General features: G+C 44.7%; 2 long non-coding RNA genes across 2 annotated transcripts; both read left to right on the top strand.

Moving 5' to 3' along the window:
• The first annotated feature begins 13,036 nt into the window (after positions 1-13,036).
• LOC117796274 lies at positions 13,037-47,851 on the top strand. Its single transcript, XR_004620649.1, has 4 exons — positions 13,037-13,138; positions 45,219-45,287; positions 47,138-47,344; positions 47,810-47,851. It is a non-coding gene; the product is annotated as an uncharacterized LOC117796274 (long non-coding RNA).
• Positions 47,852-64,522: 16,671 nt separating this feature from the next.
• Positions 64,523-122,735, top strand: LOC117796497. The gene is made up of 3 exons (XR_004621054.1): positions 64,523-64,621; positions 84,234-84,361; positions 122,516-122,735. It is a non-coding gene; the product is annotated as an uncharacterized LOC117796497 (long non-coding RNA).
• The last annotated feature ends 21,444 nt before the right edge of the window (positions 122,736-144,179 follow it).

Here is a 144,179-nt window from a genome sequence, read left to right as displayed (position 1 = left end):
GATGTACTGTATGGTGACTAACATAATATAATAAAAAAACATTAAAAAAAAGTTATAAACCACTAAAAAAAAAAAAAAGAACAAAATGTCTATGTGACTACTGAGGCAGCACAAGAGAAGCAGAAATAGGAAATGCAGTTTCCACCCATAATTCCATGGCCCCTACTTGACCGCAAGGGAAGCCAGAAAAAATAACTTTTCTGTGTGCCCAGGAATTAAAAAATGAAATGGGGGGGGTGCCTGAGTGGTTCAGTTGGTTGAGTGTCCAACTGTTGGTTTTGGCTCAGGTCATGGTCTCAGGGTCGTAGGATCAAGCCCCATGATAAGCCCCATGATGGGCTCCACGCTTGGTGAGGAGTCTGCTTGAGATTCTCTTCCTCCCCCTCTGCCCTTCTCCCGCTGTTGCCCGAATGCATGTGCATGCTTGCTCTCTCTCTCTTTCAAATAAATAGTCTTTTTAAAAAAGTTTTTAAAAATGAAATGGGGTACACTGAAATATAGAATATTATCTCTGCTATAGAAATGAATCTGGATTTTTGGCTTGAGCAGTCAAGTGGTTGGTGGTGTTATTTACTATGGTGGGGAAGATAGAGTTTTGGTGTGGTAGTGGCAAGGTGGTGGTGGGGTGGGGGGGTGTTGGGGTGGTGGAGTGGGGTGGTGATCATAAACAGATAGCAGAACTTTCTGGAATAAATAGAAAAAACAGAAGGATGGAAGGATTTTTGAGGACAGTAGGAAAACAGGTCTTCATGGATGACATGGCTTATGTTCCCTTTCCCTTTCTTGCCACTGTTTTCCTTCAGCCTTGGGTGGTGTTTGTGGTCTGTATGTTCTATAGAAAAGAGGAGTGTGGAAATTCGGAGCATGACCCAGGAATTTGCAGCGTCATTATTTCTAAAAAATGGAAGCCAGTTTAAAAAAAAATTATAAATCTAGCACATGCCCCTTTAAGAACTTCAACAGTACAGAAGGATACGAGAGATGAAAAATAAACAAATTTTCCCTCACACGCTCCCACTACCTAAAGGTAACCATGGCTAACAATTTCCTATCTATCCCTTGTTTGAAGATTTTGTAATTGAATAGCTGTGAATGTACAATGTTTAAACTGCAGATTGTGAACAGCTGTTTGTGTAAAACTGCTTAATAAAAACTAGACTTGTTTTTCAAAAAAAAAAACCAAAAACCAAACCCCAATTTCCTATATATCCTTCCAGAGTTTTCCATGCATGCACAAACACTGAAAATACATATTTTAACATTTGCATACACTATTATGAAACACGCTTTTTAAGTGATTATTTTTTATATACTCAAAAATATATCTTAGCATATTTTATTTCAATACATGCAAGCTTGCTTTATTCTTTTTAATAGCTACATAGTATTGTTTTTATAGATATATTTTCTATGTCAGTCACCTATTGATGGACATTTAAGTTATATCCAGATTTTTTTAATTTTTTTAATTTTATTTTTTTTTAAGATTTTATTTATTTATTCAACAGAGATAGAGACAGCCAGCGAGAGCGGGAACACAAGCAGGGGGAGTGGGAGAGGAAGAAGCAGGCTCATAGCGGACGAGCCTGATGTGGGGCTCGATTCCACAACGCCGGGATCACGCCCTGAGCCGAAGGCAGACGCTTAACCACTGTGCCACCCAGGCGCCCCTCCAGATTTTTTTTTAATTACAATGTTGCAGTGAACTTTTTTATTTGTATTTTTTTTGCACACTTGTGCAACCATATCTGTAGGATAAATTCCTAGAAGTGGAGTTGCCAAGTCAAGGGGCATGTGCATAAAAATTGTTTTACAAATATTACCATGCCCTCCATAGAGGTCTTTATATTTGACTAACAACGTCTGAAAGGAATTATTTCCCTACATCCTCACCTATCCTGGAGTCTTTGCCAATCTGATATGTTAAAAAAGCAAAGTGTCTTTTTGTTTCAATTAGCATTTCTTCCATAAGTGTCTCCATTTCAATCTTTCAGCAAAAAGAATGCAAAGGATGTCATGCAGAGATCATTGCAACTGCAAAAGGAGTGATTTATTTGTTTTCAGCAGTATTTTATGTCCCTTGACCTAATTGTTTCCAGTGTTCAGAGATTTTCACGGAATAGGTAGCTTTTGAGAAGATCCACAAAGGCAGGGTAAGAGAAGGGTTATTTATAAACGAGTGTGTTGGTGGAGAAACACTGTGTCCAGACACACCTCTGACACTGCTGCCTTCTCAGCCAGTCCCCACTGGTGCTGACTGCATGGATGCCTTCGACAGCTGGAACACTCTGCTTCCGGTACTGACCTGGCCTTGGCACCTGAGCAAAGCCAGTTTCATCGGATGCACACACTCTTAAAGCAGCCCTTAGTTTTCGCTTTTTTGGGGGGGCTGGAAAGGGTACCAACTCTTTGGAGTTTCATAAATAAGGACTGGATTCACATTGAGCTCATTTTCTGTATCTTACTGCACCTGCCCCCCGAGAGAGCCTATTGGGTACCATAGCAGGTATGGAATAAGCAGATCTAGGAGAAGGGGTAAGTGGGGAGGAACATGAACCTGTCAATCTGCACACAGATTTCCAACTGCTCAACGCATCCCTTGGTCATCTTTGGAGGCCACATTTCCTTCCAAAGGGCTTGCTCACCCACATGCCTCCAGCTATATCAGGACAGTTTAAAGGTGGTCCATCAGGTCAGCGCACCAAACAACAGGCATGTTTGAGATCCTTTGTAGGTCTTGGATATATAGTGGTTCAGCAGCCTCTTTCTTCCCAGATGCTTTTCTTGGGCCACATAGAAAAATCACGGCATAGTGGATAATGGTCAGGCTCATGAATCTCAGTTCATCCAATTAATTGCTGTGTGGCTTGGAGAAACTACTTAACCTCTCTGTGCCTCAATTTTATAGATGATAATAATACCTAACTCAGAGGCTACAAGGCTTCAGATGGGATCGTCATATACAAGATGAGTGCTTAGCCTAAAGCATCCGTTCAATAAACTTGGACTGCTGTTATTACACCTGGCTGGTGAGACTCCAATTCTCCTGATACAGGAAATCTATATTCCATTTTCAGATCTGAGTGACACAGAATTAGTAACTCCAAGATTCATCAGAAATCATTTCTCTCCCCCCACCTTTGTCTTTCTTGACCTACTTTATCTGGTTTATTGCCTCACCACTTTTCATGTAGAATATTCAATTTTTTAGCAACAGGACTGATGAGGAAAGGTATGAGGTCCAGTTGAGTAGTATCATGGATTCTAACACAGCACACAACTGCAGTTTCTCCTATACTGCCCACCAAGTGTGGTTGTGGACTCAGGACAGCCACACCCCTGAAGCAGCTCAGAGGAAATGGTGTCCAGATATGGGAACAGGGTGCGGGGGTAAGCCCTCCTCCCTGGGTAGGATCAGGTTGAGATTAAGAGTTAGACTGTCCTCTAAGATCTAGTATTCCCCTTTGCTTCGAAGCTCCAGCTGTTATTGTGTTCATGTAATGAGGGAGAGGAGGCAGCAATCAAGGATGCTTTTCAGTGATTTGTGACATGTTCCACAGTCCCAAGATCACTTTTTTCTAATAGGGTACCTTCCATCTCATGCAGAGTTAATCCCCTCCCAGAGGCAGCGAAAGACGGAGATAACTACCATGTGTGTGCTGTTTAAATAGCAAATCATAAATTCATAGGAGTTATGTAACATGGGAATGTGACTGAGGGAAACTTCCCAGAAGCACAGGTTCAATACCATGGAAGGTGACCTTATGCCTCAGACCCAACTTACAGTGTATAGAAAATACAGAGGACAAGGAAGGTAAAGAACACCAAGATGCACGCAGTGGGATGTTTCCTGAAGATGAAACATTCTGCAGGAAAACTGGCCTGGATTCTACAAAAAGTCAACATTCTAGGAAGAAATGGGAGACTGTCCTAGATGAAAAGGGACTAAAGAGACATAAACCGAAAAGCAAGGTGACAACCTCAATTAGATCCTCATTCAAAAAAGTAAAGGAGAACAACCATGAAAGACATTTGGGGACAATTGGAGACTTTGAGGCAGGGGCTGATTGTTAGGTGATACTATGGAATTCCTGTTAATTTTTCTGGGCACGATAAAGCCATTGCGGTTACCAGAAGAATGTTCTTGTTCTCAGGGAATACCTGCAAAGTAATTAGGAGTAAAGCATTATGATGCATGCAGGCAATTTGCCAATGAAGAGAGAGAATATGAGTGAGACAGAGAGAGTAACGTGGCAAATGTGTCAAGTATAGAACCTAGGTGAAACGTTGTTCTAGGTTAAATCTATGGGGGTGCTACCTGGTTGTTGATTGTGTTACTTTTTTTACAACCTTTCTATAAGTTGGAAAATTTACAAAATAAAAAGCTGGGGAGGGAAGGGGAGCTTAGGGATGGAGGCACTTGCACACAACTTTGGTGGCTTTTGTGTACCATAAGCATGGCCAAGTGTCTCTCCTTGTGAAGGGAGGAGGCCTCTCATGCCCATTCTTGAATTGAGAACGGTCTTGCTGTGGGCAGCCCACCCCTGAGGCTAGACCAAGAGGACACCTTCTTGAGTCAACAACATCTCTAGGGCCTGAGACTCTGAAGGTCCCCATCCAGGCCTTTCTCTTCCTTCTGTCCTCACTTGGCACAGGGTACAAGACTAGCCTCTCTCTCCTCCTTTCAACATCACCATGCAGAAAATAGGATTGTGTGAGAGTTAACTGTCAAATTTTATTTACTTTCAGCATGGAACTTCTTTGCAATGCTCTAACCTTTATGTTCATGGCTCAGCATGCAAGGTCATCTCAAAATTTTAAGAAGTAGGTTGAATGTTGTCTTGTTCCTGTATCTTCTACTTGGACTCCATGAGCCAGAATGATTTCATCCAAGGAAAGAACTCCAACAGCAGGTCTTTCAGGCACAGACACAGGCTCTAGAGAGAGCTTTGGGGGAAGGAGGCCTTGTAGCATTCAATCAATTCAAATCATTGGATCTTGAAGGCGGATACATTCCTTGATGAGAGATAACAAGATATTCTGAGCAGCAGAAATTCACACAGGGCCTCTTACGCAAAAGATGACTCTTGAACCAGCTGTGGGAAGCTTGCTTATCACAAAGCCAACAACCCTTCAGTGGTATGGGCAGCCAGACAGATTGACAGCAGTGGAAACCAGTACCTGAGGCACCGTTTGAAGAAGAAAGCCAGAACTGTGATCCCCGGACATTCACGCCCAATAAAATATTCATTAAAAAAAGGGAAGACAGCACAGGATTGGCAACATTGAATTTTTTCATTAAAGAAATCAATAAAACCTATCATCTGCTCTTTACCATTGTTTCAAGAAATGAGGTCTACTCTAATTCCAAACAAGTAGTAAGGGCACAAATGGAGAATAAAGGAAAAGGGCAAAAGGACAGAGGAGGGGATCAAGGTGTTAACACCCTCAATTAGAGAATGCTGTCAAAAAAGCAGAGTAGAAATCATCCAGAGGCTCAAAGCAGGAGCTGATCTTTTTCAAACAGGTTTCTGACCCCTTCTTACGTTGCTGAGACGTAATAATGAAATGTTGAAGATTTTCTCTGCATTTGCAAACAGGGCTGCCACATATTTCACGACGCCAGTAACAACCCCGTGTGTGTATGAAACTTAGTTTATATATTTTTAAATACTGTTTAATTCATTTGAGCCTCACAGCAGCAAGATGGGGCTCTCACAGTAAATTTGATGATCCCATTTCTCACTTTACACGAGAACCTGAAGCTCCCACACAGATTCCTGTTGAATCAGCAACCATCCAAAATTGGTCAGTAGTCAGCTCGTCAGTGGGTCTGAATCTGAACTTCCTAGACAACATGTGGCCAAAGGAATCCGGACTTCTAAAAATCAGAATCATTGTAAACCTTCTAGGAGTGTCTGAAGTACCTTCCAGCCACGCTTCAACCCCAATAAACCTAGGATCCAAAAGAAATAGTGCAGAAGCAAGTGGTGGGCATGATACAGTTAATTCTGGGCACAAAACACATCTAAAACAGACATGAAAAACACCCATGAAAAGGGGCTGGATCATCACTGCAGCCTTTAGATCTTCTAGAAAGCAGAGACTGACGCAGGATTATTAAGGTATTGACACTCAGGTGAAAGGTGCAAACCCAAAGCTTTGGGAGGTGAGATAGAAGGGAAGTAACACAATGAAGGATGCAGAGCAGTCATGTGGGGCATTGCACAGCGGGTAGAGGAGAGCCCGCTCACCAGCATTCTGGACTTTTCTGGAAGGTTCTGCAAAGAAACCACAGCCAAGCGTGGGCCACGGAAAAGAGGCAGGGAAGAAGACTGTCTGCCCAGCTCCCTCCTATCCCCCATGGGCACCATCTCATCCACCAGCAGCTTATACCCTACACTGTCACATGTGTTCATGGCTACTCTAGAAGCCAGATCCCAGCCCTGTGACATGGTGTTTTGTGCAGGTCTGAAGGAATAGGGCCTTGGTTCTAACAGAGAGAGGGGAGGGATGAGGGAGAGGGGAAGGGAAGAGCAGGGAGGAGGCAGAGAGAGAGAGGGAAAGAGGTAAGCCAATCTCAAGAGATCTGTGTCCTGTGCAATCATTATTTCCCGCTAACTATGAAGCCATCTAATTATGCACAGATCTTTTTGTTCGATCGGTTGGTGCGGTACCAGTGAAAACAGCAAGTAGCATGAGGAGAGTTTTCAGTGCTCAGAGATACTTAAGCACTCCGTCAGGAAGAAAACATGGAAATGTCTAAGCAGACACAGTTAAATTTTCATAAGAGCTGTGAGTGACCATTTAAGTTGAGAATTCTGCCAAAATGGAGGGTACCGAGAATCACTTAGGTCTACAGGTTTATAAGAACTAGAAGTTTTTAGACTTCAGCTTGAATATTAATTACCAGAGATATTGTGTTGTCTCAGTTTGGTTTCCTCCAGAAGCTGACCTGAAACACAGGGATTTGAGGACAGGTAGTTTATTTAGGAGGTGAAGGAGAGACCAGTGGACTAGAGGAAAGTGAGAGAAGAGGGAAAGCATGTGTTATCAGGCAGGGCATGACTCTTAGTAGTTGGACATAATGCTACTGGGGACTCTGGGAGCCAGTGCAAGACACACTCCTCAGAGTAATAGCATCCCAGGGGCAAGGGAGCTGGAGTATTTATATACCAACTCCTATCTGTGGGTGGTTGAGGGCTGTCCCCACAGGTGTTAAGTCTCCAGACATTACAGCCTGTTTCCTGGAAGGACAGCAGAAATCCCTCAGGCAAAGAATGCAGAGGCTGACAGCTGGAGGTCAGGCCTTTGCAATAGGAGGAGGTATGGGCAGGGTACCCACAAGGAGCTATGGGTGATCTGTGCTACCTGTCACCCCTCAGGATGAGATGACTCAGCACATGCCTTCAGATGTTAGTGTAGTTTTAAAGTTTTTAAAATGCTTAATATTGTTAACGAAGCGTCTCTTTCTTTGTGAAGGGGACGCTTTATTTTTAAACTACTTTTAGATGCATTGTCATGCATCCTATCACGTAGAATGCTTTCTTCTTTGCCAAACTGAGCTTGAAAAAATAGATTATTATGTAGGTAGCTAAAATCAGAAAGCTTTGGTTTTGGAAAATTTGTGACATTTTTTCTGTACCAGGAATATTCCTACAAAAAAAAATACTTTAAGAAGTTAACTAATCTTGCCAGTTATCTGAATTGTGGAGGTGGGAGATTATTCAATCAGGCTAACTAAATTTATCTAGGGAGGGAAGCAGACTTAGCAGACACATCGAAAATAGACACACTAGCAGAGGACTCTTAGCCTCAGTGCCGGCAGACATCACCCCCAAGTTCAAGGCATCCTGGTCAAGGGCAGGTGGAAAACTCCCAACCACGCTCCATTAGCATAGGATGGTCCACCAGGTATTAACAAAGTATTAATGCACCTAATTGATGTTCATTTATTTTGTCACAAGCACAAGAAACACATTTTTCTCAGATAAAACACTGAAAGAATCTGAGGACCACAGTGGTGTCTTTGATGTGAAAGCCAGTCCCAAGGAGACTTCTGAGAACGATCATCGCTGTTTCGTTGCTTGATGCATAAACAGCTCTCGGATGTTCTCAAACCAGGGGTGGGCAAATTCTTGCCAACAGGATGGCCTATAATGAGCGTCTGCGACTTGTTCATCTTTGTTCTTCATGTTTCCCAGTGTGATCTCACATTGAGTCCCCAGTCCCTAAGCAAGGGCTTTTCCTGGCTGGTGATTGTTAATTGGCTGCTCTCCTTGAAACTTGCCTGCCATCGTTTCAGATCATGTTGCTCTCCTGGCCTCATTTCTGATTTTTCTTCTCATTCTTCTGTGTTCTTTGCTGGTTTGGGTCGCTATCTTATCATCCTCTATGATTTCGTAGGCATTTCCTTTACCGTTCCTTGGATCCTTGAGCATTGTTTAACCAAGTTTACGTCGGAAAAAAAAAAAAAACACAAACTTCTAAACCTTTAAGCAAACACATACTCAAAAAATGTGTAAAAGTTGCCAATCACACAAACAAGCGCTCAGAAACAAGTGCAACTATTATAAACACTTTCCTGAGCTGCATTAAGTTGAAAATCGGTGTTGCAGAAATTCTATAATTAAAGAATGTGAAGTAAACAAATGCTTCGAAATATAAGTACTTCCTCTAATGAACCACTACGCCCATGTCATCGGTTTGTAAATTATCAACCACGGTGATTCCCCGCCCCCCTGCCCCCGGGCTCGTGCCTTCAATGGTGGGAATGATCACACTAGCTCTTATCTGAGTCTCAGTATTTTTTCCAACCTATTAAATGGGAATATTAATAATACCTACTTCATAAATTTGTTGTGAAGATTAAAGAAGGTAAGGCATATAAAACACAGTGCTGTGCTCAATTATTATGTTTGGTTACCTATTATTACCTAAGACATTTTTTTTAACTCGTGGTTGGAGTAAAAATGGAAGAGATAAAATTTTTTAAAAATCGGCTTGTGATCACCGCAAACCCCATTCTCTGCCTGCTTCTGAAAAGTGCTGCTGTTCTAACAGACATCCCAGCAATGCTCAAGGAAGCAGAAAAATTCAGAGCCTTTCCAGAGCCGCGTGCTGAGGTCCCACAAGCCACTCTTAACTATTGAGCTGTTTCTACCCTCCCTTTTCCCTCCGTGGGCAAAAATGTGGTTGAGAAAAGAGAAAACAGCTCCTGCCTGATGAGGGAGTGTTTGAATTGACACCAGGATCCCCTTGGGTCATGTTTATGCTTAAGTTCATCTTTAATTCAATATTAGAGATGAACCTGCTTTTGTGCAGGTAAGAAGAAGCCACGCCTCGCTCACTGCTTAGACAGTACAGTGGGTTGAACAGTGTGTCCAGAATGTATGTCCACCTGCAGCCTCCGACGGGGCCCTTATCTGGAGTAGCGTCTTTGCAGATGTAATTAGTTAAGGATCCCAAGATGAAATTGATTCCTAAGTCCAATGACTGGTGTCCTTATAAGAAGAGGAGAGGTCACAGAGGGATGAAGTGGGGAAAAGGCCACATGAAGATGATGGCAGAGACTGGAGTCGTGTCACCTGCAGTGAGTCAGGGGATGTCTGGGGCCACCAAGCACCAAGTACCCCCGTAGAGCCTTCGGAGGGAGTATGGCTCTCCTAGCACCTCGATTTTGGACTTCTAGCCTCCAGAACTGTGAGAGAATAAATTTTTGCTGCTGTAAGCCACCAAAGTTTGTGGCACTTTGTCATGGTGGCCCTGGGAAAGTAGTACAAACAGAAAAATACAGCATGCCCCCGCTTTGTGGAAAGGGGAGAAATAATGAAACTGCTCTCCTCTGCGTCCCCTGTTACACAGCACTCATCACAGTCCAACACACTACTTGTTCTTCTTTTTGCTTGTTTCTTGTCTCTCCTCCAACTAGAATCTAAGCTCCGTGAGGGCAGGCACCTTCTGTCCGGGTACCTGCCGCTCCCTGGAGCTATGCCTGGCATAGCAGGTGCTTAGTATGTGTTTGTTGACTTTGTGAATAAATGAAAGAATGAAATAGGCAGGAGTCCTGGGATTATCTAATGTAACTTTTTCTTCTTACAAAGGGACAAAACTGAGAAGAATAGGGCATTCCAGGAAGAAGGAGCGAGAAACGCGTGTAATGGCTGAGGGTCAGAAGGAGCAGAGCAGCTCGAGAGCTGAAGATGAGGACGGTGTTGACCGACGTCCCAGGCGGGAGGTGGGATGTGAGCCTGGAGAGGTGCCTGCATGTGAAAGGCCTTGCATAGCCGTAAAGAATTTGGATTCATACTGAAGCAGTGGAAAAGCTAATGGGTTTACTTAGTGCATGAGAGTAATACAGAAGTTTTAAGGAATTGTTTTGGAAGCAGTGGCAGCCGTTACTTCAAGGAGTGAGAGATGAGTGGCAGAAAGCAGAAGGAAGAGACATCTTTGCCCAAGGGCAAGTCACTCCATTCTGAAGCGTCTGGGCAGCCTTGGTGAGGGACTGGATGAGGGGAGGGGGACAAGCAGCAGAGTTGCAGTTCAACAAGGCTCCCACATGACTTGCATGGGCACTGAATACCTGTTACTGGAAAATAGAAGAAATGGAGCAAGTTTGAGGTGGCAAACATAAGTTTGGGGAGCCCCTGGAACATTCGGATGGAGATGTCCAATGTCAGTTGGACAGATAGGCCTGGAGCTCAGGCACTACCTCTGGAAGCTGAGGACCTGTCAGTGGGAGACATTGATAAAGATGAAGTCAGGAGAGTAGAGGAGACCACTCTGGTTGGGCGTAGACAGGGAAGCCCAAGGACAGGCTTCTCAGGAACAGGAAGGAAAGACATCTTCTGTGTGAGCATACCTTATCCCAGGGCAGGATAATAAGCAGGGACCGTATTTTGGTATTAAGTGTTAATATTTTTAATGACTCTGTTTGGCTTGTCGTTTATAAAACTTATGAATAATGAACTAGCATTGCTCCTGTGGCCAAATTACGAGACTGCGCAGTAAAAGATAATTGTAACAAGGAGAAACATGAGACTCAGTCACCAAAAATAAACACAGGAAATAGGAGTAATGGGCCCTAAATTGGATGCAGAAAACAAACAGTTTCCTGTTAGTGGAAGAGAGTAACAAAAAGAACCAAACATGTTTGAAAATAACCTTTGTCCTGGAGGGAGGGTATGGTTCAGTAACCCAGCCAGGAACGGTCTGAGGGCCATCCAGTTCCTTCCTGATCGGTGTGAAAAAAATTCATTCTTTCTGTAAACCTACCTGGGCCTCTTCGTGGTTTTATAATCATTTGTCACTTGTTAATAAGCTCTCATTAAATGAGCACCAGGTATTATATGCAACTCATGAATCACTAAATTCTACCCCCTGAAAATGATAATAACAGTATATGTTAATTGAACTGAATTTAAATAAAGAATTTTAATCAGAGGGGGAATGAAGCGTGAGAGACTATGGACTCTGAGAAACAAACTGAGGGCTTCAGAGGGGAGGGGGGTGGGGGAATGGGATAGACTGGTGATGGGTAGCAAGGAGGGCACGTATTGCATGGTGCACTGGGTGTTATACGCAAGTAATGAATCATCGAACTTTACATCGATAAGCAGGGATGTACTGTATGGTGACTAACATAATATAATAAAAATATTATTATAAAAAAAGAACAGAAGGAATAGCATATAAAAAAATAAAAATAAAAAAAGAATTTTAAAAATTAAAACACCAAATAAATAAAAGTATTATCTAGATGGAGCCAGTGGGTTAGTCATTTTGCAGCTGAAGCGGGTTTGTGATTTGATTTAGAATTCTCCCAAGAGGAGGGCTATAGAACGGGAGGAGGAAGAAGAGCCTCTGTCCATAGGTTTGTTGTGATTCCTTCTTCCTGCCCCCTCCTCAGCCTTCAACACAGAGCTCAGGACTCACCCTTCCTGAGAACACAGCTCCTCACCTTGCCCACCATTGAAATGCCCAGACATAAGGTTAGCACATCTTCTCTGAGACCCTATCAATCCTCCATACGTATGTCTGAAATCGAATTCATTTCATAACCCTGTGCTTATCTGCCTTATTCCACCACTAGACGTGAGCGGGCTATCCGGCCTTGACCCCCACCCTTGGGCTGACTCAGTTCTCCATATCTGAGTATCTTCCTTGTCCACCTGCATTGCCTCTTCTTGAATCTGAGGACGAAAGCAAGGAGAGTCCAGAAGAAGAGGAAATGGGAAAAACATCCCCCGAGCAGAGGAGGCAAAGATCTAAGAGGAAATGAAGGGCAGCAAGGAACTTGTAACAGGAAACACACCAAAGAGGGAAAAGAGTGAGAGGCAGCGAACACCAACTTGTAGCGGACACACCCCTCCACCTTCCAGCCCACAAGACGCTCCTGATCTTCGTTTACGTGGACAGCAGTGACAGGGGCGGTGAGGACGAATCCTCCATGGGTTTGCTGTCCTGACATGTTACAGCTCTTCCAGCCAGACTCCATCGGTGAGAGAGGTGCACCCTCACACAGTTATTCACACCGTGAGAGCAGCAGGTAGAGACCACTTCTTCTAGTAAGACACTGTTTCCAAAGGATGCTTCTTCCATTACCTGGTTGCTCTTATTGGAATGTAAGCTGGGTATTACTCTTTTAATTTTTACTTATGGACAATTTCAAACACAAAAGTAGACAGCCGACCGTAACAGTCCCCAAGCCCCACACTCTCCTTCAACAATTATCCACATTCTGCCAGTCTTGTTGCATCTGTCCTCTACCTCCCTTCCTTCTCTTTTTCACAGGAGTAATCTAGAGCAAATCCAAGATAATGATACTATTTTCATGTTGCCATGATCACACCCAACAAAATTATAGATGATTCCTTTATATCAAGTAATAAATAGCCGATTGTAGAATGAGTATCCTTACCCATTGTCCTTTTTTTATCCACAAGAAAACTGAGGCTCAAAGCCAAAAGTGATTAGTTCAAGATCACATGGCTCTAAAGAAGGGCACTGCACCAGAACTGGGTTCCTCTGACCACAATCCCAGTGTGTTTTCCACCCCGGCTCCCGTGCCAGAGAAACAGAAGTGGGGAGCAGAAACAGAGCCTCACAGGCAAGATCCAGCTGCTATGTTTCTCAGAAGGTAAGATATTACAGCTGCAACCCTTTGTTCTTTGTGAGACTTGTTTAGATCTTTTCCCAGAATCAACCCAAATCGTGTATTGTAGACAGAACACATAACCCCTGCTGCTTAGCCTTCCGGTACGCTGGGGTGCTTGGAGGCTCACACCGCTTGTTAAGGAGGGAATGGCTCCGTGTGGTGTTCTTGGGATCTCAGGGACTCTCATCTCTTCCATAATAGTATGAGGTCCACTTCCTGTACCCCATCACTTCCTGAAGCTTGGTGAGTGCTGCCAGGAGAAAGGAAAAGAGTCTAGAAGAGAAGCGAAGGGAAAATCCATGTGCTATCAAACCTCTCCCTGGAGAAGAGGGGGAGTGTGGTGGCCAAGCTAGAGCCCTCCCAAGTAATCTTCAATTAATTATGAGATCCTGTCTCCTGGTCAGGGTCCCCCTGTTTTGTATAATCCCTTCCCCGTGTGCCTGCTCTGGTTCTTTTTGAACAAACAGCTGTTGGCATGCTTCTCCTCGATAACTGATGTTCATTAATACAGATAGCAAATGGACTGATAGCTACACCATGCTACACTGGAGAATAAGAAAGGATCCAGGAGAAGGACAAAAACGAAGAAGGCACAGGACGGAGTGGAGAGTGGGTCAGAGTAGCCTGTGACTGGAGAGTCCTCAGCTACGAAGTGTGTTTATTTTAGTCATCCTGAGTCATCAGCTTCACAGGCTTCCCAGCTGCAAGGCTGTGTCACTCTCCATGTTGACATGTGGCTGGGAGGCAGGAAACTTCAGAACAGAGGAAAGGTGGTTTTTAAATAACAACAACAGCAACAACAGAGCTATGCTAACTAGGTCATGAGGCCAAGAGTCTATCCTCAGCAGGTTCTGAGAATCAAAAGACATTTCAGAGCACAAAAATGTCTAACAGATTGTCAGCCAAAGGGAGTTAGTTTGGGAATGAGTAGCATGGTTTTCATTTTTTGCTAGGAAAAAGTCCAATTCGCTATTACAGATTTAACATTTAAAAGATTTAGTGTTCATGCTATTATGCTTTCTAACACACACACATACTTACACACATCTTTTGTAAGTATCATATATTGTATTAAAATATTATAAGCTGCTGGAAAGTTAGAGAAGCCATATGTTTCCTATTCCTCCCATTAAGTACAACTAAGAAGTCTGGACATAGCATAAAAAACACATTAAAGAAGAACCTGAAAGGTGGAAAGAAGGCAGACAGGCTGGAGACCTTGAGACCCAAAGAATAGTACAGCAGTAAGTTTTTAGGTTGTCTGCTGTTTCATATTTCCAAGACTTGGAGCTGAAGAATCTGGCAATGTGGAAATGACAACAGGCACAAACAAAAGTAAGCCACAACAGAGCTTGCTCTCTCCAGCCAAAGGACCGAGAAACGGGCAACCCCGTAAGACAGAAAACTCTTAGACAATAATTACTCCAATATAGCCAAACCCACAGAAAAGACTGTGATCCCACTTATACCTATGCCAGCAAAGTCTGACTGAGGAGCCTGGATTGTTCCTCCTCACCCCCCCACCCAATAATAATGTGGTGCCATGCCCACCCCCCCACCCCCCCACTGAGGAGATGTCAGAGGAGACTTAACAGAGTGTTAGCCCTGCGACTACTACTCAGGGGGAACGAAGCCATGACATCAATGGAGGCCACGTGGGGAGAAGAAATGAAAGATTCCTACACCTCCCAGTCAAGGAGGTATCAGTGGAGGCCTGGGGGGGAACCAGAACCCCTACACGCACCCAGTAGTAGTGAGAAGTACCTGCCGTCCACTGTCAACAGAGACCAAGTGGGGAACCTGGACTTCGGCTCCCAACTGGCCATAACAAGGCAGCATTCACCCCTTCTCTTGCCAGGGGCATGTCAGAAAAAGTCAGCAAACACAAAAGGGTTATATAAGGTTCATAACAAAATAGGCCCCAAATCCAGGTTTCGATAGAACATTACTTCTCATATCAAGAACTAGGAAGATTGCAAACTGAATGAGAAAAGACAATCAACAGATATCAGCACCAAGATAAATAAGAGATGTTCAAATTATCTAACAAAGATTTTTAAAGAAGTCATCATAAAAGTGTTTCGGTAAGTAATTGCAAACACACTTGAAGCAAATGAAAAAAAAATAGAAAGTCTAGCAAAGAAATAGAACATCTCAGCAAAGAAATCGAAGATAGAAAGAAAAGCCAAGAGGTGCCTCGGTTGCTCAAGTCGTTAAGCATCTGCCTTCAGCTCAGGGCATGACCCCAGAGTCCTGTGATGGAGCCCCGCATCGGGCTCCCTGCTCTGGTGGCAGCCAGCTTCTTCCTCTCCCATACCCCCTGCTTGTGTTCCCTCTCTCAAAGGCTGTCTCTCTCCCTGTCAAATGAATAAATAAAATCTTTTTTTAAAAAAAAAACCAAATGGAAAATTTAGTAGAAAATACAAGAACCAAAATTTTAAAAGTCAATGGATGGGCTTAAGAGCAGAATGGAAGGGAAAGAGAAGCATTTCAGTGAAAAGAGAGAATAGAAACTATGCAATCTGGGGTGCTTGGGTGGTACAGTCGGGTAAGCATTTGATTCTTGGTTTCAGCTCAGGTCATGATCTCAGGGTGATGAGATTGAGCCCTGCATCAGGCTCTATGCTCATCATGGAGCCTGCTTGAGATTCTTTCCTTCTCCCACTGCCCTTTCTGCTTATTCTCTCTCTCTCTAAAATAAACAAATCTTAAAAAAAAAAAAAAAAGAAAGAAAGAAACTATGCAATCTGAACAATAGAGAGAAAATAAGAAAAAATGAAGAAATAGTGACTGAAGTGTCCTGAATCTGGCATGGGTTATAGACTTAACGACTTAAGATGAGCAAATCCAAACAGGAGAAACCCAAGGAAATCTACAAGACACATCATATTTAAACTTATGAGAACTAAGGACAATGAGAAACTCTTGAAAACTGTGAGAAAGAAACAACACCTTACCTGCAGGGGAAAACTATTTTAATGACTGTGGATTTCTTACAAGAAACCATTGAGGCCAGAAGTAAATGGCACATTTTTCAAATGCTGGAAGAAAAAAATTGTCAACCTAGAATCTCAAATCTAGCAGAAGTATCCTTCAAGAATTAAGGATAAATCAATACATTTTCAGACAAAGGAAAATTAAGAGAATTAATTCATCATCAGTAGACCTATTCCTAAAAGAATAGCTACAGGAAGTCGTCTAACAGAAAGAAAATGATAAAAGCAAGACTCTTGGTACATGAGGAAAGAACAAAGAACATGGTAAGCAAAAATATGGGTAAATACAATTGACTTCTCCTCTTGAGTTTTCTAAATTCTGTGTTATGGCTGGCTGAAGCAAAAATTATAACATTGGCTGATGTGATTCTGACTGTACATACAGTGAATATTTAAAATAATTATAAACAGAGAGGATAATAGGCCTAAAGGGAAATAGGGCTTTTACATTTCACTAAACCTGGAAAAATGATGACATCAGTAGGCTGTAATAATTTATATCATATATATTTCATATAAATTTAGTATTTTAATATTTCATATATATTTATATATCATATATATGAATAATAAATGTTATTATATCATGTTATACATATATCAAAACCAATATGGAATTCTAAAAAACTTTCAAGTAACCAGTAGGAAGAAAGGAAAAAGAAAATAGAAAAACAGAGGAAACAAACAAAAAACAAAAGCTTAAATGGCAGATTTACTTTTTATGTATCAATAATTATATTAAATATCAATGGACTGAATATAACAATTAAAAGTACATTTAAAAAATTATCCAACTATATTTTATCTATAAGAAGCTCACTTAATAATATATAGTATAATATAAATATGGTGATATAGGCAAGTTTAAAGTAAAAGAATAAAAAAAGATATATCATGTAAACATCAATAAAGAGAAGGTAGGAGTGACCATATTAATATTAGATAAAGCAGACTTCAGAACAAAGAAAATTATACAATGATAAAAGGATCAATCCACAAGGAAGACATAGCAATCCTAAATGTGTATGCTAAAAGAAACAGGGCTACAAAATACGTGAGCAAAACTGATGGAACTGAAATAAGAATAGACAAATTTACAATTATAGTTGGAATCTTCAACACCCCTCTGTCAACAATGGATTGAACAACCAGACAGAAAAATCAGCAAGAGTAGAGAACTCAGCAGTGTCAACTGACAGGGTCTAATCAACAACTATAGAGTATTCCACTCAGCAACAGTATAATACACATTCTCTCAAGTGCCCAAGGAACATATACAAGGATAGACTATATCCTGGGTCACAAAACAAATTTAAGAGATTTGAAGTCATGTGGAGTGTCTTCCAAACACAATGAAACCGAGCAAGAAAGCAATAACAGAAAGATAACAGAAAAATCTCCAAACACTTAGGATCTAAACAATACATTTTAAAATATCGCATGGGTTAAAGAGAGGGTCTCGAGGGAAATAAAAAAAATACATCAAACTGAATAGAGATGAAAATAAAATATATCAAAATATGTATATGGTTAAAACAGTGCACCAAATGTTTACCTTAAAAATAGGAAATATCTCAAATTATAAATCTAAGCTTCAATGTTAAGAACCTTGAAAAAAAGAGGAGAGAAGACACAAATTAATAATATCAGGACTAAAACAGAGGTTATCACTCCAGACCCCTCAGAAATCAAAAGAATAAAAATAAGAGAAAACTATGAATAAGTCTACATACATAAAATTGACAATTTAGATTAAATGGGTCAATTTCCTAAAAAACACAAGCTATCACAATTTACCCAATATAAAATTGATGATTTGAAAAGCCCTATAGTGTTAAGGAAATTGAATTTTAAATAAAAACTTCTTAAAAAAAATACTGCCAGGCTTTGATAATTTCCCTTAAGAATTAGACCAAATGTTTAAAGAAGAATTAACACCAATTCTATGAAATCACTTTCAGAAAATAGAAAATAACATTCCTAATGCATTTTATGAAGCTAATATAATCCTGATACAAAACAAAAGACATTACAAGAAACCCACAGATAAATATTCCTCATGAATATAAATGCAAAAATCCTTAACACATATTAGCAAATAGAATTCTGCAATATATACAAAGAATTATTCAACATGACCAAGTGGGGTTTATTCCAGTGATGTAAAGCTGGTTCAATATTCAAAAATCAATCAGTGAGGGACGCCTGGGTAGCTCAGTCGTTAACCATCTGCCTTCGGCTCAGGTCATGATCCCAGGGTCCTGGGATCGAGCCCCACATCGGGCTCCCTGCTCAGCGGGAAGCCTGCTTCTTCCTCTCCCACTCCCCCCTGCTTGTGTTCCCTCTCTCGCTGTGTCTCTCTCTGCCAAATAAATAAAATCTTTTAAAAAAAAATCAATCAATGTAATGTACCATATGAACAGCGTGAAGAATAAAAATCACATGATTATATTAATTGATACAGGAAACATATTTGGCAAAATTCAACACCCATTCATGATAAAATGCTCAGAAAAATATAAATAGAGAACTTCCTGAACTTGATAGAACATCTGTAAAAAAAACCTACAGATGCCATTATATTAATGAGGAAAGACTGAATGTTTTCTCTCTAAGTTTGAGAACCAGGCAAGGATGTCCACTCTTATCACTTTTATTCAGTATATTTCTGGACATTCTAGTCAGTGCAATAAAACAAGAAAAGAAAGCATAAGTTATATAGTTCAAAAACAAAAACAAAACCCTGCCTCTATGTCAGATGACATGATTGTCTACACAGAAAAGACCAAAAATCTACACGAAAATGCCTAGAACTAATAAATTAGTTCAGCAAGATCGAAGGATACAAGATAAACATTAAAAAAAAATTGTTTCAATATACTAGCAATGAATTCATAAACACTCATATTAAAAACACAATATCATTTACAATTGCTCAAAAAAGCAAAATACTTAGGTATATATTTAAAGTTCATTTAAAATACATATGGGATATGCATGCTGAAAACTATAACTTGCTGATAAAGTAAATCAAAGATCTAATTAAATGGAGATACATCCTATATCGAGTTTGGCGACTCAACACAGTAAAAATGTTAATTCTGTTAGTTTTCTAACATGATTTTTTTTTGTAGCTATAGAAAAGATTATTCTAAAATTTATATGGAGAGGCAAAGAAAACAGATGAACTAAAATAATTTTGAAAAAAGAGAAGGTAGCAGAAGGAATCAATCTACTTGGTTTCAAGACTTACCATGTAGAAACAGAAAGACGAGGACTGTGTGATATTGGCAGAGAGAAAAACACGTGGATCAATGTTAGAGTACCCAGAAGTAGGCTCATACAAATACAATTTTTTTTTACAAAAGTGCAAAAGCAATTTAGTGGGGGGGGGAAACTGGCCTTCTCAATAAATGGTGTTGAGCAGTTGGGCATCCAAAAGCAACAGGTTGAACTTCCACCTAAGTCTTACATCTTACACAAAAGTCAACTCCAAAAGGATAATGGGCCTAAGGGTAAAACATACAACTACAATTTTTTCAAACCATGGGAACTTAAAATAAGTTTCTAAACCTTTTTCAAAACATGGGAGAAATCTTTGGGACTTAGGGCTAGGCAAAGTTTTCTTAGACTTAACCACCCAAAGCTTGATCCACAGAAGGAAAAATCGATATATTGGACTTCCTCAAAATTAAAACCTTCTGCTCTTTGAGACAGCCTGTCATGAGGATGAAAATACAAGCTATGGACTTAGAGAAAATATTTGCAAACCAAATATCCAACAAAGGTCTAGTAAAATTAACAGCATAAAACAAACAATCCATCTAGAAAATAAGCAAAATATATGAAAAGACATTTCACTGGAGTGTAAATACAGACGGAAAATCAGCACATAAAAAGATGTCCCACGGCATTAGCCATCAGAGAAATGCGATGAGACTACAGTGAGATCTCACTATACATCTACCAAAAAGGTAAAAATAAAAAATAGTGACACCACCAAATGTTGGTGAGGATGTGAAAAACTGGATCACAAATATATTCCTGATGGGAATGTAAAATGGTATAGCTACTCTGGAAAACAGTTTCATAGTTTTTGTTTTAGTTTTAAACTAAACATGTAACTACCATTTATCTAGCTATTATACTCCTGGACATTTATTCTGGAGAAATCAAACTTAAGTCTACGCACAAAAACCTGTACACAAATGGTTATCGCAGCTTTACTACTAATAGCCAAAACCCAGAAACTGTCCAGCAGTCCTTCAACAGATGAAGGTTAAACAAACTGGTACAGCCACACTGTGGAATCCTGCTCAGCACTGAAAAGAAAGGAATTGTTGATACATGCTATAACCTCGATGAATTTCCAGAGAGTTACATTGTGTGGGGAAAAAAGCCAATCAGAATGGGTTACATGCTTGGGGCGCCTGGGGGGCTCAGTCAATTGAGCATCCAACTCTTGATTTGGGCTCTGGTCATGATCTCGGGGTTGTGAGATTGAGCCCCGGAGTCTGGATCCACTCTGGGCGTGGAGCCTGCTTAGGATTCTCCCTGTCTTCCTCTGCCCCTCCCCCCACCACCACTTGTGCATGCATGCTCTCTCTAAAAAAAGGGGGGGTGCTACATGCTTTATGATTCCATGTATGTAGCATTCCTGAATGAGCAAAATGTACAGATGAAGAACAGATTAGTGAGTGCTTGAGATTAATGAAGGGGTGGGAATGTGAGAGCAGTGGGTGTGGCTATAAGAGGAAAGACATGAAGTTTTCAGGCAGTGATGGAAATGTTTTGTATCTTGATTGTATCAGTGTCTATATCCCAATTATGATATTGTACCATAGTTTTGCAAGATGTTATCATTGGAGGAAACTGGTAAAAAGTATAGGGGATATCTCTATTATTTCTTACAATTGTGTGTGACTCTAAAATTATCTCAAAATAACAAGTTTAATTAAAAAATATATATATGATGAAGGAGGGGGAAAATTCTATGGGATGCTTTATTCAAGCGGTTTTTTTAAAAGCCCAAAATAAGATGTATGGACACCATATGTGTCATCGATTAAGCATTCTGGTAGAATTAAAAATAATGCCTAATAATCAAGTGGTTTTCAATCTTGGCTGCAATATTAGAATCACTTGGGGTGGGGATGGTGGGTAAAAAATACTGACTCCAAGGGCTTTCTCTTCCTTCCTCAACCAGAGTACTAATTTATTTAGTCTGCCTGGGATCAGTATCAGTATCAGGATCTGTTAAATAATTTTAAAGTCAAATTTCAAAAACACACAGAGGTAGAGAGAAACTATAATGAACTTTTTTGTACCTATCATTCAGGTTCAATAATTATTAATATTTCCCCCAATCCTGTTATACCTATTGTCCTCTCCATCTTCTTTGGTTGCTGTTAGAGTATTTTAAAGCAAATTCCAGGCATAATTTTGACTCTAATTCTTCAGTATGTATCTCTAATGGTAAGGGCAATGCTTGTGTGTATGCGTGTGTTTGTGTTTGTGTATACACACATAATTCTGTTATCATACCTAATAAAATTAACAATAATTCCTTCTTAATATTATCTAATAACTAACCTCATGTTCAAATGTCCCTGACTGGCTCAAACTTGTCTTTCTATAATTGGATTGATTGATTGATTGATCAATTGGAATCACGATCCAAACAAAATTCACATATTATATTTGGATGAGAGCTCTCTTAGGACTCTAACTTTATAACAATCCCTCCTATTATTTTTCCCATTCATTTGTGGAAGAAATCAGGTCATCTGTAGAATTTTCCATCTTCTGCCCTATTGTTTTTCATTGCTTATTACTTCCATGTGGGTATTTAACTCGTTCCTCAGCAGCAACATTTTATTAGCTCCTCAAGTGTCTGACATTGATCACCTTTAATAATAACTGCACCCAAGCTTATAAAACTCAGGCTCACCCTTTGGCTGCAAGTCGTTGAGCATGACCTGTTTCTTCCACTTGCCTTAGTTGTGTGACTCTGGCGATTCAGTACCTGTCAGAGGGAAGGCACGTATGCAGGGTAATTATGCACAGCTTTGGAGAGGCTCCTGGTTTGTGTTTCCCTTGAAGTTGTTGTTCAGTTGGTCTTATTGCTTAGTCAAAAATAACTTAATTTTTCTCTTCTTACCCAAAGCTCAGAATATTTTATTTTTGAAGGGAAACCTTTAAGATGAATGTGTGTGTGTTTGTGTGTGTGTGTGTGTGTGTGTGTAAGAGGACAAAATTTAGGGGAGAATAAATAAAAGTCAGCAGGAAAAGCAGCCAGGAGTCCAGCTAGATTCTGCCCAGAGAAGGCCCCTGCTCATTCTCTTTGCAACTCCAGCTTCGCCAACTCTGATTTTCTGGCACCTACTTCTGTTTCTGTAGACCCCTCCCTGCCCACCCCCTCTTCCTCACCATCCCTAGTCCGATCTGTTTCAACTTGTCAGCCCATGTGTCTTCCTTTCTTCATGACTACTCATCCCGACCCCCACTGGTCTTTACTTGTTCCAGTTCTCTTCTAATTATCTCTACAGTTCCAAAGAAAATGGGGGTGTCATATGTTTTTCATCCTTCTGATGTTATGCTTAAAATTACATTTTCTGGGGGAAAAACTTGAACTGATTGGACAAGGGAACATGATGTTTGAAATTTGGTTCCCCCTTACCCCCTCAATTTTGGTTGTTTGGCGATGATACCTCCTTCTAGCAAATGTTGTTGGTGCGTTTCTAGATTCCTCAGAATATTATTGGGGCACCTGGGTGGCTCAGTCATTAAGCGTCTGCCTTTGGCTCAGGGCGTGATCCCAGCGTTCTGGGATCGAGCACCACATCAGGCTCCTTCGCTGGAAGCCTGCTTCTTCCTCTCCCACTCCCACTGCTTGTGTTCCCTCTCTCACTGGCTGTCTCTATCTCTGTCAAATAAATAAATTAAATTTAAAAAAAAAGAATATTATAAATATATATTCATATACATATCAGCATATGTGTGTGTGTGTATATATATATACACACACATTATAGAGTAGAACTCATAGAGTGGTCTGGAGATGGAAGAAATAATTTCAAGTAAGAAAATATGCAAAGCTCTTCCAATTTATTTATTTATTCCAATTTGTTCCAGATCTTTAGGAAATTATCTGAACCAAGTCAAAACCCCTAAAATTAGATATTGAGTATTCCTAAAGACTAATGAGGCTGGTAAAACAAGGAAAGTTTCAATATTTTACCTTTTATTATAAGATAGCAGGTAAAGAAACCCCTGAAAATTTTAGAAATTATAGGCCTATCAAAATATCTTTGTATGGAAAAATAGCTAACAAAAGAAGATAAATTCTGGGGAATATGGCTCTGGGTTTTAAAGGCATTTTATTAAATAAGATGGCTTATATTTAATACATTTTATCAGTCATATGCTGTATATTTTTCTGAGGGTCAGTCTTATTCACAGAGATGACTAAGCTTGGGTCTTGGCCCCATTATATATGGCACACCAGGTAACAAGGTGGGCAATTATGGTCTCAGGGGACTATAGCAACTATGGACATGGGAACAAGTTCAGAGAGAACAAGGAAATCTTCCCTCAAGAGGAAGTGGTGGTGGTATGAGAGCAGCTCTCCTAGCTCTCTGACTTCCATAGTCATGACCTTTCCCAAGAGCTGGCCTCTGGTTTTGGCTCTAGGTCTGAAGGGCTAGTCACTCAACATCTATGGACCTTATTTCTGAAATGAAAATAACATTAGCATCACCTTTATCTAGGATACTCTGTAGGATAGGACATTAAAGATGATACCACTGGCTCCCATGTCTAGAATACGCTGCAGTATCCAGTATCTAGTTGCTTCCTAGTAGAGCGATATCCCACATAGAGCTCATTATGGCATTCTTAGCCAGGCAACTCACCAATTTCTTGGCCTTCTGATTTCAGACATACTCCTAAAACTCTTCAAGTCCAGTTTCTAACTCCTGGAAGGCTGTTGTTGTAAGTTAAGAACAGGATGCGTTTAAACTAGTTGCACTCCAGTATCAAAGCGAGTCTCTCATCTTCTAACACAAGTCCGGGTAGAAACTAAAATGACAAAGTGATGAAAAGGTTTTCCAATGATTCCACCTCCTACAAAAATCTCTGCATTATTTACTTCAAAGGATTTTATCTGTCACCACTTTTAGGAGTTTCTTGGTAAAACTATTCTAATATCCTTTCCAATGGGACTCTGATTTTGGGAGAGTTACTTCTCCTCTTTTTCTACCAGATCTGAAACTTATGTCTCCAAAGTCTTGGCTGAGTTAAAATGCCAATTCTTTGTTAAACATAGAAACAATATGTCTTTAATTTTAAAGTCACTCCCCTTAAAATACTTACTGACTACAAAGAGGATGAAGACTGGCAGACATTGCCTTGCGTGATCAAAGTGCACATCCCCAGTAATGGGACAAATTGAAATTGTGGACCACTGATGGGATGCCGTGATGGGAACACAGTATCGCTTCTGTGATATTCTTGCCAAATATACATAACCTGAATTTAATTATGAGAGAAATCAGACAAACCCAGACTGAGGAATCTTTTATAAAATACCTGGTCTGTCATCTTCAAAGGTGTCAAGGCCATGAAAGTCAAAAACAGACTGAAGAACGTTCCAGACTAAAGAAGACTAAAGAGATATGATGACAAAAAGCAGTGTGTGCTTCTGAACATACTCCCTTTGCTATCAAAAATGTTAGAAAAATTGGTGAAATTTTCATGGGGTCTGAGGATTAGGTGGCAGTAATGTATCACTTGATTTCCTGCTTTGGATGGTTATATAGTGGTTATGGAGGGGAATGTTCTTGTCCTTTTTCAGAGGGGATAGGGCATCAGATTAAGAACTCACTCTCGGAGTGCCTGGATGGCACGGCGGTTAAGCATCTGCCTTTGGCTCAGGGCGTGATCCTGGCGTTCTGGGATAGAGCCCCACATCAGGCTCCTCCGTTGGGAGCCTGCTTCTTCCTCTCCCACTCCCCCTGCTTGTGTTCCCTCTCTTGCTGGCTGTCTCTATCTCTGTTGAATAAATAAATAAAATCTTAAAAAAAAAAAAAGAACTCACTCTCAAATAATCTAGGGGGAAGAAGTTATTCGTACTGTACTTGCAACTTTTCTGTAAGTTTGCGATTGTTTCAAAATCTAAAAAATGTTTTTAAAAGTATGTCTTACATATGAGGGAACTAGAAAAGAACGTTTGTAGGGTTTTTTGTTTTTTTGTTTTTTTGGGGTTTTGGGGGACCAACTAGCCCAGAAAAGGGTCTTCTTTGCTAACATATCTTTCTCAGGGGTGACATAATACTGCTCTAAGCTTAAAGCACTGTCTTCAAAGATGGGCTCAGCATTGAAATTAAGCAGACAACTGTGAAAAAGAATTCACAACTGTGGGAAATACTGGCCCCGGCTTAAAAAAATAATAATAATAATAAATAACCTCACATGGCTTTTATTTGTTATTTCAAACCTAAGCCTGGTTCAGGAACCACAAAATATGTGGTGTCTCTGCTGTCATGCTGGACTGTTAGGAACTGCTCACTAATTAATGTCCTCTTCACTTTACCATAGTTCTCTCTGCTGAAGGGTTTGGAGAGAGAGAGAGAGAGAGAACTGTGTTCCTTTGACTTCACCCTTCACAACAAAGCACTACGTCTTCCTAATAAGGCTGTCCACACTCTCAGACAGAATTAGCCACGTAATGCAATTCAAGTTCTCTGTGCATGGAATGTCAGACAGCAAGACAAACATCTATTTATATGTTTAGTGATAATGATGCTTATCTATTATTTAATAATTTCTCTTACATTTTACAAAAAAGGCTATGTTCTTGGTAATGATCTTGGCTTGCATTCCCAACCAAGCAAGGGGAATGTGAAAGTTGTCAAGACGCTGCCTGAAGTTACAGCTTGGTTTCCAATTTTGCCCATTTTTACCATTTTAAAGCTGAATATAACAAACAGTTAACAAGTCAGGCATAATCTAAAGGTGGTGGTAGCAAAGAATGAGTTTAATTTGGCCAGAGGCCTAGAACTAAGTCTCTTTTCTCCTGAGAGTCACATTTTATTATGTTTGAGGTGCATTCCCTTTCTGGTTTGTCCCAAACTAAATTGAGAATGGAATGCGCTCCAGTACAAACAGAATCCAGCTTGACAATAAAACCAGGGCTAGGCTTGCCGGTAATATATTGAAGTGTTATCATCAACAATCTTTCTGGAGGAGAAGGAAAAAGTCAGTGTCATTGTTGATGTGTGTGAAAACTAGGGGTTGTTCAAAGCCACCGATCTGTCCCTTCTCCTCCCAGCATCCTTCCCTCCTGCCATACATGGGGAACATGTGTGTGAGAAAACACCCCATACCTACCCGTCCTAGTGGAGGGCTTTGCTTTGGACATGGGTACACTCTTGAAGGGCAACCCTTGGGGGTGAGGGGTGAATACAGGGAGCAGTGGAGGTAAGAAGTGGTAGCGATGGGAAAAGATAAAAATCCAAGCAATCAGTGCTAGGGAAGGCAGGAGGGAAAGTCTTCTGAAGGGGTCATCGGAAGGATTTGAGAGAGATTCTTTGGATCCAAAGATTCTGGGCAAAGAACAAGTTTGTTTTTCCTTTCCTTAAAAGAGACAGGTGTCTTGGGAGGACTTTGGCTTGGGAAAAAAGTCTTTTTCTAACTCTGAGTCATACAAAGAGCATTCATTCACTAGGCCAGGTGGGAGATGTCCCAGAAGAGAACAATAAAACACTAACTGAGATGAAGAAGCCTCCATGGTCCAGCCGGCATGGAATGCTGCGAAGAAAACTAACTTGGGCAGCAGGCCCCTGACCAGATTCCCTTGAGATTAGCTGAAGCTGTGACCACAAGAGAAGACTTTGAAGACTGTGACTCAGTTTCCCTACCTGTAAAATGACTGACTTGTTTAGGGTCTTTCTTGGATCCGTATTTCCTGACTCTGGTCATTGTGAAGACCGAGCACAGCAAAAGGAAGATGTCATATCTTGCGGAGCCGTGCTCAAGAACCACCTCCCACAGCTCTGAAATGGGGAGAAACAGGGTTCACAAAACGCAGCTGATGCTGTAAGAGGCCAAGACTCAACACCAGCCCTGGCTTCAACTGTTGCTTCAGAAGCTCGTCTTCGTGGGTGGGAACTCCAGCTGGAATCCCACTTGCTTTGAGACAAAACTCTGAGGTCCCCTAAAAATTAAAGCTACAGAGAAGATGCTGCTCTTAATAATAGGTGCCACCTGCTGAGCCCTTACTAAGCACTTCCTTTATTAACCCATGTATCCTCTCTATAAATCTGATCTTCAGTTTCACAGATGAGGAGACAAGGGCATAAAAGCCTTGGGCACCTTATGTTAGGTCATGCAGCTGGTAAGCTGGAGGCTATGATCTGAAGCCTAACAGACAACTGCTGTCCAAACTGCTCCCACCCCCACCTCTTACAACTTGGTGACATCTCTTTCTGTTGTCTCATCAATACTCTTTTGTTTAACTCATCAATGTGAACATCACTGACACTACAATAAAATGAAACCCCTTGGTAAGGAGCATCAGCCCTACATGATCTGTCCCTGGCCACCATGCCTGGTGTCCCCTTGCTCTGCTGTCCATCTGCATGTGATAGTCCATATGTGAGGAGTTACTTGACTTCTCTGAGTGGACCATGCTTCCTCCCTGCTTTGTTTCCTTTGCCTCGTAACCAACTCACTGCCATATCCATTTAGCAAATTCCTGATCAGACCTCAACCCTCACGAGGGTGACACCTTCTAGTTAGACATTTATGACCCTTCCAGGCAGAATGAATCATTCCCTTCTGTGTTCCTCTCTCGTCTCTTTGAAACTTGTACATTTCTGTGTCACAGGTCTGAGTCCATGGTAGCAGAACTGCCTGTTTACACCACATCTGTTTCCCCACTGAACTGGGAGACCCATTGCATCTTATTTAGTTTTGTGTTCCCAGTGCCTAGCACATAGTGGGCTTTCAATAAATATTTGCTGGATTGAATCATGTTACTAGGTAATTTCCGATATGTGTATCTTCCCAAGGCAAAATTTAGCACATAAATCCTTGGAAAGCAGATAGGACTCCCCCCTGGAGTATATGAACTAGAGCTGGGAGTTTTGCTAATGTTATGTAAGTATTTGTTAGGCAGTAGAATAAATGAACAGATACTTTGTAGAAAAGCTTTGATGTGAAATGGATAAAAGGGAAATCTTGATCCAGTTATCAGGAGAAACACCCAATTTTCTGGATATTATCCACAGAAGTAGCCAATGAGGGTAAAAATGGTGGACAGTGAGGAACAAATAATTTCAGAAACAGAACAACTAAAAGGGTCAAGCAGGGAACATTGCTCTTTAGATTAAGAAGAGACTTGATAATACAACATTAATTGATATCTTGTTCAATGAGAAATCTGTCTCCAATTTTTATTTTCGTCTCAAGGTTACACTGTTTACAGTAAACCAAAACTGCTCTGATGCATAGTGCCATTGACTAATCTTTCCACTAAATGCCAAAAAAAGAAAATGCTTCTGGCAGTCTATAAAGACAAGTCCATCTTCTTTGTTACTTCTTTATTTTCTCTTTGTCCAGTTACTAGTAAATAGTTTTATGGGTCTACAGAATGCAGGGTGATGAGATTTCTGACCATGAGAAAGGAGTTTCACAATCTATAATATAAATCTTGGAAAGTTATGCTAAACCGCAGAGGAAATGTTTAAACAATGACAGATTCCCTTTTTATCTTTTTTTCAAAAGGATTTAAATTTCTTTTCAGTAATTCTTATTTCCCATGGTTAAATTTTATTGTAGACCCCAACTTAATCTCATCACTCCCTAAAAACACCTCAGTCTCAAAGGTGGCCTCAAAATTTGGATGGGAGTTTGTTGTTGCCTTTGTTTTTAGGTAGCAACTACCTCTATGTCCCCTTATTTCCTTCTTCTTTACTTCAAAAGACACAGTCTTTGAGGGGAATAAACGAGCAAATCTAAAGTGTGTTTAAAACATGTTCTTAATTGTTTCTGTATGTCTTTCTGGAAAGAAGGACTTTTTCAGAGAAGGAATAGTCACGAACATTACTGGTAGATAGAGTCCATCTGGAAAAGTGTATGAAAATCACATAGTTTTAGTCCTGGCAGGGGTTGATGATCTGGCCCTACTTTTGCAGATGAGGAAACTGAGGCCTTTTAAGCATCTTGGGGAGCTCCCAGGTGCCAGCTGAATGGGGCCCACAGTCCAGGTTTCCAATGCGTAGCCAGTGCAACTGTTCACAACCCCACGGTATGCTAAAGTCTGCTATTGACTGTGACTCTGAAAGAGGTTGTTGGTTTAGGAAAATTCCAACACCAGGGAGCATTCTCTGTTAAAGAAAATGCTAGGTAATAAATCTACTTTACAAGCACATGTGCTGTTCAACGGCAGGAAATGGAGAGTAAGTAGCACAGCAGTGAGGCCAGTCATGGGAGAGCACCTGATTAAAAAGAGAGAGAGAGAGAGAGACTTTTAATAGAGATTTTTGGAATCCTAACACAAATGATGCTGCTTAAGGATAAATAACCCATCAGTAAAAAACGTGATGGACTCTCCAAGTCTTAGAAATCATAGAAAAGGGACCAAATAAATTAGACATAAAGTCAGAAGGGAATGAGAGAAATTTGGAAATAGATGCAAGGTAGCTAAAGAATTTTCATAATAGACCTGAATAGTGTGAGTTTCGATATTTCATTACAATGAAAGGGTTGAGTTAGAAATGGATAATGTGCAAATGGGCAAAAAAGTTAAGGTACTTGCTCCAGGTACGATAAGGCAGAGTTGAGAAGGCCCACATATCAGATGTGATAAGTGTGGTATTAGGGACCCTCCGGAAGGCACCGGCCAGATGGAGACAAACAACTTCTTGCATAGAAAGTACTTTCCTGTGTCACTAGACGACCCATCTCAGCTGTCCCAGAGATATCCCCATGGAAAATGGACTAGAGGACAATTCAATAACACATAACGAAGTTTAAAATGTGTAGAGCCTTGATCCAGCAATTCAACCCCAAGGATTTAATCTACAGGTGTCCTTATGAATACACACCAAGTACCCGCATAAGCATGTATCCCGGTACTATTTGTAATTACAAAGAGGGAAATGATGTAAATGTCCATCAGCAGGGACTGGTCAAGTAGGGAATGTCTGTATGAAGGGAAGGAGATAGAGATTCATGTGAGCTGCTATGCAATGCATAACCTGTTACCTGTCATGTAAAAAACAGGGCATGGGCTTACGTATGCATAACAAATTTTCAGAAGGAACATAAAGATCTGCTGCCTCTGGTTACCTCAAAGTCGCAGGAAATTAACAATACTGACAATAATATCATCTGTCTTTCTATAGAGCTAACGTATGGTCTTTACCTGAATTAACAGATACAATCCTCGCCGCACTTCTCCGAGGTAGGTATTGTGCTCTCCATATTTCGGACAAGGAAACTGAGGTATGGGTAACTTCAGTAATTTGCCTACGGTCACCCAGGCCACGGTGGAGGTGCTGGGTTTGAACCCAGGCAGTTTGCCTGCAGTCTGTATTCTGAATCTTAAACTAAAACATTTATTTTTCATTGTATATCTTGCTTAACTGTTTGAATTCTTTTGTTACCATATTTACCTAGGTTTTTTTCTGTTAAAAAACAACACAAAACAAAACCAACAACCAATTAAAAAAGAGACTGGTTGGCTCTTCATCCCTTCCTATCATTAGAAGCCCAGAATGGTCTTTAGGTGGAAGGCCCATAGGAGGGGGCCAGCAGTGCCGGCAGGGGTCCAGCTGCGGGAGGCGTGGAGGGTAGGGCGTCTGCCCTGCACCGGCGTGGCACGGAGGGCACGCACCTCCACAGGGAGTACCTCGCCCATCTACAGGCCGCAGTTCGTTTCTTTGCTTACAGCCCTCCATATTGAGGGAAGGTTTACTGTTTTTGACCCTGCTGCGGAACATGCAAAAGTTTGCCTCACGTAGCTCATTTCATTGGCTTTTGGCTCTTCTGTCATGTTTTCAATGGTCCTAAACATTTTTTTTCCTGCAGAGGGGTGGGGGCATTTGACCTTTCTAGGCCAAGCAATGATTCTTAGGAAGTTGACTCCGAGAGAGACTGCTGTTACACTTCAGTTGCAGGCAAGGTAGTGAACTTGGTCAACCAGCCTGACGTCCGAGTAAAAGCAGGAACGGCTGCCCTGGTGATGAGTGACATGACCACACATGCTGCCATGCTCCAGGTGCACCGAGCCACGCAAGGAGCATGGCGTCTTCCTAGCCATCCATTTTTCTCTCTGGTTCAATATATTCTAAAGCTGAATGCAAAATCTGCTTGAAATGTTATGATAAAATACCAGACAGTTTATATTTGCACTGTGACTTCTGTGGATGCCCCTGAGCTTTGGAGATAACTTCACTGGCTTTCAGGTAGGGGTAGGCTGGTGGAGATTCCTGAAAAATACTCCCAGCGTGTTTGTTGGTGGGATTAAGGATGATAGGGTGGGAAAGTCAGAAAGGGCAAAGAGTCGAGCTCATGGAAAGCGGGGTGACAGGTAGGCTGGGCTCAGCTCCCTTGGAGCTTTAGCGGGTCATAGCACAGAGTTAGGACTTCCTCCTCATCACAATGGGAGCTGCAAGAGGGTCTTAGCAGATCACTGATAGGATCTGATATATGTTTCCTGAAAGGTCACTCTGGTGGCTGTGGGGGAGGGACAGTTGGGGAAAGAATGGAATCAGAGCCAATGGGAGGCTGTGGGGTATTCCAGGTGAAAGACTCCAGTGGCTACAATGACAAGAGCTGGGGTTTGGGATGGTGAAAAGCAGATGGACATGGATTGGGTTGTGGAGTAGAGCCATTAGGATTTGCTGATATGGGAGAATGAAGTAAAAAGGAAGCAAGGAAGACAACTGGGCATATGGAGGTACCACTTACTCAAGACCAGGAAGACTCTGGAAGGGCCAAGTGTAGGGAAGGAAGAGGAGGAAAAAGTCTGTTCTGTTTGGGTTTTGCTCAGTTTAAGATGCCTATTTGACATTGAAGAAGAAATGTCAGATATGTAGTTGAGAAGATTAGAGCTAGAGACAAGATGTGAGAGAGAGAAAGAGAGATTAGAATTATGCATGGCTATGAATAACCAACCATCCCAAGCATCAGTGGCTCAAACAATGACAAGGCTTATTTCTCTCCCACTTAGCTGTCATATGGAGGGGGCATGTCAGGGCTGCTATGGGGCCCCACAGTGCCATCAAGGACCCAGACACCTGTCTTCCTGCTTCATCACACTCAGCATGTGGCTGCTCTCCTCAAGGCCATCCATGGTCTAGGATGAGCCGTGGACCTCTCCCCATTAATTCCACACTCTAGGTAGCAGGGAGAGTGGGGGAAGGCACAAGGCCGCGCCTTCAGTTGACTCGGTGCCCTTTGAGGAGTCTTCCTCACATCCCCCCTTGCATCTTATTATCCAGAACTTAATTACACGGCTGCAGGGGAATGTGGGAAACGTAACCTTTTCAGAGGTGCATCACCTCCCTTAATAACATCTGTCACTAGGCTTCTAGATAATGGGTAGAGTCTCAGCTATAGAATGATTAGTGTGTAAATGTATTTATGGCCCAGGTGTTGGATAATGACATGGTCAGAGAGAGGAGGTAGCATAAGCCACTGCAAAATGCTTCCGGAACATGGAAACATGAAACACAGGAGCTCGGCTTGGCTTGAATCAGTCTTTCTGTGTCTTATTCCTTGAGCCTTATGTTGTTAAGACCTCCTATTTCCCCTTCTCCTGTTGACCCACTTTACACTTACACAATTTTGTTGTGTTTGTTTCGTACACTCTTTTAAGAAGCCTTTCTAGAACAAGACAGTGAGCGTGCCAATAAACAAATCTTCAACTCCTCTTCCTCTGGTAGAACAGGGAAAGAAGGCAAAAGAAATAGAGAGAGAGAGGGAGAGGGATGGAAGGAAAAGGGACCAAGTGGGGAGCAAAGTAAGTGGCTGAGACTTTCCCTGGGTGGAAGGGAAAAGTGTCTATTGCATGGTGTCTATTTCGATGCGTCACCTGGACAGACTGGAACCCGGATTCAGACTCTCAGAGCTTCTCTTCAGCCAACTGCTTCCTGGGATCTGTCCAGAGAGATGATCAGGGAATAGCATTTGACCAGGAGTAATGGTTATGTAGGCAGCTGTTGTTGGCAAAGGACGTGCATATTTTTCTTGATTAGCTGTGACCAGTGGTTTGTGTCTTACGGAAGAACCTCTTAATAATGGAAACAGAGGAGAGCTCTACGTATGTAATTATACGAAGAACCTTGTGATTCCAGCCGTGGCAATGATCTGTGCTCCAGACCTCCTCCTCCTCCACTCTCATTGATGGTGGCTGAAACTGACAGCCCAGGGTCCAGGTTGGTGCCTAGATAACTCCAGAGGTATATATAAAGTTAGGACACACTCTGAAATCCAAGAAAGATGTAGGAAGCGCAAAGCTCTATTTGACGTATATAGTGCCTTCCTCGAATCTTGCTTCATGGCCATCATTATAAGTTCTGCAAACAAAGGATCCTGTTTTGATTCCATGATTTGGGGGGCAGAACAAGTCACTCCAATTGCACAGGGGCCTGGGGAACCCACTGAAGCCAGAATGACTAACAGATGGTAATAGTAGTAGTGGGCTGCTGGAGCTGGAACCAGAAAGCATACTGGAAATCAGGGAAATTCACTCTTTTTAAGCCTCTCACTACTTTCTCCAAAGCAATGATAGAGGGGCCACTACCAGGAGCATGTGGGTCCATACGGTCCTGCTGTGCAATTGTCAAATGGCATCCTTTGCTCTGGCAGGTGTGGTATCCAGGCCCAGGCTCAGGTCAGTGTCCTCGTCGTGAGGGCAACCTTGGCTCCTACCTGCTTCACATATCCTACCTGCCACAGGTTGGGGCTGTCCCAGTGCATCAGGCCTTCGGAGTGGCAGACTCTGAGACAGAGGCCAGAGTGTAGAATGTTTCCGGGAGATCAACCCCCGTGGATGGGAGGGGGCAGATATGGGCAGAAGGAGAAGTCAAGCTGCAATGATGCTCCATTGTCACCTTTGGCCCAACCCACAGGGAGCTACAGTGGTGCTCTAGAATTGGACCAACGTGATCAGGCTTCTGGACCTCCTATATGGATCAGCCACTGGATGTGGGCTACCCTGGAAAGGGTGTGATTTTGGGTGAGGCCACTCTCTCTGCAGCCGAGGTGATCCCTGAAGTGGCTGACTGCTGCTGCTTAGCCACCAGCACTCCCAGCAGCAGGATGACAGGTCCTTCCTAGAAGAAGGACCTAGAAGGCCCATCACAGTACCTATCACCTCAAGCTATTCCTTAATATCCTATTTTTTTCTTCAAGACTGTCTTTTATACTAAGTTTAATCAGGGTTCAGCACTATCCCAATGTATGAGGGGCAGGAAAAGAAAAACACTTTCCTGCAAATTGTCTTAGGCCCTGGGCTCCCTTGGAAAAGACTTGCCTTACTATGATATTCAGAGAAAGCTGTTTTTATTCCAGTCCTTTTGGACCTTTCAATTCTGACCCCAAATTAAGCATACTGCTACAATAAATGTTTTGGGACTCCCAGAAAGGGTCAGAAAGGGCAGGAGTTCACTGGGTCCACTGGGGCTGGCTTTTGCAAGGGAAGGTCCTCCCTATCTATAGGCACCTCTAGTGAATCAACCACTGTCTTAGTTGCCCACATCTGCTCTGAGATAGTCATGCTGGGAAATTCTCACAGGAACCTCATATTCAGCCTCGGGGAGAAAGCCGAGTGAGAGACCCAAGAAAGAAGTTGGTGATGGGGCTCTGAAGGGAGATGTGCTACCCATTGCTTTATTCCAGGTGGCTAGGGGGAGAATCCCTGGAAATATAGGTGAGGGATGAGGCAGGGTGTTCTCACGGTGAAGGGTTCTATTTCCGGGGCGAGACTCCCTGGTCAACCTCTGGCCTTGCTACATATTAGCTCTGTGGCCTTGCAAAAGTTACTTAATCACCCCATGCCTCAGTTTCCCCAACTGTGAAATAAGGAGTAATAACAGTTCCCACCACATAGGGTGCCTGTCAGGATGAACACACATGAATCACTTAATAAAGTGCCCAACAGAGAGTACGCTCAGGAGATGTAGCTCCAAGAAGATGGAAAGCAAGAAGGATCCTGCCAGCTTGGGGGTCAAGTCAAGGCCAGTTCCTCCTACACAGAGCAGTCTTCATTGGAAGAAAGCTGCCCATGGATTCAACCTCAAACAGAAAGTTCTGGGAAGTTTTCAGATGCTTTAATGCGATTGTTTATCTAGTTAGAAGTGATCCGTAAGGCAAGTTTTGCTCTAATAAACAGAGCAATTTGCAAGGAGGTTTGGGTTTTATTCTTGGAAAAAAGGGTTACAGATGCTACAGAGAAGCAAACAGTGATCTGCACCCCGAATCAAGGACACTAAACGGTAAACCGGAAAGACTCAGCCTCAAAATTGCTTTTTTATTGAATTACTTTCTTTTTTTTTTTTTTTTAAGATTTTATTTATTTATTCGACAGAGATAGAGACAGCCAGCGAGAGAGGGAACACAAGCAGGGGGAGTGGGAGAGGAAGAAGCAGGCTCATAGCGGAGGAGCCTGATGTGGGGCTCGAACCCATAATGCCGGGATCACGCCCTGAGCCGAAGGCAGACGCTTAACCGCTGTGCCACCCAGGCGCCCCTATTGAATTACTTTCTTAAACAAAGTTTGTTTTTAAGCAATATTTAACAAACCAATCTGAGCAGGAACAGAACTCCTGCAAACATAAGAGATGGGATTTTCATACAGTAAAAAGAGAGCATAGCTTAGTAGTTAAGAGCTGTTCTCTTGGGGCGCCTGGGTGGCACAGCGGTTGGGCGTCTGCCTTCGGCTCAGGGCGTGATCCCGACGTTATGGGATCGAGCCCCACATCAGGCTCCTCTGCTATGAGCCTGCTTCTTCCTCTCCCACTCCCCCTGCTTGTGTTCCCTCTCTCGCTGGCTGTCTCTATCTCTGTCGAATAAATAAATAAAATCTTTAAAAAAAAAAAAAAGAGCTGTTCTCTTGAATTCAGCTGCCTGGGTCTGTTCCCAGCTTGGCCTGATACCAGCTGTGTGATCTTGGGCAAGCTACCTAACCTCTCTGAGCCTCTGTTTGTCCCAAATATGAAATGAGATGCTAAGAATAGAATCTCACACATAGCTTGTGGTAAGACTTGAAGAGGGCTGTGTGTGTAAAGTGCTGATCATAGTAAACCGTCATGAATTAGTAATGTTATTCTAGTAGTAATACATAAGACGAAACGCTGAACAAACACAAGGCCTTTTTAAAAACTCCATTTGCACTCTGTATTAGGAGGCATCACATACGCAATGCTGCAGTAACAAAATCCTCCGTATCTCAGTGTCATATGAGACAAAGACTGAAAGAGATGGGGGTGGGGACAGAGAGGAAGAGAGACACAGAGAGAGATTTCTCTGTCATACCTCACATCTAGCACACACTGGCGGTGGGCAGAGTTATCTCTTGGTAGCTCCAGGTGCAGCAGAGGAACGGGGAAGCGGAGAAGCAGGCACTGCCTCGCAAATGCTTCCACCCCGAAGTGACACAGTCCTCTTCTGCTCATATTCAGAAGCCAGAGCAAGTCCTCTCTCCCTATGAAACCTCAGGGGCGTCACAGCACTCACCAAGCACCAGGTACCCAGGAATGCTCACCAAACTCCCCTGAGCATTGCAGTTCAGCAGGAGCGAGACATGAGTCCCCCTCGGACAGAGGACACCAGTCTCTGTAAGGGATTCTCACGGGCTCTCCCAGTTCACCCTTCTGTCCCAGCACGCATCTGTGTGGTCTTGTAAGGACTTTTTTTAGCAGGTATTTATGCCTATAAAGTCATAAATTAGCTTTATAAACTATTCAATAGGTAACGTGTTTAGTGATATTCTAGAACTCTAATTTTTTACTGTAATTTTGATCACTGTAGGATCTTCCCTACTAGAAATCATAACAGAAAATGCTGAGAAGTCAATGCCAATAGTTTCTAATTTAATATTTAAAGCCAAGTGTAAACCTAGATACTCTAACAATTAGCTCTCAGTATCACTTTTACTTCTGAAAAGACTCATCTTAAATCCCCTTAATTTTTAGGTTTTACATTATGAAAATATGAAACACACTTGAAAGTCTTGTGGAAGGTCCCACTTTCTCAGTTTGTCTGTTTCCTTTCTTGGGTATCATTTACTTTCTCCTAGGCTAGTCTTTCCTGCCTAAGGAAGTTGGCTTGAGAAGCTTGACTTGGTCTGGATGCACCTGTCTTGTAGCTTTCATGGGCTGGTGGTTCACATGGCGTCTCATCAGCAGGTGCCCGATGCCATTTGTCCACCTAGGGTGATGTGCAATCAAGCGACAAGGGCAGGTGGCAATGACCCGAGTCTTCCACTGTCAAGTTCCTCACCAGTCCTTCATCTTGGGCGACTGTAGTCGGAGCAATCATTTCATTAGAGGTTGCAACAGGTTGTTTTTAAAAAGTCATTACCTTTTCACGTTTATTAGATTCCTTCCATAAAGTGATTTTCCCTCATCAATGAGGGCTATTTCATTATCCTCCAATATAGTTCATACAAGAAAGGCTGGATAGGGGTTTAATTCTTTCCCTTTAAGTGCTCATTTTCAAAGTAAGGATTTGGTGCCCTACCTAGCTCCAGTGGTGTCTAAAGAGTTTTGTTTGGTTGTTTTTGTTTTGTTTTGTTTCGTTTTTGGCTTCTTTAGTGGGGGATAACAGACTGTCTCTCGATAATGATGATGATGAACTCTTGGGTTTTGTTAATGTATTCAATGTGTTTCAATCAACTGTATTCACTAATCTTTTTTATTCTTATATTGCTCCATCTTTGGCCCATGGGACTTCTTTCATGGTGGCTCCTACATCCTTTTCATAGGACCCAAAGCCTCTGCTATCTGATATTACAGCACACGACGTCTCAGCTCCCCTTGTAGATTTCCTGCCTAGACCTGGAGGTAGCCATTCCTCCAAAGAGCCCTGCTTCCTTCTAGTGTGTCTACTGATTACATTGAGAACACACAATACATGTCTCTTTCTGTTCATCAGCCTGAACGTGAAAGATAGCATCTATTCCTACACCACCCGTCCCCAAAGCTTTCCACACAGTGGCTGTACTTTATCCCAAAGGACCGGAATAGACGATGTGTTGTGATCCCCTCATAAAGCCCTATTGCATTCCAAATGTGTAAATAATTTTATTCTCAGCATTTCCCTGATGCAGCTGTGAGTCTGAGAGCTAACAGATACTGTGAGATGTAAACTAAGGCATAAGCTAATCTAAGAGAGATGTGGGGATACATGCTCATGGGACATCGGAGGTCAAGGGAGCATGAGACACAGGTGAGGGGAACAAAACGTAAGGTGGCCGCAGTTCTCACCCTGAACACATGTGCTGCCCTGAGGGACTGTCCCCTTTCTCTGGGAACATCACTCTCCTGGAAAGAGACAACACAGCTTCTAGAAGGATTTCCAGGGAGCAGGGAAGGAGAAAGGGAACCCCTGACTGAGATCAGCTGAATACACCCAAACCACCAATGGGGGAACGGACACCAGAGACAGACCTTGTCGGGTCCACAGCCACCAGGAACCAGTGACTTGGGAGACCCCTTACACTTCAGAAGACAGATGAGCTGATCCAATGAATGAACAAGGGAACATTCATGCCAAGCTCCCTTGAATCCGAGTAAGGGAAAATGTGTACAAATTATAAATATCAATCAACTGCCAATTAAGTTCTTGAATCACTGGCAACTTGGAATTCAGAGGAGAGCTCTTCTGAAATGTGGCATTGACCTTCTAGACAGGCAAGGCAAGACAAGGATAGGATTTAACCCTTCGGGCCCTCTAATGGCGCAGCAGATTATCTTCCAGAGCAAGGCAACGTTGATCTCTTCTCCTCTCCAACTTTGCGCTCGGAGTGGGAGAATCCCCCAGTCTGCAGCAGCATACGCGGGGAGACAGAGGATTGAGAGGCTGGCTAAATTTATGCTCTGGGCTGTGGTCCATCTGCCGAGCCTCATTGTTCAATTAGCAGAGCTCTCCTTTGTAAACCACGTGGCCCACCGCACGGTGGATTTGAGTCTCTGCCACCCACATCATTTTTGTCCGGGCAGTCACTGCTCAGTGTTCTGCGAGTCATTGCCCTCGCTTAAGACCATACAAGGTTAGGGTTTGTGTCTACTTCGTTTCCAAGGTTCAGCTCGCTAGGTCCTGCAGGATTTCACATACAATTCAAAGGAACCCAGAGTTCTGCTGCTCCCGGGAGAAGAAATGTGAATGCATAAAACCTGTGGTTGACATAGGGGAGAAATGGACCGGGAGACGCTCTGAACTCTCTCGGCGAGTTTATCCAGGTGGGCTTTGCAACATACTTTGCTCTGAAATTCCCTGTTCAGGCAAAGCCCAGCTATTTTCAACAGACACAAAGTTGGCAGAGAGCCCCGCCCCCATACCCCCCCTCCCCCATGACAGGCCTGTTGACGTCCTGTTACGCCTGCTTATGACAGTCTGTTTTCTGAGGGCACAGAAACAAGCCCGAGATGGTTTTGAGATAAGCACGCTCGGGGCATGCTGTCCTCAAAGCAGAGCGTCTGTGATCACGGTGCTGCTCCTGAGTACTGAAATCCAAGGAGAAAGCAGCCCCCACAAACCTCTTGGGGGTGGGGGTGGATTTTGAGCACAAGGCTGAGCATTTATGTTTCCGCCACCTGTCCCCATCTCCCTCCTCCTTCCCCTGTTCAGTCCCTCCTCCCAGGAAAATAACCCCCAAGTCTGAGCAGGGCCAGTGTCCAGTAGGTTAACACTGGTCGAATGCCAGAGTGAAGGGGATTACAGAGACCGTGGACGTGGCAAAGAGATCTCACATGGGGGTATCTTCAGGGAGGGGGCCCCATCCCCACGTTGTCCTGTCAGGAATATACTTTTGAAGACAACCGGGAAAAATTTTCGTTTTACAAGAGGAAGATACACTTTCAGTTGGTAGAAGGCCTCCACTCCTCCATCGCTAAGAAATTACAAGCATGTGGAGAAAACAGCTGTAGGGAGACTTCCTAGCTAGACTCCTTGACCTTGCTTTGTCCCCATGCAAAAGGCAAGTCGCAGCTGCGGCAGCTGGCACACTTGCCTGCCATGTAAATGCCCCAGTGGCCCTGCATTCTATTCTGGAAGCTTCCAGAAGGATCCAGGGGCCCTGAGGAATGTGGAAGGAATGTCAAGGCTTGCTTCAAACTCCTTTGGAAGGTCAGTGAGGTAGGAATGTGAGGCCCAGCACAAACCCAGCTCTTCACGGCCTTGCCTTTTTGTCGCCAATCTTGTTTTCGGGCCCCTGCCTGGGCTGGAGGCAGAAGTAAGTGCCAGTGGCCATTAGCCTGTCTGAACATTTGCTTCTCAGGGCCCAAGACTGCACCCCTTAGTAACGTGCTCGGGAGACCCAGCCTGGGACACACATGGGGCAGGGCCCGTGCATGCTCAGCAGGATTCTGGCCTCATCTCCTGCACTCACCTCTTCTCTCTCCTGGCCTGATCCATGTGGACCACTTCTCCTCCAACCTGCTCCCCTTCTTCCATTTTGCTGCCTTCCCCTCTCTCAGTTCCTGTTCTTTTCTCCTTTCCTCTCTCTGCCTGTGATTTTTTTCAGCCCACACCACCTTTACCTCCCAGGCCACTTAACCAGCTCACTGAGTGCCTACTGTATACCAGGACTGTTCCCAGCGCTGCCTTGGGAATAAGACAGAAAGATCTCAGACCTCCAAAATGGACATGGTGGGGAGATGGTGAGACAGGCTGTCCACAAGGAAGCAGAGAGGTGAATATGGTGATTTTGGGAACTGAGAGATGCTGTAAAGAAGATAAATGAGAGAAATGGACACTGGAACACTGTTTCAGCCAGTTTGGTCATGGAAGTATGTTTTTGAGAAGGTGACATATACCTCAGACTTGAACATTAAAAAGGAGAATATTGTGTGAAGATTTGAGAGAAGATATGCAAGTGCAAATGTCCTGAGGCAGCAGAGAGCACAGTGTATCTGAGCCAGGGTGGCTGGAGCTGTGGGCCTAGAGTTACAGAGGAAGAAAATTAATTTTAAAAAGTTGTAATCTGGAGCGCCTGGGTGGCTCAATTGGTTAAGTGTCCAACTCTTGATTTCTGCTCAGGTCACGATCTCAGGGTTCTGACGTGGAGTCCTGGGTGAGTGTGGAGCCTGCTTAGGATTCTCTCTCTCCCTCTTCCTCTGCCCCTCCGCCCCAGTCACACATGTGCTTGTGTGTGTTCTTTCTCTGTCTCTCTAAAAAAAATAAATAAATGAAAAGTTGTAATCTGCAGGCAAGGGTTTGGGGTTGATTCTGGTTGTGTTCGGATGATGCTGGCAGTTTTTAAACAGGTGAGTGGTGAAGTAATGTTCGTGACTTAGGAAGGTTCTGTCTGGGCAGAGGCAGGACTGGCGGCCGGGGTAGCCCCGAGCTAATGGGCACCGAGACCGCTAGCGTAGCAGAAGCGGGGCTGACGCGAGGTCAGATTCAAGACACGTTTGGGAATTGGATTGGATAAGGGCAAAGTGACGAAGAGCTGAGATTTTCTGTTTGTTTCTCCCCTCTCCTCTTCCTTCCCAATGGACTGGTGCCACATACTGCGCTTAGTGGTTCTGAGCTGGGGAGAAATCAAAAGATGTGTCTTAGCCACGGCCACAGCCACAGCCAACTTTTACGGAAAATTGGTGCATATTAGAAAGGGCACTCCCTGTAGAAGAAGGTACCTCTTGCACAGTGCAGATGGACAGAGCCCACTCCAGAGCCCAGGGCTTAGCAAACCTGACATGGGCAGGATTTCAGACCCTCTTGCCCCCCTGGCTGGCTGCCTTAGGCTGTGCACAAGCTGGACAACGGTACCTGGTGATCATGGTCTGGGTCATATTACCTCCAAGATAGCTGTTAGGCATTGGGGTGGAGATGGTAGCGTGCTGAATGTGTGGGTCTGAATTTTGAGGGGCAACTGGGGCTAGGGATGTGAATTTAGGGGGTGCAATCACGTACAGGGTATAAAACCAGGAAATTAGATGTGCACGAGGAAGCAAAGCTGGCTAGCAAGTAAGCCCAGCCGCTCCATATGTAGCAAGCAGTTAGGAAGAGGAGGGATCTGCAGGAACTCAGAAGGAGCTATTGGAGAGAAGGAGAACCACCTGGAACCTAATCACCCAATGGCAAATGAAGAGAGGGTTTCAGGAAGTAAAGACAGGCTGTGCAGGATGGTGCTAGGGTTTGAGCGCATGAGGGAAGACCAGAGTATGCGGCGGGTAGAGTGTCTGGGGTGCAGGGTGGGTATGGAGAGGGAAGCTCCATCCCATTGGGCTGGGGAGAGAGAACTTTGGAGAAGCTGCGATAGAAAAGATGGGTGAGGGGGCGCCTGGGTGGCTCAGTTGTTAAGCGTCTGCCTTCGGCTCAGGGCCTGATCCCAGGGTCCTGAAATCAAGCCCCACATCAGGCTCCTCCACTGGGAGCCTGCTTCTTCCTCTCCCACTCCCCCTGCCTGTGTTCTCTCTCTTGCTGGCTGTCTCTCTCTCTCTGTAAAATAAATAAATAAATAAATAAATAAATAAATAAAATCTTTAAAAAAAAGAGAGAGAAAAGATGGGTGATCTTTTATTTTTATTTTTTTTAAAGATTTTATTTATTTATTCAACAGAGATAGAGACAGCCAGCGAGAGAGGGAACACAAGCAGGGGGAGTGGGAGAGGAAGAAGCAGGCTCATAGCAGAGGAGCCTGATGTGGGGCTCGATCCCATAACGCCGGGATCACGCCCTGAGCCGAAGGCAGACGCTTAACCGCTGTGCCACCCAGGCGCCCCAAGATGGGTGACCTTTTAAAAGACAGCTTTTTATGCTTGGGGATGGTCCAGTAGTGAGGGGGAAACTGAAGATTCTGGAGAGGTGCAGGGCTGCGGGGTGCAGAGAGGGATGGCCCCTGGTGCTGAGTGGCCACGGTCACCGGACAGCAGCTGGGTGGGTCTCAGGTGGTGGGACATAGCCTGGCTCCCCACTGCTTCTATTTTCTCAGTGGCGGCAGAGCGAGAGGAGGGACTATGAAGTCAGGGTCTCAGGCATGGGCAGTGACAGGCTTGGCAGTGGGCAGTGAGGCCGGTGCGGTGCGGGCTCAGCGCAGGGCTGCGGCTCTCTCCATCTGGGAGTGTGAGCAGGGAGCAGGCCAGGCCTAGGAGGGAGGGCCGCCAGGCCTGGAGGGTGTGTGGAGGAGCGGGGTTAGAGCAGAGGACACAGCCTCTTAAGGGAGGAAAAAGGAGAGGCCTGAAGTAAACAGAGGAGAATATAATTATAATCTTTGGGCAAACAAGACCCTTCTTCACTCAGTCACAAGAGCAGAAAGTATTAAGAGAGGATTTTTACCCAAACAGTAGACATGCGGAAGATACCGTAAAGGAAATCACAAGCGGCTCTTCCAGAAGGCGACTCTCTGAAGCATTTCTTTAGCCCAGGCCCTAGAGTAAGAATTTTCTAGGCATTCTTTGTACACCTTCCATACAGGACTCCAGCACAGGCTGGGGACTTGAACTTGTAAGCCCAGGCATTTGACTTTGTTTTCATGCTTCCTCAAACTTGGAGAGAATATTTACAAAACAGATGGCAATTTAAAAAGTTTGAATATCCACTGAATATTAAAAGCTTCTATAAACCCATCTGAAAAAGAACGCTCCAACAGAAAGAGAAGCAAGGAGCTAGCCAAGACCGGTCACAAAAGAAGGAAATCACGGTGACTGATCACATGCTCCTGGGCCATTGCCTCAGGAAGATAGGAGAATGCAAAATTACAATGATAATAAGACCCTATTAGTTTAACAAAGATGAAACCCTCTGGGCCTCAGGTAATGTCATATATTTGGTCAGAGTTTAAATTGGTGCGCCTCTGCAAGCAGCGACTTGGCAATATCGGAGACTGTCTTTTTTCTCTCAATAATACCGCTTGAGAATTTATTTTATGGAAATCAAGCACGCAAAGATATACGCTCAGAGATTCTGCTATTTCATTATTGGCTAGAGAAAAAAAGGAAATGGTACGAATGGTCACTAATAAGGAATTGGTGACATAAATTGTGGGAAGCTACAAAATACAATGGAAAGCTTAAAAATATTGAAGTGGAAGCAAAAGAAAGGACCCGTGGAAAAGCCTACGATATCCTGCTTAGTGAATAAAGGAAATCTGGCCCTTAGCCTGCTTCTCTTGAGTCTCGGAGGAACTTGTTTGCGTATGGAAAAGTATAGAATAATATATACAAAACTCTTCCTGTTCTTGCGGGTGTAGAATTTGGGGAGGCTTTCACTTTTGTTTTGTTTTCTTTTTTTTTTAAAGATTTTATTTATTTATTCGACAGAGATGAGACAGCCAGCGAGAGAGGGAACACAAGCAGGGGGAGTGGGAGAGGAAGAAGCAGGCTCCCAGCAGAGAAGCCTGATGTGGGGCTTGATCCCAGAATGCCTCCTGATGTGGGGCTCGATCCCAGAACGCCCAGATCACTACCTGAGCCAAAGGCAGACGCTTAACCGCTGTGACACCCAGGCGCCCCCTTCATTTTGTTTTCTATATTTCATTACTGGAGTTACATTACAATGAATAGATGGCATTTTCCTAGTCACAAAAAAGGGAATAAAATGTCGTATAATTAAGACAGCTCCCTCAGGATGGGAGTTCCTTTTTGTCTCTGTCAGTTTTTACCAGTCTCTTCCCTCCCTCCCTGCTTCCCTTCTTTCCCTCCTTCCTTCCTTCCTTCCCTTCCCGCTCTCTTTCTAGTAGTTCCTCTGCAGCAAGCCCCCAGCCCCAGCACCTGCGGAAGGGCCCTATCTGACAGGTGTTCTGTCCGGCCCCAAGTACAGCCGCTGCCTCACTCAGTGTTGAGCCGCATATTAAGGGCTGTTTGCTAACACACCTGTTTTCCTTCACCCTGCAGGAGCAGCGCAGCCAACAACGCTTGCTCGACCCACCGTGAGCAGAGAACTTCTCACGCTGAACACTCAAGGTAAATTGGTCCAAGGGTTCACGGAGGGCTCTGGGTAGACGGAGATCTACATTTGGTCCGCTGTTTGCCTGGGGCTTAGCACAGAAGTCACATCATACATGGTCTGTAAACGGAAGAGTGAAGGGATGAACGAATGAATGGATATTAATGTATGTTATAGAACATTTGTGGTTGCTGACGTGGTCTGCGCTCAAAACCATCATACGGGAGACCATTGCCACTCCAAGTGCGGTCTGAGCACCAGCATCGCTGTTTTCGCGTGGGAGCTTGTTAGAAACACAGCATCTTGGGCACATCTGAGAGGTGCAGGCAGTTGGGCATCTGACTCTTGGTTTCTGCTCAGGTCATGATCTTGGGGTCGTGAGATCAAGGCCCACATTGGGCTCTCTCCCTCTCCCTCTGCCCCTCCCCCTGTGTGCTGTCTCTCAATAAATAAAATCTTTACAAAAAAGAAGGAAAGAAAGAAAGAAAGAAAGAAAGAAAGAAAGAAAGAAAGAAAGAAAGAGGATCCTGGGCACCCCCTGCAGAATCGGATCTGCATTTGGACACTAGTCTCACTAATTCATATGCCTGTTAAAGTGCGCAAAGCCCCGCTTTTGAGAAAAAGTATCTAGCTTCTGGGTTTCTTTTTTTGTTTTTTTTCTTTAATTCCTGGGCTTCATGTTCTCCCTGCCTCTTTGGTACCAAATTATAGGACTTTAGAAGTTTTGCTTCAGAATGGCCCAGAAGAAAAGGCCCTAGATAGCTGCACACCTTTGCCAGCAAGGAGAGATTTTTCAGAGGGATTTTCTTTTTCATCAAGGACAAAATATCTGTGTTCCCACCCGGTGGCCAATTCTGCTTTAGCTTTGCCTGGTTCCAGCCACCCCCAGGATGGTCAGGATTAAGGCCAGAAGGTCCCTCTTTTTGGGTGAGTTGAGCAAGCTGGCTGTTTGCCCCCCACAGCCTGCACCTGAGGCAAGGCCTGGTGGCCCCGGGAAGCCACCGCTGGTGGGGTGTTTTCCATCAGAGCTCAGCTGCCAGGGACAGACTCGCCCTCCGTGCTGCTGGCCACACTCCTAAAGCCCCATGAAATCGGCCACAGCCAGACAGCTCTTCACAGACGGGCGGGGCGGGCTCCGCAGGGGTGTCCAAGATTATGACTGAGGGACCCTGGCAGGGAGGAGTGGAAAACGAGGTCCTGATTTGAAGCCCGAGTTGCGGTTGCTAGTCCCTTACTGCTCTCCAGCTGAGTGCTAATGCACGCGGCTCTCAGCCACGGGTTCGGAGCCCGGCCTCCCCTCCCTCCCGAGCAGGGCCTCAGCCAGTCTCCGCTGGGGGTGGCACCGTCCGGGGAGGACGGTGGCTGTGGTGGTTGGGCAGGCCCATGGTGACTCTCAGGGACACACGGCTTTATCTGTTGAAGAGCTCAGGAGGTAGCTGGGCTCTCCTTTGTCCAGCTACCCCCCCACCCCCACCGCCTCCTGCCTTTCTCATCCCATTTGTTCAAGGGCAGACAGAAGCAAGCTGAGCTGGGCTGGGATTAGTCTGTCTCCAGCTGCAGAAACTTGACTTTGTTACTGCGATAGTGCTGTCAGGATAAAGATTCTAAAGAGACGGCCTCTCTGCCATCTTGGATTTATTGAATGAACTTCTGCCAGTCTGTCTGGAATAGCAGAGATAAGTATAATCCCATTTTAATTGTATCCAAGGCTGTTGGATAAAGCTGGAATTTGATAAAGAGGGAAAATACTATTGCAACATGGGCGAAGTTTTGGGAGGCCGTGGAGCCCATTGTAGACCTACCATTCCCAAGTTCTTGCTGCTTCCACAAACAAAGCATTCCACAACGTGTTCTCGCATCGTTTCAGGTCCAGACAAAGATGGATTCAGGGGCCTGGCAACTACTGATTTGAGCTACTAGAAATTCAGCTGGTTGCTCGTCACCCCTCATCTGCCAGGAGAATCTTGATCATTGGCAAGAATTCAGTAGTTCTCTGAAAGCAAAGATGATTCTGCCTCTCGGGATACCTCCGCTCTTGAGAGACAACTGGGATGAGAAGCAAGAAGCATTCTCTGTGAGCACTTGAAATGAGGAAGCCAGGTGTTTTGCTGTGGGGGGGCGGTGGGGGAGGCTCCCAGCAGGGAAGGAGTTGCTGCGGGTGAGGAGGCAGGGGTGCTCGGAGGCCCATGGGCTCAGGATACAGGGCAGATACAGCACTTGAACTCTGCCCCTTGCTGACAAGCTGTAAGACTGGCTGACAAAGTTCTCCTTTTTGAGTCCCAGCTTCTTCTTCAGCGATAAAATGAGAAGAGCAATATCCTTTACAAGTTTGTTCCTTGAATGAGGGGACATCCCCTACAATACCTACTTCGGTCCCATCGCTCTGCTGCCTGTAGAATTAGCTCTTTCTAGGAGCATCAGAAGTTCTCCATGGAGGTGTGAGAGAAAAAATGGGATATTGTCATGACTCTTTTTTGTCTCTATCCCTCCAACTCCTTACCTGCCTCAAGTCAGGTATTCACATGTGCTTCCCTCCCAGCTCCACCTCCAGGTCTTAGAAAATCATGGCCATGGGCACCAGGGCCCCTCATGGGAGTAGGTCTTCCTAAGAAGTTCAAGTTCTCCTTGGAGGAGAAACATGCTGATTCCCAGCACTATACAAGGTATGAATGCATGTCCCAGATGTACCCCCCAGTCCCCAAAAGTCCTTTGGCCTCAGGAGAGGACCGAGTGGGGGTGGGGGGGAATGACGGGTGAAGGGGGTTGGGGGCAAGGGAAAGAGGCCACAAAAAGGAGGCATAAGCATCAGAACATTGGTGTGGGCTTGCTCTCTCTCTGATGCCAGATCATTTATTTTGTGGACGATATACCTGATGGTTTTACAGTGGAAACTCCTCCAACACCGGCCATTAGAGTTTGTAATGATTTTCTAAATGATCTCAGCAGAAACCCCAATTTCACAATGAGCCAAATGTTCACCACAGGATGCTGTCTTGAAAAATATCTGCCCATAGGTATTCCTGGATATCAGCTTTCAAAGCCACCATTTCTGTCATATATCACAGAAATATTTAGAAAAAATTTAGAAGCACTTTTAAAGAAATCTGTAGATCTTTGCTTTCCTTTTTTTTTTTTAAAGATTTATTTATTTATTTGAGAGAGAGAGAGCACAAGCAGGGGGAGGGGCAAAAGGAAAGGGAGAATCTCAAGCAGACTCTGTGCTGAGTGCAGAGCCCGACACCGGGCTTGATCCCAGGACCCTGAGATCATGACCTGAGCCGAAATCAAGAGTCGATTGCTTAACCAACTGAGCCAGCCAGTTGCTTTTCACCTTAAAAATTTGTTAAATATTTAAGACATTCAAAAAGGAATAAAAAATATTATTATGAACATAGCCATATATGCATCAACTGGTTTAATTTTAGAGTTAGAAATAGCAAATATAAAATATTTTTCTAGAATAAGTATTGGCGAGATAACAGTATATATAAAAGAAAGCAAGGGTATAATGAACACAGACTTCAGGGTGGTGGTTATTCTGTGTGGGGAAGGTGAGGGAAGAGGATGGGGAGGACCACGTAGCAAGAGGGTCCTGTCCAGAGGCTGTCAGGAACCAAAGTCCATTAAAAAAATTCTGCCTTTGGAATTCTATGAAGTTTTCCCTCAAAGACGTAAAGCCCAAGATGATCTGTGAGAGGAAACTCTAGATTTCTTCAAAATCGTGGGTCTAAGAAAGGACAGTATGCTTGTTGAGATGACAATCATTGATTCGGCGACTGCAAATTCAGACTCACAAGGCCATAGGCCACAGGGTAGGACTAGAAGTAGTGAAATGACCCAAATTTTCTGTAGTGTAGTTTTGGTGCACACAACCAGGGAGTGCCAGACTGTGCCCGTTCTATTTTAGGGGACTAAAGGGAAGAAGAGTTCCGTCACACACAAGCACCGAGCAAAGCCCACATGAGTTGTGCACATGTAGCTTTACATTAGGGGGCTCTTGCCCTGCTTTCCAAAGCCAAGGCATTTCTGCAAAGTGAGTGTGTTTACCATACATCTGGTATCAGACCTACTCAAGACTGCCGTACAAAGGTTATTTATAACTCTACAGCTACTCTTGTTTACTACACAGTCTGCGCCATCATTCCATATTGTTGCAATACATCAACATTCGCCCAGCTTTTATTGCATTCGTTCTCAAGCCAGTGGTGCAGGCAAAACGCCTTAAAAAAAGAAGCTCACAGAGTAATAAAGAACATGCAATTCCACTCTTTTCTGGGCATGAAGGTTTATTCCAGCTGGGCGGCTCTTGGCTTGAGAAGAAGGCCTTCCATCTCTTTCCTTAGGCTCTCTTCCCTCCTGGTAGGAGCATTTCACACAAAGGTCTTCCAGAGGTACACAGCCTCATAGGAGATGGAGTGACCCCCTCCCATAAGATGGGTTTGGGGAAATTTTTTTTTTAAGATTTTATTTATCTATTTGACAGAGAGAGAGAGAGAGAGAGTGCGAGGGAGCACAAGCAGGGGGAGCTGCAGAGGGAGAGGGAGAAACAGACTCCCTGCTGAGCAAGGAGCTGGATGTGGGACTGGACCCCAGGACCCTGAGATCATGACCTGAGCTGAAGGCAGACGCTTAACCAACCGAGCCACCCAGACACCCCTGGAGAAGATCGTTACTCAAGGCACTATGCCTTTCTCTAGCTAAGGGACAATCATCGACATGAGCTAGAGCAAGAGAGTTCTTCACAATCTAGGAGCATCTCTGAAATTTGAATCGCAATACCTCTTCACCTCTTCGGAAGGAGGTCGGGGGACAGAGGGACAGAGATGAAAAGACAGGAAGCCACAGAGGCGAATTTGTGTAAGTGGCATACTCGGGTTTTTTGAAGAAAGTTTCTAGGCCCAAGACAGAGTTGCTCCTGCTGGGGGTGCCATGTCCTCAAACAGGAAACTTAACAGAACTCTTGTGTCCCTCTAAAACTTCGACTTGACCAGAAACTCGGTATATCCCATCAGCAAATCCCCAAATACCATGCCAACTCTGGGCTCTATATTTATTTCCTGTTTCTTATTCATGTTCTTTCTCTTCCTTGTTCCTTATTCTTTATCCTGTAGAAGTTTCCTGCCTTCTGCCTCATTTTGCAGTTCTCTAGACTCTTGGGAATGGAGACCACCTGCTTTGTGAAGGGTTAAATAAGGTGTATTCGTATTTCCTGAATTGTCTTCTTTACTCATTTTTCAGCAGGTTAGGCTGTCACCAAGTTCTAGGTCTGAGTCCCTCCAGTGAATTCCCTTTAGTGTGAACCAAGCTAGAGTTTCCATCTAGCACTTGCAAAGACCCCAGAGTCTCAACCCTGGGGCTGTGACTCCATACGTAGCTGTGTGGTCTCCGACAACTCACCCTATGCCAAATATTACACAACCTGTCCTAGGGAGTGGATCACAGAACCTGGCCATGTGAAATCCCCGATCTGGAGAGAGATGGGATTGTCTCTCTCAGGCACTTCTGAGCCACCCTGAAGCTCTGTATTGTGTATTGAATTAAGTCCAAGTACAAAACGACTGCTTACGGCACCATGAGCTGCTCATGTTGTGTGTGTATTCTCCTCCCCTTGGAAAAAAACCATCAGTAGTACTACAGTTCTCTCCTTCCTGTACAGGAATTCCAACATGAATCCAGGGGTTGCCCCGTGAACTTCCTTGTATTACGGTTTTCCTTCCCCCTCCCCCCCCAGCTTTGAAAAAATGATGGGGAGCAATTCATTCACTAGTAGCAGGAGTCTTGGCCCCAGTTTCATCTCCTGGCAGCTCTAGGAAATACCTACAACAAAGGGGAATTGATCACCACCGGCCCTGTCTGAACCTGGCTGGGGAAGTGTTCCACGCGAGGACCAGAGAAACGAATGCCTCATGAAAACAAACCTGAAACACCAACGAAGCTGGCCCTGAGCTGGGTTTTGTCCAACCTGAAGCCACGCCCTCCAGGACGTGTGTACCTGGCCGTCTGCTAGGGCAAGTCCTTGTTCTTGTTTCTTAACCCTCACTTCATCAGTAAAGCACTCCGTATTAATCCTGTAAGCGCAGGCGCCAAGGAAGTGTTCCAGTTACTAATCGGTGTGAAACAGCCATTTGATGCCCTTTACAGACTGGGGGAGGGGAGTTGGGACAGGCCCCAGTGGGGCTGGCTTGTCCCTGCTCCTTGGTGCTGGGGGCCTGGGATGAGCTGACTCAGAAGACACAGTCACTCAAGGGGCTGGGGACTGAGCTAGTGGCGGCAGATGGATGCCGACCAAGTTGTCTTGGTCACGGTCATGTATGTCTGGCAGTGGGGTGGGGACAGCTGAAGAGACAAACTCAGCGGGGTTTCAGCTGCAGAGCCCAGCAAGAGACCCGGGGATGTGTGACTTTTAGACCCAAGCCCAGCCCCTACCTGGCCTCCCTCTCACCATGACATCGCCTGGCCTAGGTTCAAGGTGAGGGGTGTCAAGAAATTGGAAGCCATGTTCAAAGCCACTGGGGGCAGGGGAAAGACTCCAGGAAAGTTATTGGTGAAGGCAGGAGGGAGCCCAGAGGAGCCTAGGTTCAGCCAGTTAGCATTCACATACAGCTCCCTCCTTTCTCAAAAAGACAACCCTCAAAAGCCCCCTCTGCTTTCCTGTGGCCTGCCAGGGCCAAGTGCAGCAGTCTGAGGACACAGGTACAAGGTCAGCTACCACTGGCCCACATACTAAGCCTCATAGCACCCATATGTTCCAATGTTGGGGAAGTGGGGGGTGGGGGGATGCAGTGAGGGCTGAGCCCAGGCAAAGAGTGACATGGCAAAGACCGGTCCTTCCTCTCCTTTGTCCCTGACCACGCTCATGGTGCCCCTGACTTTCCCCTCCCCCAAATTCTGGCCTGAACACGCACGGACTCCAAGAAGCAGCTCTAAACTTGGGACTCCTGCGGCCTCTGCCTACTGAGTCTTCAGCCCGCCAAACCTGCCATCTCTTCACCAAATCTGTACCATCTGAACTTATCCCTCTGGCCAGCCCCAGGATTAGGGAGCTTGTGGGGGGATGGGCTGGGGGTGCACAGGTGATGCTCTCTCGAAGGGTGAGCCTTGTGCAGGCCCGGACAGCTGCTGCCTGTCTGTGCACAGAGGCACCAGCACTGACCACCCAGTGGGTATATGAACCATACTTCTGCTGGCCTGGGCCATCTGATGGGGTCGGCAAGTTCCCAGGCCACCTTAAATAGAAAAGGAAGGAAGGGATATTGGGAATGGAAAGCGTAAAACAAGAGTGTCAATCAGAACTTTGAAAAATAATGAAATCCTCGCACCGAGCAAGGAAAGAAAGTCTAGAGGATTGGTGGAGATAAAATGTGAGGGGATATACACGTCACACAGAACCCCCACAGAACCCCGAAGAGCAGATGTCAGTGGGCTCTGAGCCCCTTGATGACAGACAGGCCTGGCCATCTCTCAGGGCTCTCTCCCTCCAGAGAGAAGGTGTGCAGTCAGTCCTACGGGCCGTGGGCGTGACTTGTGGCTCTTTGCAACTCTCCTCATGAAATGAGCTGCGTCCTTAGTGAAAGGCCATGGCCTGGCCCCTTTGCACTAACATTTCCCACAGGTCCAATTATGCACCAAGAAATAAAAACATAAGTATACAACGAGGCCGAACAGGAAATTTATGTCACATAAATAAGACCTTGCACGCTGGGGGTGCTCCCCAGCTCCCAAGCTTAATAACAGCGAAGGCTCAACCCCACAGCTCTGGGCTCCTTGGGTAGCTCTGCACGCAGCTGCTGAAAACCCCAGCACACACCACGTGCTTCCAAGCCCATTTCTAACTTTGGTGGTGAGACAAGCACATTCTCTGAGTTTTTGTTCTCAGACAGCTCTGAATCTGGCTTAGGTTTGTGGTCTGGCAGAGCCCAACTTGAAATGCTAGCCTGGGCCACTCAAGCTGGGAGCCCCTGTCAGCCCTTCACCACCCACCCCCACCCCAGCCAAGCAAACCCTCTCTTGGCTGTCTTTAATGGGATGAGCTGAAATGTTCCTGTTCTCTAGGTCTTGCCCATTCTACAGCTGGTCCCTGTGGCGCATTGGGTTGTCATCCCGATTCTTCATTTCCTTGAGTCTAATTCTATGTCTCTACCCTTACCATGGGCATTTATAGTGTCAGCAGAGTAGACATCCCTTCCCCATTAGTGCTGGGTTGGGGCAACTGACTTGCTTTGGCCGATGAAATGGGAAGGAAGACAATGTGAGCAGGCTCATAAATGTGCATTTGTGATTTGGTTTGCTCTTTTGTACTCTGGTTCCAGAATGAAATACAAGAAGAAAAGACCTTAGCCTAAATTTTAGCCTGAAGCAGAGGTGCCCCAGCCAACCTGCAGACCCAGAAGCTAGAAAAGTTAAAGTTTGTAAGCTATGGAATTTGGGGACCATTTGTTATACAGCATGTTGGAAGGAAAAGCTGATTAATACTGACCTCATGGAGAGCAAAAACCTGCATTATAGCCAATTGCATGATCTTTCTGAATTATGACTGTAACTGATGGCCTCCCATGAAAGGTCACTTATACTAGCCAGCTCAGCCCCTTTCTTAGCCTTCCTTCCTTCCTCGACTCCCTCCTATCCCAAGGGCTTGCTGAGGACCCCAGCCTACCGTGATGCCAACTTATACAGCTTTTGGTAAAGGAGGCAGGTGGTTTTACACTGCAGATCACAAAACAGGTCTGGAGTTAACCCTCTTGGCCCATCCTGCTCCCCAGGGAAGCTGTGGTGATGGGGAGAGGTGGAGACACAGTTGTCCAGTCCCTCCTGCTGGGGGCCTGATTTCTCTTCTCCACGGGAAGTGCTGCTTTTTAAAAATTACTGTAAAATACATATAACATAAAATTCACCATTGTAGCCATTTTGGGGTGTACTGTTCTGTGGGTGGCATTAAGTACCTTCACATCGCTGTGCAACCATCACCATCATCCATTTCCAGAACTTTTCATCTTCCCCAGTTGAAACTCTGTACCCATCAAACACTCACTCCCCATTTCCCCCACCCCCTGGCCCAGGCAACCACCATTCTTTTTCTATCACTACTGATATGACTATTCTAGGTACCTCTTATGGGTAGAATTGTATAATATGTGTCCTTTTGTGTCTGGCTCGTTTCACTTAGTGTAATGTCTTCTAGGTTCATCCATATTGTAGCATGTGTCAGAATTTCTTTCCTTTTTTTTTTTAAAGATTTTTTTTTAATTTATTTATTCGACAGAGATAGAGACAGCCAGCAAGAGAGGGAACACAAGCAGGGGGAGTGGGAGAGGAAGAAGCAGGCTCATAGTGGAAGAGCCTGATGTGGGGCTTTGATCCCAGAACGCCGGGATCATGCCCTGAGCCGAAGGCAGACGCTTAACCGCTGTGCCACCCAGGCGCCCCAGAATTTCTTTCCTTCTTAAGGCTGAGAAATAGTTCCTTGTGTGTATACACTACATTTTGTTTAGCCATTCAATCTGCCAATGCATATTTGGGTTGCTTCTACCTTTGGCTGTTGTGAATAGTGCTGTTATGAACATGGTGTACAAAAGCCTGGTGCCTCTTACCCCTGGTGATGCGGCTGGAGGGTAAATGCCAGAAGTTGTGTTTTGGGGAGTGCTGAAGTCAAGGCTGGGAAAATGAATCAAACCATGACGTTCCCTTGAAGCCTCCTTTAAGAGGCTTGAGGTGAAGGAGAAGCAGAGAAAGAAAAGCACTTCAGCATTCCAACAACTGTTTTAGAAGAAACTCTGTTTCTGATTTCTAACCTCAAACATGGTAAACCCTCGGTGGGTATAGAGCTAGGGACTACCCAGAGTCTGTAGTCCCCTGCGTACAAGTAACTGTCTCATGTTGTTTCCAAAGGTGGTCGCCACCACTTCCTTCTCTCCCTGGACATGTGTCCGCTTGACTCCTCAAGAAAGAGGAATGTCTTCCTCCCCATGTCTTCCAACCTGACCTGGCCCTGTGATGTGCCTTCAGTGTGGTGGAAGTGATGTTGTGCCAATTGTGGGCAGAGCCTTTCAAAGACCTGGCATCTTCTTTCTCTCTGGGAGGAAATCAGAAACCATGTAAGAAGGCTCACTACCGGGTCCACCGTGAGGAAGCCCAAGCCAGCCATGTGGGCAGGGCACACGGAGAAACACCGAGGAACCAAACTGATAGACAAAGCAAGACCCCAGTCACGTGAGCCCTGTTGAGCCATCTCAGCCAACCCCCATGCCTGCCATTTTCGGCATTCCTGCTGAAGCCCAGACGTGAGTGGCCAAGGCTAGCATTCCTTCCATGCCCTGTACAAATGTCCGACCCAAAGGATTTGGGGAAAATAAAATTGTTGTTCTTAGTGCACTAAGTTTAGTGCACTCAGTTTTAGGGAGGCAGCAACAGACACCTGAAGATGTGGTCTAGCACTTCTGTTTGGATTGTGGGAACACTTAGCATTGACTGTGTTATTCTCATTCTTTCCGAACTTCAGGAGACAATGAGACAAGTGAAATCCTATTTTAACAGCCTGTTACATATATCTCAAGATATCTCTGAGAAGATTTAGATGTTGATGCTTTGTTAACCTTTAGCAACCTTTCTTAGAAGATACTATCATCAGGAAGGAGCCTCTAAAAAGAAAATTCTGACAATGAGCAATCGGCTGGCTCAGAGCATTTCAGAGCCTGGGGAAAGAGTACAAAGAGACCCACATGCCATATGTCTAGATACTTAAAGGCAATAAATCAGGCTAACAACCGATTCAATTAAATAAAATATGTTCTATCTTGCCGTTTTGGAAAAAAATACCTTAGCGAGAATCTTGAAGGCCAAGTCCAAATTTACAATTCTCTGCTCTTTGAAATTCCACATCGGGATCTGGTAGTGGTAGGGGAGCTGGCTCCGGCTCCTTTGTTCCACAGCTTGTGTCTTCCCATGGAGTCATGGATGGCATGACCTCCTCCTGGCCATGGCAATAGGCTCAGAGCATTGCCAACCAGGGAAGCCCACAGGAGTCTCTGGTGTACACTGTTTTGATGGCACTCGGTCACATACTGCCCATGTGGTTGACCTTTAGTCTGCAGTCCCTCTTGGAGGCTTAGGCTAATACCTTTGCAGGTTGGAACTGAAATGGTATGTCCCTTCGTAAATCATATGATGTACAGTGGCCAAAGCCTCCACGCAAACAAAGGCCCTCTTATTAGGCAGGACATTCCAGAGGTCTAGAGATCACCTCCCAGTAGCCAAGGACAAAGGCAGACCTCTCTTTAGGTAAGGCTAATTCTTTGCTACATGGGGGCCCAGAGATGGTTCCTTCCTGCCTAGTTCTGGGGTGGTATTGATCAGAAATCCTCCCCACGAGTGACATAATCCCAGCAGGAGTGACACAGCAACAGAAGTGGTATGGTTGCCTGGCAAATTATCCGAGAAAGCCCACATTTTCAAAGGACATGGGAAGGAAGGTTGTTACCAGTCCAAGAAGAGAGACTCAAAATGACACAGCATGGCAGGAATAACGTCAGGATAGCCGAGAATGAGCTGAGGTTCATGAAAATCACCAGCCAAATAGCCTTTTTAGTCACATTCCAGTGAGAAATGCCAAGAACGACCTCTTCTGGGTGAAGGTGTATGGCACTCCAGATCTGCTCTCTTGCTCCAGAAAGCTCTATACAGTAGGGAACTCTGTTCGCCTGTCCAATGAGAAAGGCAAGAACTCTAAGAGAAATTTATTTTTTTCCACGTTATAAACCAGCCAGCTTATTATCTTGTCGTGCTATGTATCACTTCTACCATACAGACAGATGTAACGATGTCAGCATGAATGATGTGGTTACATGGAAAACCAAGTTATTATCAAGTTACTCGGCAAGTATGAATCCAAACAAGGGGAGGCTAATCCTAAAACCTCTACCTCCCTCCTCCATGAAGCGAGGGCACACTTTCCCTCCACAGGAACAGCCCAGCCTCCAGAGTCCGCTGTTGCCTCACCCCGCCCCCCCCCCACCGCCCATCTTGCTCAGGCCAAGCACTGTCGTCTCCTACAGCTTTACGATCAGCCAGCTTGGCCTCAGAGTCACATTTTTGCTCACTGGTTCTTATTGTTACCTCCACTGTTACTGTCCATTAAGGTTCTGGAAGGGGCACATCAATTGTCCCCACGTTCCAACTATAAGACACAATAATCTCGTTAGGATGCTTTCCCAACCCTGGCCTACTCAAGTCTTACCTCCTAATATGCTTTATAGATGTTCTTCCCATCTCCATTAGCACATACAAAGGCTACCTACAAATTCATCTGGTGAACGGAACCTAATTCCTACTGAGGGCTGAGGTTTTTAATTATGGTTTTTAATCTATTGCTAAGAAAGCAAAGAGAAATTTAAAACCAAAGAGACTGAAAGACTAAGGGAGTGCAAGACCTTTGTATCCCATACTTGGATTCAGCACAGAATCTGAAACACTCCTCATGATGTCTTTTGTGAGTGAGCTTGGGAAACATAGACTAGGTGATGTTTCTATCTGCAGGCAGGTTTCTGTCTGGCCTATATCTGGCTATAGATCCCTGTGCCCAAAGGTGGATCACTGTCCATCGCCATTTGGTTTCTCATTTTTACTGACTGATTAGAAAACCAAAGCTTTTTTTTGGTTTTTTTTTTTAAGTCACTTTACAGATGACAGCTGGGGAGTGGGGGAGTGATGGCCTGAATAGAAGAGTCAGGATTCAAAAAGATCTTGACCATAACAACAAAGGAAGTTTAATTGAGATGACTATTATGTATTATTTATATATGTTATATATCTGCATGTTCAGATTGAAGCAGACCTGGCATAATAGGAATTCATGAGAAGAATCCTGAGGGGTTTTTAGTTATCATGAGCTCTGTCTGAACCCACGACATAATTACCCCCAAATATTCACATGACCTTAGGATGCACTGAAAGAAATAAAGAAAATAAGTCAGTGGAAGTGGTGGCAGCTTGCCACAGTCAGCTCTGGGCAGACCAACTCTGCACAACCGCGCCTAGGCTTTTGGCTTCACAATTCAATGATCAGGTGCAGAGAGAGGTGACTGAAAGTGAGGGTGGCTCTGGAAACGCCATCATTTCGAGCTGGTTGAGGAAGCTCTGCGTTTTGAGTCTGAAACAAGAAGGCTTAGCGGTGGCTTGCTCACTGTCCTCTAACATTAGAAGGGCCGTTGTGGGGAAAGGGTAAGAGATTCCTTCCATGGTAGTCAGGGAGAGGAAAGATTAGGATGAATGAATGGGAGTGACAGGAAAGGCTTCATCTCAATATAAGAAAGAATCTTCCAGAATGAATGTCGTATCCTAGCTAGCTTCCTGCTCCTGGAAGTATCCAGCTAGGGATATTGCCCCAGAGGTTTCTGGAATCCGGGGAGATATGCTATCTGAACGAAATGGAGGATTCCCTGAGGGTGGACGTTTCAAGCACGGGGGGCAGCCTGCAAAGCTCATCAAATCAGACCCCGAAGGCCGTCTCCTGCCCCTCCAGTGACGAAAGAATGGCTCTTGTCCCAGAACTGGATTCCTTTCCCCCCCTTCGTTTTGAAGGTTTGTAATAAATCAATAGCTTTGCTGCACCCAGACGGAGGTTTGGCTTTTCACACTGGCAGCGGCAATCTCTCACTTGACTGTAATGCAACTGGAATAAAATTAACTCACTTTCCATATGGTCAGGTGTGCAGAAAGTCCACATCCTTATTCATTTTCCCTGGATTGTGATCCTTTGTATGTTTCAAACATCTGCACTGCTCAAGGTCTCCTATTTAGAGCGGACGAGATGCCGCGATGGCCCAGGGGCTGACTTCTTCCACTCATTCCTCCATAAAACTCAGAGCGGCTATAAAAACGGGCTGTTTTCTAGAAATCGTACCTCTATTATTTTTCATATACACAATGGAGCACCTGCAAAGATGTATCTGTGCTGACCTTGTAAACGTGTGACTTGGCTTTCCTTTCACTGCAAAGAGCACATTTGATGAAAATCAGATGGAGCTTGAGGTCATAAGTGGTAGTTTGCCAAAGGAGTTGTACTTAAGGGATGCAAGCATAACAATCATAGATGCACATGTCCTCAGGCTAAGACACTAATTACTGTGAAAAGGACACTCTGTGAGGCAGCAGGAGACTGCATACATTTGCATGAACTTGAGAAAGCTCTCGGGTGTTTCTGGGCCTGCAGAGTTGCATAAAAAACATTCCCCAATACTTAACGGGGCTGACTTTCCCGAGAACACAGCTCGCTTTCCCTAATCGTGTGTATGTATGTGTCACTGTGGCTCTTGGTGACACGTGCTATGGCGAATTTGCAGGGGTTATCAGGAGAGTCCGTCAATTGTGTTCATGCTGTTGATTCTGCTCTCAACCTGAGGTGAAGACAGAAGCCCCGTGGTCTTCATTACCTGGTATCAGGACCTCAAAGTGAGGTTTATAATGCTTGGAAACACGAGAGATTATGATTGCATTCTCTTTCACCTCCAAACTTTTTTTTTCATATAAAATGGATTCTCCCTTATTAAAAAAGACTTTTGTTTATTTGTTTATTTTTAGAGAGCGACAGAGAGAGCATGAGTGGCTGGGGGAGGGGCAGAGGGAAAGAGAATCCGCAAGCAGATGCCCGGCTGAACAGGCAGCCCCTCACGGGGCCTCGATCCCAGGACCCTGAGATCACGACCTGAGCCGAAATCAAGAGTCTGACAATTAACCGACAGAGCCACGCAGGGCATCCCAGGTTCGCCATGTTTTAGAACTTCTAATAGAAAAGAAACAACCCAGAGATGCTGCACAGAACGTTTTACCTCATCAATGAGCTTTGGGTAAGTACTAATTGGGAAATAGACTGGATCTTGACAAAAGGTCAATCAAAAATTTAACCCATGGCTTGAGGGACATTCCTGCCCCACCTTCTTTTTTAACCCTTTGAGGATGGAAGAGGGAACAATTTACAGCATGTGTTGCCTTTGGAAGTTGTCCTGTGACACGGCATTGTGGAAACATCCAGCTCTCTGAGTGCAGATCCACTGTGAGCACCTGTGAAAGCCAGAGGTCTGTGTAGGTGGACAGGGCCGCTCTCCTGGCAGTGGCAAGTCAGTAAATACAAGGCTTTTTTGCTCCTATGTTGTACAGACTCTGAAGTTAGATCTAAAAACAGACTTTAGAAATGACCTTCCTGCATCTTAGAATCTGCTTGGGAAGCTTTGGGGGGAAAAAAAAAAAACCAAACCCAACACAAACAAAGCCAAATGCCTGGGCTGTAAGTCAGACCACTTGCCTAAGAATTCCTGGGGGGGGAGGGCCCAGGCATCTGTATTTTCTCAGCTACCTGAAGAACCACTGATCCTGGTCCAATGCTCTTATCTTACATGTTGTGTTCATATACTTAGCTAGGGCCAGAACTGGAGGAAGACTCCTCAAGTATGTTCTTTTTAAATATAAAGAAGCTAGAAGGGGGAAAACATTGTTAGATTTCGGTGTCTTCAGCCTTTCCATTCTTCCAGATTTACTTCTTTGGTTATGTCCTCCTCTCCATCCAATTCTCCCGGACTTCAGTGCCCTCAAATTCCTCTCCTTCGTGGCACCTTTTAGTACTTAGGAGAGACCCATTCACAGTCATCGTGATTGATGTGTGTTTATTACCAATAACTCCTGAGTATTTTTCTTCCCTGGATATATGCATGTGAACACATTACAAAGCCTTTAAAGTCACTTCACCCTTCTGGGATTTCAGTTTGATCGCCTGTAAATAGAGTTTGGGGTTCAAGAATACAGTTCTCACAATGAAATTGTAGGTAGTAGCAAAGGGATAGAAAAGAAATCGAATTTGAGGAGGAGACCTTTCGTAATCCTTGAAATCACACATGGCCCATGTCGTACGTTTTCCCATGGACTGGCCGTGCCATGTGTCAGTCCACAGCGTGGATTTAATGCCTACTCTGAACCATAGAGGAAGCTACATTCAAGCCCCGTCTGCAGGGACCCACACGATCCCTCACGCTCTTTCACCAAAAGCAGCTCTTCCACGCTTCAGGAAATCTGGGAGTTAGTTGTGAGTCACCCTAAGGAGAAAGATGGGCTATAATTTTTTTCCTAAAGGAGAAAAATAAGAAAGATGGTAATGGCTGGATTAGAGGAAGAGAAAGAAAAAATTTTAAAGATGTGTAAGATTATCTATGAATGGTGAGCTGGTGGATGTTTTCAGTGTTATAATTCAACGAGTTGCTTTTTTAAAAAAACAAATTTGTACAGAAAAAAAAAAAAATCCCCAGATCACAATCCATGCCGTACAATCCCCCTGTCCCGTAGGCAGGGGGCCTCTCAAGGAGTAGACACAGGAGGCAGACGACCTCAGCAGAAGTAACTTCTGCTCACGGATGACAGGAGGTGTGGAGAAACATTGAGTCCCCTTCCTGCTTCACTGTATCTCATACAAAATATTACATTTTTTTGTATGTTTTTATTTCTTTTTTAAAAGACCTATTTTATTTAAATTCAATTAATTTTGAAAACGATTGGACAGAGTTTGCGCCAATAGAAAATGGTTGCAAATTGCAACCAGGCTTGGCAAGATAACAATTCCCCTCCCCGAAGGACCAAGGCCAGAGGTATGATTGCTTCATATTTACGTGTGCACTAAAAAGAAGTGTTTTTTCATTATAATTTCATAATTTGAAATTTTCTGTAAGCACACATTATTATTATAATTAAAAAACACAAATCAGAATTTTAAAAGAGTAGGTGTGGTACTGGAGGCTTATGGGATTCAGAGATCAGAGATCCAGGCTGTCTGGTTGGCCAGCCCCCAGCCTTCTTGTAGAAGCTGACATGTTACCAGCAGGTCTGCACTGCTTGGACTTCAGCTTGTCTGTTGGAAGTACAGCTGCTCTTGGAGAGGAAAGCTGTCAAGCCTCACTCAGCATTCACCCCTCAGTGTGGCAGTTTGTCAGAGTCTGCACTGGGAGCAGTCTTGGGAGCTGGGAGGTGACAGTATGAAGCACCTGGGTGCTGGGACAGGAGGCCGGGGCCAGGACTGCATAGGGGCTCTCAGGGCTGCTGGGTTGCTTTTGTTTTCTCATCCTCTGTGAGCTGTGAGAATGCTTTACAGGCTTTGGAAATGCACCTGCTGATGGCTAGTGAGTGAGGATTGACTCAGATCAGCCCACTTCCCCCAAGAAGATGGAGGGAGACTGCTGACTTCCAGATGGTACAAGTCAGGGAAATGACCAGGGAAACCTTCTCGTGCTCTCTCTGTGTGTGAACATAAAGTGACTTTATCTGTGGAAACAGCTGAGAAAAAGAAGCATGGGACACACGGCAAGTGACCGTGTGCTGAGGGTCATCTGTGCACAGCAAATCCGTTCAATAAATATTTATTGAAATTGCACTAGAGATGTATGCAGGACCGAACAGCCAATCCCTTCCTCAAGGAGTTATGGTTTAGCGCAGGGAGGCGGGGGACAAAAACAAACATAACAAATGGGGACATGACGTGATATGTTATAAAGGTGCTAAATGTGTAGTGCAAGCATGGGTGAGGGGATAGCAGGGCTGGAACTAATACTGTGGACTCCCTGGGAGAGAAGTCGGCTCCCTGCACCTTCCTTCCAGGTTTGGAGGGGAGTGAGGCACAGACAGAGGGACTGGTTGGTCTTTGGAGGAGGGCAAATTCCTCAAAGGCGGGGGACACAGGAGTTAGTGGCAGAGGGATGCAGATGTCTGGGTCAGGAGTTTCATTCTTGTGGGCTGGCGAGTAGAGGAAAGAGTCTTACCCCTTTCTTGGGCTGGATGACCTAATAAGGCTTCTTGCATCTTGCCTGCTTGATTCTGGCCTAAGAGAGGACTCCCTGTTCTCCCTGGCAGGCACTGCAAAGGCCACAGTGTTTAGGATTTCTGAGCACCACTGAGTGTTCCAGCCAAAGACTCTCCCTGTGACTTTCCTCAGGGGTGCAAAGGGGGGAGGGTGCAGGAGTAGGGGAGGGTGTGAGAGGGAGGGGAAGGGTGCAGAGAGGGAGAGGGAGGGTATGGGAAGAGGGGAGGGCGCAGGGAGGGAGGAGGCCAGCACAGGAAGGAGGAGGGGGGTACAGAAGGTAGGGGAGGGTGAAGGAGGAAGAGGGAGGGTGCAGGGAGGGAGGGGAAGGGTGCAGGAGGCAGGGGAGGTGCAGGGAGGAAGGAGGAGAGTACAGGGAGGGAGGGGAAGGGTGCAAGAAGGGAGGGGAGGGTGCAGGGAGGGAGGGGGGTACAAGCCACAAAGGGGAGGGTGCAGGAGGGGAGCGTCCCATTTCAATCTCTGGCACCAGGCTATCAGCTGAGACAAGGCAGACAGGAGAGAGGCCTAAGGAAAAATGCAGGGCTCCATTTGTATATGGACAGCTTTTGTAAAAGAGTTTAAGCTAAGGCGAAAGGTAATTGAGAAGGTGAGCGAAAGAAAGACCTATTGAAGCAGGGATATTTGGGGGTTGGAGGCATTTCTGTAGTGTTTCTGTGTCAGTCATAGCCGTTCTCCTCAGAGCTCATCTGGTTACACTTCTTTCCCTGCCTTGTAGGAGATTATATGGCAAGGAACTCCTCCACTTCAGGGATAAGTGATTTGTTTCCTCTATCTCGTAGGCTCTTAGCATCCCTGAGCTGGAGGAAGCTTCGAGATCACAGAGTCACATGCTGCCCTTTACAGGGAGGATGATGCTGTGCCTGGGTGTCTGCACCAGGTTAGCACTGGCCGGGTTCCCTTACAAGGCCCTGTCCCTAACGTGACTCCTAAGATCTCATTTCTGGTAAATAAAAGAGTGGAACAGAGGTCTTGTTTGTGTTTGTGTATTCTTTGCCATAAAGAGCACATTTTGAGGACTAAAGTTTCCTTGAGACGCGTGAAGTTAAGGCCCGTGAGTGCTTTGTTGCCTTTCAGATGTCTAAAGTAGGACGGAATTGGGGGCACTCTGTCTTAAAGTTAAGATTTTATATTCAAGCAGCCTTTATCATCTTTCATAAGTAACACCCTTGACCTAAGAAGGGACTCTGGGACCAGAAGAAGCGTCCTCTGTATGTATTTGTTGTGGCCGGACAGGTGTTTCTTCCAGTGCAGGGGTTAGAAAGTGGATTTGCGCAGGCGCTGGGCTGCAGAAAGAGGGTTTGCGCAGGCGCTGCAATGTGGTAAGCGGGTTTGCGCAGGCGCGTGCCAAATCCGGAGCCAGAGCTTCGCTAGACCGGTGTCCTCATTACCTTGCTGTGTGACCTTGGGCCAGTCCCTTCACCTCTCAGCCCCTTTGTTTCCCATCACTGCAGGAAGGGGTGAACTTAAACTGGTGTTTCTGGAACCGTCGTGGACGCCAGAAGGAAGGTAAGAGAGGGCTTAGGGGAGGGGACCCGGCTGTCCCCTGACTTCTCCACAGCACAGCCAGCTTTCTCATATGCTATGATGTAATATGTGATATGTAGGATATGATATGAATGGTAATATATTGTGATAAACTTCTGGGTAAGCGTATATTTGAAAGAAGGATTCCACTGCCTAATAAGTTTGAAAAACCCCGCACCGGGTGACTTCTGAGCCCTTTTACCACCACGATCCGTGATTCTATTATTCATTAAACAGTCCTGAGCAGTACCAGAGAAGACTGGCAGAGTTAACTTTGCTTATTTAGAAGCCCGAAAAAAAAAATGCCAGGAATTCACAGTCAGAAAAACACCCTTTGGCTCCTCATTTATCTGGAGAGCAAAACAAACTCACTTGACAGATTGTGTAGTTCTAGCGAAATGCCAGTGTGGGAGAAACCCTCTTACTGCTCGGGGGCAGATATTAGTTCAGGCCAGTTCTACGCTCACTGTCACTGGGACAAATCTAAGATGAGTCCAGAGCCGACCCTGGGACAGTGGGTGGAGCGATAGGAGTCCAGCCGGACCAAGTCCACCTAGGGCCAGCAGCTGTCTGGAGCAAATAAGTATGTCACCTTCCTGTGCCAGCCTTCTCTCTGTGAATGAGGGCTGGGGCAGAAGATGGGGCTCATTCACCAATCACATCGTATGTAGAATTACATCATTGGGACTTTACTATTAGGCCTTAGTAAGGAAAAATCTGAGTTTCAGTCTCTAAGGCCAATGTGTGGGAGCAAATTGCTTGGCCAACTCAGCATTTGCATCTTAGGATGGTTTTATGGTTCTTTACTTCACTCAACAAATATTTATTAAAAGTCTCCCATGTGCTCAGCAATGTCCTAGAAGCTTGGGAAGCTTGAGCAAAACAGACTACAGCGTTTGGGCTCCCGGAGCTTATATTCTGTTGTGTCATTCACTTGCCACTTGCTGGGCTCTCCCAGAGGCTGTGTTACTTGAGTGTCTGAAGGGGAAGTTATAGTGTGAAGGTGATAGTGGGGGTGCAGAGTAGTAATGGTGTTTCCTCCCAGCACTGTGGGAAGGTTAGGTAACCCACTGCAAATGCTTGTGGGGGTGCCTAGTGCACAGTAAGTGCTCAGTTAGGTGCGTGGTCCCACTGCAGTCATTTCTCTGCCTGTGTTCTGTGGGGCTCTTCAGGGCTTAGGGATAGTGCTGTTGGTCTCCTGTTTGGTTGCCATGGGCGCTGTGTCTGGGGAGAGCTTCAGAAAGATGTGGTGCTGTCAGACGTTTGTTTTTCGTCTGCCTGGTGATTGATCAGACGAACAGGTGCTGTTGTCTGGGAAAAGCGAGGCCACTGTCCCCAGGTCGGAGGTGACTGTGCCAGCCTCCCTTGGGCAGATGGCCAACGGGCTACCTTCATGTTCAGCCTGTCTTCCACTCAAGGCACTTTGCTTTTCAGGCCTGGCAGGATGCCTGTTCTGGGAGAGAAGATTGACGTTCCTCCTCCCAGTCTCCCCTGCATCATCAGGATCTCTGTGGCCTGAGTGCCGTGCCCAGGGTACAGTCCTGCCTTGAGCTGGCTGTGTGACCTGAAGCCAGTCGCTTCTCCTCTGTGGTCTAAAGTGCCCTCATCAGCAGAAAAGACAGTAGTGCTGCCCGCTGAGGAACCCCGTGGGGGTCAGTTGAGACGAAAAGGTGAAGGACTATCGAACATAATCAGGGCGCTAGTTTCCTTCACCCAGCCACATCACGAGGCCACATTCTGCCCACAGCTCTGCCCACTCTCACTTCTTTCAGTATTACCTTCCTGTCTTCAGTGTGATCTCCCAGCGCATTTGGCCCCCTCTGTGACCACAAAGCGAGGCAGGACCTAGGCCGTGGAAGTAGCATCCACATCTGTTAGACTGAAGGCGTCTCAAAGCAGGGTCGCCTTTGTTCCTCTGTGTCACCTCCCCTTCCTCTTCCATGGAGCCTAGCATGTAAGCACAGCCTGTGTCCACTCCCATGTGGTGAATACATCCGTAAGTGAGGAGCTGGCCCCTCTCCCCTGAAAACCTGTTTATTTTGTGTCACATAAGACCATTGTGTCTGAAACTGTTCGGTCAGAAATCTAAATTTAGGCTTTCCTTCTGCCAGGAGCCACGGAATGGGTTCAAAATGAATTCCTCAAGGCTTGACTTTGTTTCTTGGGCTTTCAGAGGCACAGCCAAGTAGCCAAATCCTGGGAACCTTTCAGTCAATGTCTTGGAGAAGGTTCTGGTTGAGCACAGATTTCTTGTGCCATCACCCAGGCTGCCGGGAAGGTCTAGCACCCCAGTGATTCCACAGGCTGGCCTGGAATCCATCCCACCTGCACCAGTGTGTGCTCCCTAGACTCTCTGTCCTACCCTCTTCTGGCTGTCTGGGGGTCTTAGGTGCTCTTCTCAAGGACTACTGATGAGACAGTGGCTCAAATGGGCTTTGTTTATCTGGGAACTGAACACTGCATGGGGTTCCTCTGACAACACCTGCCAGGTGAGCCATGGTACAGAAGCCAGTGGTGAAAGAGGCTGTCTAAGGATAATGTTTCCAAAGCTCCAACTTTCACCTGCTTATTTGAATGATAAAATGAAGACATTAATACCTAATATAGCAAATTGCCTGCCTAAAGGATCAGGTTAATTACTTTAATCCTCCACTCCCTGTTTTGAATGAGAATCTGGTTATAATCAATCATGTAATAACAGTCACCAGATTAATCTGGGCAGGGAAAGTAAAATGATACATATATGGACAGTAGATACTGATGAGGGCTAATGAGAAAAGAGAGCATTCACAGGTACCACTAGGATTTAGTGAGACTGAGTCTCTGGGCCTGAGAGGAAATCCATCTCATCATACGGGTTTTTCTTTTTTCTTTTCTTTCTTTCTTTTTTTTTTTTTTTTTAAAGATTTTATTTATTTATTTGACAGAGAGAGAGAGACAGCCAGCGAGAGAGGAAACACAAGCAGGGGGAGTGGGAGAGGAAGAAGCAGGCTCCCAACGGAGGAGCCCAACGTGGGGCTCCATCCCAGGACTCTGAGTCGAAGGCAGACACTTAACGACCAAGCCACCCAGGTGCCCCCATCATACAGGTTTTTCACTGGCTGCCATATGTTGTCGTTTGAAGCCAAAACCTCTCTTCTGTTAGTGATAGAGCTGAAGGATAGATACATTTGCGGAAGGGCACACTCAGGCTGTGGTGTTGATCAAATAAGATCATGGCCCTCCATAAACCTAGCTTTAAAGCCCTTGGGAGGTGTCCTCCTCTTAAATTGAGGCTGGTCCTGTTATTTGCTTTAACCAATAGACTGATGCTATTTACATTATACTAGTTTCAGGCTTTAGCCTCAAGGAGAACTTGGAGTTTCTGCTTTACCCTTTTATTTTATTTTATTTTATTTTATTTTTTATTTTTTTAAAAGATTTTATTTATTTATGTAACAGAGAGACAGCCAGCTAGAGAGAGAACACAGCAGGGGAGTGGGAGAGGAAGAAGCAGGCTCCCAGCGGAGGGGCCTGATGTGGGACTCAATCCCGGAACGCCGGGATCACGCCCTGAGCCGAAGGCAGACGCTTAACGACTGCGCTACTCAGGCGCCCCTCTGCTTTACCCTTTTAGATGTCCTGCGCCTCTGTGTAAGAGGTCAAGCTCCCTTGACAGGGACCACTGGACGGACACATGGAAAGGTCATATGGAGAGAGAGGCCCTGACACTAGGTGTGGACAGAGAAGTCCAGCCACTAGCAGACCATCTGAGTGTGCCCAGCCAAGTGACCCCCGGTAACACTAACAGAAGAACCGCCACTCAGCTGTCAAGAATTCTGAGAAAAAATAAGCTAGTTGTTGTGTGAAGTCACTAAATTTTGCTATAGTTTGTTATGTAGGAATAATTACCAGAACAACCCAGTTCTCAGGATAAATATTGTAACTTCACCTCTATTGGGGACACATGAGTATATCACCTTCTCTATTACTTAGGGTTCTCCAGAGAAGCGGAACCAATAGGATGTGTGCATATAGGAAGAGATTTAGTTTAAGGAATTGGTTCACACGATTGTGGAGACTTGATCCAAATCTGATGGGTGAAGCCAGCAGGCTGGAGACTCAGCAAGTTGTAGTTGAGTCCAAAGGCATGTGCTGAAAACCAGGGAGAGTGAAAGCTGTTCTGGAGAGTTCTCTCTTGCTCCCAGGATATGAACCTTTTGCCCTCTTCAGGCCTTCAACTGATTGGATGAGGCCCACCCACACATGGAAGTTGAGTAAACAACTGGTTTACTCAAAGTCCACCAATTTAAATGTAAATCTCATCCGAAAACACCCTCATAGAAACATCCAGAATAACATTTGGGAGATTATCTATCTGTCTATCTATTTATCTGTCTATCTATTGACACCTGAAAATAGCCATCAAATCATCTATTTTGGCAAAAAAAAACCTTTCTTTCTCTCTCTCTCTCTTTTTCTTTCTTTCTTTCTTTCTTTCTTTCTTTCTTTCTTTCTTTCTTTCTTTCATCTTTCCTGGATTAATTTTGTTATCTGTTTTTGTTCTTTCCTCTTATTACCTCTTACAGGCAAGTTTCACAAGATGTTTGTTCTTATGGGCAAACCTCACATTAATCACAAGCATATTCTTAAACACAGAGGACCTGGGGCTTCAACATACTATGCTACAGATCAGAGAAAATTAATTCTGAAAAGATCACAGGTCATTAGATTAATTATTTTTTATCTCAGCACTAAATACTTATGTGAATTACTCTGTAACTATGTGATTTTCAAGTAAATATCCTTTCAAAATTGTGAAAAGCATTTATGAACACCTAGAGGAAGAAATGTGCCTAGAAAGAACGTTTGCTGCTTTGGTTGCAGGGGCATTAGTGGAACAGTGGGCTGCTGCCTCTTTGACAACCAGTCCGTCTCTCCTTGGTGGTGGAGTCACATTTGGTTTGGGGCCTTGTGCCCATTCCTACTCTGAGTCGGCCTTGGTTAATCTAATGCCAGTCAGAATAATCTTACCTATTGGTTCAGGGGAAGACATGTGGCTTAAATTATTCTAATCAGACTGAAACTCCAAGTCTTTATTAGTGCTTAGGGGGAGAAAAAGTTTCTCTTCTATGTGTTGTGGTAGGAATATTGATACAAAGCCTAGAATAACTGTAACCACTGGCCACCAAGAAGAAAGCCAACCTAAGGTCTAAGCCAATGTGCGCAAAAGAGGAGAAGCGAGGAATTGCAGAAAAATGGAACCAGAGCCCTGAGCAGTCCAAGTTTAAAATGCATTATACATCTGGACTTCTGTTTGTGAGACCTACTAAATTCTTTCTAATTTCTAGGCCATTTTAAGTTAGAATTTCTATTATTTCCAACCTAAAGCATCCCAATTCGTACATAATATGCCTCATCTACCCTTCAGGAAGAGTTAAAGCGTCAACATTCTACCTTAGTCTCCTCATTGGTAAAGGGGCTCTTACAATGAGGTCATTCTCCTCTCTAAATATTTCGAGATTTTATCCTTCACCAGAGGGCTCACACAGAGTCGGAGCTTTTGTTGCTTTCAGGCTGAGGGCCACACCTTTGAGAAATTTCCTAGGAAGCAGGAAAAACAGATCCCAGTTACAAAACAGATTTAGGGCAGGGCGGGACTATTTCAACAAGTATCTGCAAACCTGTCCTCTCTGCTTCCTGACCCTCATAGGAGGAATGGCTGTCTGGTCGTGGCCAAGTTTCTCTCCCTTTCTGTGTCTGTGGAAAGACTCAGGCCACAGTAATTATGACATGTGGTTAAATGTTTAGAAAATATATATATTGGGCAGTAGGAAAGATTTAGGAAACCTCTAAAGTTATGGTTTTCTTCTGAGTTATCTGGCCCTTCTTTTCTTCTTTTCTTTCTTTCCCTAGCTTTCAACCGGGTAGTTGATCTTCACTGCCTTTCAAAAACTTCCTTTCGGAAAGTACTGAACATCAACCACATACCTTTTAGTGTAAATAATGTAGGATCCTAGAATCTCAGTTAGAAAATCCCTACGTTTGAACTACCCTGTAGCGGCCTGAGTGGTGGCTCCATAAAATATATGTGCACCTGGAGTTTTGAATGTGGCCTTATTTGGGAACAGGATTTTTGCAGTTGTAATGAAGGATCTGGAAACGAGACCATCCTGGATTATGTAGGTGGGTCCTAAGTCCACGGACAGGTGTCCTCACAAGGAGCGGAGAAGACTCAGACAAGAGGAAGGGAGAAGCCAGGGGAGGCCACGTGGCGATGGGGGCCGAGACTGGCGCTCCGGAGCTGCGAGCCTCAGCCCATCCAGGACGGCTGGCGGCCCCCAGGGGCTCGGAGAGAGCACGGGGAGATTCTCCCTCAGAGCCTCTGGGGGGACCGGCCCTGCTCACGCCCGGCCTGTAAGGGAACAGTCACTGTGTTTTAAGCCCTCCAGGTTGGGGCAACTTGTTAGGACAATCCTGGGAAACTGATATATGATCTGTCCTCCACTTTATCTTTGGATTCCCTGTATAAAATCCCCTCAGTGACTGTCCACCCTGAGCATATCTGGTGGTTGGAAACTTGCTTCCATCCAGCAGGACCCACCCCATCTGCAGATGCCTTGGGCATGTTGATACCGTCCACACACCGTACCATTGGCTCACATTGGCTTTCTGTCAGTCCTTGGAAAGGTCCAGCGCTTCCCCTGAAAGCCTCAAAGCCTTTGCATTTGGTGTTCCATCTGCTGTTTGCCAGGTCATTCTTTCAAGTCTCCGCTTTAATACCGGCCCCCAGGAGACAGTGCCGGCGCACGTGCACTGCCTCAGTTAGGTGGGTCTGAATCTCTCACAGGATCCTGTTCGTGTTCCTCACACCCCCGAACTCTGTACCCCTGCCCAATCCAGTCACTGGTTTGTATGTGCATTAAAGGAAGCTCCACGGGCCAGGGGCTCGTTTGCTGCATCACTGTATTGCTTAGAACAGACACTGTATCATGTAGAGGAAGTGCAACATTTCGCTTATTGTAAGATGCTCCTTTTCCTGGAAATGAGATATTTGATGAAGGGTTAGATTTGGTGACATCAACACAAATGAACGTTTCCCTCTCAGTATTTCCTGCTCTCCTCCATGCTCTTTCAAACAGCTCTTCTTTCCTCTTTGCTTCAGGGGAGAGACCTGCTTGGGGAAAGCAGGAAAAAAATATCAAATCAGAAAATATCAAGTTGAATTCTGTGTTTTCTCAAAGCAGAATCATTAAAGAGATAATGGCAGGTGCCCAAGGGGCAGAAACATCTCTCCGTGAAGGAGCGGCCCAAGGAAAGGGTCAGAGCAGCAGTTATAAAGGCAAAAACCGTGATGACAAGCGTGCGGAGGTGCGAGTAGTCCCTAAGCAAGTGTCTTGTGCCTCAGGTGGAGGGTGCCGTGTGCCACACGTTCTTCTCCGAGTGCCATCGTGTGGGGTAGGAACCACCGTCCCCTCAGATTGCGGAGATTCAGACAGGAAAGGTGAATGCTTGCCCCGTTTCTACAGCTAGCAGCGGCCAGGACAGGGATGCAGGGAGTCTGGCTCTAGAGTTCCTGCTCTTAACCACTCTGCTAATGCTGCCTGTCCACGATTTCACGATGTTTTGGGGGACCCAAGACTGGAGGACCCGTGGTCCGCTTTGCAAGGTGGAGTCCTGCGGAGCAGCAATGCCACACACGTACTGTGTCTTTGTCACATTTCTAGGCAAACGGGGTGAGAGACAGACTTGCAGAGAGTTTGGTGTGGTCTCTCCTATATCCACCATGGCATAAAAGCAGCGGAGTGACTGTGACGCCTTCCCTTACCATGGCTCAGGGATGGTGCAAAAGGCCAAGGAGGTCACGTGGACTGCAGCAAGGGCCAGCACTGCAGCCATGTGGCTCATGGCCAAGGCTGAGAGTGGCAAGATCCCTGCATGATGTATGGAGTCTGCATTGAGGACTAGACATCCCCCCAATGCCTCGGCACTAAGAGAAACTACTAGAACTCAGACACACCTCAGGGGAAATGGGAAAACCTCCAATTAATTAATACTGCATTCTGTGCAAAATCGGCTTTTTAAGTAGAAATTTGGTTGGGTAATAGAGAAGCTAAGTTATCCTTTTTGTATATCTGAGAATTCAAGACTTCTGTAGATAGGCCTTTCAATGAAACTGTTAAACAAATGATTGACATAAATACATTGAGTAGAGATCTGCTTCCTAGAATATGTATGCATTTATTCTGGTTCCATTCCTCCGGCCACACAGGACCAGTTGAATCCCTTTTCTGCCAGAGAACTCTTGTTTTTGCCAAACCAGTCTTTGGTGCCCCTTCAGAGGGCTCCATGTGTATCATACTTATTTTAAGGTCAGTATTATTAAGATACAATTTATGTACAATAAAACATACCCGTTTCAGGCATACAGTTCAATGAAGTTTGACACATGTGCACACCCACGTAACCACTAGGACAAGGAAAACGTAGCACGTTGCCATCACACCCCACATTCCCACGTGGCCCTTTGCAGTCACCTCCCCCCTCCAAATTGGCCTGAGGCAACCACTTTTCTGCTTCCTGTCACTCTAGTTTTGCCTCTCCAAGAATTTCATATAAATGGAATCATATGTCATATTTTAAGTTTCTATAAAATAAATGGAAAAGCCAGAGAAACCCCATCAAAGAGAATGGGTATCACTGAAATGAACCTGATTGGCCTGCTTGCCTGGCACTGCCTGAACTGGAGACAGCCATCTTGCAGAGCTGCCATCATGTCCTTCCTCACCTCACATTCTCCCTCCACTCCCTTCTGTGTGGTATTTGCTCTGTATTCACTACCATTGCCTTCCCTTGCTCTTGAAGCTATATTTCCCCTCTTGGACCACATTTGCCAACCGGGGAAGTAAACAACAAACGAAACCTCTGGAAAACCATCTTTGCTTGAAGAGGTTGCTAATCTTTGGGGAGAAGCAGACAGGAAGTGCGTCCACTCAGTTCTTACTGACATCTCAGATAATGTAAACTCCCCATTTCCTCTACAGCTGGCTCAGGAATTAGCCTCTCTGACACAATGAGGGAAGCTTCAGTTTCTCATTATTTAACAGTTGGACACCCCTTTGCTTTCCTGGCTCCTAGTACTATCTTTCCCTCTCTTGTCAAGAGTTTTGTTTTCTTTAAAAAAAAAAAAAAAGAATAGTTTTGTTTTCTTTCTTCATCTTGTTCACCTCCAGGCCAGAAAGAGTGTGAGAGAGAGAGATGGTCTAGTGTTTCAATCATTTCCTCTTCTCCCTAAATCTGTCTGGTTCTTCACCCATGGGTAGAACATTTTTTATGCCTGAGTGAACAGAAATGGGCTTCTAGAATACAGCTATCATTTGACATTCTGTTGTTATTCTTCCCAGTAAAAGCACTCCACAAGAGAGTGGCCTGGCAGTAATGGAATATGTCTGCAGAAAACAGAAAATGAATATGCAGTAAATGCAAATCAGAGAACATTACCTTCCTCTGGTTCTCTGGAGCATCTCAACATGGGCAGGAGAAATGCCTGTGCCTTACAGAGGGTGTGGGTTGGACTAGTGGTTCTCAAACTGTGGTCCCCAGACCAGTGGTATCAGCATCACCTGACATATTTCGTTATCTCTTGCTGTGTAGTAAGTTACTCCCAAACTTAGTAGCTTTAAATACCAATAAACTAGTATTATTTCACACAGTTTCTGTGGGTCAGGAATTTAAAAGTGACTTAGCTGGGTGAACCTGGCGCCAGGTTTCTCATGAGGTTGCAGTCAAGGTGTCACTCAGAGCTGCAGTAATCTGAAGGCTCAACTGGGGCTGGAAGCTAATGCTCAGGGAGAGAGAGTGAGTGCAAGAGCAAGCCTTATCTTGAAATCACGTGCCATCACATCCATCAAATATAGTTAGAATTGAGTCCCTAAATCTAGTCCATGCTCAAAAGGACAAAAGTAAGACCCCATCTTTTGAAGTGAGGGATGTCAAAGAATTTGTGGACATGTGTTAAAAGTATTGTACCTGGCTGAGAAATGCAAATTCTTGGACTGCACTCCAGACCTACTGAATCAGAAACTCTTGGGGTTTGAGTCCAGCAATCTGTTTCACTAGCCCATGGGTGATCTAATGCTGGCTAAATTTGAGGAACCACCAGGTTAAACTAAACACTGAGAAGACCTCACCTCACTTATGGGTAATTGTGTTGAAGCCTTGCCAACCAAGGCTATCTTTTAGAAGCTGGATATTAATGAATTTAATGAAAGGTACTAGCTTTAGTTCTAGTTAATCTATAACAAAGGTGGGATAGGCAGAATAATGCCCCCCATCCCAAAGATGCCCACAACCTAGAAAGCTGTGAATATGTTACCTCTTAATTTGTGGCTATGATTAAATTAAAGTTCTTGAGTTTAAGGAGATTATCTTGGATTATCCAGATGGGCCCGGGGTAATCACAGGGGTCCTTATAAGAGGGACGCAGGAGGGTCAGAGTCAAGAGAGAATCAGGAGAAAAATGTGATGATGGAAACAGAGAGAGACTGGAAGATGCTATACTGCTGGCCTTGTAGATAGAGAAAGGGGCATGTGCCAAGGAATGCTGGCAACCTTGAGAATCTAGAAAAGCCAAGAAGACCGGTTGTGTCCTAGAGCCTCCAGGAGGAATGCAGCTTTGCCAACACCTTGAGTTTAGCCCATGGAGACTCATTGTGGACTTCTGACCTCAGGAACTAAAAGAGAATTAAGTTGTGTTGTAGTAATTTGTTATAGCAACAGTAGTAAGCTCATACAGAGGGGCTCTTGTCTGAGCCTCCCTTTTGGTGGAACAGAGAAGAGATTAGGAAGAGGGGGTGATGGGCTTCCTCAGATGTTTCCAAAAGGAGAATAGACCTGTATTTCATTGCAAAATCTGTCCTTGTAGTTTTACCTACAGGAGAGAAATGCTCTAGAACTACTGTGCTCTGTGTACTAGCCACTAACCATATGAGGCCATCTACATTAACATTTAAATTGGTTAAATGTACATAAAATTAAAAATTCAGTTCCCATTCTCACTAGACACCTTTCAAGGGCTCAGGAGCCAAACATGGCTTGTGGTGAATGTATTTGGTGGCACAGACATAGAACATTTCCATCATTGCAAAAATTTATTAGACAGCACTACTCTAGAGTCCTTGATCTTTTTCAATTTTTTAAAGATTTTATTTATTTATTTGTCAGAGAGAGAGCAGAAGCAGAGGAAGCAGCAGGCAGAGGGAGAAGCAAACTCGCCACTGAGCAGGGAGCCCAATGTGGGGCTCCATCCCAGGACCCTGGGATCATGACCTGAGCCGAAGGCAGAAGCTTAACCGACTGAGCCACCCAGCCATCCCGATCTTTTTCAATTTTAAATAAGCTTTTTCAAAAATCTTGTTCTGCATCATGTCCATGAATCCATGGACACTTTTAGCTCCTTAACTTGTATTTATTTGTAGTGCTCATTAACTGGGCTTTAAAAACCTGTGCCTCAAAGGCTCCTGGGGATTCACAGGTGCCTTAGAGACTGGTGGAAGTGTGTCTGTGTGTCCATGTGGGCAAGGGGAAGATGGGGGACCAGGACCTTCACCCCTGCCTTAACTTCCTCCATTGTGTTTATTTACTGAGCTCATGCCATTCCATTTGAAGAAAGATTTCATGGTTTTAAAAAGAAGAAAACTATTAAAACCTTAATGTTGGAGTGAGGGTACCCATCCCACTTCTCCTTTGTGCCCTCCTGTAATCTGGAAATCATTTGGACAAGATTACTTCTCACCGAAGACCATGACCAGAAGCAGTAAGGCATCTTTGCACTTGAATATGACATGGGTTCATTATATGGAGTTTCTCTATTTGTGAAGATTTCTTTAAAAATTGATCCAAAAAATTATTTTAGAGGATGCAGTTAATTTGGAAAACAGTTTTTGGGTTGATCATTTTTCCCCTGGGATCAACTCAACTGTTTTGTATTTCTGTTCTCAGAAACCTCATATTCTGTCTTATTTAAACACACACACACACACACCCATACTTTATAGAACACACTGTACCTGTCTCTTACAGTAAAGTTTTATATTGCTTCTAACAAAACCAATAATGTTTGAATAAAAAAAGAAGACCTTTGAAATTTCTTCAAACCATATAATCTTCAACCCCTAAGGGATGTCTTAGCAGGACTCATAGCCCCACTGGTTCAGGAGAAGCTGGATGAATAAGTGGTAGGAGCCTCATGTTTGATAGGTGAAGCTACTAAGCTTCTTATGTTTTAAATGTTAAAAGTATTGAATGGGTAGAGATCACACTTCTTGCCTCTGACAATAATTGTACTTTTATCAGCTACTGTCTTGCATTAAACATATATAAATTCCCCAACAAGAGCAGAATCCCTGGAAATGGTGAACATGCCTGTGCCTCACCACTCCTGGGCAGAATAAGCATTCAACAGTGCTCTGTTAGGGACAAGAGCTGTCTCTGGAGCTTGCCCGAGTCACGTGACCTCCCTGAAAATCCAGAAGGTTTGTGTATTAGTTGAGCTCTGAAGTTTTTTGATTATGTGACGGCTGAAAATAATTAAAATCAAGTAATTCTGAATTTTAAGGCAAGAAGGAAAATTCATCACGTACAATGGTAATAACAGAAATTAGACTGTATTTAATAGCAGTAATTATTTCCGTTTAATTGCGAATATGTTTGTAGCCGTGTGTGAATGAGAGCAAGTCTTATTGCAAAATGCCGTTGAGTAAGGTAGTGCTGGAAGTGGATCTCCTGCTGTACCTAGGGACTCCTCATTTCAAGGAATCCCTTCCAAGGCCCTAGAAGGGGCCTCTGCAATCTGATGACATGTTCATATATTTCATAAACCTGGAAAAGGTGTGATTATTTTAGCTGGAATCTGTTAAGATGGCCATTTGCTTCCATTCCTGCTTCCTCAGCTCTTGGGTGGGGTTGAGGTGGTCTGGGACATTTGTGGGATCCAGCTAAGAAAGGATGAGTTGGAGGTGCATTTGCTTTGAATTTCGTAGGGTATTTGGATGTGGGCCACTCCAAGGAATCTAGAAAATCAGAGTTCAGAGCTTTTCCCATTTCCGCAAAACCTCTCATGGAGGGGTTAATGAAACAATTGGTAAGAAGTCAGAGATTAGGAAAGAAGAGGAAGATGAAGTCCTGTTTTGATAACCAGCAGCACTTAGGAATTCAGCATGCTGAGGACACAAGCTTTGGGATAAAGTTGTGCTCGAATCTCTGTTGTGCCAAATGCTGACTGTGTAATTACAGATAAAGTATTTTTTCAGTCGATCTGTTCCCTCACCCATTAATGGGGATACAAATATGTGCTTCCCATGGCAGTTGTGACCTTTAAAGGCTGTGACACATATGTGCAGAATAGACCTCATAGGCACTCTTTAAATTACAGTTTGTTTTTTTTTTAAATCATGCCATGGAATGTTCTCTTATAGTACAGTTAATTTGAATATCTAAAGTTCCAAGCAAGGGGAAAGATCTCCTTTAGAGATTGTTGAAGTTGGGAGGGGCCTTGAGATGTTTCAACAAGGAAATCGGGGCTCTGCAAAGCTCTGACTTGCACTCTAGGCTGTGACAGAGCTGGGCTCAGAACCCACATGTCCTAACTGGGAGTATAGTCAGAACAAGTGGGTTCCCTTATATCGAAATTGTGAGAGCAAAGCCACCCCATTACAACCTACTTTCCTCTGATTGCAGTCTTGGATGGCACTGGGGCCACCATTTTTTTGTTCACCTGGACACCGCTAAAAGAACCTGTCATAGACATATTCATGATTTCCTTTCAGAGGTTCATAAACTGTCACAGTTTTCTCAGAAATATTTTTATAAAGTCAAAGGATTAAGGAAAAACCTGAAAAATGTGTTTGACACTCATCTGAACCCAAATTTCTGCAGATTTCTTTCGTTTAAAAATACCTTGAGTTCAGTGGTTCTCAACCTTGGCTAACATTAGAACCACTTGGGAAGCTTCAAGATGATACCATGTCCAGGATCCATCCAAGACTAATAAAATCAGAATCTCTAAGAGTGGGGCCCAATATTGGCAGTTTTTAGAAGCTCACCAGATGACGCTAGTGTGTAACTGTTAAGGTTAAATATTGAATGACCTTCCTCAATAATCCTTTCCAATGCTAAATTTCTGACACTCTCCGAAAAAAATTGCCACATTATTTCTTTAAATTATTTTTATTAAATTCAGTTTAGTTAACATATGCTGTATTATTAGTTTCTGGGGTAGAATTTAGCAGGTCATCAGTTGCATATAGCACCCAGTGCTCATTACATCAAGTGCCCTCCTTAATGCCCATCAGCCAATTACCCCATCCCTCACCCACCTTCCCGCCAGAAACCCTCAGTTTGTTTCCTATAGTAAGAATCTCTTATGGTTTGCCTCCCTTTTTCATCTTATTTTATTTTTCCTTCCCTTCCTGTGTGTTCATCTGTTTTGTTTCTTAAATCCCACAAATGAGTGAAATCATGTTGTATTTGTCTCTCTCTGACTTATTTTGCTTAGCATAATACCCTCTAGTTCCATCCACGTCATTGCAAATGGCAGGAGTTCATTCTTTTTGACGGCTGAGTAATATTCCTCTCTTTGTGTGTGTGTGTGTGTGTGTGTGTGTGTGTGTGTGTGTGTGTGTGTGTGTACCACATCTTCTTTATCTATTCTCTGTCCAAGAACATCTGGCTCTTTCCATATTTTTTGCTATTGTGGACATTGCTGCTATAAACATTGAGGTGCATGTGCCCCTTCGAATCAGTATGTTTATATCCTTTGGATAAATACCTAGTAGTGTAATTGCTGGGTCATAGGGTAGTTCTATTTTTAACTTTTTGAGGAACCTCCATACTGTTTTCCAGAGTGACTGCACCAGTTTGCATTCCCACCAACAGTGTAAGAGCGTTCCCCTTTTTCCACATCCTTGCCCATATCTGTTGTTTCCTGAGTTGTTAATTTTAGCTATTCTGTCTGGTGTGAGGTGGTATCTCATTGTGGTTTTGATTTGTATTTCCCTGATGCCGAGTGATGTCGAGCATTTTTCATGTGTCTCTTAGCCATTTGTATGTCTTCTTTGGAGAAATGTCTGTTCATGTCTTCTGCCCAAACAATTGCCTCATTCTTAACCAAGATCCCTTCTGTGATAGCGAAGTTTCCCTGGCAATTTTACACGGTGTGGAGCTGTTGATTAGCATGTTTTTTTTTTTTTAAGGGCAATTTGTTACTATATTATCAAAAGCTTTAAAAACTGTGTATTCCTTCATCCAGCATTTCAATTTCTAGGACTTTACCCCAAGAGTAATTAAGAGACGTCTGCAAAGAATTGGATATGGAAGTTCCTTAAAACATTATTTATGACAGCAAATTTTGGAGACAGCCTAGGTATCCAATTCTGAAGGTGATTGCTTGAGAAAGCTACAGTGTGTTCATAGGACAGGGTGCAACCATTCAGTTTCTATTTAGGTTCATGTTAACCAGTGCAGGAAATACCCCAGTAGGAAGAATATGTCAGTTTTTGGTTATAATACATGTGTTTTTCATATGCATAGGGAAAAATATTGAGTTTAGTTTCAAACATATTATTTCAGGAGTTGTTACCTTGGATGTTTGGCTTCTGAGTCCCCCCCCCCAGCTTTATTGAGATATAATTGACATATAATATGACTGACTTTTTTAATGCTCTTTTGGGTTTTCCAAATTTTTTGTTTTGAGTATTGTTATTGTTTAATTGGAAACAATAACAAAGTAGTCTGTAGAAAGTGGTAGGTTAAAATGCAATCTAGAAATGTGTGTGCCTCGATGGCTTACTTACCTTTCATGCATTATTTTTCATGGCAAACTTAGCTAGCTAATATTCGCTGGAACAACTGTTGAGCTGTTTTCAGAAAAGAACATTCTCCTATTTTGTTGTTGTTCAACTCAGCTGTCTTTAGGACAGACTAAGACATTCTTTCTCTTTTTTTAACTATCCACATACCCCTTGGCTAAAGTCAGTATCTAAGGTCAAATGAGTGTTTAGAAGAATATCCACTAGGGGTGCCTGGGTGGCTCAGTCATTAAGCATCTGCCTTAGGGTTGGGGTTCCGCTCAGAGCCTGATCCCAGGGTCCTAGGATTGAACCCTGCATCGGGCTCCCAGCTCTGCTGGGAGCCTGCTTCTTCCTCTCCCACTTCCCCTGTTTGTGTTCCTTCTCTCGCAGGCTGTCTCTCTCTCTGTGTGTCAAATAAATAAAAGAAATCTTTAAAAAAAAAAAAAAGAAGAATATCTGCTAGACTCTCAGAGAAAGGGAGCTGCTATAAGGAAAATCTACAAGATAGCATGGAACCTGGCCCTTGGTAAACAAGTATTTGTTGAATGAATAGATGAAGAATGTATTTGTTAACACTCCTAGCAGAAGAAAATGTAGAGAAAATCATGGCTGTGGCTTTTGGAAGAAAGAGCAAGGTTTGTTTGTTTGTTCTTTTTAATAGCTGCACTGTCCCTTTAAGAACAAAGGTGTCCAACAGAGCGCTCAGCTGGGAAGTGGAGCGAGTGCTGAAGAAGCTTGGAGGGAGCTCAGAGAGTGCGCAGACATTCCTGTGGATTCATGTCCGAGCAAAGCGCCCTGCCCTATTTCCTGATGGCATTTAAAGAAATTAACACTATTTTTTAAAGCTTGGACACTAGAATTAAAGCCTAAAGTTTTAGCTGAGGTACACAAGGAGATGCTGTAAGAATAAATATGCTGTTAAGTTCAGATGTGGCTGGAAAGGAGAACAAGGCAGAGGAAATGACAGTTTCATGGAGTGTGTTCGCTACACCCTCCCTGGCAGAATTTGGTTCGAGTGTTTGATCCACAGAAGCTGCTTCCCTGTCCTGGACCGATGGGCCTGGGTGCAGGGAGCAGTGGGCAGTGTTTGGCAGCTGTTTACATTGCAGAAGTCTGAGAAGTTAACGAGGAGGATCCCTTTCCCTTCGACTTGGGCAAAGGAATTTCTATTCTAGGAGGAACAGAGGCCCCTGGTCCACAGTGGCACCTGCAGGGAGTGGGCTAGGAGGAAGGGGGGGTAGAGGTCACTTGGGAACAGTCAGTTGCCAGGGGACCCTCCATCCATCTGAACTGAGTCATGGCACTTTCACTAACTAAAGAATTTGCTCAGAGCTTGCTTGATACTGATTTGCTCAGGGAAATGCTCCCTTCCTAAACTAGGACTTCTATCAAGAGTCACCTTGGCTGATGGCAAGGATTGTGGGCCATTATACATGATTTCTCGCCATCACACATGATTTCTCGCCATCACAGATGCCCTTCTCAGTCCATTCTGGAAATGACTTTCCCAAGGTTGGGTGGAGTGAGACTTAGCTCACGTCAGCATTGTTACCTCCCTGCTAGCAAAGGAGGCAGATGAGTGCCCCAGAGAAGTGGGTCAGAGCACAGGCTGTGAACTTAGCCAGTCTTGGGTTCAAATCCCAGCCAGGGCAGGGACAGGATCTCACAGGGCTGGGATCAGGATCAGGCAAGTAAGGCTGAGTCCTACAAATAGAGGTTCAAATCTTGTCTTTATTTAGAATTTCAATATTTTTTCATCAAGGATTTTTTCATTAATTTTGATTTTCTAAAATATTCCATTAACCTGTTCTTTGCCTTGATTACTGAGTTTTGGGGCTCCCCTTTAAATTTTGCACCCAAGGTGAGCACCTCATTTTCCTTACCCAGTCCTGACTTTGCCCAGCCAGATCACTCACCAGCTCTGTGAGATTGGGCAAGTCACTTCAAGTCTTGCTTTCATTGTCTGTAAAATGGGGTGATTGCGAGAGCCCATTGTACAGGGTTTTGTAAAGTGAAATGAGTTAATGCACTTAAGGCTCTTAGCACAGGGCCTAGAATCCAGTCAGTGCCTTTACCTTTACAAGAACATGGGTCAGTGCCCCGAAATGCATGTTCTTGCCAAAAAGAACCACTCCTCGAAGACACAAAATGGTGCATCATGCCATTTCTGCACACTTATTAATACTGCTCAGACTGTTTCTAACAATGATTCAGGATCCCATTGTTAAAAAATAGGAGCAAACCCACAGTTCTCAGGGTAGAAGAAATACCCTCTGCCAAGCATCAAGTCATATTTGTAGTGTGCGTTGGAAAGCAGCAGAAAGAGCTAACCTCCTGGGTGCTGGCTTCGACTTAGGCATTTGCCAGGCGCAGGCAGGAAACATAGGCCTGAGAAAAGGACTGACCTCTTTGTGAATACACGCACGGCTGAGGCTGCTGCATGCCCTGCAATGCACGGAAGTCCACGCCAGGAGTAAATTCAGGGTGAAGGGGCGCCTGGGTGGCACAGCGGTTAAGCATCTGCCTTCGGCTCAGGGCGTGATCCCGGCGTTATGGGATCGAGCCCCACATCAGGCTTCTCCGCTGGGAGCCTGCTTCTTCCTCTCCCACTCCCCCTGCTTGTGTTCCCTCTCTCGCTGGCTGTCTATCTCTGTCAAATAAATAAATAAAAAATCTTAAAAAAAAAAAAAAGGAAACCACTTTACCAACCACAGGCACCCTTCCATACATTCTGGGACATGACAATTTATGCTTTCAGTGAATATTTTAGCATTTCAAAAGAACCATTGTTGGGTGTCTTATATAGACAGACAACAGTAAAACTAAAGAGATTTCATGTTTACCTCTAAAATTGAAATCGTCTCTTGAAAATTTTGGAAAACTTTTAGACAAAAAATTCATTGTGGACTAGTGAAACTTGTGGGATTATTCTATGTTTAAGGCATTTTGCATTGAAAACTTGTTTCCTATTTCCTAGGGTAAGATTCAGTTCTAAAAGGAATGATAAGGAGGGAAGAGATTGATGAAATTTTGATTTCAAACTTCTTTACTCACAGGAATCTGCAAATAGATTATGCAAGGCAGAATCATGCCCCACCCCAAAGATGTCCACATTCTGATCCATGGAACCTGGTATATGTTACCTTCTATGGCCAAAGGGTTATGCCTGTGTGATTAAGTTGAGGATCTTGAGTTAGGGAGGTTTTTCTGGAGTATTTGGATAGGCCCAAATTAATCAAGGGCGATTGTGCTTGTGGAGCAGGGTCAGAGAGGTGCAACCTTGCTGACCTCTAAGGTGAAAGAAGGGGCCACAAGCCTAGGAGTGTGAGCAGCCTCTAGAAACTGGGAGCAGCAAAGACATGGATTATCTCCTAGAGTCTCCAGAAAGGAATGAAGCCCTGCAAACACCTTGATTTTAGCCTAGTGAGATCCGTGTTGGGCATCTAACTTAGAGAATGCAAATCATACATTCGTATTGTTTTAAGCCACTAAATTTGTGGAGATTTGTTTAGATACCAATAGAAAACTAATACATCGCTAAAATTACATAACTTCCATTAGTTATTTTTATTGCATATTTATTATGTTTATTTTTATATTTTAATATATATTTAATATAATTATATATTTATAATATATTACACATTTATTATATTTATATATATTTATTATATATTTAGAACCAAATCCTGGCATAGCATTTTTAAAAATCTAATATTAATATGTTGGATCTTGAAGCCTTGTTTTCTTCTCCTTATTTATCTCAGGATGGTGTGCTCTTCAGACTCCTGCTGGGCCTCTAGCTGTGAAAAAGGAGCCTAGAATTGTTCCCCAGGAAGCTCCTCTTTCCAAGCCCGAGAGATGAGGAACGTTGCTGTGCACAAGGACATGCCTGGTAAGATTTGAGGCTGTAATCTTGGGAACTGGGCCATATAGAGCAAGATATAAATCCTTGAAATCATTTGTAATGAAACATAAACATTGAGTTAGCATGAGGGCCACAGTTTCTGGGTGGTTGATTCTAACTTTGGCAATCAGGATTTAGAGGGAAAATTTTCCAGTTTTAATGGTCTCCAGATGTTCTTGTCCCAGCTGAAAATGTTTCATCATTTATGGCTAATATTTTTGTCAGCAGCAGAGTTTTGTTGTAATATCTTCAAATTGGTGATAGTGGTCCTTAGTCATCAAACAAACTCCAAATGAGAGTTTAATCTTGGGGTCACTTTAAGCATCCCGTCGCACTCCATTTAATTAATAATTGCTTACTAGTTACACTAGAATTTTGTTTGTTCAATAACGGACTACATGATTATCTGATGACAACCAATCACTGAAATTAGGTATGAATGTGCTGTTCTATTTTAACAATGGCTGGCATCCTGGCCAAGGTCTAGAAGAAGGAAACAAAGATGTCAGATGGCCATCACATTGGACAAATAAAGAGGCAAAGGTTTATTAAATTACAATGAGCTTCTTCATCATAGAATTTAGATTAAACTCACATCAGTTGGGGAACATCGTAGTGGTTACTTTTGAGAAGCATTCAGGAAGTTCGGATTAAAAAAAAGACAGCTTCTGTTCTTAGGACAATAGTGTCATGACTACCAACACTTAATAAAAGGTTCTGCAAGGTCTCTTCTAGGATATGGTTTTAATTACGTAAATAGTCTAAAGCTAAGCACATTACTTATATTCACGCTTCAGTTTCCTCTGATGAATGAGAGGATCACAGTTTACTTTTCTAGAATTCTTTTCTGACAGTCGCTATCTATGCGCCATCTTGAACTCATAAGGCAGGGAGTGCAGGCTGCGTTTGCTGATTGCGATTATGCTATAGCAGGACCTGGTGGAATTAGTTATGTTGGAAAGGTGTTTGAAAGGCCTGTTATTACTTGCATATTTAGAAAGGGCTTGATTTATAATTTGCTAATAAGTCATATCCAGGTTGTCCTGGAGCTTTTATCCAGTACTTTTATAGTGCTTATATTCATTGGTGTAACTAGATAATTTTTGAGGTTTACTTGCCAGGGCATATGGTTTCATGGTTAATTAGGAGCCTGGATTATTGGCCCTCATGCCACTTAGTAAATGAATAATTTGTGGCTACTGAGAAATAATAAAATCTCTTTAGGCCTTTGTAATTTTTTTAAATGATAAATAAATCATTTGCCTCTGTACTATGTCTTCAGTCAGCAGAATGCTTGAGGAGTTTTGCTGCTTATAAAGGAAGGGTCCTTCGCTGGAATGATAGCACCAAAGAAAGATGTCACTGCAGATTCTAAATCTGTGTGCAGACTACTCATCGGGGAAGACCTCGTGATTTCCTCACGTTTCCATTCTCCTCCTCGTTCGGGGTCCAACAGACAAAGCATCCATAGAAGAGAGACACAGGCACAGTGGGCCAAGCCCCACCCAGGGTGACTGGCAGGGCTCACAGCTAGAATTGACAAGATTTTAAAAATACGTGTTTTGTTTTTCACAAATTGTCTCATTGTTGATAAGTACTTTTGAAAATTTAAATCACAGACTCATTTTTTATGACACTTTTCAGCAAGTATTCACTATATAAAGTCTTCTTAGACTACCCCAGACCTCTTTGAAGCCCAAGGCTCATGTCCTTGGGTAATTCCCCGTCGACAATCTCTAATTACCAATGAGCATCAGTCCCAGGTGCTCTAAGGAATCCAACTCGAAAGCAAGGAAATGCATCCCTTTTGCTAACTGAAGTCCTAGATTTGCCTCCTCAAAATCAGCATGAAATAGTTTGCCAGCTCCAGCTGGAGTGATAGGATGTGATATAAGAGGTAATGGGAAAGAAGTTCTGTTCTAATATTAAATATCTTTTTGTCTTCTCCACCCCCTCCCAGGTGGTATTATTTAAAATAACAGTCATAATAACAAAATAACAGCAGTGAAGTGAGCTAGCATTTCTTCAACCTTGGTTATGTGTCAGATACTCTGCTAAGCACATTACCACTTCCGTGTGCCCTCTAATCCTTAGGGCAATCCGCAAGCAAGGTGCCATCAGTGTATTCGCCCCTGTCTTAGAGATGAGTCTGGAATGGCTAAGATACTTAACTGCAGGGTCAAGCATTGTACACTGTTTTCGCTTGCTTTTAAAATGTTTTTATGCATTCTTTTAGGAAAGGTTTAGTGAGTACGTACTGTATCCCAGGCCCTGTTTTAGTCTCTTGTGTACTCCGGAGAAGGATGTGATGAACTTGACAAATTCCTTTGTTTTGCAAGAAGAAAGAAGGTTGCTTCTGAGCAAACGAGGGAATGCTAACTTCATTTACTAGCTTCCTGCTTCTGCCCCCAGGGACAGTAATAAGACCACCATTTTGCAAGTGGCTGTCTGTCATAGTCACCTTTTCAACTGGGTGGGGAGAATGACACCTGGAGAATGTGAACTCTTCTGACTACAGGCTTTTTGCAAAGATTGAAGGGGGAGGTCTGGCCTGAGAAAAATGATGGGGGAATTTTCAGGTCTGAGAAAACTCACTAATGAACTTGGAATCCTGGTATCTCCATTGGAAAGGGCCTCAGAGTCTTTGAGTGTAGCCCGTAGACCAAATTTCTATTCAGTGCTGGATCCCCCTCTTAATACGTGGTCAGAGTACCTCTGCTTGCGTGCTTTCAGGGCTAAGGAACTCTCCACCCACAATGCAGTCCATCTGACGCTACAGGTTGTTCCTCATGACACTGAGCCAGCAGTCTGCCTCCAGATAACTTCCACTCCTTGGTCTCAGCTCTCTCTGATGTCATGCCAAATAAATATAGTTCCTTTTTTTTATAAAAATGCCCTTAAGTGTCTGAAATCAGTGATCTTGTCCCCTCTAAGACTTTTTTTCTTGCTCCTTCAGCCTTCCACATGTGTTATGATTCCTAAATCCTTCCTTCTCTTAGCTGGAGCAGGAGACACTGGAAGTGAGTGGGCTGGGCCCATTCAAGGCTCACTGGGAAGAGCTCTTAATAGACACTACTTAAGTGATAAGAGGTTGTGAAGGAGAACGAGGGCGTCTCTTTTAGCCATTGGGAGGACATGGACAAAGCATCTTTAGAGTCCCAGAGGTTTCTGAGGTCAGGGCTCATCTGGCTGGTATTTGAGCCCCTAAATAGTGCTTAGGACCCTGGGAAGAGTCTTTAGAGGGCCAGGCTGCAGAATCTGATGTAGTACTAGGGAAGCAAATCTAATGGCTCTAGAACGTACTTGCTCCTGGCACTTTATCCAGCCATCTCTGGGGAGAATCTGATTTACAAGGAGGAAGAGGATGGGTGCAATTAAAGCTTATGGATTCTTTGATGCTCTAAACTCTCTTAGAAACAACAACTTCCAGAAATCCCAGCTCGTTCATCCTCATAAATTCCCCCGCATCTTTCGTAAAGAACTGAAATTGAGAAAAGACCATCGATGGCCCCCTAACAATGCCCCCTCCCCCTGATAATACCATGATGCCCAACCCGCTCCCTCGTTTAGCCATTCTAAGAGTGATGGTAAGTTTTTTAAATAGTGTTTTAATGATAAAACCAAAAGACCTAAATGTAGGCCATGTAGGCTATGCCATTACCAGTAACAGAAACCGTGTTTTATCTATATATGTATTATCTATATTATTATCTATATATGTATTATCTATATATGATGGTAAATTATTTTGTTGTTTCCCTCACTGATATCTTCAGAGGAATTTGTCTTGGTTTGGTACATGACGCTTGGTTACAACCCACCCTGTAAATTCAAAGTCATGTTAATATAATGATGCAAGTGTTATTTTATCATGATTTCTTCTGCTTAACAGAATGCCTCACCTTGTTTGTTACTTAGCTGTATTAATCAGTACACTTTGCCACCAGCTTTGACGATGATACGTTCTTTACCATACCTGGAAAGTAGGGTGAATAGCATTCTCTCTGTGGTGCTGGTCGGACAACTGATGCTGAGAAATGTCCAGTGATTCATGGTGGGTTTTGTGGCTCTGAATAACAGAGCCCAAGTAATATGCCAGTCTTCTCCCCAGTGCTGTTCACCTTGCAGAATTCTTCAGAACATGAGCTAGCTGAAATGGAGTACAAAAACTAATTTCACATAGGCACAGTTGAATTTCAGACCAATGAAAAATACTGATGACATTAATTAGATGTATCCATTGAACAATTAAAATGAAAATAGGGGCGCCTGGGTGGCACAGCGGTTAAGTGTCTGCCTTCGGCTCAGGGCGTGGTCCCGGCGTTATGGGATCGAGCCCCACATCAGGCTCTTCCGCTACGAGCCTGCTTCTTCCTCTCCCACTCCCCTGCTTGTGTTCCCTCTCTCGCTGGCTGTCTCTATCTCTGTCGAATAAATAAATAAAATCTTTAAAAAAATAAAATAAAATGAAAATAAAACTTAATTTTTATGTCTTAAACAAAATCAGAAAAAGGCAAATTTATACATCTTTGAAAATCTACCAAGGTTAAGTTTTCCAAAGAGAATGGTTTCCGTGGCATGTGAGCTGTTCTGGGGCAGAGTAAGCACTCAGTCATACTCAGTTCTGTAGATCTACAGTGTTTTCCTTCCTTTCTTATCTTATCAGTCTCCAGGAGTCTGCTAAGAGTAAGGTACACAAACTGCTTTTATTAAAGAAAAATGTTGGTGGTCAAAAGATTAATATCGTAGGGATGGAAAAACAGGCCTATCACCGAGGTTTGGTGACTGCTAAGCCAAAGCCACAGACCTGGCTAACCTCAAACTGGTCTCTTAATTTGAGACTAATATTTAAGGAGAGCTCATCTAATTCTTTGGAGGTTTAAGATAAGCTCTTGTTGACTGGAGACAGTAATCTATGTTTGCAAGGGGGGGGCGATAACTGGAAATATTCTTTTCCCTTTTATGTGAGGCGTGTTAGTCTTGGCTCTAAAGGAACATTTCATATCCAAGATTCTCAAGGAACTCTTCTGAGATTAATTCATTTTGGAAAAACATAACTTCTTTGCTTCAATTCCACAGAGATTTAGATGAGTATTGGCGGGAGATGTTTCTTTTCCAAGGAAGGTGTAATACGCTAGAGGCTGAGCTCTTACACAGCTCAGAGTTGGTAATCCTCCTAACGGACACTCCTGCACTTCATTTTGAAAGAGAAGAATGTTAAAAACTACACTTTATATTCAGAGCACAAATTTTAAATATTGACATCATATATACCTAAGAGAGGTATCTGCGCAATGGTTGGCCTAGTGCGTTCATCTGACCATCCACCACCCATTCCTCCATCCACCATCTACCCCTCCCTCCCTTCCTCCATGCATCCATCCATCTACCGTCCACCACCCATCCACCATCCATCCACCATCCATCCATCTACCATCCACCATCCATCCACCATCCACCATCCATCCACCATCCATCCATCATCCATCTACCATCCACCATCCATCCATCTACCATCCACCATCCATCCACCATCCACCATCCATCCATCTACCATCCACCATCCATCCATCTACCATCTATCCATCTACCATCCACCATCCATCCATCTACCATCTATCCATCTACCATCCACCATCCATCCATCTACCATCCACCATCCATCCACCATCCACCATCCATCCATCTACCATCTACCATCCACCATCCATCCATCTACCATCCACCATCCATCCACCATCCATCCATCTACCGTCCACCATCCATCCACCATCCATCCATCATCCGTCCATCTACCATCCACCATCCATCCACCATCCATCCATCTACCGTCCACCATCCATCCATCATCCATCCATCTACCATCCACCATCCATCCGTCTGCCATCTATCATCTATCCTCCCTCCCCCCATCTATATATTCATGCACTGTTGTGTAATGATTAGTGCATGCGTTCTGAAGTCAGTCTGCATTGAATCCCAGTCCTCTTACTTACCAGCTATATCACCTTGGCAAGTTATTTAAATTCTCTACGCCCTAGTTTTCTCATCTGTAAAATGACGATCATGAGAGCATGCACCTCACAATATTACTGTGAAGGTTAAGTAAGTTAAAGTAAGTTAATATAAGCAGAGTACTTAGAGCAGTGCCTGGCACATCACTAGCCCTGTTCTAATAGTTGTTATTGTTATTAGTTATATTACTGATGAAAGAACTCAGGCCCTGAAGAGAGGAGTAACCGATATGTAGGTACAGAATAAATACCTCAGGAGTTAGAGAATCCACTTATTTGATTTTTTTTTTTCTTTTCCGGAGAGTGGAGGGGAAGAGCCAGGGAAGAGGTATCATTAGAGGAAGGGAGTTTGAGATCATTTTCAGAAGACTAAATTATTTTGGTTTAATTTTGGCATGAGAGCTTAGTTCTGGGAGGGTTTTGTTTTCTTTTTTATTGTTGTGGTTGGTTTTGTTTTAATTGCTAATTATTTCCAAATCTCCAAAAGAAAGTTAAGAAGACTCATTTAGTTATTTACTTATTGCTCTGATCAACTAGACCAGAAAACCCTCATGGGCAAGAATTGTGTTTTTTTCCTGTCTGACACTTCAGTGCTATAACCCCAACATCCTGGGTCTTTGGGGTGCCTGAGAAGCAGGGGGAGGTGAAAATGTTTGCAAAGAAACAGCCCAGAGACTGGGGGAAAGGGATATCCACTGAGAAAATTTCTTGGAGTAGAGACCAGGGAAGGTGTTAGGTCAGTCTCCAGGTAGCCCAGAAGAGCACTGGGCACCCATTAGGCACCTGTCTCTCTGTCTCCAGGGGCCCTGCAGCCGGGACACACAGCTCAACCCTGACTGGAGAGTAGACTCGAGGATAGATTAGCAAGGGAGTGGTGTGCCCCAGAGAAGTGTGCAAGGGAAGATGAAGCAAAAGGATCTGGAAGAGGATGAGAAATCTTCTCCCTTAGTCAGCCCAATTCAATTTGAGTCCCGGTATTTATTGAGCACCTAGAATGGACAAAACACTAGGCTGGGAATATTGCAGCATCTTGACCTGTGTGTGCATTGCAGGAGAGACGATGCTTCTGGATGAGGATCTAGCCCACTTGCACAGCTCCCTTAGCTCCTCCTGTGGAGGTCTGGCAGCTGCTACTTCCTGTCAGCAACTCAGCCCTTCTCAGAATGCATCAACCCCACCTCAGACTGTCTGACTTTTAAAGTTTGCACTTAATCAGCAACACGAGAGAGCTGAGATCCATGTATAAAGGCAGGAACTGTCATGTTGACCCAGGGTGGCTAACCATCCCAGTTTGCCTGGAATTGTCTTGGCTTTAGCACCAAAAGCCCTTAGTCCCAGGCCAATGGGACAGTTGGTCACACTATTTCTACTTAGTGTTGGCAAATACTCGGCACGAACAGTATGGGAAGAGCTGCCTGAATAATATACATAGTTTGTTCACTTAAGCCTATTGAACTTGACTTAGGTTTATTTAGCTTATTATTTTTGAATTTGTTAGCTTGTTTATTATTTATTAAAACAGCAGAGAGATGTGTGGTGAATTGTACAGCACTGGTCCCAGTGGAATTACTTTTACTGAGATTCCCTTTGTTTTTTGCTTCTTTTTTAAAATATATTTTTTTAAAGATTTATTTATTTTAGAGAGAGAGCAAGCATGAATGGGAGGGATAGAGGGAGAGGAAGAGAGAAATTGAAGCAGATTCCACGCTGGGCACAGAGCCTGACATGGGGCTCAGTCTCATGACCAGAGATCATGACCTGAGCCAAAACCAAGAGTCAGATGCTCAACCAACTGAGCCACCCAGGCGCCCTGAAATTCCCTTTGTCAAGACACTCTGGGTGCATTGCCAGGTGGCTGTATGAAGTAGCCTGGGACGCTTACTGTATTATTTCCTGTACAGATATCACTGAGGCTTAATTCTATCCATTGTACAGTGTGCCCCCACCCCCGAGAGCTCCTTGGGGGACTTCAGGAATGGGGACATTCACGCCCTGGGTGCTGGGAAGGTGGGTCCTCTTTGTGGCTGTCCTATAGTAAGTTGAGACTGCCAGGCATATGACTTGAATTCCCAATTCATCTTATTTTCATTTTGCCCCATTTTCACCCTTTATTTTTGTCTTGTACTATATGTGTTTTGTGTAAGTTATTTAGATACATACATAGAATGGAATTAAGTGATGTTTCTGGTCATGCATTACTTGAACCATTTGGCCTGATGGGGGTATAATACATTATCTTGTTTGCCTGTGGTAAGCCCTGAGGTTCCCTTTTGTAATAGTAGGTGGCTGACTTCACAGCCGTCTACATGGGCTCTTGGAAAGGGCACAAAGGGAAGCCTTCCTCTGTGGCTGCTCTTTGGAGGAGTCTCTCTTATAGCCCTTCCATGTAGATGGTTGGAAGTTATTTAAGAGAAGCAGCAAGAAGACTGCACCAGGAGCCTTCTACTGGGGGCTGAAGTGAAAGATTAATGTCCAGAGTACAGTGGGATAACGTTGTGAACAAACCAAAGCTTTAGTCCACCACTTATTCTTATAATCCATAGGGGAGAGTGATTCAGAGGGGAAGTGAGGTGTGTAGATAGAGGTTTGGGTCTCAAACAAGGTAGGTCCCACACCCTGCCCTCTCTGGGCTAAGACCTAAGGAAGGGAATAAAAGGTCTTTCTTGGAGAAGTCAGATGATGGAGGAATCAGGTGGTAGAGGGATCCTAGGTCTCACTTCTCCTGTGCCCCGCTCTGGGGAGGTAACTAGATCCCCTAATAGAAATGGCTGCTTGGGTCTAGAATCATATGAGGAGCCTCCCAGGATCCCACAGCCATCTGTCCCCAGGCAGATCACCGAAGTAGCTGAAAGAGAGCAGGCCTCAAGGGTACTAGCTGCCCATGTGGACTGAGGTGTGAGACCACAGCAGATCTCTGAGGATGCCAGGGTGGGCTGACAATGACCCCAGGACTCCCTCCCCCAGCACCTTGACCATACAGAAGACAGCCCTCCCCGCTCACAAGGAAAGGAGGTGACCCTGAATTGCCAGAGATGCATTTTCCTCCAAATGAGTTTTAGAAAAATAGTAATGCATTTCCCTCCCATCTGAGCTCGCTTGGGTATTACAGTGATGATAATGGGGGCTCATGTAGTGTTGATGTGTCGTTCCCTAACCCATGAGATCCCTACGATGCATGTACCACTAAATTCCCACTCTGGAGGAAATTGAGGCACAGAGATGTTAAGTAACTTGCTTGAGATCACGTAGGAGGAGATGAGATTTGAACCTGAGTAATCTTAATGACCCTTAGCAATATTCTTCATGTTTACAAACCAGTTGGTCAGAAAGTCTTTCCTTATCTCAAGCTAAGACTTCTTGTGGGAGTTTAGACCATTTCTTCTTGTTTGGTTCTTAATAGAAAGAGCTGATAGCCACTCATATGATCCGTATCTTTTCTCTATTTCCTCCTTTTCTGCCCAAATGACCTCATTTGCCTTTGCCTCTCCTCAGGGCTGTTGCGATTTCATGATTTCTGATTTGCCCACTGCTTGAGTGTCTGGGCCTGAACTGGAACAGAGGTTAGTATGTGATGAGTACTCTAGGATGACTGTATCTTCATGATTTCCCAAGTCAGTGCACTCTGGTGTTGAATTTAGTGATTTCTTTCAATAAGAAATAGTTCACTCTCATGATCTCCCGTGGCCCCAGGTCTGAGTCTGCCATGCTTTTGTAAAGAAGTCCCAACAATCTTTCTCTACATCTTCTGGGAAATAAGCTATGTGGCCTTATGTACATGGCCAGTTGCCAGGCCTGTTTTCTGTCTATCTAAATTATGGTGGCAGAGGAGATAAAAATACAAAGACAAAAAAGTCATTTTTCTCCCCCCAAAACACCAAAATTCTTTGAGCCTTTCATTCCCTTCTGTTTTTTTGCCGATAACAATGAATAACGGTTTCTGCTGCTGCTTTTATTGGCTTAGCATTTGGGGTCATAAGAATGTAAATGTTTCCCTAAGGATAAATACATTTGGGGGATTAACCAGACTGTTTCTTTTATTTTTTAAAATTTTTGTTATAAAAGGAAGAAAGAATCTGCTGAACTAAACTCACTTATGATCCCAAACAGAGAGCAGAGACCACCATTCATTCGAGCAGGAGCTCCTGGGATTTGGGTGGGTCAACTCTGGGGGTTCCATTTTAGTTGGCATGGTTTTAAAGAGTTCTATTTTAAATCCAGTGGCTGTCATATTTGAACTTATTCATATTTGGGGTCAGGTCACGTCATTAATAAAACTGATTTTGTTCACTATTTTATTCCTTTAACTGACCATTACTATTCTCTTTTCATGCCAACTTCTCAATGTGAGGTGGCTTTAGCAAATGGCTATTGCCTTTTCCTCATCATGCATTCCCCCCACCAAGTCCCCTATAATGTGTGATTTATCCTCACACCTTTATTGAAACCATGCTCTTAGAAATCAGCAAAAATTTCTATAAGGTGAAATGGAAAGAACTCGTGTTCTTTTTTCTTGCTCTACCTGAGATCTTTGGCACTTGTCCTCTCCTTCACACCTCAGTTCTTGGCCTCTTTGATACCTCATGACCATTTATTCTCTCAGTAGGTGTCCATCCTCTGGAGCATTCTCCAAGGCTTAACTTCTGTCTCTAGACTTAATTTTCTCTATATGAATCTTGGCGTGTAGGCTCCTGTCTTTAGCTGTCGATGTTATTTATGTAATTCCCAGGTCCACATCTCCCACAACTTTCTCTCTCCAAGATCCCAGCTGGTATCTCCATCACCTGCTGAACAATTTCATTTGTTAATTTGCTTTACCCTGGCATCTGAAACACAGCAGACCACCTGCCAAAATCATATTCTTACCTCTGAGTTCACTCCTCTTCCTGAGTTTTCTCCCAGTGGCACTAACAGTTCACCTCCGAATGACGTGCACTGGAAAACTCATGGTCATCTCTGACTTCTTTCCCCAGACTTGGAGCTCCAAGGGGAGCAGAAGTAGTGTTCACCTTTTCCACCATCTCACTGGAGCCTGGCCTAGTTCTTGGCTTACAGGGGGAACTTAATACATATTTGCTGAATGATTGAATGAATTTTCTCTTTTATTACTTGTATTCTCTCACTCATCAACCTAATTAATCCATCACACAGCCTACATATATGTGTTTGTGTGTAGAGTGCTTATTGGTTTTGGGAGCTCTTGTGTTGGGCTGCCTGGGTTGGAATCTCCACTAAGCTGCTCCCTAGCTGGGTGATCTTGAGAATGTTACTTAATCACTCTATGCTTTAGTTTTGGTCTGTCTAAAAGTGAGGGAAATAATAATTCCTACCTGGGTGTGTTGATGTGAAGATGAAATGAGAAAATCTCTATTAAATGGGTATAGTAAGTGTTCAGTAAACCTTTTGGTTGATGATGGTAGTGATGATGATAGTGATAATAGTGATGGTGGTAATGATATTGGTGATGATGGTAATTATGATGTTGGTGATGGTGATAATGGCAGTGATGATGAAGGTGGTGATGGTGATGATATTGATGGTGGTGATGTTGGTGGTGGTGATGATGATGGTGATCCTGTCAATGATGGTGGTGACGGTGGTGATGATGACAGTGATGTTGATGGTGGTGATGATTATGACGATGATGATGGTGGTGATGGTGATGATATTGATGGTGGTGATGTTGGTGGTGGTGATGATGATGGTGATCCTGTCAATGATGGTGGTGATGACGGTGGTGATGATGACAGTGATGTTGATGGTGGTGATGATTATGACGATGATGATGGTGGTGATGGTGATGATGAAAATGATGGCAGAGCATAGGCATGAGCAGGGTGTGGTGAGGTGAGGTTTGGAAGCATGTAAGGTGCTATGAGAGTCATCATTTCAGGGTGAGGACAAGGGACAGCAGTGGAATGCCAAGGTCCAGTGTGTGTGTTTAGGGCAGGGGATTGAGCACTCTAACGGGCACGAAGAGCAATGGGAGAAAAGGCAGATTGAAGTTGACCGGGCAGGAAAATGGACTCCAGCTGTGCTCAAGGCCCTGGAGTTTTCTTGGAGGGGTCTGAGAGACTCCATGCTCAGGGCAATAGGGACAGGGTGGGACGGCTAAAGGACTGGTGACTAAAACATATGGGGGTCAGCTGCCCGGAGAGGGAGAATGTGCTAGGCTTGTGTGCAGATTTGAGCAGAAATGCTCTGCTTTTGACATTTTACCTCTTGGTCATTAAGGTCACCTTTGAAGAAAAGGTCGTGCTGCTTTAAAAAAAAATGTGAAAATCACTGGTATATGTCTTGAAGGCAAGCTGAGGAGTTTGAGCTTCATGTGGTAAATAGTAGGAAAGCTACGGGGTTGTGGATGAAAGAGCAGTAAGACTAAAGCAATGCTTTTTCAAAACTCTTCTCAAATTCTTTGGTGGTGTGTAGAGTTGGCTGGAAAGGGAAACAAGCATGTTGTCCAGGCAGGAAGGGCCATTAGGACACTGATCTTTCTCCAAAATACGTGCTGTCTCTGTCCTCTGCTGAGCAGTGGACACCCAGTCTCTGGGCTAGCGGTACAGACTAATATCCTGCCTGAACCATGGCAGCAGCCCTCTGCCTTCAGACGCTGGGCCAGCTCACCAAAACACCTGTCCCATCATTCCGTTCCATGTGCTACAGCCCCCAGCGGTTCTTCCTTAGTTGTGGGAGAAAAACCAAACTCCCTTGCTTGTCATACAGGACCCCACAACATGACTGACAAACTCTGCCTTTCTACTCCTATCTGCTACTAGTCACCCCTCTGCCCCAGCTGGCTACACCTGCTTACAGTACCCATTACCCCTAAACATAGTGCGTATTTTCTCTTGTGCATTTCAGGCCGTGTCCTGGTCCTGGGATGCACCCCCAGATACACCCTACCCCCTACACACACACACCTGTACTTAGTATACTATCCTTATAGACTTCACACAAATTCCACCAGCCTTTTTTGACCATGTTTGGTCATATCTGTCTCTACCCTATGAATGCCCAGAGGAACCCTGCCTCTTAAGTACTTATTCTGGCAGTGATCAGTATTTTTTTTGCTTTCAAGTGTCACCTAACATCATGCCAGGCTCATTGCACACCAACAAACCAAAATAATTTAATCTAGCGGTAATGGGAACATCCTAGATTCCTTTATTCCCAAACAGGATTCCCATCTTAACCACCCTTCAGTGCCAGGTCCACCTTGTGAACTGCCCGCCTCCCCCGGCTCCCTCAGCACCTCGTTTTCCCAAGCCCGGCTTCTGACATCCTTTTGGATCACAGGGGTTTGTGCAGCTGCCTGTTCTCAGAAGTGGCTTGAGCCCAGCAAGCATTCCTTCTCAACTGGGACTTTTCATGAAATGTCGTCTTGACAAATGTCGGGGGGCGGGGGGGGGGCGGGATTCACCGCACTATTTATTAAAGGAACAAAAGCCCTGTCTGACAGGCCTGAGGAACAGGCCTGACTCGCCCTAGGGGTAGTCAGCTGAGGAAGGCTGAGACCTTGCTGCTTGGGCCCCCTTGGCCTGCATTTCTAGTCAGAAGCCTTTGGAGAAAAGCTGCTGGCCAGGCAATGGATGTTCTTCCCCTCCCCACAGACAAGAGTGACAAGAACAATTTCACGACACACAGGTGAGGCAGAGAAGAAGCATTTCCTTTTCCTCACTTGGCCCAGCTCCCCATTCCGAGCCCCAAGCAGTACCACTTCATGTATAAAAAGTTTTCTTTGCCCCACAAGTGCCAGTGTTCTGGTGAGAGACACTCTCTTTATAAACCTGTATCACTGGCCTCCTCTTTCAAGACACAGGAACCGCGTCACAGACAGCTGTGTTGTCATGGGTGGGTCATCCCCAAGGACCTTTCTCAGCTGTGCTAGGTGTAAGGCAGACCAGGTGTTAGATGTGCCAGGTTGTGGTCCTCAAGGGGCTCCAAATTCAGGTGGTATGATGGGAGCTGCCAAAAAAGAAAACGAAAAAAAGAAAAGAAATAAACAAACAAAATAAAACAAAACAAAATGAAGTGTCCAGCTAGCTCCAGCTCAAGGCCAGAGCAGTTCACAGAGAGCTGGAGGTCGGGGAGGGGGGCCCATCGCTGTGGCCTGGCTTATCAGCGGAGAGTCCAGGACAAGGATAGGAAGGACTGGAGCTTGACCCTAAGAAATTAGCCTGAATTTCAGCTGAGGGAGGTGAAGGGGAGGCTGGATTCCCCCCAGATACTACGTCCAAAATTAGGAAGGGGGCTCAGCTTATTTTTGAGTGTGGTCTGTTTCCCCTCTGAGCATGGAGAGAGCTTCTTCCCCTGAGAACAGCTTCTGCTGTGAGGTGCCAGCATTATGGAAGAGGGGGCCCAAGTGCCCCCATCGGAGGATGGCAGAGAGGAGACACAGAAAAGTTCTGGCTTATTCCAGTCACACCACAGATCTTTGATTTCCGGCCATGCTTATCCTGGGTAGCCAGGGGCACCCAGAGGTCTGCGGTGAGGCCAGATGTTGTGAACAAGTGTCTGTACCTCAGGTGAAGACGAGGTGACTGTCACCTCAGCTGCCACAGGAGGGGCAGGGAAAGGAGGGTTACAGGAGACATGATGTGAAAAGCCACAAGGCTGTTAGAGAGTAGCTTCCTCCCTTATTGACCTTCCATGCAGAAATCCTGTATTTTTATGGGGTGCTTATACGTGGTCAGCTCAGTATTTCCACCATGTGGGAAAAGGAGAAGCACTGGAAAAACCGATCCATACACAAATCTCAGTCCCAAAGTTCACTCATGGTTTCCACCATCTTCCTCATAAAATCTCTCCCAGAGACATCACACAATGGCAAAATTGTTAGATTTCCATATTATCTTTCCATCTTCAATTAATAAGTTGGCTGATCCCAAGGAAGCCAGTTTGGTGCTCACTCATTCCCGTTGTACAGTGAGGACGGCACTAGTCTGGGGGCACTGGGGTCTCTTCTGGTGCGAACAGTCTATGATCCTCTCTAAATAGCTCTGTTCCTTCTGCTGCGCTTGTAAGTGGGGTGGCAGTGGAGTGAGGCAGTGCGGGGCAGTGGTCAGAGCTCTGCCTCTGGCGCTGGGCGCACCTGGCCCAGCCGTGCAGCCTCTCTGGGCTCCGAGTGCTTCCTTCTCCGATGGAGGTCAGCTGTGAGCGTTACACTGAGGGAATGTGCAATGCCCCAGAGCGAGTGCTCACTCTCCGTTAGTACAAAGAAAACAAAAGGTCAAAGGTGAAAAGGGGGACGAAGGAGAAGGTACCTCTAACCACCAAACCTCCATTCGCAGTCAGGCTTGAAGAGAATCAGGGTAAACATTGTTTCATGGACTTGAGACAGGAGGGGGGACCCAGCTTCCATCTCAACAGTGTAACACCAGGAGAAAATCAGGAGACTGTCAACATTCTTATAAACATAAAATGTATTAGAGGGGCGCCTGGGTGGCTCAGTCTGTTAAGTGGCTGCCTTCGGCTCAGGTCGCGTTCCCCGCCTGCTGAGATCCAGCCCCATGTCAGGCTCCCTGCTCAGTGGGGAGACTGCTTCTCCCTCCCCCTGCTCCTGTGCTCTTGCTAGCGCTCACTCTCTCTCCCCCTCTCAAATAAATAAATAAAATCTTTAAGATATATATGTATATAAAATGTATTATAAAGTCAACAGGAACCAGAGGTAAGCCTTCTAAGTATGGATGTGGCTGCAGGCACGTGCGGTGACCTGCAGCTCACGGAGAACAGGACAAGGACAGTACTCAGGCTCCGGACCTGATGACTGACTTGGGAAGAAGCCCCCCATGGCTCAGCAGCCCAAGGGCGGGAGAGGGCAGAATGTGGCCCTCTGTTTAGTTAAGGAGCAGACAGGAGGCAGACAGATATGGGAAGAAGTCAGCCATGAAACCTTCTTACTTTTCTGTAGGGAGAGGACTTTAATAGTAAAAAGAGAAAGCTATCAATTCCTTTTTCCCCAAAACAAAGGAGGACACATTGTTAAGACACTTTCCTAACTATTTTTTTTGTCCAAGTACTGGATCTGAGATCCCTTCCCTGCTCCCTCTTTAGACATTTTTTTTTTTTAATTGGGAACGCTTTTATTAGGGTCGCAAGTGCAGGGAACTTCCAGTCACCCAGCAATAACTGAAAGCGGAAAGGGGCAGTTCTACTCTGAGCAAGCCAGAGGCTCTGGCTCCAGGCTGGGCTCGCCAACGAGGCTCTCTGTGTGGCTGTACTTGGCGGGGCGGGGGGGGGGCCGCGNGGGGGGGGCCGCGATGAGAAAGGGGGCCCACAAATCGCCTTCGGTCCCAGGCACATCTGTTTCCCACCAGTTGGGCCTGGCCCTGGGGGTTCTTTTTCAAAGCCTGCCTTTTTTATTGGAGCTCCCTCCTATTTTACAGGGCGGCCGCGCTGTGAATCTGTGAGCCGCCTGTCTCCCTGGCACTGGTTCTCCACCCGTGGAGCCCATCTCATGCTTCCAGTGAGGCTGCTCTCTGGGGCAATAGCACGGGTTTTGTTTTTTATTTTAACCCCAAAGGGATGGGGAAAAAGCACAAATAAATTACAGCTCTGAAACTGTCATTTGGATTTTTCTTGTAGGGGAATGGGATTCTAGAGAACTTTAAAGGGAATCCAGCAAGTTCTGACATCCCTGAAACAAGGCAACATTTCACTTTGATGTTTCAGGACACAAAGGGGGGCTGTCCAGGAAGCTGACCCTGGTGGGAATGTTTGAGGCAAAGGGCATGAGCCCCACGCTGGTCAGACACAGCCGTGACTTGGCTGGGAGGGCCTGTCACTGCAAACACTGGTCCTTACTTATGTCTGCCTGCTACGTGCTTGCTGTGCAAGCTCGTGATAAGGTGCGCTTGTGTCAAGAAAAAAAATAAGATTTTGGGGGAAACATACACATACAGTAACAAGCTGAGAAGACTGAACGATTCCTGAAGTTCACTAGCGTTGTGCTGAAAATGAGGTTGGGTAGGAAAAGAGTTGTTCATCCTGCGGCCTGGCCCGCTGGCCAGGGGGATCCTGGGCAGGCTCCCTTGCTCAAGGTCAGTGGCAGGGTTTATCAGTTGTCTCATGGTGCACATGGCTGTGCTGGGGCCTTCTCGGTGATTCAGCCCCAGAAACTCCAGTGCCTGCCCAGGACATGGTCTTCTCTGCACATGTGCCCAGCCTGAGAGCTGATCATAGGACCTCTGTCATGTTACATCAAGTTCAGAACCATCCTCTGGCCCAGGAACGTTCCACAAAATGGTACCAAATTAGAGAGGCATGTGCCTCTCACCCACCGATGGCTGGTACAGGATTTGTGGAGCCCATGTCTATTCAATTGAGGAATAACGAAAAGCAGCTAAATTGCAAATACAAAGGCAGGAACAGGATCTTGGAAGGGGCTCATTCAGGGCAGAGGCTCCAAAGCTTAAGCTCTTCTAACTTCACAGTAAATTATGTCTGCTGCCTGCCATGGGCTGTCAGCAGAGGGCAATTAGGCTATTGTTCCAAACTTACCCTTCAGGCATAGTCACAGCAACCAGGGACAATGGCCCCTGGTGGCCTGACCGGGCTTTTGCCCCCCCCCCCCCCAACTAAAGCTGCTCCTAGAATCTCTGTTACAGGGGGCAAGACAAAGAACGCATGTGTCCCAAGTCCCTCAAGTGCAAATCATGCCCCCATGATGACAGTTCTCTTTCAGCTTTGCCTCCCTCAGGGCCTAGCAGAGTACCTGGCACCCAGCCAGCGTATGGCTGCATGCAAGCTCAAGTAAAAAATTAAATTGAAGGAGAAACCCAGATCCCCAAGTAGGATTGAAATTCCCAGACTAGTTTCAAAGGGGAGGTGGAATTTCCCCCCTATTCCCAGGAGACAAGGTGTATTCTTGCTTGCTTGGGATGGGATAATAAATCTCTCCTTGTCTGTCAGGGATGGGAGTTTCTCTGGGGTGGTCTCCGGGGCCACCAAGGAGCCCATAGGCCTGGACCCCTTGGCAGATTGGGATTATTTTCTCTAGGGAAGTTGGTGTCAGAGGGACCTGTAGACTTCATCCTGCTTGCAACCCTTCGCCCCAACCAGCTTATCCTTGACTTTTTGCTAAGGTTAGCAGGGGAGTCCCCGCTCTGCTGAGTTCCTCCTGATTGTACGTGGACCAGATGTGTTCACCGAGGGAGGAGGGAAGATGAAGGACTCTGCCTTAGCCTGTGAGCTGACAGAGCTGTGCGCCGGGCAGCACTGGGTGCCCAGTGTGGATGGAAGCATCTCTGCAGGGTGAGGTTTGGGCTGGTAGATCAGAAGAGTGATCCCCACTGAGGGGGGAAGACAAGTGTGCACAGCACACTGACCTAGTGAGATACTGTGCCGGAAAAAATGGGTTCTGTGGCCAAGTAGGTTTGGGAAGCAGCACACTGCATCGTTCACCTAGAAATTTGTTAGCGTATGTTAGTGCATGAAAGTCTAAGAAGCCTTGCAGTTGAACAAGCAAACAAAAAGAAGTTTAATTTTTGTCCATTATTTCCCATATGTCCTTGGTCACAAAACCCTTGCTCATGTGATGCCTGGGTGTCACTTGGGAGGTGTCATGGGTGACCCTGGAGCTGAGTACCTAGCGGCTGAGGAAGAAAGTGCTTGATGGACAGAGGGACAGGCTGGGGTGTGGCATGCCTCCGTGCTCTGTAACTCTGACCTGCTGTCCAAGGTGTGGGTCTTTGGAGGAAATTTTGGGAGGAAGTGGGAAAGAGGGTGTAAAAAAAATCCCCAGGAAACAATGCATGCCTTGCATGGGCAAGAGAATTGGGGGAAATAGAGGCTCACTCTGTGATGTTAAGAAAAAGTGGTCGATGGGGAGACTGAGAACTAGTTAAGATCTGCTATTATGGTAGGTGTTGCTAGAATAGATGTTATGATTAGTGTATTAATGATACACCTGAATTTTACTATTATTACTTATTATGTTATTACCATGAATGGTAATACTAACATTTAGCTAATGCTTATGGTCTACAAAGTGATTTAAATCTCCTTTGGTCCTCAGAAAACCTCTGTGCATTGTACGATGGGCCTTAATAGTTTTCACACTGTGGATGTGCTAAGTTATGAGTCAGTCGTTCAAATACCATTAGATGCCAGTGACTCAGAACTGGGGCTGTAAGTTTTGGGCGCCTTTAGGAGGAACCAGCAATTCTGTGGTTCCTTGACTACCCTTTCTGGGGAGAAGATCAGCAGGAGAGACCAGGGCCTCTGGATTCCTTTGGAAGCATCAGAGGAAAGGCTCCCCCGATGCCTGTTGCTTGGCCCGCGTACTGCCCAGAGCCGGTGCTAAAAGGACTGTGGGAGTTCATACCCCATGAGGGTTCACCTGGCAGCCTGAAGAGTTGAGGATGGCTGGAGGAGAGGGAGGGAAGCCAGAAAGGCATCTCCCTTTCCCTGTGTTTACCTCTTTGGTCCCTAGACCAGTAGAAGGGGTGAGCAAAGCTCTTGCCTTTGTGGGCTTTTCTAAAGGCTTTGGATAATAGGCACAAATACTTCCCCTAATTATATCTCAAGCTTTTCCAAAAATTGGAAAGCCTGATTGAAAAGAGAGAAGCCCGGCTCCATTTTAAAGCTGTTTTGAGATTCACACAGGGTTGTTCTGGGATTCTGAGAACGTAAGGGGATGAGCTGATTCCAGGGATTGTAGATGCAGGTGGATGTAGGCCAAGGAAGGGGTTCCACATCTAATCCCACCCCAGCCTTGGGTCATGTGCAGATCTTGAAGCCAACCTGGGAAAGCCGCAGCTGCAAAGATAATGGATATGGTCCAAAGTCCTGGATAACCCCAGGGACCAATGGGTCTAATCCATGGGCCACCTGGTGTGCATTTGAAACCTTGGAGAGAGTGGGATGTGGTCTCAAAGCAGAGCAGAGGGGCAAGCCTGAAGGAAGCCGAGGAAGATTTAGAACACAGAGAAGCTGAAAGCAGAGTACTTCGGGACAGTGGTCTGCAGCCTGTCAAGGTGTGGGATTATGCTGAGTGGGGAGTTAGTTGGTGGGGGAGGTACCCAGAGCCAAGAAATGGCTGCTGAGGGAGAAAAGTAGCTGAGCATGCTCAGAAGAGGACAGATAGTAATATTAGAGGGGACCACAGGGCAAGGACCTGTAGGCTGATGATGAGACAGAAAGCATTAGGCAAGCAGACAGAGCTTGGGCGGGGGTGAGGAGCACGGGGGGTTGTCTTTGGCACAGTGCTGGTGGCTTTGAACTGTAGAGGATTGGTTGGTATTATGGTGAGGGTAGTTGAGGGTAGAGGTGTGGACAGAATCAGGAAGCAAGTTCAATGTGCAATGAGAGAGCCTCGAGGAGAGCCCTTTTCAGGCAAGAGAAGGCTCACAGGGTCACCTGTGGGCAGTGGTTTGGCGTCCCTTCACCACACACCCTGGAGCTGGTGATGTGACTGCATTTTCTAGACCACACTCTAGAAGTCCATTTGACGTAGGCCCACATCAACTGCTCAGGCCAGAGAGCAGTCAGAGTAAGAAAACTCTGTAAGTGGTCCGGGTGTCCTGCCTGAGGGGCTCTGTGCCAGTCAGCTCCCAGGTCAAGCTCCAGCCTTCCCCTTGTCGGTCCTGACAGCCCAGCTCCTCTTCCAGAGAACCGTGCTGCCCTGGGCCTTGCAGGTCCAAGGGCGATCTTACAAGGACACTCGTTATGCCCATGCCTTCTCAGCTGGCTTGCTTCTCATACCAGGCCCACCTGCCCAGATCTCCCTCTCCTAACTGCACCATCTGCCTGCCTTGCTAAGAAAAGTTACCCACAATGTGAAAATCAGGCAAAGGAGAAATGCGTGTCCTTCCAATGTCATGCTGGAGTTTGATCCAAAAGGCCCTTCCAGGGATTATTCAGTGATCCTGACCTTTGCTTGAATCACCATTTGCTATTGATCAGGACCTATATTCACTGAAGTTTCTTGGAGGTTTATGTCAGATAGAGACACAAATGACTTCTGTCTGGTAGAACAGATAATACCAAAGGATATGGTTATGGAGAGACTAAACCAGTTTTGAAGATCTAACCTAGTAGCTATCTCATCCCCCATGCATACTTCATATGCTCCTTGAACTGGCTTGTCTATCTGCCTGTTCCTTCATGAATGAGTAAAATAAATCTTTGACATGTTTACTCTGTTTTTATGCATTCGTGGTTTTAACATTTTGGAAATTTGGCAGCTTTAGAGATTGCCCTTCATAAAGACCCGAAAAGGTTCACTTGCCCACGAAGTGCCCAGTGTGCTGCTTAGGCCCAGGAGTGGCCTTTCCCGGTTCCCAGGGTGAGTCTCCAGGGATTACTGATCACATGAACTAACGTCACTTCTGTGTAATGTTTAAAATTGAGAGAAGTGTAGAATTCTGTGTTCATTAATTTGTATTATAGTTCTGACAATTTTTATATCAGCTATTACTGTATTCTTTCTATATTAATGGCGTAAATATAATTCTTAAAATCCTTAGTTAAAATTAAAGCCTTGGATTAATATTAAACCAAAGTTTTATTGTATTTTAAATACAATAACCTGTTGAAACACTGAACCAACTACATTTTAGAAATGTTATGTTCTTTTTACCAGGATATAATTAGACAAAATAATGAGGCAACCAAGGTCATACCTGGGACATCATCTTTAAAAATAAATTTTATTGAATCAGATATTACATGTATGTGTGTATATGTATATATGTTTTTTCAGTTTGCACTAAGTCTTGAAAACTATGTAATCAGTTCTCTATGTGTATACATATTTTTGCTTGTTTTTATGCATTACAGAGAAGCTCTTCCTTTGGGTTTTATTATCAAACAATTCAGTGGCATTAAGTGTATTCACATTACGTATGTTAAGTGTCCTGGATGCCCAGCACATGCCTACATTTTGTGTCGGTTTGTGCTTTACCTTCAGTGTACATTTTTTTTATTGTCGTAAAATGTAATACCATTTTAACCCCCCTTTTCTTTTTTTTGAGAGAGTGTGTGTGTGAGCAGGGAGGGGGGCAGAGGGAGAGGGAGAGAGAATCTTTTTTTTTTCTTAATATTTTATTTATGTATTTGAGAGAGACAGAGATAGAGAGAACACAAGTGGAGAAGGAGAAGCAGATCCCAGCTGAGCAGGGAGTCCAATGCGGGGCTCAATCCCAGGACCCTGGGATTACTACCTGAGCCGAAGGCTGAGGCTTAACCAACTGAGCCACCCAGTCGCCCCAGGGGGAGAGAATCTTAAGCGGGCTTCAGACTCAGCACAGAGCCCAGGGTGGGGTTCTGTCCTGTGACCCCGAAATCATGACCCAAGCTGAAATCAAGAGTCAGACGCTTAACCAATAGTCACCCAGGTGCCCCCATTTTAACCATTTTAAAGGTATAATTTAGGGGCATGAAGTCCATTCACATTCATTTGCAACCATTAGCACTATTCATCTTCAGAACTTTTTCATCATCCCAGACAAAAGCCCAGTCTCCATTGTACACTACCTCTCCTTGCTCATTGTCCCCGTCCCTGAAAACCACTGTCCTACTTTCTGTTTCTCTGAATTTCACTACTCTAGATGCCTCAAGTAAGTGGTGTCATACCGTATTTGTCCTTTGTGACTGGCTTATTTCACTCAGCATAATGTCCTCTAGGGTTAGCCATGTTGTAGTGTGTGTCACAATTTAATCCCCTTTTAAGGCCAAATAATAATTCATTGTGTGTATGTATCATATTTTGTGTGCCCATTCAGCTGTTGATGGACTCTTGGGTTGTTTCCACTTTTTGGCTATAATTGTGAATAATGCTATGAACATGGGTGTATAAATACCTGTTTGAGTCCCTGTTTTCACGTCTTTTGTGCATAGACCCAGAAGGAAGACTTGCTGGATGACACGGTAGTTCTGTTTAATGTTTTGAGGAACGCTATGCTGTGTCCACGGCAGCCACACCGTCGTACCTTTCCTCCAGTGATGCACAAGGGCACAAGGGCTCCCCTTCCCTTACCAACGCATCTTAGCTTCTTCTTTTTTTTTTTTTAAGCTGTAATTGGGGGTAAAGTAGTATCTAATTGTGGTTTGTTTGTTTTTTTAAAGATTTTATTTATTTCAATGAGAGAGAGCATGCGTGCACACAAGCACAAGCAGGGGGAGGGGCGGAGGGAGAGGAAGAAGCAGACTCCCCGCTGAGCAGAGAGCCCGAGAGCCTGAAGCTGTTCCAGGCTTGATTCCAGGATCCTGAGATCATGACCTGAGCCAAAGGCAGATGCTTAACCGACTAAGCCACCCAGGCGCCCCACTAATTGTGGTTTTAATTTGCATTTCCCAAATGACAGTCATCTTGAGCATCTTTTCAGGGGCGTATTGGCCATTTGTTTATCTTCCTTGGGGAAAAGTCTATTTAAGTTCTTCGCCCCCTCATTGTTTTTTCTCTTCCTTTCTATCTGTCTTTAGCACTTAGTACAGTACGCTGTGCTTTTACAATTGAAATGAAGTGTTTGAATTGTTTTCTGTGACCCTTCCGGAAAAATTCTTTTAGTGAGTTTTTCTTTCCTTCTCACGATAATATAGTTATTTGCATAGGTTCATTAAGAAGCTTTTTTTTTTAACCTGAATATAATTAGAAAAAATAATTATATAACCAAGGTTATACCTGGAATGTCATCCTTACAAATAAATTTTATATAATCAGATATGCCAAACTTGCCATAAAAGGAGAATAGCTGTGCTTCCCATGTGGGACTAACACTCATAAAACCTTTCTAGGAAACTCATCTGGAATCTGTTCTATAGCTTGCAGGGTCCCCACTTCCTGGCAGCCAGGAACCTTCATACATTGTGGGGACCGAGGCGGGGGCGGGGGGGAGGGAGAGAGAGAGAGAAGAATTCACTCAAATGTGTAGCTACTGCATGTGAAACCAGTGGAGATGAATTTCTTAGGTATGTTTTCCTAGCGTGGAATAGAAGAGCCAATTTAAAAAAAAAAAAACAAAAACCTCCCAAAACAAAACAGAGAAAACACTACGAAATAATTGAGGTTGTAGAGGCCATTGAAAATGCAACCCAGATTCCTTATGAAGTTGCCAACATTTCGTGTCATTCTAGGACTGTGTTTGCTGATCATACTCAATGAAGCTTATATATTTAATTGACCCCTCTTTCTATGTAAATTAAGACAAAAACACAGGGAGAGCAAAAATTATTCTTGGGGATTATTTATGATCACCAGCTCTATCCAAAATTTGGGAATGAGGAAAATGAGCTATTAGCGCAGCTAACAGGCCCACCCAAGGATTATTTATTGATGGGGTTTCCCCGTTGTTTGGCTTATTGACTGGGTCCCAAACTCCCTGAAGCAATGTATTAACTTTTAAAGTTTTTCCTGATATAAATAGAAATTATTTCACTATAGTAGAAACGAAAACTCCACATGTTGATCTTTTGCCCTGTAGGACATGAACCACTTTTGAAGCTAACCTAGCAGTCTTATTCTGAAACTCTTTCTTCAGTTCTAAAAAAAACCCCGTTTCTCAAATATTCCTTGAACCAGCTTTGACTGTCCTCCAGATTCCTCATTAATTAATTAAATAAAGCTTTGACACAAGTTTATTCTAGACTTTTGAAAATTATATTTCTCTGTCTCTTACTTCGGGCCCAGAGCCATCTCTTTCTCTGTCATTCTGACAGTTCCAGCAGGCTTGTCTCTTCCAGAATCTATGCAGTTTGTGCATTTCCTTTATCTACCTGGACAGAGGATTACTGGGGTTTGTGTGTGGCTTGCATCAGTTTCCATGTTTACTCATCCTCAACTCACAGAACGTTAGTGCTCAATGGAATCCCTACCTCCATCAGTTATAAAAAGGAAACTGAGGCTGGAGACGAGTAAGTGGATTAGGTAAATATGATGTAAGTACTGTAATTTACTGTCTGGCCATGTATTGACATAATACCTCTTCCTATCTATGTACCTTTTTGCGTGTGTCTGCATCTAAATTATAAGTTCCGAGACCACAGGGACCATATGTATGATTTTTTTTCCCCTGCATCTTTGATGCTTCCCCAGAGGTGAATGAGGGTCTTGTAAGTGCTTTTTGATGGGGGTGAAACAAAGGAAGACATGTTTCTGGAAGCAGACATTCTGGAAATTGCCAGAGAAAGCTGTTCGGAGGTCAGAGGGTGGCTATTCTTCTGTCTGAAACTGCTTTAAAGAAATCCCCTCCCTGGGGGAATGATTCAGCACATCCCTGCCTTTGAGCTCCATCCAGATGCTTCCCTGAGGCGCTGCGTGGAGAGGTATTATCAGTGTCACTACCTATGAAGATTTTTGCTTGGAGCAACAATTTTTGTTAGTTTTGGCAGATATATCTAGAGAATGGCCAAGAAAGGATGTGACATGAGTTCAGCAATTTAATTCTGAAAACCCCGTGGTTTCAGTGCTGGTCATTTCTTGTTAGAGCTTTGTTTTTCCTCTTTGGTCATAACAACTGGACTTCCAGGGGAATATTTCTTCTTACAAATTAAGGAAATTTTCTGAGCCAAATTTCAGGTCTTTCCTGATTTAAAGAAAAAACAATGAAAGGACAGTGGGCTTGGCTTTGAATAGCAGCCAGGGACACTACACAAGACGATGACTATTATTACACTTCCTAACAAAGCAATGCTATTTTCAAATAATAAATTTTTCTTTTGTTATAGAGGAAAATCTAGTACTTTTAATGTAGACTCTACTTGGAGGTTCTCATAAATAATTTTAACTTTTAGAGGAGATGGAAATGGTTCAGTGCAGGGATTAGATTGCTTTTTAAAGCAAATTTGGAATCAAAGCTGGAGATGCACATACAATGGCACTTGACCCTGTCCTCCTCCAAGAGGCTTCCTGGTATAATGAACTTGACCCAGTTATCCTTGACTGCTGGCCACTGATGACCTCAGGGACATTACCGCCTGAGCCTCAGCTCCCTCTTTGGTCAGATGCGGTAATCAAACCAAACTCAGTGCAATGTTGTGAGGATAAATTAAATAGCTAATTAAGTAAATTAGCTATAATAATAGCTAATATTTTTGAGAGCTTAGTATGGGTTGGGCACTGTGTTAAGGCCTGAACACATATTCTCTCATTTAATCCTTACAACATCTTGCAAGGAAGCAACTATTTTTCTTCACCCTCTTACAGATGGGGAGACTGAAGTTAAAGTATAGAGAGGTTACATTTCTCAAGGTCTCACAGCTAGTAAGTGTTGGGACCCGTGGTCAAATCCGGGCAGTCTGGCTTTTGGACTGGTGCCTGAACTCAGTATGCTATGTTCTCTGCCCAGATGATGTAGGTGGAAGTACCTAACATGATGTTTGGCACATAGTATCCAGTTAATTTTCATTGCATCTGAACAATTCCAACTGCAAACCTAGCATTTCTCTACATATAGCCCGGAGATCTTAGCAGCTCAATGCCAGTGATACCTGTGCTATTAACACGGTCAATGAAAAAGATCTTCATAGAAGTATGTGTCATTAACAAAATGTCATGTTGTCCTAAGATAAAGTCACAATAAACTTTCAAGTAATAGAACTACTTCCTGGGCATCAGATAGCACCCCTTGCTGGTAACTTGATCTCAACTTCTCTTTTCCTTCTTCTGCTACCACACATTTAATTAACAGAATGTTCTCAGTGAAGATCTGTCTTCAATCATTTTTGAGTAGCCCTTTGGCTGTTTAGAAATGTAATTGGCCTTCCTTTATCTTCCATTTATCTTTGTCCCCTATGGACAGGATATCAAGCCAAGTCAGCCTTGAGAGGAAAAATAAGATAAGCCATGGCCAATGGGAAGCTTACATTTTAGTGATGTAGTTACAAGCCTATGCATAGCATTTAATGTGCTAGAATATGCCTCCTTCCTAACTTACATAGGCTTACCTGCTCTGTGGGGCTCCTACAGCGTGTGGCTCATCCTCCAAGGAAGAAGCTCTTTGACTGCAGTCAGATGTCTTTTAGTCAGTTTCTTCTCTCCAAGGACACTGGCTCTTTTCTCTTGGGACTTAATGGAAAGCTAACAAAAAGATTCATTGTCTTTAAATGGATCTGCATTATCCGTAATGGAGAAGCCACTACTATTTTTTGGGTCATTGTTATCTACAATGTGCAGGGCATTTCAGATACAATAATAATGAGACAAAGCTCCTGCCCTGGAGAAACCTGCAGTCTGGGGCAGGAATCCAAAAAGTATGGACCATGAGCTCAGTCTAGCCCTCCATCGGCTTTTATAAATGAAGTTTTCTTAGAACTCAGTCACACCCATTCATTGAGGATGGTCTGCGGCTCTTTTCACACTACCACAGCAGGGTTAAGCAGTTACAACAGAGATTGAATGGCCCCCAAAGCCTCGCGAGTTTATTATCTGGCCTTCCACGGAAGGTTGCCTGACTCTTGAGAAATGGTTTTGTCCGTCTTCTCCCCCAGCTTTTGTCACTTGAACTAGTGCAGGTTTAGGCGTGAGGGACAGGTCACGGGAATAAGGAATATTTAGTATGGCTTTCTGCTTTCTGAATGTTTATAGTTGTTGAAAGCTCTTTATCTTGAGGGACACTTTTTCAGATTATTTGGAGACCCCATTTCTCTCAACCCCACTCCCCGTCCCCATTCCATACCTGAGTGGATATTTCCCTGGGTTAGCTGGTCATTTACTCTTTCTGCCACACTTAGAATGAGGTCTACACACCCCGCCGGAAGCCTTTAGTAACTGCCCTAAGCTGACATCATTGGCTTACTCTTGCTCGTGGCCCACATCAGGCCCACGGAAGCCTCCTATTTTATCTGTCCCACCAAGTTCTAGACATGCAGGCTGATCCCAGGCCTCCACCTCTGTTCCGATATATATAGCTAAGTAAATCTGTTTTGGAAAAATGTCTGTTTTAATTCTTTGCCAATTTTTAAACTGGGTTATGTGCCTTTTTATTGTTGGGTCATAGCTCTTCGTACATGGTGGATACAAGTCTCTTATCAGATGTATGATGTGCAAATACGTTCTCCTACTCTGTAGGTTGCCTTTTTACTTTCTTTATTCCATGAAGGACAGAAATTTTACATTTTGATAAAGGCCAATTTCTTTATTTTTCTTGTGTCACTTGTACTTTTGTTATTATATCTAAGAAACCATTGCTTAATCCAAGATCACAGAGATTTACATTTATGCTTTCTTCTAAAAGTCCCATAATTTAGGTCTGTGATCCATTTTGAGTCCATTTTTGTACTCTGCTGCACTGTGTGTCTCCTTTATTTTGCACTTGTCCAGTTGCACTATAATTTCTGGTACACATGAGTCCTGAATATCCTAACCTCGGAGTACATTAATTAATATGGACCATCAAGAGTATTCTAAGCTTAAGTAAATTTGGGGAAGTCTGTACAGTAAATTCCCCTTTTGAAGTTCACAGCACATATTTGCCCGTGAAAGGCTCTCAGCAGACAACAGTAAAGAACCCTGTTTTGTTCCATTTAATCTCATCTTACAAATACCACAGTCTAGTGGATGCTGTGATATACCTTTTCAGGAATGAAGGACTCATTGCCCCAACTGCTGGGAGTGCCTGGAGCACCCCTTCCACCTCGGCTGTTGGCCCCCTTTGGAGATTTGCTCAGCTGAAGAGAGCTACCTTGTTCGAGGTGATGCTCCCTTCTGGGAATGGACCACATCCAGAAACTGATTGACATGGAGGTAGACAGGCCTGGTTGTCTTGCCCCCAACTCAGGCCAGCTTCGGAGAGCCATCTCCTCTTCAGAACCTTGCATCATCAGCCGAGGCTGCCCCTAAGACTGCGCGGCAGCTCACCTCCTCCCTGTGTCATATTGCTTCTGCCCCTTCCCTTCCCAGGGGTTGATCTTCAGAGCATGCCCTAAGAATCCTCTTCACCCACCACTGCATCTGAGCAGGTGCTGCTAGGAGAACCCAGCCTGTAACAAAAAGAATTTCCCAAACATACTGGAATATGGAATATTAGCTTGGATGAAACACCTGTCTTCCAGAGAAGTATTCACAGAACACAGATTTGGGACATGTAGTATAGCAGAGGCAAGACTTGCAGCCAGAAGACCTGACGTGGGTTCAGACTTGTCTGCTGCCTGGCTGGTTAATCTGATCAAGCTACCATTCTGGAGGAACTTCAGTATATCATCAATAAATTGAGCCTGCTAAAATCTACCCCAGCAGAGTGTGAGCTTGCCGAGTACAGGCTTAGGTGATCCATCCAAAAGAGCTCCGTGCGGCAGGGATTTTTATCTGTTTTATGGACGACTAGATCTCAATGCCCAGAATTATGTCTGGCACAAAGTAAGCATTTGATAGATATTTGAATTAACTAAGTAAATAACACACAGAAATCCTCTGAAAATTTTATTGAGGTATGTTTTCATTTCATATATTTGGATAGGTCACAGTCATTTGTAAGAAGCAATAAATATAGATTAGGAAAGATTTACTAGCTGACCTTTCCTATACTGATTGGGAAGCCATAAAAAATACTGGACCATTACTGCTGAGCTATCTTGGGCAGTGTCCCCCAAACCTTTAAGTACAACCACCAATTTATTTTGCTGACCTTTCCTGTAATTTGTGGTGTAGGTCATAGTCTCAAGCAAATACGCTAAAAAGTCACTTACATTGAATATGGTATGAGATTAAAGCAAGCTTCATCAAGTCCCACTAAAATAAATCTTGAAGGTTTATTAATTTAAATTGTAAAACCTCTTGACCCTTACTGAGAAGAATCAAAGTGTCATACCATTTGTGCCTCTTGTAGCATGAACAGGACAAAGACATACAACTTAATTTAGCACATCCCAAGGCTTATGTTGCTAGAAGCAATTTCCTACTGATAGGGACATTGGAGAGCAAGAGTGAATAAAGTTCCCCAAAGCTGCATTGTTTGGGTTGGAGATTCTGTACGCATGATCACGCTGAAAGACCTAGTGTCTTCCCATGGGAAGATTTCAGCTAACACGCAGCAACAGGAGCGCTAGCCCCCCTTCTGGACTCGGGAAAAGTTTTGAGACATTGCTTTTGCCTCTTGGGCATAATCTAGTGGGAGAGAAACACACCATCATAAACTCCAAAGAAGACGAACAAGGAGAGATCTGATCAGGTAGAAAAAGAGCGCACAGCTTGCTGCTCATTGCAGCTGGCACTTGGAAGACACTCTGAAGGTATGACCTGGACTGTGTCTTGAAGACTACATATAATTTCGGATGGACGGGGACGTGAGGGAAGGAGGGCACTCCAGGAAGGAAAGTCCAAACCTGGAAAGCAATCAAGACTGGGTATAGCGTGCCAAAGGCTAAGGTGGTAGGCCATGAGGATGAAAACAGACTGTGGTGGGGATTAAAGACTTAAACTCTTTGCTACACACAGCTGATCACGGAGTCAGACACGATCTCTGCAGTTCTCATGTTGTATCCCATGGCCAGAGTCTTCAACCACTTTTTAAAATAACTTGAGGACAAATGTAAAATCATGTAGAAACAGCTTATCTGAAGATCGGGCTCTGGCATACTTGCGTCTCGGGAATAAAACCTTGAATGCTGAAACAAATGAAAATGAAAGAGGGGAAGAGAGAGGAAGAAGAGGGAGGAGGAGGAAGAGAGAAAAGAGGCAGAGCAGAAAGGCCTCCAGGAATCAGTAAAACCCTATTACAAAGCATGGGTTTAGGAGTCCAACAACGTAGGTTCAAGTTCTCACCTGTGACTTATTAATGACGGGACCTCCTCAAATCTGATTCCTCCTATGCAAAATGGGCATCGCAGCAGCGCCTGCCCTGGAGGGAGACTGGATATAGAAATACTCTCGCAGCACTTTGTGTGGTGGCTGGTCAGTCTGTGTTCCCTGCTCACTAAAGCTTCCGAACTGGGGCTGCCTCCTGGCACAGAAGTTCATGGCTTTTCTCAAAAGACAAGTTCTTATTTTGTTACTCAGAGCCTACTCGCTCTACTAAAAAAAAGGTTTTTCCTCCCCTTGCTTGTGTGGTCTTGGCATACAAAGTCAGGGATGCAGAGATTGTCACGGGAAGGGTCTGCAGACATCATAAATGATTGCCGAGAGACCTATAAAGGAGGGAGAGAGCCAGCAATGCAGACATGCATCTGCGGAATGTACTGGGCACACTTGGCTGTGTTGTACATAGTTGATGCATGTAACACTGTCTCTGAGTCGGTATGAAAAGCTGAATGTCTTCATCCAATCCAAGTACCTTCCATATTCAAAGAATTAGGAATGATGTAGGGATGGTACAGATAAATAAGACACTTGTGTTTTTTTCTGTCAAATTTATTTATTTATTATTATTTTTTATAATAATGTTTTTTTATTATGTTATTCACCATACAGTACATCCCCGGTTTCCGATGTAAAGTTCGATGATTCATTAGTTGCATATAACACCCAGTGCACCATGCAATACGTGCCCTCCATACTACCCATCACCAGCCTATCCCATTCCCCCACCCCCCTCCCATCTGAAGCCCTCAGTCTGTGTGAAAGGAATAAAGAAAGGGGGGGTAATCAGAAGGGGGAATGAAGCATGAGACACTCTGGACTCTAAGACAATTGTTTTAATGGAGCTCACAAGTTAGAAAATCTGTAATAACAGCTTGGAAATTTCGCACCCAAAATAGTTAAGATGAGCAAAAAATTTTAGACATCTGAAAAAAGAAGCGCTTGTGGGGGGGAGGTGTAGACAGCTTATTTCCCAGCGGTGTTTGATAACAAGATTAGAGAATACGCTGTGCTAAGTGCAGAGCAAGTGTGTGCGAATTGCCTGCCAATTGAATTGGTTTTGCTTTGCTTTGCTTTTGCACAGCGAAGTATGTAAAAGTACCACTCTCTCTCTCTGTTGGTAACTCATCTTCATCCCAGAGAACTATTCCTCCTCCCCCATCCCCTGCTCCAGCAATGGACATGCCGTCCTGCATCATCAGGCTGGACATCTGGAGCCACCTTCCAATCTCCCCTTCACCTCAGCCCCTGCATCCAGGGTCTTCGTGGTCTGCAGACGCCTTCTCTAACATTTTGGGCATGTGTCCCCTTGTCTTTCTACCTACTTTCACTGCATCAGGGAATTCTTTTCACCCTAGTGATTGCAGTGGCCTTGCAGACAGCAGCTGTGCCCCCATTCCCCTCCAAACCCAGCCCACCCTACGCCCTATGTAAGAAGTGAGGCCTGCCCAAGATCATCATGCCTGTACTGAAGAAGACACTGCTTTGGAAGTGTCTTTCTTGAGTTCTATGGGATATCCAAACTTGAATTTTAATGAGGTTGAGAAAAGAAGAATAAGAAATATCCCAAAACGTCCTCACAATGGAGGGGTCCAGGATGACCACTCAAGTAGTCCTGCCCAAAGGACAGACCTTGGAAGCACAATGTCACATGTTCATAGCCCATATAGGAACATCTTTCTGTTCCATTTTGCATTTTCCTACAATTCCTTGAGGGCAGGGACCATATTTGCTTATTTACCACTGGATCACCAACCTCTGGCACTATTCCCGCCACATAGTAAGCACTTAATAAATAATTTATGAAGGAATGAATGAGTGTTGAATGAAGAGCTACTTGGTCAGTGATATATTACTGTAAAGTATTTAGTCAGCGCTTTATTGTTGGAGATTTAAGTGTTCTTTTTTCTCCTTTGAACAATGCCACAGTGAAAAGCCTTTATCAGTTAAGGATTGTACTCATCTAAAAACCTGGTTCCAGTAGCTTAAACATACAGGCTTTATTCCCTTCTGTAAAGGAACCCAGACATGGACAGCTCTGTGAAGTCATTAGGGACAGTCTCCCTCCACCCTCCCTGTGCAGTGCAGCTTCCATCCACAGCGTTGTAAGAGCTGCTGGAGTGCCAAACATTTACAGCAAAATTTCCACACAGGAAGCAGAATCCCCAAATTGATTGTGTTTCAAAGGTTACTAAAAAAGATCGGGTGTTATTCAACAATAGCCAGATACAAGGGTTAGCCAAACTTTTGAAATTTTTCATTTGTTCTGTCTTTCCAGTAAGTTCCAAAACAAAAAAAAATGTCTTTTCAACAGACCAAATTTTACCACTCTGTAGTAACTACTATGTCAGTATCACAAGATGTAAACTCCACGAACAGCCAGTCTGCAGCGTGGAAAAGACAGGAGACAGGCCACTTCCATTGCTTACAGCAGCATTCCAGTGGGTGCGTTCACGGTGTCTGTAGAGTTGACATCGTTCTATGGGAAGGAACATCTCGTTTATGTCCTGAAGGATGAAGCAGTTCCGCTTTGTTGTCAGTGTCTCAGATGCCCTTTGATCTCCACGTGGAACGGCTTCTGCCTTACTGACCTTCTCCAAGTTTCCACAAGGTGTCTGTTCAGTGGACTAGTGGGTTCTGTTCTTCTGAGGTGTCCCAAGGGTGCTCCAGGCCAGAGCATGCCGGGCTTAGGAACATCATTCACTCTTCCTGAGGGACTGCTCCCTGCTCTGGGCTGTACAGTTGTGAAGCCTCTAGCCAGTGAGAGTCAGGCTTCTACTGGAACAGCTAATTGTGGTTAATTCCTGGCCAGTAGAGGATAATTTTTTTCTCTGTGGTTTTTGGTTTTGTCTTTGTTTCTCTAATAAAACTCTGGTAGCAGTGAATAAACCCTTTGGGGGGATGGTGTTCTGTCCTTCTCTTCCTCACATCACCCAACAAGAAGGAAAAAGAACTGCAGGGGGAATGGAAGGTTTAGGAAGACATTTACTTTTTCAAAAGTTTCTAAAGTGGACTACAAATCAGCCTAACTGATTCCAGTTGTGGGGTGATGCGAGTCTAGGCTTGGATATTCTCCGCCAAGCAGACCGGGCAAACTTTTAGCCAAGTCTCCATATGGTTGGTGTTCAATACATAGTTTTTGATGGATTGACTGAGTTCTCTTGTGCCAGATCAAGCAGTTTCCAAAGTGAAAAAAATAAGTATGGCTTTCTTTTCCTGTGTTAAAGAGTACAATGTGTGCGATATTCCATAGGTCCCTGGGACTTGCCTGAATATCTTCCAGTGTAATCAAATCATTGATTGGTCCATGCTTAGAAAATGTAGTAGGAAAGCAAAAAATGTAATTTTTTGGACTGGATTCTCATGCGCTAATTACTTGCCCTGAATCCCATGGATTCTCCTGTTTCCTTGATATCTGTAACCCTCTTTATCCAGAAAGGAGGTCCTTACCCTCCCAAATGAACATCTATCTCCTATAAGTCAGTGCTTTTAAAAGAAACCATATAAGCAGAAATGGAATGTATTGAAAGTGTACTGAGTGGCTGAAAGAATTGGAAAATCTGAGAACCAGGCTCTGAGACTTCATTGCTACAAAAAACAAAAAAAAACAAAAAATAAAACAAAAAAATACTTTGTTGTGGTGGAAGAATCACCATGTCTCTTGCTGGTCTGGAGCCACCATCTTGCTCTACCCTCCCATCTGGCATCACTGCTTGTCTGCCCCTGGAATCTTGCTCACCTACCCTCACCTCCAGTGGGAGTAGTTGCCTGGGCCCCTGTTCTTTGCAGAACCAGTTCTATCTACAAGGACCGGTGTGGAGAGTGTCTGAAGGGTGAAAACAAGGTCATATGCCCACACTCTTCGTGAACACGTGAAGACATGCTGTTGTCCAGGTTCCTACTACTCAAAGTCTTGTACACAAAGGAAAACATAAATCAGGCATTGTCTGCCTCCCCTGAAGACTCAAGGCTGGGGATTCTCTTCACGCAGGAGGGGCTCAGATGCAAAGTTGCCAAGAAGAATCGCAAATGTCCACACTCCTTAACCAGATGCCATAGCACTGTGTTTTTGTGCCCATTTTCTTCTTTGGTCTGTTAACTCCTACAGGAAGCAATAAGGTGTGCCGGGAGAGGAGGCTACAGACCAGCTGGAAACAGGGAGTATTGTGATGGAGGCTGAGGAAGAAAAGAGAGGATGANGTGGTCCACACTCCTTAACCAGATGCCATAGCACTGTGTTTTTGTGCCCATTTTCTTCTTTGGTCTGTTAACTCCTACAGGAAGCAATAAGGTGTGCCCAGGGAGAGGAGGCTACAGACCAGCTGGAAACAGGGAGTATTGTGATGGAGGCTGAGGAAGAAAAGAGAGGATGATATAATTTCCCCACAGCACCCTGCCAGTTTACTTTCCAATTCAAGCATGGAAGGTACTCCAGCATCCACTGTGTGCCTCATGTGGCAAGAAATGGACCCTCATTTTATGCAGACATTGATACCCTGGTTGGGAAAAATGAGACCGTCTCTCAAATCAGTTGGAGAAAGAGAGAGGACTGTGCCTCCAACGTGGGTGCCAACCTCTGGGGGGATCTTGTTAGATGTGCAGATTTGGGGTGGGGGCTGGGATTCTGCATCTCTAACAAGCTCCCAGGTGGTGCTGAGGCTGGAATCTCTAGAAGAGCAGGGCACAGGAGCACCACATCATGAGTGCCAAGTGGGAGAACATTTAGGTAGATCATGGTATCATGGAGATTCTCCAAGGGGAATTCCCTCAGGTTCAGGCATTGAGAGTGGAGAGACTTAGCTAAGCTTTGATTCGGGGGCAAGAGTTGATTAGGCAGAGAGTAGAGGAATGCCCGTGTTGGGCCCGTCTGTGTGTTATACCAAGGGTGACCGACCAGCTGTCCCACTTTGCCTGGGACTGTCCTGGCTGTAGCTCGGAAGGCCTTGTGACCTGGGAGCAAGTGTCCTACTTCTGTGATGTTTGCCCAGTAACACCCAGCCAGAGGCTGACCATAACTACGTGCTGTTTGCTCGACAGGTTGGCCAAGTTTACACTTCATGAAGGTTAAAGTCATGGGGAGTCTGTTTCATTTCTGGTCTTAGTAATGGCTTGGAAAGGAAGCAGCAGAGCTTTAGATAAGGCAATCCTGTTTTTCTTTATACTATTGTGATATCAGTCTTCACATCACAGTGTTATGGTAGTATTTCTTGAGTAGGGCCTTGCTTTCATTACTCAGAAAATTCTAAATTTCTGTGCGTATATCCTAACACAGTATATGAAATGTCAGAAGCACGGTGGGGAGCCCCCAGAAACGCACGTCTTAGTACTTCTGGAACCACATCACTTCATTTCAGCAAATCAGGTGGACCGTTTCATTGCTCAGTTTCTCTGTCAACCACAGCCATGGACATGCTGTCGAGTCCCCTGGGTCGCAGCCTTGCCCTTCACCCAGACCTTAGACCATCCTTACAGCTGATGCTTTTCCCAAAGAAAGCGTTCATTTGCTTTGATTTGCTTCCTCCTTAGCCACAAGCATGGTGACAAGTTTCCAGATAAGAAGTGCTCCATTTTGCATGTCACCTGGTGAGCCAGAGAGATGCTCAGAGAGTTCTCTGCCTAGGGACCCCAAGCAAAGGCCAATCAGGAGGAACTGCTGCTTTTCAGGGAGCAAATCCTCCAGCCAGCGGATAACCAGATAACCCTGTGCAGCCTGCGCATAGCTTGCGGGAGGCGCCAGGTCACCTGAGCAAATACAGCCAGGTGCTGGCCCTGCCAAGCCTTCTGCTCCTGCTGGCTCTGCAAGCTGCTCTGGCTGGAGAGCTGGAAACTGCGGTTTGAGAGCACAGATCCCTCTCTGGTTCCCCTCCTCTCCCCCCTCCCTCCTTCTCCCCCTCCCCTCCTCCTCCCCTTCTCACCCCCTCCTCTTTGTGCTTCTCCTCATCTTCCTCCTTCCCTCCCCTCCTCTTTATCTCCTCTTTCCTCCAAGCCCTTCCTGCCCCTTTCCTTCCTCCCCGCATCTCTCTCCTTCCTCTCTCTACCTCTCACTCCATACACACCTCTCTCTTTCCATTTTTCTCCTCCAGGGCTTTAAACTGTCATTATCTTTTGCAAGATTGCCCCTAGGAGCTGAGTAGCCTGTTCCCTTCTGTGCATTTCCTTTGCCCTGAAGCAAGGCTACACCAAGTGCTAACCTGCAACCGGAGAGGGTGTCTGCAACTCAAGCAAGTGCCAAAAATCACTGTGTTTCCCACAGGATCTGATTGTAACACTAATCCCGTAGTTAATTGGAGTTCCCTCACTGGACTTAACTCCCCCCTCCCCCCACTTTGGGAAGTCACCCAAGCAATTTTTGCTTATTTTAAGATGATGGTGGGCAAGATTAGGGAATAAGCTGGGGGGTAAAGAAAGTACTTGTTTTGGGGGAGACGCTGTGCTCTGGGGGAGCTGAATGTTATGGAGTTTGGGTGCCTGTGAAACTCAGCACTACAAGGGTTAGCACTTCAGCTCTGTTCAGGGCCCTGTCTTGCCCTGGATTCCTCCTCATATTGGAACCTGGGCTCTGATGCTTTCTCACCAGAGCCCTGCTGGGAGCAGCCGCACGTGCAGAGACCTCCCTAGCCAGGCCAGCCAGGCCCTGTGTCCAGGGCCCACCAGCGGCCGGAGGGACTGGGGGCGGATGAACGGGCTCAGTGTGGACATGAGCAGTGTGTCGGAGACGGGCTAGCTCCAGGTGGTTTTCTTCCCACGTGGAAGCTCCAAGTTTCTGCTGAGGTTTGTAAACAGTGTACTTAAAGTCAGCTTTCTGTCTGATCTTGTTGGAAGACACCCTCCCTTTCTCTCTGGGGCCACTTTCATCTTTGTGACTAACTGGGCTTGGGTCCCTAACCTTCCTGTAAGAGGGGTTGCTTTGCCTTCTACCACCAGCTTGCAGTTTGTGGTGGTGGTGATGGTGAAAGGCCCCAGGGAAGCGGGGCCCTGGGCCTGTGGGGGAGTCCCACACTGCGGGGGAGGGCAGCAGGCCCTGGCTTGGAAATCTCTGGGTGAGGGTTTAGAATCTGGCAGCTATCTTGAAGTCTTGCCTGGGACACTCTGCCAAAGCCGTCCCGCACGGTCCTGATGCCACAGGCAGATCTTAAAGGATGTGGGGCGCGGCACAGGCTTGGAGTATCACGGGGCTGTGAGGCCGGACAGCGCAGGGCTCCTGTCTTCGCGCTACCTAACTGTATGGCCTTGGTCCACGTGGGCACCTCTCCTTGGCCCCCACTGTTTCCTTCATTCCTAGCTGGAGGATCATATCTCTTTCTGGAGAGCGGTTGTGACGGCGGAGAGTCTGTTCAGTGTCTGACCTAGTGGCTAGCATGCAGGTGCAGTTAAGTTCTCAATAACTGATGCTTTGTGTAGAAAACAGGAGCAAGCGAGCACCAGGAAGCAGGAAGGGGAGAAGACTGGCCAAAACAGCAGCGGAAGAGATAAAGGAGTTGAGCCTTGGCCTCTGGTAAAATGTCTGTCGTGTGAAGGAGCCACAGCAGAAGACAGCTGTTTTTTGGAGCCTCCGGGGCATAAGCAGGGCTGCGGTGATGCTGATGCCAGTAGGATTCGGGTGGCCTGAATTGTGGAAAGGTCTCGGAGCCCTTGCAGGAGTGATGCCAACCACCTCCTGGATACGGGGTTTGTAGCCAAGCTTCTCTTTTCTTTCTCCAAGACAAATTTTGCTCGGTTTGGAACTTGGAGCTCATGGTTGGGAATGACAGGGTTCTCGAAACATTTTTCTTTCCTTACATGGAGGGTTCGTTCCCACCTCTACCCACAGGCTCCCCTGGAAGTGTCTGGCCCTCTTGGAATTTCTCATAACAATTCCAGCTATCCCAGCTGTCACTTGCAAGCACCACTATTTTCGCTCATGAGGGTCCGAACGCCTGGGGTCCTCTCACTTGGAGTCATGCCCCATGCTAGGTACAGAGCTGTAACCAGCTGAGTCAGGGATGGGGGTGGGTGGAGGGCTGGAGCCTGCCCCCTGCCGTCTGCACCCGCTCCTGCTCCCACGTGCCAAGGTGGCTTCGGGGCTTTGAGGTAGCTTGGACAGGGGAGAGTTTGCCTTCGCAATTTCTGGCCCATTAATAAAGTCACTCTACTCTCTTCCTCTTTGTCTCTCTCAGTGTTGCTTTTTTCAACTCATTTCAATCAGTAAGGCTGAGTTTTAAGTCTACACATTTATTTCCTTGCACTTTTCCTTATGGGTCCATGCTTGTGGCTTGGAGAAGACAAGCCCTTATAGAGCCCTGTCTGCAGGCCCTGTGCCTCGTGAGGACCTCATTGGGAAGCGAGGTGAAGGGGGTGTGTGGGTGTGGCCACGTGTTCATGGTCTTTCCTTCCCCTTTCCCTTCGGAAATGTTCTAATTTTGCACCTCCTTACAATGAACACAGAGGAGGGCGTGGCAGGCACACATAGACACACCCTACATGTCTTCTCTGGAAAATTTCAAACACAGCACTGCTATTTTTAAAAGGCACGTGGAGCTGTGCTCTAGTTGAACAATGCAGAGAGCTATTTGTGCCTAGTCCCAGCTTAACACATGCCTGCCTGGGATACCAGTGTTTCCAGCTTCAATGAGAAAAGTAGGGGCTCATCCAGAAGGACTTGTCCGAGGCCCCGGGGGCGGTGGGGAAGCCCAGCTGCAGTGAGAATTGCATAAGCTCCCAGCTAGAAGTCTTCTCTTGGCAAATGGGAGGCTATGGGAGGACATTTGTCCCTATATTAGGCTCCTGATGATAATTAGGGAAAAGAAGCAGGGTGCAACCCATAGGTTGGAGATCCTGTGGGGTCATGATAAAACTGAACAGCATTTAGTCCCATTTCCTGCTTTTCATTCCCAGCCTAGCTCTTCTTACTAAAAAGTGGGGATGCCTTAGAGTAGAATGCCTCCCCCCCCCGCTCCCTCTCCCTCTCTCTCCCCTCTCTCTCTCCCTCCAGTACCCCCCACCATCATGCCATGTGTCAGTATCCCCATCATAAGAACACAGGAGTATTCTAGCAGTTTCTGGGGCGTTCATAATGAAATACCACAGACTGAATGCAGAGCAATAGAAATTCATTTTCTGCACTTCCTCAAGCTAGAAGTTCAAGATCAAAGTGTTGGCAAGTTTGGCTTCTCCTGAGGCCTCTTTCCTTGGCTGACGGATGGTCACCTTCTCATTGTGACCTCACATGGCCCCTTCTGTATGCAGTTGCCTCCCTACTATCCCGTCTTCTTCTTATGGGGACAACAGTCATTTTGGATTAAGGTCCCACCTTTATGACCTCATTTAGCCTTAATCATTCCCTTAAAGGTCCTAATCCTTATGTAGTTGCATTGGGGGGTTAGGGCTTCAACATACAAATCTGGGGGGAACACAATCTATTCTAAAACAAGTATAAAGTAACAAGCTCTAGAAGGTACACTTGCATAGGCGCACAGGGCTCCTGACAACGACACTGCACAGCCCACAGATGACACTCATCCCTGTGACTGTGGGTATATACATATGGAGGCCACAGCATGCCCAGACAGAGCCATGCGAGACCTCAGACATGGTCTACGCAGTTACACAGGGCTCAGCTGTTGGCTGGGGGGTGGGGGAGGCATGTAGTAGGAGTTCTCGTGGCTCCAGCATTGAGTAGGACCCAGAAACAGCACCTTTGTTGTCTCCACCCAGAACCCTGGATGGCAGTGCGGTAGGGGAGGAACACCAATGAGGATTCATTCCTGGAGCTAGACAGAGCAGAAAGATGAGAGATGTGCCGTTCCAACCTTGGACCTCTCCCTCCTCTTCCTCCCAAGGACTTGGTTTGTCTTAAACAGATGGCCAAAACCCTGAGAGAGGAGACGCCACCTGACCAGCCTCAGGTCTGGGCCCCAACAACAAGTCAAGGCGAACGCCCCCACCCTTGACGGCATGCAGCTGTATGGGCTGCCTGGAAAGTGCCCTGGGAAGACTTTGAGGAGGGGAGGTCCTGGTATCCTTTCAGTGCAATAGTCCTCAGGGTCCCTCATGGGGAACCGCAGGAAAAGCCAGTGAGAGGCACCACGAGGTACACTGTCCAGAGTGTGTTTATCCACTAGGACTCACCCTGCAGGATTGCTGCCTTTTGGGGAAGGAATCAAATGGAAAGAAATAGAGCCCTGCCCCCCCAACCTGTTGAATGTGGGATCCGCAAGGTGACCATTGGGCCTAAGTAAGATGCCTGCCCCTCTGCAACTGCTGAAGACCTTCAGGGGTTGTTTCAGTTGCACAAATGCTGATGGGCAGTGATTTTTCTTGTCATCGCATGATCTCATCACGAGGAAAATGGTGAAGTATTGCGCAACATTGAGATACATCTTAGAAACAGTGGTAAATACCACCCTAGTTTTCTAAGAGTGTCAGGATGCTGCTGATGGTTGTGTCCCCTTGTCCTTGTTTTCTCCCAGGTTCTCCCTCTTTAATTTCCAAAGATCAAATCCTGATGGAGCTCCCCATATCAGTCAGAGTAAATGCCAAAATCTTCATAATGGGTGCACAGTACTGGGTTCCTGGTGCCTCTTTACAGTTACCTCTGTGGTCCTCCCTGATCTAGACCTCGGTCTCCTTGCTGTTCCTTAATGTCGGGTGTGCACCTGTCTCATGGCCTTAGCTCTTGTGCCGCCTCCTAGGAAGGCCCTTCTCCCAGGTATCTGCAAGGCTCCCTCCTACACTTCCTCAGGTCACAATTGACATGTCCCCTCCCAGGTGAGGCCTCCCCAGCCACCTGACTGAAATTGCACATCTCCTTCTCTAGTTCCAGGCTCCTCGCCCTGCTTTATTTCCCTCTGTAGTGCTTCACACAATCTAACATTTACATCTTTTACTTATTTATTGGGTGTCACCCCCCTCCCCTCCCCCATTAGAATATAAACTCCACGCCTGACTGTTCCTCGCAACATCTCCACTGCCTGGAATAATACCAAGTGGATGCACAAATCGTTGCTGAATTAATGTCTCCTTTTAAGTAAAAGCTCCTTTTCTGTCTGGGCTCAACACTGAGTGCCCTGTGCATTTGGGATGACCTTGGGAGCTCACTGCCTCCAGGGTGGACAACAACCTCAAGACTCCCAATGATGACACCCATATAGACCTCCTTGCAGAGATCAAGGTGTATAAGACATAAAGCATATCCCATTCGTCGGCATCTCAACTAGGTTTCTGTTTCCAGATTATATCCCAGATGATGGAAACTCACCCTTTCTTTTCCCTGAGGTGGTGGCTTTTGTCAAGTTCCAGGGAGCTTACATTACACTAAAGGAGCCAGTGGGTGGCCCAAACTGTCGTCAGCTTATATAGGTACCTCCTAAAATATGGGGCACTTCATCGGGGCCTTTGTCCTTGATCCATGCAGTAGCCACAGGGAGATCCTTTGATCCCATCCACATGGCCTCTACGTTCTAGTCGTTCTGGGCCTTCCGCAGCGCTCAAGGACACAGGTGCAGTGTTTCTGCCTCTACTCCGTGCTGGGGCGTAGACAGCTCCGAGAGCATGACGGGGCCCACGGTCCTGACCTGCTGCATCACCAGTGACTCTCTTTCCAGGGGCTCTGCCTGAGAAGCTGGGGGTGGGACCCCAGCCAGCTTTTTGAGACCTGTCCAGGCCTAAGAATCTCATAATGTCTCCTCTGTCGCTCTGTAAAAACGGAGTTTCCTCAGACTGGTAGCAGAAGGATAAGACAGAGAGGTTTGAAGCATGAGGAGGATTTAATGTGCCAGGGCCAGGGAGCTTGAGAGAGAACCCCTCTGTCCTCCCTCTGCAAGGCCCTAGATTCTGCCAATGACCTGAATGAGCTCAGAGGTGGATCCTTCCCCAGAGGCCCCAAGAGCCCAGCCTGGCCGGCACCTTGATTTCAGCTTGGTGAGAGACCTCGAGCAGAGAACCCAATTGAGCCCACCCAGACTTCTGACGTAAGAGAACTGTGAGCAAACAAATGGGTGTTGTGTTAAGGTACTAGATCTGTGGCAGCAACAGGAAATGCATATGGGGACAGAAGTCAAAGTGCCTGACACCAAGAAGGCACCACTTAGTAAATTCTATGTCATTTCCTCTCCCTTTTGGTTACTAAATGTGTTATAGATACACCGTGGCAGAAACAATGTTCCCCAGACACTACACATGCTTTCTACATTTTTCAGACTCTCCTCCCGGGACATGGAAGCCAGATCACTGATTTTGGCCATTGGACCATAAGTGGAAGTGATGTGCCATTTCTGAGCTGAGGAACTTAAAAACCAGGAGGTTTCATCAGCTTCTTGGTTCTCCTTGCTGTAGAGCACATGTTCCAGATGGTGCAGCTGCAAGAGCCAGCACAGCCATCCACCAGGCCCCGAATGCCCATGTGGAGCCGAGTGCCCTGTCAGCCTGCACGACTCATGGTGTAGACTTATCACTGCAGCCAGTCTCAACCTAAGTGACATGGACACTCTTCGCCGAAGAACACGGCTCTTAGAGCTTGCGAAACGAAGGAGAGAGAATTCATTTTGTAAGTCCCTTTATTTTTTTAAAAAATTTATTTATTGAGAGAGAGAGAGCACGCAGAAGGAGAGGGAGAAGCCAACTCTCCACTGAGCAGGAGCCCAACGCGGGGCTCGATCCCAGGACCCTGGGATCATGACCTGAGCCGAAGGCAGACACTTAACCAACTAAGCCACCGAGGTGCCCCTTGTAAGTTCTTTTAAATAGCAACATCCCTAGCACAGTTAAGTTTTTCTTTATAGGCCACTAGTAAGGGTGGTCAGAGAAGAGTGTTCAGAGGCATTGCCAAGGGAAAATCAAACTGGAGATAAAGCCATTGCGAAAGTAAGTCATTGGGGAAATGTTAGTTTTATAAAATGTGTCTATAGATGTTTTACTACAACCTTGAACCTCTTCTAAAGAGTCGGGCTCATTTCTAAAAACTAGAGCACTCTGGCCCATCATCAGTGTTTGACTGCCAGATCTCTGGTCTTGGTGTTCACCTCCCCCACATTACCATGTGCTGTTTACATTCTCTTCCCAAGTGTTTCTTTGGTCTTCTCCTGTGCCACTCAGAGTGCCACTGAAACAGTGACCTTCTAGGAGTTCAGCCAGGTCAGTTCACGCCCTCTTTGAAAACTCTGGCAAAATGCCAAACTCCCATCCATGACACACAAGGATTTGTGTGCGATCATGCCATGCCCCCATCTCCCACCTCCTCTCAGACCACAGCTCTCTCTCATTGCCATCCTGGAGCCACATTGGTCTTTTTTCCATTCCTCCCATATGCCTTAGAATGGGCATGCTGTTCCCTCTGCCTGGGCTCCTTGGGCCTCACTGTTCGCATGGTGGTTCTGCCTGACTCCTCTAGTAGACATTTGAATGGTGCCACTTCTGAGAGGTCTTCCCTCACCATCCCATCTCTGCACCCTTCCATGCCCCACATTTTCTATGTTAACCCCTAATCGGTTTCTTGCCACTTGGACAATTTACAATTACTTAATTTGTTTACTGGTTTGTTCTTCCTTAGTGAGAATGTAAGCTCCATGAGAAATCTGAAGGATCTGAGCTTTTACTCTGCTAACAAGCTAACAAGTTAGCCTGCTGTCAGTTAGTGGATGCTGGCAGAAGGCAAGAGGCTCCTGGTCAGAGACAAAGGCCTTTACAGCACAGGAGGCAGCGTGAGCTCTGTACTTATGCATCGGTTTCCTTGGCTCCTAAGTCCTGATGGAGACATCCAGGTGGATGCCACCCACGCAGCAGGTTGGCGTCACAGCTGAGGAGCCCCATGCTTAGGGAACCCCCATCTTTTATAATGGGAAGCAAGTAAACCTGTCTGTGGCTTTGGAGGGAGTCATCTTTGCTATACTGTATAGTAAACAAACTTGTCTTTTTCTCTGGACAGAGATGCTATCTTTGTCTTTCAGACTATTTGCTGTATAAACATCCTTGAAAAGATAGTGTCTTGGGGCGCCTGGCTGTCGCAGTCGTTAAGCATCTGCCTTTGGCTCAGGGCGTGATCCCAGTGTTCTGGGATCGAGTCCCACATCAGGCTCCTCTGATAGGAGCCTGCTTCTTCCTCTCCCGCTCCCCCTGCTTGTGTTCCCTCTCTCGCTGACTGTCTCTCTCTGTCAAATTAATAAATAAAATCTTTAAAAAAAAAAAAAAGAAAAGAAAACATGGTGCCTCTGTGGGCAAGAGGTGCAGAAACATGAGACCCCATAGAGACCTGTCTCCCTGCAGAAGGCAGGTGTCGTGAATGTGCTTCTCACTGCCTGCCCTATCTCATCAAATCAGGCAGCATTCTAAGCTGTAAGACCCAGGGGTGTTGCATGGGCCAAGCAGAATTGGTGCCTTTTTCAGAGCACGGAGGCATCATATAGGCTCACAGTGGCTCCATGAAAAGACATCTTCTCTACTGCTTTCCTTTATCTTGGAATTCCCCTCGAATTTGTCTTGGCTCATCTTGACAGAAGAATGAGATAAAGTACTATTTAACCTTAAAATAGACACGATGGGACAGATTTGTCTCTGGGAGATCCTTTGAGTATTATGATAGAAAAATCATAATTTTAAAGACAAGTTTTATTTAAGAAACTCCAAGTTTAAGGCAGATACTGAATAAGGAGGGAGAGAGAGAGTCCACAAAAGGAAATAACCTGGGAAGCAGAAGGGTAGTTATAAGGAGAAATGGTTTTGATCTCTGCTCTCTGAACAGTTAAGACCTAGGGTATCTTGGGTAGGTCATCAGGCAGGAGACCAAAGTCTGCAAAAGCTTCACCCAATCCCCCATGTCCTGTGTCCAGTCAATTAGGAAGCCTTGTCAAATGTTCCTCCTAAGTATTTCTTTCTTTCTTTCCTCCTTTCTTCCCCCCTTTCCTTCCTTCCTTCCTTCCTTCCTTCCTTCCTTCCTTCCTTCCTTCCTTCTTGCTTTCTTGCTAGAGAGAGAGGGAGAGAGCACACACACAAGCCGGGGGTGGGGGGGAGGCAGGGAGCAGAGGGAAAGGGAGAGAGTCCTGAACAGGCTCCATGCCTAGCACAGAGCCTGATATGGGTCTTGATCCCACGACCATGAGATCATGACCTGACCCAAAATCAAGAATCAGATGCTTAACAGACTGAGCCACCCAGGAGCCCCCACCTCCTAAGTATTTCTTAAATCGGTCCACTTCTCCTCATCACCCTCCCTACCTAGTTCAGAATCCCCCACTCCGTCCCTCTAGGATGATTTCATCAGCTTTCAAGCAGATCTTCCTGTCTCAATCCAATGTCCACACCACAGCCTTGGCAGTCTTTCTGAAATCCAATTGTGATCCTGCCACTCCCCTTTTAAAACTTTGTAGTGATTTCCTGTTTATCTCAGGATAAAGCTCTAAATTAAAACGGCTTATGAGACCTTCTTCCTATGATGTCTACCTCTCATACCTCATTTGACTGACTCCCCCTCTTATTCTTCGTTTCAGCCGCAATAATAGTTTTTACCTGTGCAAGAATTCCTTCTCAGGCATTCCTGGTGGAATTGACATGTTTCTCAGAATCTCAAGAAAAATCAGTTGAGGAATCAGGAAGTCATAATCTTAAAAGAATTAAAGCTTAACAATCAACATAAGGTCATAAGGTTTGAGGGAGTTGAAAGCAGGAGCAACCAAGTTGAAAGCAAGAGCTGGAAATGCTATGTAGAATCAAAAGTTAGGGTCAATATTGCTGGGAACCCGGGTAGGAGCAAGTAGGAGAAAAATGGTGGCAATCTAATCAGTCATGTGAAAAGCATGTTTATGGCTCTGTCTTCTGCCTATTGATTAATTCTGGTGAATAGAAAAAATTAATCACTTCATATGCTTGGTATACCTAATACAAATCTTAGTGTTCCAAGAAAGAACAAATCTTGGGGTCGCTCAGTAGGTAAGAACTATGGATGTCCCTGACATAACTACTGATCCTTTATGTCTCAGGTTAACGTCTGTTCTTCCAGAAAATCACCCTTGACCTGTAAATCTGGTTTAGGTCCCCCTCCCAGGTACACCAGGTTTTGCTCTAGTAGCATTTATCACACGCTGTGAAGGATTGTTATGTTGGTGGCCGCCAAAAGAACCACATCTCCTGGTTTTTGTAACCTATGTGGTTCTCTCCCACATTGACTGTGGGCTTGGTCATGTGACTTGCTTTGGCCATTGGAAGCTTAGTCAAAATGATGCAAGCAAATGATTGCTATGACTTGCACACGGGCTCATTCTCTTGGAACATTCTCCCTTGGAAACCAGCCACCACACTGTCAGGAAGCCCAAGCTAAGCTACTGCATGAACCTGGAGAGGCCATCTTAGACCTTCCAGCTCCCACCAAGCTCCCAGCTGAAAGCAGCTGCTACAGCTGAGCCCATTCTGCCCACAAAATTGTGAGGAAGAAAAGCCATTGGTTTTTCTTCAGTCACTGAGTTTTAGGATGTTTTTTTTACACAGCAATAGATAACCAAAACACAGTGCTTTGTAATTACCTGTTACTTCTCTCTCTGCCAATAAACTGAAGTTCTCGAAAGACAGATTCAGAGTCTTCTTTGTTCTCTAAGTGGGGGCTCAGTAAACACTTTTTGAATGACTTCTCAAGTCCCTCATGTTAGGTCAGAATCAACAGCATTGCTGACCACCTGTGACCAGCTGGCATTAAACAGAGTGATTAAGTATTTTGATGCTATTTGACTAGAAGCTATTAATGAAAGGAAAAGGTAGCGATCCATGACTATCTGTACCTCCTGCTGAAACGTAGACACTGCATCAAGTAAAAAAGAATTATTACTTTAAAAAACTGCTACCTCTTTGAGCGTTCTTGCTGTTCTTTGGAAGCCACTTTAGATTGAACCCCCACTGACAGCTGTTCTTAGAACTTTGCCTGGGAAACAGCTCTACTTCCAGACATCCAGAAGATCTGGGGAGAGGGGAATGGAGTGTGAGGAAAGGGGAAAAAAAGTTTGGACCGAGCCCATGCTAGAATTTTTCATCAAGTCAGTCTCTGACTCAGCACCCCAGCATGAGGCGATCACTACTTCTTCTGAACTCCTTGAAGGTTTTTATCCTCACCCTCTGGCAATTAATCACTCACCACCCCCTGGCATCTCTTGTCTTTTCTGCATTCAGTCCTGCCATTTAATTTTCCACACGTTTATGTCTGCCTCTTTATTGAGCTCCTACAGAGCCTAGCACACTGTAAGCACACAATAAATAGCTCCTATGGAATGCTTTTGCTCCAAGCAACGCTACCAAAAAGTGGACGGGAAAGACCTAGAACAGCCCAAGGTAGGAGCACAAAGATAGGGCTGGAGCGCACTGGTGTCCAGAAAGGACGAGCACTGGCCTAACGGCCTCACTGCTAGCCATAGTTCTGCTTCCCTGCCTCAGTTGTTCCCTGGCATTAGAAGAGTTAGCCTACTTTGTAGCTTGGTCTTTGGAGATAGGCAACCCCAAACTGTGGCGTTCTTAGTCGTTGAGATGAGGGATGGATGACTTATAAGTCTCTGTCTCTCTCTGCCTCTCTGTAGCTTTCAGTTTCTTTCTCTCTCATCTGGGAATCTATGAATCATTTGCTCTGCCTTCATCATGGCTGCAAAAAGAAGAAATGTTAGCTTGAAGAATTTCAGTCAAATACAGTCAGTCCTGCCAGTTAGACGTACGAACTAGGGCAATAGGGTCCTGAAGCAGCTCGAGAAGTCTCTTTAAAAGGTGGTAGCCCTTCTAAAGGAGGTCTTTAAAGGGGAGATCGCTTCTCTGCTGGCTGGCACGATTTCTGTATGCATCCAACTTCTAGACGCCTCTGTGTCTGATAATGTCATGTGTCTCAGAAATAGATCTGGGCCAAGTTGTTCAGAAAAGCAACATTAAAAACAACTTGCTCTGCTCCCATCCCCTAGCCCCTGCCAGTACTTCTTCAATATACGCCTTTCTTTCTTTAAAACTGATGAAAACACCCATGATTCTAAAGGAAAGTCAGGAAATAAACCTGGCTGGGCCTGCTCTAGCTTCACCCTAGCCTTTCCAAAGTCCTGTCACTTTAATGGTATTTTCTAGAAGCCAAGAAGGCACCAAGGCCTCCTGCTAACTGTGGGCAGCTCCGCCCTTGCCCCTCCCTGCTACCAGGCTCAAAACAGTTTTTCCCAGTGGGAGGCCAAATTCTAAGAATGCTAAGATGAACCCCCAAATTCTACCCCTGGTGTACACATCCTGTATAACCCTCCCCCTGAAGAGAGTGGGCCCTGTGACTATTATGGGCTAGCCACTCCCAGCCTTCGGTTACATTACATTGGTAAAGTGATGGCACACTTGCATCACAGTACATGTGCTGCATTGTATAAGGCGTCTTGTACCTGCCTGCAGGGAGATTCTAAGGGAGAGCCGTTCTCCTGCAGCTTTAAGCACCCATGCTGTGTGTGGGGGTGATCGGATCAGGGCAGGACCCATGGGTGGCCTCTGGAAGGTGAGAGTAACCCCTGCCAAAAGTCAGTCAACAAGAAGACGGCACCTTGGGCCCACCACTGCGAGAACTGGGTTCTGCCAACAACCAGAGAGCCTGGAAGGGGACCCTGAGCCCTGGATGAGATCACAGCTCCTGTGAACACCTTGATTCCAGCCTGGAGAGACCCTGAGCCACCTCTGGACGCCCGAGCCCCAGACACTGAGAGATGGAAACCATGTGTTGTTTTCAGCCACTGTTGGTGGTAATTAGTTTCCCAACAGAACATGGGTATAAGCCCCTCCCCTCCACCACAGCTCCAGCCTGCTGGGAGGAGGAAAGGGCCTGCCAGACAGTGGCCCTTGCCTCAGGGTGGACAACTGAGCAGTACTTCTCCCTGAGCACGAACATGCCTTCAGTCTTCTCCCCTTTATACCTTCACCCCCTCTTGCAAACCCCAGACACCCTGTGGGCACCACCGTGGCTAGAAGTACCTGCACTGAGAGTCCCACGGAAGCCACACCGATCCTGCCTGTGTGTGGGCCCACGGCTCACTGACATTGCCCGTCCCCTACCCCCCCGCCCCGCTGGACCCCCTTGCCTGAGGCCTTAACACCCACAGCATGGAGCTGGAATCTGGGTTTCCCCAATGTAGAATTCCAGGCTCTTCCTGCTGTGTGCGCTGTGTCACTGCAGGCATGTTTTGAAGGCTTGTTATCTCTATCGAATGTTGTAGAGGGGGCATCCCCCAAACCACAAACTAGACGACAGTGTAAGAACCCGTCAGCTAAGGGACCTGGCTGTGGGAAGTCCCTAGAAGGCGGCGGGTGTGCGAAGAATAGTTTCTGCTTCTCTGTGGTCCTTATCTGACCTCACTCTTCCCCAGAACACACACACACACATATACACACACGCTCCAGGAAACTCGCTTTCCCTTTGGGAGGAGCTTGGAGGCTCCCAAGATCCTCTGGCCTCTGCCTTCTTCCTGTGGCTCCAGAGAAGCCCTGTCTCAGGAGGTGGCGGTGCCCCAGACAGGGGGACAAGACGCTCCTCCGCCTCCATCAGGGACATGCTATGGCCCCGTTCCTGGGAGGCAGTGAGCCCAGACAGGAGAACCTGAGAGGAGAAAGAGTGGTGCTTCCTGGCCAGCCCTTCCTTCACCACTGATCCCTTCAAGGAGCAAATAAAAGAAAGAGAGGAAGGGGAACAGTGAGTGTCTCTGCCCGAAGTGTGGATAGGGGCAGACTCGGAGGGGAAAAGAAGGACATTGCCAATAAGTGACAAGATGCAAATAGCAGTCAGCATCATGTCTTCCTTATCAATCACTCACTGTGGGGCAGATTGTGTTGATTTTTTCTCCCTTTTTTTTCCTTAGAGATATGAAGAAATAATATTCAAATGGTCAAAGTTCAAAATCTGTGGATTCTTGCTGAGAAATACTGAAAACAAGTTAATGAAGCTTTAATTCCTGCAGAGATTAGCCTGCATGCTGGCTCGGGTGCTATCTTTCCTTCACACGGCTTGTCTCTGCTGATAACATGGGCTAATCTCGTATGGGGTTTGGGGTACGTTTGTGCTTTTCCTGCTGCCTTTCTGCAGGTGTTTGTTTTGTTTTGCCCCAGGCTGGAACAGGGAACTGATCTTTTGTCTCCAGTAGTCTTTCCATCTGTCATTGCCATAGAAATACTCTAGGGTATCAAAACATGACCCACAACGGCCCCGGCACCAAACCTGTTCCGAACCCAGCTTCTTACCAATGCCAAGGCCTTCTGGAAGGGACATGAGGATGCCTGTTCTCTTCTGCCATCTTCTTACATGGCTTTTCCTCACCAACATTTTATTATGAAAATGTTCACATGTACACCAAACTTGAAAGCATTTTATAATGGACACCTACCACAACATTCTGCAATTAACATTTCACTGTGTTGAAATGACTTACCTTTCTGTCTCCCTATCTGCTCACCAGTCTGTCTTATTTTTTATGATGCTCTGTGAAGTAAATTTCGGCTATCAGGACCATCCCCTAAATATTCCAGCATGCATATCATGAGTGAGAGTTCAGTATTTGTTTGCAGGGTTTTTGTGGGGGTTTTTTTGATGTAGAGTTTATGTACGATGAAATGCACAAATCTTCCGTGTGTGCTGGCTGAGTTTTGGGCTATGCACCCATGCTTGTAACCCAAATCCCCAGCAACATAGACAACTTTTATCTTCACCCCCGGAGTTTGCTCTGTGCCCCTACCCAGTCAATTCTGGCCTCCACTCAACCCCCAGAAGAACCCCTTTCTGATTTGTTTCCACTACGGATTAGTTTTTCCTCTCTTCTAAAAAGTTGTGTAAGTCGAACAACATCATTTGTGCTTTTTCACATAAAACTTCTTTCTCTCAGTACAGTGGTTGGAAGATCCATCCCTGTGGTTGCTTTCTTTTTATTGCTGAGTTGTATTCTCTTGTATGACTATGCCTCAGCTTGTTTATCCATTTTTTATTGTTCCCAGTTTCAGGCTATTATTTACATGTGTTGAGGGGAAGACCAAACTGAAACAGCAAAAGTTAAACCAACAACAACGAAACTTAAAAATACCCAGTGTGTCTACATACACGCTTGCGTACCCACACACAATCTGAACAATAGGGTGGTATTTCATCATTTTCTCTTACGTATAGTTACTAACCGTATATATTAGTTAACACAATTTATAGAATAGAGATTCTATTTGGATAGACAGACTAGAATTATAGGTAATTAGCAATATTATTTTCTTCAGATAAAAATGGGTACAAAGTGGTAGAAAGTGGTAGAAGCCCATCTCTTTTTTCTAAGCCAGCTGGCATTTTAAAAAACATGATTTAGAACAATGAGATGGGGGCGCCTGGGTGGCTCAGTCGTTAAGCGTCTGCCTTCGGCTCAGGGCGTGATCCCAGGGTCCTGGGATTGAGCCCGGCATCAGGCTCCTCCTCTGGGAGCCTGCTTCTTCCTCTCCCACTCGCCCTGCTTGTGTTCCCTCTCTCGCTGGTTGCCTCTCTCTGTCTCTGTCAAATAAATAAGTAAATAAATCTTTAAAAAAAAAAAAAGAACAATGAGATGGTCAATTCCTAATTCATGAGATCCAAATGGAAATAGAGACATAGAGCTACTCTGTTCTCTAGTCTAGAAAAGTGATACCAGTGTAGTTTTACAACTCTCAGGTCTTCTGTGTGTTTACCAACACTTTTCCAAGTGACAGCCATTGTGACATGTTAGAAACTGAGTGCCACACCAGAGGAGTCTAGACTAAATACCAGCTTTGTGGCCTGAGGACATCACTTACCATCTCTGGGCCTCAGGTCTCATCTTAGAATAAACAGGTTGGAATGGACAGTCTTGAAGGTATTTTTCAGACATACAAAATTTTTTCAGATTTTATGGTATTTTAGGTATTTCTGTCAAGGCCTATTGATTTTAAGGGACCAAAACCCCACAAAAATTAGGCCCCCTGATCATAAGGCCTTCTGATCCAGCTGCATCTTCCAGGGATGAACAGGGGGCCCTAGGAAGTCAGGACCAAGGGCTTCTGGCCCAAGGGGTCTTGCCCAGCATCTGCCGCTCCTTTGTAGGCTCAGGTCCCCTTCTGTCCTGCTGCAGACTTGCCTCTTCTCTTCCTCCTCTGCTCACACCATCTATCACCACCACTTTTGACCATTTTCTGCAGCGGACAGTTTTTGCTTCAAGTTCCACTGCCAAAGTCTATTGTTCAGTAAATATCTATTTGAATATAGAAATCAAAGGTATCAATTGTACCTACATGTAAATGCTTGTTGCCCTTTAAAACTGTTACTGTTTATGGGAATGTGACTTGGAAGCCCTTTTAGAAACTAGCGTTTGGGGGAAACAGAAGACGGGGCGCCTGGGTGGCTCAGTCGTTAAGCAGCTGCCTTCAGCTCAGGGCGTGATCCCGGCGTTATGGGATCGAGCCCCACATCAGGCTCCTCTGCTATGAGCCTGCTTCTTCCTCTCCCACTCCCCCTGCTTGTGTTCCCTCTCTCGCTGGCTGTCTCTATCTCTGTCAAATAAATAAATAAAATCTTTCAAAAAAAAAAAAAACCCAGAAGAACTTCACTGGGATCTTGTCAGTTGCTACCTCACTGGGACTCTTTTGAGGACCTAAGGAGTTAAGTCAGGGAAGCACTCAGGGCATTGCTTAAGCAATCAATAGTCTCTTCTCTGATTATTGTAATTATCACTGCTCAGAATTCACATAATCATCTTTAGACTATTTACTTTAGGTAGGATGAAGGATTTAGTTAGTTTGGTCTTGTTTTTGATGTTTTATTTATTTACTTACTTATTTTTTAAAGAATTTATTTATTTATTTGAGAGAGAGAGAGAGAGAAAAAGCACAAACCAGAGGGAAAGGAAGAGAGAGAGGGAGAATCAGTTTACCTGCGGAGCAGGGAACCTGACATGGGGCTCAATCCCAGGACCCTGGGATGACCCGAGCCAAAGGAAGACACTTAACTGACTGAGCCACCCAGGTGCCCATGTTTTTGATGTTTTAAAAAAGAGTAGAGAGCAGAGTGTTTTTAAAAAGAGTAGAGAGCGGAGGAGGTCAATACAGGCTAAATAAAGCTTAATTTAGCAAATATTTTCACAGCTCGGTGCCATGCTTATTTGGAAAGATCCAGGTGAATCCCCCCAGGCTTGGTAATAAGGATTGCCAGAGTTCAAACTCACCTGCCTTCCACAGGGCCCTGGAGTTTGCACAAGCCTTTTTCAGGAGGGCTCAGAGCCTAAGAGATTGCCCAGTAAAGGGGGAAATGTCAGCTTTCTTCTTGTTGGGGAATACGAGACAGCAGCTACCAAAAGCCTCATGGCCAGACTAGGCAGCGGACTGGAGGACGAGCACAATCGGCCCGCTAAGAGCCACAGTTTCAGCCTTTCAGATTTCGTCTCTATGGACAACTCACTCAGGTAGTTTAGTGTTTTTTGAGGCTGGGGTCCACATTGGACCCCCTTGGGCTTGTCCTCTTTACCTGCCAGCCCTTCACCGTGAATGGCTCTCTTCTTAAGATTTTATTCCTGCCACAAAAACATGCCACAGCGGCAGTCACAGCAGAACTGGGAACACAATGTAGGGTGATGGGTTGTGTTGGGGACTATGCTCCTGGTGGTGGATGAGGACGCATGCCAGCAAAAGCCCTTTGTGCTAGATGGTCCCCCCCCCGTGTTGGCCACACAAGTTACACCGACATTGTACTAACGTTTCTGACTTGCTTGACGGGAGAAGACCCTTTCTTGTGACATAGGACAGTCTTTCTCCATGAGACCAGGATCCCGGGAAGTTCTCACAGAAACACCAATTTGAACATGCCAGGAAGTTTGAACAAAGAAACTTCTAAATGGGAGCATGGGAAAAACAGGAAGGAGATCCATAGGACATTCTATCAATTTCAGTACTAATTGACTGGACAATGCCATGAACACTTTGGAGAATAAGTGTAGGGCCACCCCTGTCTAAGCTGTTTTCATCTGGGATGGTACCTTTAGTCCAGCAGGTTCTCTACAATACTCAACTGGGGCCAGTGCCCAGGCTGGGGGTGCTTTCCCTCCTCACTTTGAGAAGGCTCTTTTTTTTTTTTCCTTTCAAAGCTTTTTGATAGAGTAGTCTGCATTAACTTTTACAACTTCCTCATCTTTTGTGTATTCTCCGACTCATAGAAATCTGGTTTCCTCTCCCACCTGTCCACTGCAAAAATCTACCTGCCGAACTTTGATAGACTCTTTGCCCTTGACTCAACTGCCCCTCCCCCTCTCGTCGCCGCAGCTCCTCTTCCTCCACCCCTGAGGCATTGCTGCTGCCTGTGTTAGCTGCCTGGGGCTGTCGGAACAAAGTGCCATGAACTCGGTGGCTTAGTACAGTAGGAATTTATTGTCTCACAGTTCTAGAAGCTGAAAGTCCTTAATCAAGGTGTCAGCCAGGCCCTGCTTCTCTGAAGGAGAATCTGTCCCGTGCCTCTCTCCAGCTTCTTATGTCTCCTGGTAATCTTCGGCATTCCTGGCAAGCCATGGCTCTGTATTCAAGTATTCCTTTCCTTTCTCTTATAAAGACATCATCAGTCATTTGATTTGGGGCCCATCCTAATCCAGGATGACCTCATCTTAATTCGATTACATCTCCAACATCCTATTCCCAGATAAGGTCATATTCACAGGGCCTTAGGGTTAGGGCGTGGAATATCTTCTGGGGGGACACAGTTCACTCCATAACATCCCCCAAGCTCTATCCATGCCTCTCTTCTCTTCTCATAATAAATTTCATCCCTCAAAACTCCCACTATTCCCGTGGCGGTACTCACATAGGGCTAACTCCCGAATCTATAGTTCCATCTTGGTTTGCCTCATGATTTTCCCATTTCCTGTTGACTATTTCCCTGGACACCCCTACCTTACACTCAACATGTTTAGAATGAACTTGGTTAGTGCCACTCTTTGTTGCCCTCATCTCTCCTACCTTGACACTGCCCTTGGTACTTCTTTAAAATGATTCCTCTTCCTGTATTCTATATCTCAATTTGTGGCTTCGCCACCCACATTACATACAAACCTCAGAGTCATCTTCAAACTGTCCATCCAGTCTCCCTTATTCCTCACGTTCAGTTGGTCACCAAGAAATGTTCATCCTACCCTAGAAATGGCTGACAAATCATTCCCTTTTCTAGACCTCCAATGTTAGTGAAGACTCTAGTAAAAGATAAGCTTTGCATTGGCCTCCCTGTCTGCAGCCTCTTTTCCAAGCCCCATGGATTATGGCAGTGGTTCTCAAAGAGTGGTCCCTAGACTAGTCCTATCAGCATCACCTGGAGCATGTTAGAAATGCAGATCTCCAGATCTCAGGCCAGGCTTCCTGAATTGGAAACCCTCTGGGTGATTCCACTACATGTTAAACTCTGAGAACAGTTGACTAGAGGATCTGATCCTGTTACTTACCGTGTTCAACAGGGTTTTGTCCTGTTGGCCTTCTAAAGCTGAGCTTCTTCATAGAGCATTCAAGGATCTTTGCAGCTGCCCCAGTCAGCCTTACCATGCTCCTTTTGCCCCATTTCTCACCATGCTTCCTCTGCTCTCCATATGATGTAACCTTTCCCAAACTATAATCTTTTTTTTTTCCTCTTCAGAGGCATCAATTCTCCCCCTGCACATAATGTCCCCTTACTTCCCCAAACCTTGTGAATGCTATTCCCCTAGGATTCAGCAGCTCCTGTGATATCCATCTCCCCTCTGCGAGTTCCTGTGATACCCTTCTCCACACACCATCAGAATCGCTCCACCTTATTTACATCTCGGGACACTACAACAGAAATGATAATACAGCTTTCCCTGTATTGTATCTGATGTTATACCTTTGGCCCACTGCCCCTAAAGCTCACCAGGTTTGGGGTATAAGCAAGTTCACACTGCATTAATCCCCACGTTTGGGACACTCATTGCCCCAACTTGCTGATGCAGGACTTTTAGGTCCATGTAAGACATCTCTGTCTGCCCTCAGTATCCCCAGGAGGCATCCCACGGAAGTAAACACAAGTCTCCCTGTAGGCATCAGATGCTCGCTGGGGCTCTGTCTCTCCCCGCAGCCTCCGCAGTCCCACCCACTACAGTGCTTCTGCCGTGGCTGCTGCTTCTCGCTGTGCTCTGTTGCGGGCACAGCACTCCTCCATCTTGGTCCGCAGGATGCCGAAGCTGACGGGAAGCCTGCGGGCATCCAGTGCACTAACCGCATTAGTGTTTTTTATTTTCTCTCTCCCAGAGTTCCAAGTGCCCAGCTAGGGTGGATCCTACAATAAACCATCCCTGGACTCCAAGCCCTCATTCTACTTGGGTGTGTTTTACAGTTTACAGGGTGGTCTTATGGGGAAAAGTCCATGTGATATAATAAATGAAGAAACACTGAGTTCACTGGCTGAGTGAATTTGGGAAAATTACTTAATGTCTCTGAGGATCAGTTTCCTCATGCAAACTAAAAATAGCCCTCATGAGCATTCAGAGGATTGAATGAAAGAGTATGTATGAAAATGCTTTATATTGCCTGGGTTCAAAATCCCACTCTGCCACTTAGGCTGGGTGACCTTGAGTACATGATTAAACTTCTGTTTGCCTCAGTTATTCTCAATAATAAAATGAGTATCGTAATATTATAAAACTCACAGGGGTTTTTGTGTGGATTAAGTGAGTTAATATATATTACAGAAAATGATATAAATTATAATTATGTATAATTACATATAAATATACATTTGTATTTTGTGTATGTGTATATAGTTTAGAACATTTCCTAAAGTACAGTAAATACTACATGAGTTTACTATAGCTGTTATTTTAAAAACTTACGTAGATATGATATACAATTACACTGAAAAGCATCAACCCACAAAGACATAGAGTAGCAGTCAGAATTCTGGGAATTCTAAGTGGAAAGCCTGAAAAAAAAAAAAGAAGAAAGATTAGTAACAGGAGATTTCAGAGAGTGCCTTAGTATTTTCTTCAAAAAGAGTTAAACCTGCAAAACAGAATTCAGCCTGGTACCCTGGGAAAATCAGATTTCTCTCTCTACGGAGCGAGCCTGCTGCCTGCTCTAGCCAGGAAGGCCATGGGGGGAAATATTATGACAAATAATGAGATGTAGTGGGGTGTGACACAACTGTTAGAGAGAAGGGGTGTTTCCAAAAGACAGCCTGAAAGTGCAACTTACTAAAACCCCCCATATGCTTATACAGATGAAATCCCATTAAAAACCATACAGGGCAACCTTGAATTTGGAAATGCATCAACATAATTTACTATACCAATAAATTAAAGGCAAAAGTAATCATATCAAAGATGCTGACTGAATTCAGCTATCATCCTTAATAACAACTGAACAAAAAGAGGAATAGAAAGAAACTAAGGTAAACACCACATACCAAAAATCAGCTGCAAACATCATTCTAAGTAGCTCTGTCCAAACAGATCTTTCTGTGATGATGGAAATTCTCTGTGTGTCGGTACTGCTGTTCAGCATGGTAGTCACCAGCTCACATGGCTATTGAGAGCTTGAAGAGTGGCTAGTAGGACTGAGGAGCTGTATTTTTAGTTTTATTTGATCTTAATAACTTAAATATAAATTTAAGCGATCACTTATATTAAGTGGCTACCTACCATATTGACTAGTGCAGTTCTAAACGGTGAGAAGCTAACGCCATTTCCATTGGAACAAGATTATTTTCATTTACTATTGTTTCAGAGGTACTAGAGAGAATGAAGTAAGAACAGTGCTATAAAAATACTGGAAAATAAGATATAAAATGATTCCTGACTGGTGATATAATTAAGAAATATACAAGGAATGCAAAACATACAAAAATAAAATAAATTGCATAAACCCCTGATGCTCCAGGAAAAAGAAAACTTACTGTAACTTGGTAAGTTGGCTGGACACAAGATAAACAGACAAAATTCAATAACAGTACTCTAGTCTTGCAACGGTAACATAGCAATAGAAGTGGGTGGGGAAGGCTTCATTCCTAATAGCAATAAAATTATAAAATACTTGAGATAGACTTAACAGGAAAAGCATAGAAAATATGTTTTTATATCACATCTATATATGGAACAAGATCTGAATAGATGAAAGTTATACCGTGTTCTTTAATGGGAAAACTGAAAATCACAAAAATGTTAATTATCCCTAGATTAATATAGAAATTAAATGCAATTCCAGTTAGAATCCTAATGGCCTTTTCTTAAACTTGGGAAAAATTATGTAAAATCTTATTATATGAGGGGCGCCTGGGTGGTTCAGTCATTAAGTGTCTGCCTTCGGCCCAGGGCGTGATCCTGGCGTTCTGGGATCGAGCCCCATGTCAGGCTCCTCCACTGGGAGCCTGCTTCTTCCTCTCCCACTCCCCCTGCTTGTGTCTCTCTCGCTGGCTGGCTTTCTCTCTGTCAAATGAATAAATAAAAATCTTTTTAAAAAATAATAAAAAATAAAAGCTTATTATATTAAACAATAAATGTTTAAGAACCAAAAAAATTATGAAGAGGAATTACTTCATCAGATATTAAAACCATACTCTAAAGCCAATGTAATAAAAACAGTATGAATTTAGCATAAGAATAGACAGGTATATCAGTGGAACCGAAATAGATACATCCTAGCATGTATGAGCATTTGATGTACAACAGAGGGATCTCCAACTCCAGGGGAAAGAATTAAATTTTATTTAATAAATGGTATAGGTAGAATGGCTCTCCTTTAATAAGAAAAAGAAGTTGATCCTACCTCACACCATAGACAAAAATAAATTTCCATTGTATTAAAAACTTTAATGTAAAAATAAAACAAATAAAAATTTAAAAATGAAACAATATAAACTTTAGAAAAGTATTTTGCAGATCATCTTTATAACCTAGAGGTTGTAGAGATCAAATAGGTTAAGGACAGAAAACTCAAAAGCTTTAAAAGAAAAAAAATACTTGCTTCACTACAAAAGAATTAATAGCATTTTTTATTCTTTGTATCTTTTAGAGATGTTGAAACAGAGTCAAAAGAAAAATTATGAATAGAGATCTTAAGAACATATGGCAGATAGAGCATTGATAATATAATAGATAAA

The sequence above is a fragment of the Ailuropoda melanoleuca genome, chromosome 15 (assembly GCF_002007445.2).
Source record: "Ailuropoda melanoleuca isolate Jingjing chromosome 15, ASM200744v2, whole genome shotgun sequence".
NCBI lineage: Eukaryota > Metazoa > Chordata > Mammalia > Carnivora > Ursidae > Ailuropoda > Ailuropoda melanoleuca.
Note: the sequence above shows the minus strand (reverse complement) of the source record. Positions and strands in the feature narration are given on the sequence as shown.